Here is a 144,179-nt window from a genome sequence, read left to right as displayed (position 1 = left end):
TTCTCCACACTGAACGCTCTGATTAACGTGTCGTCCAGTGAGGCATACCAATCCACAATTCCTAACGATGCCTTCATCACTTCTTCTAACATGTAGGGTGGATCCTGTTCTAATATCAACCTATACACTGGGGTGACATGATGGTCGAACAGCCGTATGATCACTCCTCTGAAGCTGCACTTGGACAATAACTTGAAATATGTGCTCACAATAGTCTCTGCCGGTGACCACGCCCATTCTAAGCCCGTGAACTTATGTTGGGCACAGACTACATCTAGAATGTAGGCGGACATGTAAATATATGCATGCATGCCTTCGGGTGACTGTCAAGCCTTCGTGACTTGCTCCTTCAGCTGATGAGATAGTATGCCAGACCAGTTGCATGGTCTTCCTTCTCTAGCCAACTGGTCCATCGCGACCACCCAACTCTGAGGGAGGGTCTCAGCGCTAGCTTGGCCACTCATTCAACATGTGAATATGACCAAGTATTGGTATGCCTTCCTCAATATCTTCATCTTATAGATCTGATTAGGGGTCATCCTAAAATGAGCTGGCTCCTTTACCCAATCCTTCAGAATGTCTTTGGAGTGGCCTCTGCTATTGGGCAAGATGAATGGGGAAGTCATGACAGTCATGTGCTCAGTCATCTGATACATCTCATCGTAATCTCGTGCCCAAAAGGTTGCAAGCTTTGTCCCACTAACACTACTCAAGGTCATCTTCTCGAGGTCAGTGTGAGAGACGATCCAGTGAATCATGTCCGCGCATGGGAATGCGGGGTATCTGCATGCAATCCGGTACAAGCCGGACTTATGAATGTTCATGTACACCTGACAGTCTTCAAGGTCTTACCCAAAAGTACCTACGAATGTTTCATTCACCTATTTCCACTTCAGTTTGATGTCCTTGTCTAGATACAGCTTCGTATCTTCATAGATCGGCAGACCATAGGACACTTGCTCAGCTGCTGCTTCAGCTACCATACCATCAGTGTCTTGAGGTCCTGTTCTCTTGGAAGCCATTGAGACAAATGAACTCCTAAAATATTTGGAAACAAGCAGCATGCATGGCAACAAATATGTTAGTGCAAACAAAGAAAATCTGGGGAAGGACACAGCTCATACCTGGGAAACTGATGAGCAAGATTGCGTAAATTTCACTAGGAGGCTGAGTGACTGGCTACGAGAACTGCTCAAAAGGAAGTTTGGATTGACTTGGAGGCTTAAATGGCTTCTGGACCTGTGAAATTCACAATCCAGTTGGGCAATTGGCTGCTGGGATTGTGCAATACGCAATCCTAGCTGGGAAGGATTGTTGGCCCAAGGACAAATTTGCGCAAATTCTTGGGTCAAACAGCCACTTCCCTCCAGGAATGTGCAAATTAGTCCAAGAGGCTAGTGTTGGGCTAGAATGCACAAATCTAGAGAGGAAGGTGAACCTTCCTTCTCTACATTGTGCAATGCAGCCTTGGTGAAGGCAGAGACAGGGCCAAGGTTGGTCTGACTCGTCGACGAGCAACTGAAAGCAAGTAAGTCGATGAAATGCATAGTGACACTAAGTGATAGTAGAAGTGATAAACATTGCATGCAAAACATGAATGGAATATTCAGCAAATAGATCAACATGCATATGGGTGAGGTCGTTCACCGGTTGGGCGAACGTACATGAAAAACAGTTTCATGCATGCGACAACATTGAGATGGCAACAAAAATTCAAACAGAGCTAGGACAAGCTAGAATATATGTAAACGACAACAGGCATTCAAAGAAATCAAGAAAACAACACTCACACAAGTGAATACACAAAAAGCAACAGAAATGTTGAAAAAGACAAGTTGAGGCCACTTACCCATGGATAGCTGAGCCAGATGTGTCGAAGAGTCCTGGATGTGTCGTGAGATGTTAGAGCTCCAAGATTGATGTGAATGAATGAGCTTTGATGCGTCGAATAAATAATTTTGGTCTCATGATGCACATGCCACAAATCTAGGAAAAAATGACACTTGGAGGGAAACTTTTAAAACAACTTTGCATGTAACCCCCAACCGCTAAAAATAGCTCCTTGAATCATAGGATGCCTTTTGCATGTTGCCTCTTTCTATTTTGGGAAGATCAATTCATGCATGCATGAAAGTCAAGTTTCCTCGGTCCCGGGTAGAACTAGTCGACCGGACTGTCCATGCATGCCAGTGCTCAATTGCTTGGGAAAAATGTGCATTCATGGTTGTAAGCTGGGCTAACTGCCTAAGGGGATTGTGCAATTTCTGGGCAGAGCAGTTGACTGTTGCCCAGATTTGCACAAATCCTGGGCTGAACAGCCTGCTACTAGGAAAATTTACGCAAATCCTATTGGGAGGGTTGGCTGGCAGGATTACGCAATCCTGGAGCTCAGTAGGTTGTCAGAGAGGATTGCGAAATTCCTAGAGGGAAGTTTGGTTTCCCTCCAGGAATGCGCAATTTTCAAGGGGAAGTTGCTCATCCTACAACTGGACCAAGTCCGAGTGAGCAGCCTATGAGGGGAATGGATCGACTATGATCGACGGGATGCCTTTGTGCGAGGAAAACATTGAAGCTTGAGTACTTGATGAAGAAAGACAAAGTTCTGTGTACGGTTGGTAGGGGAGGCTCCAAAACAGGCTAAGGAAAAATTTTGGAGGGTGGTTGTAGCCGCTACAACATGTACTCTCTACCGAAAATTTGATGACAATCTAATAAGAAGAATAATTTGAAAGGGTTTCCCTCCTTGTGGGGTTTTTCCCTAGTCTTTGACCAAATTGGTGTAGACTCTTGGTGATGCTCTTAATTATCTCCTATTGCCATTACATTTATTGTTCTATCTTCAATACCTGTTTATGCTTGGAAGAATTAATTGTTACTAAAAATATTTCTTATTGAAGAATTTATTTGGGCTAAAGTCATTGACATAGCATAGAACAGTCGAAAATTAGCATGGTATCATAGCTAAAGTGAAGGACAAGCCCAAAGGATACAAGAGCTAGAAGCAATCATCTTTGGAAAAGTTGAAGGAATCTATTTGAATAGGTCAAGATGACTACCTCATACTTCAAGGAAGTTAAGAAGATGGGAGACTCATCAAATTGTGTTGCTTGGAAGATAAGATTGGAAATCATATCAGATGACAATGATGTCTTGGAGTACATATAAGGAAAATTTTCTGAGCCCCCAGAAAATGCTCTTGGTGCTTCCAATAACAAGTAAAAGAAAGGTGAGTTAAAAGCAAAGAAAACGATTGTTGATGGTTTTCAAGATCATTTACTTGTCTATGTTGGAAATTTTAAGAAATCTAAGGATATGTATGATAATCTAGTAGGCATGTATGAAGTCAACAATTTGAACAAAATCATCTCCTTGAAAGATCGACTCAAAGATATGAAAATGAATAAAGGAGATTTAGTGAAATCCTATATCATGAGGATATCTCATATTAGATATCAATTGCAGAGAGTTGGGGAAGTGTTACTTGACATGGAATTGGTGTTGGTAACCCTTAGAGGTCTCCCTCATATATGATAAACCTTCATTACCACCATAACAAATAACAATAATTTCCTGTCATTTGATGAACTTGTTGGAAAATGCACTCAAGAAGAATACAAGATGATCTCAAGAGGTAGGATTCAAAAGCAAGAAGAAGGAGAGCCATCAGCATTTGTCACTCAAGGAAAGAAAAGGAAGGAAAGAGGAGGTCCATCTAATTCAATAAATTTTGCTCTATCTCATCGGGACTCCAATAGAAGGAAATAAAAAAGAAACAAGAACATGTCAAAGGTTGAGTGTTATAATTGTCACAAGTTTGGCCACTATGCTCAATATTTTCGAGCAAGGAAGGATGCTCCAAGTTCAAGGAATAACAACAATCATGGCTTCAACAATAACATGTTTAATAAAATAGTATATGACCGAAGAGGAAGAGATGATAGAAGAAGGAGAGATTCTCCAGATGTAGTCAATCTGAATATATTCTCATTTCTTCCCTCTCTAGTTCTTCTCCTTCAAATTCATATGATAGTTGGCTAGTATATAGTGGGGCCTCTCGACACTTCTCCAAATACAAGGAGGTCCTCTCAATTATATTTGAGAGGGAGACAAGTTTGAAGATTATTGTATTAAATCTCTAAAGGGATTTGGATCTGTTAAATTTGCTTTGAACTTTGTGGAATCCATTATTCTTCATGAGTTGATGTATGTTATGGAACCAAACAATAACTTGGTATCTATTTATGCCTTGGAAGACAAAGGAATGAGAGTAGCCTTTATCAAAGGAAAATTTCTCACCCAGTCGAAGGAATCCCAAATGAAATATGCCTTTACATTGGGATCTAGAGTAGAAGGACTCTATAAAGTCATTGGAAACCCATTCTATCAATTTTCCAGGACACTAATCATCAAAGCAAGATATGGAATTGAATATTGGCGCATCTACATTATGAAGTTCTTCCAAAATTGAAAAAGTTTGTCTATGGGATCCCTGATGTTCAAGCTCAACATGAGGGAGTATGTCCAGGATGTGTTAGTGGAAAGAATAATAACATTCCCCTATAGAAAGAATAACACTAATGACATCCTCCAACTCATTCATTCTGACATATGTGGACTGATTCCCATGCATTCTCTTGGTGGCCATCTCTACTACATATGAGCAAGAAATAAAAATTGATAGCTTTAAGCATGACTAGTCAAAATACATTGTTGCTAGAATGGCTAGTTGTGAGGCAGTTTGGTTGAGAAATATATTTGGAGAGTTATTGGAGTAGGTCCTGGATACTAGTGCGATATATTGTGATAACATAAGTGGGATCTGATTAGCAGAGAATCGTGTATTTCATGACAAGTCTAAGCACATTGAGATCAGATACTACTACATTCAAGACATGGTACAGAGAGGAGACATGAGACTCCATCACATATCGATAGATGAGAAGAAAGCAGATATTCTCACCAAGGATTTACTGAAAGGGGAGTTCTTGTTATTTAGAGAGCATCTTGGAATAATGGATGTGATCCTCCCGGGTAAGGGTCCTAGTTGATAATAACACTAAGCATAGATCTTCCCCCTTGTTTAAGATCCCAAGGAGACAATTCAACATTGAGGGCTCTTAGGGTTGAGGTATCTTTGGGCAATAGGATTGTTGTGATCCTTACCCTCTGTGGTAAGAGGATCTCGCCTATTGTCACCATAGGTGTGTGTGATCCTTGTCATTCATGACAATTTGTGTATCTCTGTTGGAGAGGTAAATCCCCCCTGCGGACAGAGGTGATCCCACTAGCCCAAAATGGGTCTAGCAACAATCAATTAACGTTGCCATGCAAGTTCCTAGTTGCAAACTAGAAGTGGATTATGAACGCTAGTGTCGTAGAAGAGTTGATACTTCCATTCCCTTTACTCCGGAAGGTCACGATCTCCGCGAATGGATACCTGCACATGCAAAGAACGAAGCGAATACAAGCATATAATCCACTAAATACAACTACATATCAGTCAGAAAGGATGTAGATCAAACATTATCATAGCGAACAATAAGATCGGAACCATAATGATAGTCGTTCATTAATGAATAATCAACAGAGAAAGATACAACCAAAGTTCTGACGTTGAATCTCTCATCTGGCTGGGCGAGCAGCTATATATGTCTTGCAATAGACCTTTCTCTCTCAGACTTCCGGCAGCATAACCTCCCTATGCTCCAAGACTCTTACTATCACTCAGGACAAGCGTTATCACTACTCAAAAACCAGCTTGTCAAATGCATGAGTACAGACTTTTATAGATGGAGAAGGGGAGGAAGATACAATGCATCAAGACACCCATTATGGATTGGCATTATCTCCAAAAATCCATTGTGGATAGATGTAAGGGATAGATGATGAATCTCGACATCCAAGAGATCAGCTTTATCCTCAAAAACTTCATGATTTGAAGGGAAAAAACATCCGGGTGCGCATTTGTTAAAAATCTTTTCCAAACTCGGTTGGTGCGGGTGTTACTCTAAGACAGAGCGCCAATGGGCACGCCTTCTTTTGAGGATCTCCCTCATTGGCGCGGGTAGTACACTGTGGACCCGCACTAATGGAAAAAGGGCACTTTTCAGGGATATTTTGCAGGAGGTGTCTTCAGGGCACATGAAGTCCATACTTAGGGGAACATAATGCAAGTGTTTTTAAGTTATGTCACTGCTCACAGGTCCCGGAATGAGTCCTCCAAAGTACGGGAAAAGGGTAACAGGGACGGTGACCAATGGTGACAAGTTACTGTGTAACAGATGCCCCCTAAAGCATGAGGCCCGAGAGAGAGAGGGGTGAAATGCTTTACAAGAACACATGTAGCTGCCGCCGAGAATCTGCATCGAGAGATACAACTGATAGCTCAAGTACATGATATATGTGGTATGGTCGCAGCCATCCATAAGAGAGTACATAATAATCTAGATCCATAGTATGGGCGCAGCCATCTGGTTAGGATCAATGAATAGACTCAGGTATGATCGCAGCCATCCAGTGAATGAGTCATGTAACAAGAATCACGCTTGGATTACAACAAACAAAATCCGGGGTCTTGCGCTCCATCTCGACCCGAAAAAAAGTACAAGTTCAAGCATGCGAATATATGAGTTGAAGTCGAACATGCATGAACATCGTCTGATTACCAGTCAATAATGAAAACTGTTAACAGACGCGAGAGGTACCACCAATAATGACAATGGCCCTCAAGGTACTATAGGTACAATCTACGGCGTGCAAATTAGTGATCTGGCGTCGAACACCCGTAGAATCATTCGATCGGAGGCCAATGATGAAAACCTCACGTCGAACACGAAGAACCTGCCATTGAGGCATGCAGGCTCCAAGGCACCGGAAGGGAGTCTCTAGATCAGCTTCATGGATAATGAGCTGAAGTCGATAGGAAGTGACCTTGATCGAAGGTGGGCCATGATGTTTCCCACATCATCGACACGAGACAGAGAGATAATGTTGTGAATCAGGATTATGTGAGCTATCAGAGGGAGGTTGTTTTTCTGCAGAGGTCAACTTCTCTTGAACATATCGGCGGCACGATAGTGGAATTGGCAGTATTTGACATCAATGGATCAGAGGTCATGGTGACGAGGCAATGAGCAGATGAGAGGTCAAACAAGATTATCCAAATCCACGGAGGCAAGTGAAAAATGAGATGAGATATCCCCACCCAGACACGAAAGCAGACAAGTGCCATGTTCAAGAGCGACATACTGCCGACACGACAATAATTATGGTTCCATTTTCCCCCGCCATTTCTGGCGAGTACCCCAATTATTTTTAACAAGCTTGATGGGGATAGCACATGCTTATGGTGCATCATTTCGACAGAATCTGATGTCATCAGGTTTTAATGAGTCTGACAAAGGAAGAACTCGGCGTCTTTTCATGTTTAGGAGTTTGAAAAGACAGCAAAAAAGGAAACTCCAAGGGTGTCCTTTTTCATAAATTTGTGTCTCTCGAGCCCGAAAAAGTATAAAACAATGCTCGAAAGAACCGCCCGACCATTACGATCGAGGAGTACTTTTCATAAATAGTGATTTCGACCTGAAAAAGTAAAAAAGCAATCAAAACCACGTCGTTTTGTATCCATTAACGAGTCTGAAACAACAAAAACCCGGTAATCTTTTTATGTTTTAACGGTCAAAAAAAAGAACTTAAAACGACCGCCTCTTATTAACGTTTAACGAGTCAAGAGGAGTAACTCGGCAATCTTTTCGTCTTTAAACGGTCAGAAAAGAGCTGAAAGCGGACCTCCATTTTTATTTTCTTTAACGAGTCGAAAAAGGGAAAAATACTCGGAAATCTTTTCATATTTTACGAGTCATAAAAGAGCTTAAAAGGAGACTCGTCCTAGAGGAACGAGTGGTATAAAGGGTAGCAACTGGTTCCGATAATGGTGGAACTGCTCAAAACATGTAATGGTCAAGAGGCTGGCTAATAAAACCACTCATCGTTGCGGTTCCTCAGGAAAAGATAAACAACCAAGTGAAAGCATATGATCAGCCAAAGAGATGGTAGCAATGGAATGAAACAACCAAGGCTCATCTAACAGAATTTAGGGGATAGGCGGCAATCACAAGATGTGAATCGGGTATGGGTTCATTTTTACACAAGCTTGAACCATGGAGAACTCTGCTTGGATTCGGTTTCATGTTTACACAAGCTTAAAACGAAAAACTATGCTTGTTATAAGTTCGCATGCCCCCAGCATGATAACGCAAATCGAGGTACATGCCCACCAAGCTTCATTGCATTCAACAAAGTGGATGGAATGAAGGTTCACTTTCGAGATCTAGGAAAGACTCGACTTGTATTTTACGAGATCTTAATCAAAGACTCGATTTGGAAAGGAGGAAATGTTTCATTTTTTAATGAGGTTGACCTAGAAAAAGAACTATCCTCATAACCCTTATTTCATTTTTTAATGAGCTTGACACAAGATAAGGAACTATGCTCGGACACCTAGTTTCATTTTTTAAGGAGCTTGACACAAGAAAATGAACTATGCTCCGACTAGTACCAGTTTCATTTTTTTAAGGAGCTTGACACAGGAAAGGAACTATGCTCCGACCCAGACGCAGTTTCATTTTTTAAGGAGCTTGACACTGGAAAGGAACTATGCTCCAACATCTTGTTTCGTTTTTTAACGAGGTCGCCACAAGATTGAAACTATCCTCGGGACAAGCGTTATCACTACTCAAAAACCAGCTTGTCAAATGCATGAGTACAGACTTTTATAGATGGAGAAGGGGAGGAAGATACAATGCATCAAGACACCCATTATGGATTGGCATTATCTCCAAAAAGCCGTTGTGGATAGATGTAAGGGATAGATGATGAATCTCGACATCCAAGAGATCAGCTTTATCCTCAAAAACTTCATGATTTGAAGGGAAAAAACATCCGGGCGTGCGTTTGTTAAAAATCTTTTCCAAACTCGGTTGGCGTGGGTGTTACTCTAAGACAGAGCGCCAATGGGCGCGCCTTCTTTTGAGGATCTCCCTCATTGGCGTGGGTAGTACACTGTGGACCCGCGCTAATGGAAAAAGGGCACTTTTCAGGGATATTTTGCAAGAGGTGTCTTCAGGGCACATGAAGTCCATACTTAGGGCAGCATAATGCAAGTGTTTTTAAGTTATTTCACTGCTCACAGGTCCCGGAATGAGTCCTCCAAAGTACGGGAAAGGGGTAACAGGGACGGTGACCAATGGTGACAAATTACTGTGTAACAATCTCCCCCTATCATGATTGATAGAATATACCCCAATGTGCATCTTACCCACAAGCAGGGCTTGTTGGGATTACCTCCCCTTTCGGCCAATGGATTGAGAAGACTTGAGTAGGTGTGATCCTTACATAGCAAGTGGATCTCCCTCAAGAAGTGTTACACATCATTTTGTCACCATTAGGAAAATCACCTTCATTCTGGATCTCTCGTTGTCCAATGAAGTTTTCCAAAGCATTCCCCTACCATGTTGGAAGCAAAACAATCCCAAAGAAAACAATAATCATGGATTACATTGCTTAAAAGCATGTTTCTAAGCACTTGCGTACTTTTCCTAGTGACTAATTGTGAAAACGTAGTTATGATCATTATGTCCTACGCAATCCTATGCTCTGTTCCCCATTGAAAAGTGTGAAATATTCTTAACGTAGTTAAAAATAAAAAGAAATTTCTAGAAGCTTTGTTGGGGGAATATTTCTCAACTAAAAGGCCTCAAGCCCCTACCTACTTGGGCCTCATCCCTTTGTTAATGGATCAAACTCCCTCTCTTTTTGGAACCCTAATCTCTCTCTTTATGGATATCATCCCTTGAGAAGAGGATCTCAAACCTCCTCCTCTTGGTCTATAAATTTAACATAGACCAGAGGGTAAACGAGGACTTTGGAATGTAAACTTATGTTGTCAAATTAAGGTTGGAAGCTTGTCACTTAAGGGAGGATTGGAGACTATTGGAAGGAGGTTTGCAACATCAAGGCTAAGGTTGGATCTCTCCTTTTTATTCAAGATTAATACAAGCAGTTGTTTCTTTCCTATTTTCACTTGTTATGATACTAATTGAAAAACTCCTTGATCTTTTGCATAGTTTGTAATTAAGTATTGGGTTCATGTTATGATATATGCTATGTTGCAATTTCTATACATATTGTGTTTCAATATTTATCTATGTTATGCTTTTATTCCTTGTTTGGTTTTGTCTATGCAGATCTTCTCTTGAAGCATCAAGGAAGGACTTTTGAAAGCATTGAGGGACAACTCAAGGGACATCTACAAGAATTTCGTAATGTTGGTAAATTTGTCATTAATTTCAATATGGTGAAACCCTAATTCAAGAAAACCCTTACCCCAACTTCATCTCTAGGATCCTAAGTAAAAACCCTAGCATGGTCTAGGCATATGATGATAAACCCTAACAATTCTTATTGAACCCTATAAATGGAAAACCCTAGAATGGTTAGTATATTATGCCCTAACATTTTTGAAGCCTTAATACACGTTTTCCCTAGATGAGATCCTAAATGCAAACCCTAGGAAGGAAACCATTAAGGCTTATCCTTGTAGGAGCATACCCTAGCCTATACATAAAAGATATCGTAAGTGTATGTTGTGTTAAAACAAGACCTAAGGTATTAATCAATAGCTAGATAAAATTTGTGCATGACTTAATGTCAAACAATGTGGATGCATTGTTCATCATAATCAAAGAGTTAACCCAGTTGATTTTATCGCATATTTTTTTCGCACTGTGAATATATTCATTACCACGTATTCATTGCCAAAGAAAGACATCCAATAAGAAAGAAAGATATAAAGTTAAAATGGCATTCCAATATTCATGATTTCACAACACCTTTAATATCATTTTGGTCATCCGACTTGGGAGAAATGAGTTGGTCCAATACTTAACGATATAGCTACGATCGTCTGCCAAAATCATATTAAAAAATAAAATTTGAAAATTATGTTCAGGTTCGTTGATAACTATAGGTCGGCAGTTTTTTTCGGTCAAGAAATCTCGGGAAAAGAAAACCAAACAAAAAACTTGGATGTGAATTAAAGGACTAATTTTGGAGCAGACCCTTTTGTGGTGGAATTTTGGAATTCATTGAAGAACAAATCTGAATTTGACCCTATAATAGGGCACAAAATTTGACCCTTCCCTTATGTAGAATTTTGGCCTAATTCAAAAACCTGTGACCTTCGGACTTGAAGCATACCCTTGCAATCAGCCATAAATACCCCTGCAACACGACCCTTCTTCAGACTCAGATTCTGAGAAGATTCAAACCTGCATATTCGTTGATCAAACCATGTCGCAGCTCAGACCCCTCTGTAAAATTTGTCCTATATCCCAGATCATTGTTTAAACTTGTTTTGGAACTATAACACAAATTGCAAAAAGAAAAATGGGGTTTGATCTGAGTGCAGGAGGAGGCAATCCAAGTACAATTAGAGAAAATTTGGGTTGTTGTGTGAGGTCTTGAGAGTGGTTTTCTCTCTGTTTTGCAGGCCACACTTTCTGTAGAAGTTGTAGTAGGACTGAGTTTCTGTTATGGGCCCTAATTACCATAGCACATCAGAGCTACATGCAGTAACTAAAGGCAGCTAAACAGGTTGGGTCCTATAGGTGGTCGTTTGGAGGTTGAAAAGGCCAACAGTGGGTTGTTAGAAGGGGTTGTAGGTGGAACTTTTCAATCAAGAATTTTTGGAACATATTTGGAGCAATGCTTGAGCATACTTTAAGACTATTCTTGGTGGAAGATTTGAAGACCTTGTAGCAAACCTAAATACACTTTGTGCAGACCTATTGAAGACCACTTCTTAAACCAGCCACCTTTTTTCCATGAAACAGAATTGAAGACAGAGTTGAAAGAGAGTTTGGAGGACAGAATTTGAAGGAACAGTATCTTGACCAATCCTTTAAGGGTGAAAACAATTTTGTAGTATTGGACTCTATCCTTTGAAGGACTCTTGAAGATACCTTGAATACTGATTGAAGAAAGACTTGGTTGGCATTTTTTAGAGCAGGGTTTTGGGCAATGTTTGGAGGAACCAAGTGACAGTCTTAACTACATTCTTAGAGTATATTTTGAAGAGAATTTTGAGGATTATTTTAGAAGACAAAACTTGACGAAACCTATTAAAAAATTCATCATTGAAATCCTAATGAAGTAACCTAGAGGAAGTTGGTTTGTGTATCATGAAGAGTTGTGGAGATACCTTTTGTGGATTAAAGTTGTCATTGATTAACTTATAGATTGTTGAAGACTTGTAGTGGATACCTTGAATCAGAAACTATCAAGGCCTATTGCAGATGTGTTTGGGAAGCCTTGAATAACTACTTGTACTCATTACTAAAGAATTGAAGTAGTGGGTTGGAGCCCTAGAGGTTGGAGCCTCTTAAAGACTAGGTTGGAGCCTAGACCAATGGATAGGGTTGGAGCCCTAGAGGTTGGTGCCTCATTGAAATCTAAGTTGGAGCTCGGAATGGTGCAGGTTGAAGCCTGGTTTATTTGGGATTGGTTTCCATAGGGTTACAACCCTATAACAAATTGTTGTACAAGTTGGAGCTTTTGATTTATTATAAAAAGGATTGGAGTCCTCGCCAATTTCTTGTTAATAAAATTATTTATTCTATATTGTTCATTTTGTGTTTTAACTAAGTGACCTTAACTAGTAAAGTAACAATTGTAAAAGAAATATTGATTGACCCCCCCTCTCAGTATTTCCAACAAAGGTCAAAGGTTCTTGTGCATTTTATATATCATTTTTATGTTATAAACTAAGGAAAGTTTACAGTTACTTGTTCGTTTGTTTCTAGATTTTTCTTTGAATCTAGGGAGATTGTTGTTGTCTGCAAGAATTATTTTTCTGCCATAATAGGTAGGCTTGAGTAGGTGTGATCCTTGCATAGAAAGTGGATCTCCCTCAAGTATAGAGAATGAAGGTGTTCTACCACTTGAATCTTCAGGTTCAACTTGGGAAGATCAGTGGACAATGGGATTGGTGTAATCTCTACCCTCGTCGATATATGGATCATGCCCAATTGTCATTGGATGATAGGATTGGTGTGATCTCTACCCTTGTTGGTACATGGATCTCACCTATTTTCATTTGATAGATGGTTGTAGCTTGAGCTCCCCTATGATGTAAAATTATTGTTTTTTGTATTCGAGAGTGTTCAACAAATGAAGTAGAAATAAGCAGAGATGACATTTGATTTGATGATGACGAGACATTTGTGATGGGATATTCTTTGCAGTTGGAAATTTCTCCCCAGCTAAGATGGAGTGTTAATTTGGTAGCTCAAGGACAAATTCCCTCCATTGGACTATATTCCTCTTTCTAAGAGAACCAAAATTGACCTTTGAAACACTAAATTTGGATAAGGAAAAGTGTACTTTTGAAGTCATGCCCACAGGTACACAAATCGTCAAGGTCGGCTTAAGAGGCTAATTAGCCCCCCTCCAATGCCTATAAATACATGTCACATCAACGTCATTTGGAACACATTCATCATCACACATTTCTCTTCTCTTCTTGGGTTCGATACATCTGAAAATTGCAAGAGTTTATTCACATGTGCGAGGAAGGAAGACAAAATTGTAGTTGGTCGAAAATATGATCTGTCTATCACTTTGACTAGTGTTGACCTTGAATTTTTTAGCAGACTTTGACTTCGATCTTTTGGGCATATCTATGTTTGGTGAGGCCGCATTTTTGAGCACAAAAATCGAGGTGATTTGGGTTGTTTCACTGACATTGAACGCAGACCTTGAGTGCAAATTTTCTCTTTTGACAAAGTCTGACTGGGATTTCCTAAATTGTTTTTGGTTGACGTTGACCGACACTTGAGGATGAATTAATGGACTGTTGACTGAGCTCTTGGAAGGTTAATTTGACCGTTTACTTTGATTGGTTAGGGCACACCTTTAGTGTTGTTGACTTGGACATAAATTGCAGACTTTAACAGTTGACCAAGTTTGACTTTAGAGGCTCATCATTGGTTGGTTTTGGTTTGTCTATATTGGATAGTCAAAGGTTTGCATTGACTCATTGTTGAATTTGGATTATTGTACTCTCTGTTGAACATTTTATGACAATCTAATAAGAAGAAGAATTTGAAAGGGTTTTCCCCCTTGTGGGGTTTTTCCCTGGTCTTTGACGAAATTGGTGTCTCTTGTTGATGTTCTTGATTGTCTCCTATTGTCATTGCATTTATTGTTCTATCTTCAATTATTGTTGATGCTTGGAATAATTAATTGTTACTAAAATGATTGCTTATTGAATAAATTATTTGATCTAAAGTAATTGGCATAGCATAGAACAATGGAAAATTAACAAAACCCATAGTATTAGAGTTGCATAAAAAAAGTCAAAGGTTTCACATTGTTTCTTTCTATGATATAGGTTGGATTACTTAGTTCACTACGTGGAAGTCTACCCTAACCAAGGGATATACCAAAATATGTGTATTCAACAAGTTATAGAAGCCTAACAAGATCAATATGAATAGATGATCACAGGAATGATATTGCATAGCCTATTCACTTGTAAAACTTGACAAAACCAACAATCATAGGGCCAAAAATGTTAATGTATGGTTTCAGGATTTTCCCTAATACACAGGATGAATCTTCAGTAAGCCACTTCCATACTTCAAGAATATGTTGTACTGGAGTATGTTGCTCAACAAGACCCAACCAACGAGTATTTGACAAGGGAAAAATGCCAAAATGCTTTAGATACAAGACCTTCCAAGGAGAATAACCAATACCGCGGAGAATTAGACAACAAGGTCACACTATTATGAACTTTGGATCGAGGATTATCATTGTATTGCACTACAATTTTCACCCTAGTCTAAATATTGGTAATGTTGAAAAGTGTAACTAGGTTGGTCTTCATAATGACATGTGTAATTATGATTTTATGTAATTGATGTAAAAAAGAAAATAAAATTATTTTTGTAATGCTTGAGTCATGGATATCATTATCAAGGAATTGTATTTTTAGTTTAAGGCTCCCATTTTGATCCTTTAGGATGGGTCATCATGTCATAAAAGACTATTGAGTCAATTTCATATATAGAAGACCCTTATTGGGCATATTACATATATATATCAGTCATTAAAAGATCGTCCAAGAACAAGCTCAAGCATCTCCCTCAAGTCGACCTAAAGATATCTATAGAAAGGCATGCCGGCCTTGTCGCTAGCAGAAGTCGACTTAGTTGATGGACAAATCACTATAAATAAGGCATCTCGACCTTCATTTGGAGACAAGAATTTCAGTCACGCAAAAGAAAAAAAAAAGAAGTGCGAGAATCACTATAAGAAGAGATCATCATCAAGCGAAGAAAGGAGGAACTGAATCTGAAGTTGTTTGGCACTATTTTGGGCTAGTCTCTTCGTACAGGTGGTAGAAACTAGGATTTACGCAGTAGGGTTTCATCATCCCTAGTAAAATTCAAGAAAAGGTTTTACACACCATCATTATTGCTAGCCGAAGTAACAAGGAATAGCCCTCAAGATAAGCGAAGGAGAAGCACACCAAGAAAGTCCATAATTCATCTCACATGTGTCTCCTTGCAGATATTTCAAGGAACTGAAATTACAGATCTGTGGAGGAAGACCGAAACTTTAGAGTAGCCTATATTAGCATTGCATGAAGGCAGTTTGACTTGTGTTGACTTGGGCAAGAGGAAGAAGCAGCAAAGGAGGATCTTGTGACTTGGTCTTGGAGAGGTTGATGTGTCAAGGGTCTTGGTATTCGTCAATTGAAGTCTCTATAAGAAGAAGAATATGTTTGGGTTTTCCTCTCAATTTGGAGAGGTTTTGGCCTTGGATGATCGCCTACATTTTGTTTCTCTTGTCTCTTTATTGTTTATGAATTGGTAGTTGTTTGATGAAGAAGAACACAATAGCAATTTAAGCAAAGAGAAGATCCTAATCTAAAGAAGTAAAAATCATTCACAAGCAGTTATCATTAAAAGAGAAATCTCCTAATTGTTATGCCCTAGATTTCTCAACATGGTATCAGAGGTAAGGTGACACATCAAGGAAAGGGAATCTCATCAAGGGACAGAAGCAGTCAAGGATCAAATCTCGAAGGATATCAATGTGAAGTCATGATCTACAAAGAAGTATGAAAACCCTAGATCGAAGAAGAAATCTACACCAGAAGAAGTCTTGGGATCCTCAAAAGACCACAAAGGTCCTACTCAAGTTGAAGGACCTTCAAATCAAAACATCTTGAAGGTTATTCATCAAAGAGAAGTAAGATCAAGGACGTTGTCATCATCTTCAAAAAGGTTCTAAGGTAATTTCCCTCTCGTTGAAGCAATGTCCTTACCAATGAAGAAGATCATCCAAGAAGCGTCAAAACATCATCAAGAAGTTATCATTTATCATCATCAACAAGGACATCACCATAAAAGGATATAAAGTGATCTCCCTCTTTGTGGGGTCAAGGATCATTGCCGAAGAAAACTATCTTCATTAAGGAGAAGTTTTCTATTAACTATATCATGATCAAAATTCAAGGAGGAAACAAGTCGAAGAAGCATCTTCACAAGTAGGTATATTTATGTCTACATTTGAATCTTTCAAAAAGTCTTTTTGCAAGGAAAGCAAAAAATATGTTGGGGCTTCAAACTATCTTGCATGGAAGAAGAGGACAGATCTGAATCTCATTGAAAATGAGGTCATGGAACATGTCAAAGGCTCAATAACCAAACCATCGAAAGAAGATGATCAAGCACTTGCAAAGTTTATAAAAGGGGAAGTGAGGTCTCAAAGGTTCTCATAGAATCCATCAAGGATCCCCTCATTCCATATGTATCTAAACTCGACACCTCAAAAGAAATATATGACAACTTGGTAGAGTTGTATTTTGTAAGCACTATAGGAGAAGTTATCTCTCTAAGGCAATAACTTTACAAGCTAAGGATACCAAAAGAAGAAGGAATAGCCTCATACTTTATGAGGATATCTGAAATAAGGGATGAACTTCAAGATCTAGGTGAAATAATGTCTGACAAGGAGATGACCATTGTAGTATTAAATGAACTACAAGAGGAGTGGGGCAACTTTACTTCAAGTATTTATGGGAAGAAATAAGCTACTCCATTCCGGAATCTATGGTCTCTATGAAAAATTGAAGAAACCAAACTAAAGTCAAATATTGATGTGGGATCAAGTGAGCAAAATCAAGCATATGCTACTATGGCAAAGAGGAGGAAATTCTGGGAAATTTGGTCCTCAGAAAAAGAAGAAGAACATGGCTAAAATTCAATGCTATGGATGTCACAAAAATGGGCATTGCAAAAGACATTGTCCTAAGATCAAGAAGGACAATAACAAAAGAGGTAGAGAAGAAGCCCATATTACCGAAGAAGTGGAGGAAGTTGAAAAGAAGAAGTCCAAGAAAGAGGAAGTAAAATATCTCTACTATGATTGAGAAAGTCTTCCTCACCTAGTTCTTTTCAAGTTCATGTTTTCTAAGTTCTTCTATTGTAAGATATGGAAATCATAAGTCACTAAGGAGCATGATAGGATGCATCATGGCGTCATACAAGCATTGAAAGAAAGATCTTGTGAATTCATCGTAGAGAAGCATGAAAGATAAAAGTTTGTGGCAATCACCTATGGAACGATATAGCTCTTTGTAACCTCATTAGAAGCATAAAGGGTATTTATGAGAAAAGGGAAAAGTCATCTAGTACAAAACTCATCATACATCAGTCAAAAGGAAGCATTTGTTGGATGAGGATAATTAAGATTATCTATTGGAATCTTGTTGGAAGGTTCACCAATTAAAAGGAAGCAAGTGTTTCATCAAGAATTCCAACTTAGGGAATTCATGGGATGATGGTATGATGACAAAAAAGGTGAAGCAAATCATGGGATTGAATTTCTTTCAATCAAGAAAGTTATTTAAGGAAGTCTAGATGACCTAAAGGAAAATGAGGTATGTATGCTTGTATTCGATATTGTAGAGTCATGTCATATGGTTGCAGGTAACATGGATAAATGCTCTATATCGAAAAAAAGATCGAGAGAAAATAATATCTTCCATTGAAAAGATGTAGGAAGGCATGGGTCACATATTGACTAGATGAAATCAACATAATATGTCCTCATATAAAATATGAGGTGGTTGACAATAATTAGAGGAACTATAATCGGAAGTTCCTGGAAGGGAATGTGTGAAAGAAAGGAAGAGATCGTGAAATGTGCAACTATGGAGAAGGAAATCAACCTCTAAGGACTCAGAGATTTGGCTATGATATCTCCATGAAGGATATGAAGACCATGATGAAGTCTGAAAAAGAAGGAGACCCTTGACAATGTATATATTTTGAAGATATGTCAATACGTATTCAGGATTTTGATGCAAAGTAGAAGATGTCATTATGAATGCCATCACAAAGGTAATCTTGATTTAATGATTCGTTTCTTATTTTGAATAATATATGGATGGGCCTATGCAGGGTTTCTAAGGGAAGAGTTGTGGGTGTCTTCCAACATTGATGACCATGTAGCAGGATAAAAGATCCTTCAGGAAACATCGCATGAAGAAGGCAGCATGGCACGAAGGAAGGCCAAATATGGACTAATGAATCACTTTCTGATGGAAGGAATGATGACATGACTCATGGATGAAAGTGATGGATGGCTTGATCCCTACGAAGAAGTCTTGTAAAATGTAGACTCCTTGACAAAGAAGAAAAAATCATGACATCAAAGGAAGGAGTTCTATAAGCAGTTGGTTGTCCCATGATCTCCACCTAGAGAGTTATTGGGAGCAAGTCCCTGGTCAAGGAGGAGCTTGGGCACATTCCTTCAGTGGAATGAGTATTTCATCCCTAGATTGAGAGGGAGAGATAGACACATCATTATTGTCTTCACTTGGGAAAACAGAATGGAGGATTGGGTAAACATTTGCCATCTGATACTCTTTGAGGATGAGTTAGGGAATCTAAGATAAGAGTAGTCGTAGAGGATTGATATTCTCTGAGGACTGGGAATCCAATATACGAATAGTCTTGGTGGAACATACTCTGAGAGAACCCGGGTGGGGTATGTTCCAAGAGAGACAATGATGAGGGTGTCTTTACATCATTGGTCTCACTAGCATTGTGCTCTGATCTTATGGAGAGATAGAGATATTAGTCAAGTCCTTGATATGCGACAATGTTGGTTGACATGATGCTATATCTATGGGTTACCAATCTGACTCTTCTTATGAGACAACTTCAAATTGAGAATGTCCAAGTACCTGGTATGGATTATGAATACCTCCCTAGTTAAGAGGGAGTGTTGAAAAGTGTAATTAGGTTCGGTCTTCATAATGACATGTGTAATTATGATTTTATGTAATTGATGTAAAAACGAAAATAAAATTATTTTTGCAATGCTCGAATCATGGGTTTCATGATCAAGGAATTGTATTTTTAGTTAAGGCTCCCATTGTGAGCCTTTAGGATGAGTCATCATGTCATAAAAGTCTATTGAGTCAATGTCAAGTATAGAAGACCCTTATTGGGCATGTTAAAAATGTATATGAGTCATTAAAATACCCTCCAATACCAAGCTCAAGCATCTCTCTAGATGTTGAGAATGCAACAAGATGATGGAGCTTAGTGGAATGGAGTCGCCTTCACTAAGTGGGCCCGCAGACTATTTTTGGCGCAAAGTCTATTTTTAAACTATGTCTATTTTTAGACATATGGATCATGGTCTATGAGTTGCAGGATGCTATTTGTGGATGATTGGTCATGTTGGTAAAAATATATGGACTTCTATTTTTAGACATATGGGCGGTTTCTATTTTTAGACTGCCAGGCTAAAAATAGAACAGTCGAATATTATTAGCTCATAATAATATTTGGACTATAAACATTATCTTATCCTCTTGGAGCACTTCAGTTTGAGTTACAGATGTGGCACATGCAACTGTCAAAAGGAAATACGCTTTTCTTATGAGTCAGTTGAGCTATTGCATGGTGGACTTCAGTTAGAACTCATGTGGTTGAGTTTGGTGGAGTTAACTGAGGAGTTGATGGAGTTGTGTTCAGTTTGACTTGGTTGAACTAGTTGTATTTTAGTCTAACTAAAGAATACACTAGTGATGAGTTGTGTGAATTAATTATTAATTAATTCACTAATTATTAACTCATAAAGCAACTAAAGAATACATCAGTTAACTCAGTGCATGGACAGTTCAGTGGAGACGGGCGTTAGAGGTTGAGATTGCTATCAGTTGTGACTATAGTTGTGCATGAAATTTGCACATGCATGGATTGAGTATTTCCAATGAAGCTTGTGTATTATAACCAAGGGAATTCGAATTCACATAGTGATTGATTCTCATGCAGGATTGCGCAGTCGAGGCAGGCAAACAGTGGGGGAGATTTGAGGCATCAGATCTGAGCTAGTTTGTGTGTAACAGGTGGAGATAGTACTGAGTACTTGTGAGGAGTATTGTACTATGTATTGTTACATGTTCTCAATCATTATAATATACAGATAGTGTGGGGTTTTCAGCTGTATTCTTTCCCCAGGTTACATATTGTGTTAATGTGTGCATGCGATTGATGTTTCATTGTTTTTAATACTGCAAAATTGATGATCAACGTAGAGGAGGTTATGTATTATGCATGTATTCCGCAATAGTGTATAATCGGGATAATCTCTGTGAATAAGTGTAATATTATTCAAAATTTCTACATGGTATCGGAGCTATGGATCATCAGACCTATTATTTAGAAAGTGTTTACATTTTATTTCTTCAGGCAGAGTCTGTAATCGGGCGAGGTAGCCTCTGGATTCATCCTTCCTTTGGAAGGTGAGATATCTGGTAAAATCCCATACAGTCAATCTCTGTATGAGAAATACTTTGTTCTCACGAATTTTAGATCAGAAGCGGTTGAGTTTTGAGCTGGTGGAATTCGAATTTGCAGCAGTGTTTTCTTGGTGTCAACGTTGCAATGTCTTTCAACGGATTGCGATTGGAGTATGCTCTTGAGGGAAGCTCAAACTATATTGCATGGAAGGACAGGATGGAGGCGGTGTTAGATGATAATGGGCTGAAGGAGTTCATAGAGGCTGAGGTCCCAAAGCCTACTGATACTGCTCAAGTTGATGCTTGGCAAAAGAAGACAGCAAAGTGTCGAAGGATTTTGTTGGAGGGCGTGAAGGATCACATTGTGTCGAGCCTGCATGGAAAGGCTTCTCCATACTTGATGTGGAAAGCGTAGACAGATCTATTCCAAAGCAAGAGCGATCAGAGGAAGCCGGCGCTCAAGGATAAACTCAAAAACATTAAGCGTGAGAAGGGAGACAGTATGCCCAAGTATCTCACGAATTTCACTCAGTGCAGGGATGAGCTGGGAAGTGTGGGGGTGACTGTTGATGATGAGGACTTGGTGAGCTTGGCTCTCCTTGGTCTTCCGAAGAGTTGGCATTCATATCAGGACTCAGTCAATGGTCGGGAGAAATTGCCAGGATGGGAGAGACTTTGGTCAGATATTGTGCAAGAGGAGATCAGGCGAAATACCAGGGACGGATCTTCATCAAAGGCAACTAATGAAGAAAATTGCACTTTGGCTACCAAAGCAAATAAGGGGAAGAACAAGAAAGCTTCTCATTCCGGTGCGAAAGGCAAGAAGCAGGACATGTCCAAGGTGAAGTGCTTTCACTGTCACCAGCACGGACACTATGCCACAAATTGTCCGCAGAAGAAGAAAAATAAGCAAGCTACTGAATCTGCAGCGGTGGAGGCGTTAGCCTCGCAGTTTGAGCTTGATTTTTCATTGATCTCATGCTTGGTATCAAGTGTGATGGGATCAGTATGGTTCTTGGACAGTGGTGCATCTTTTCACATGACAGGGGATCGAGATTTGTTTTCTGATCTGGAGGAGAAAGATCTTGGAGTGCACATCGAGATGGGTGATGACGGTAGATACAGTGCGACCGTATTGGTACCATTTCCTTTGAGAGGGAGTTTGGTAAACCCTTCATATTGAAGGAAGTGATGCATGTTCCAGGATTGAAGAAGAACTTTATCTCTGTGGCGATGTTAGAAGACAAGGGATATGATGTTGTGTTCAGCGAGGGAAAGGCTTTCCTGCGCAGTAAGACAACTAGAGAAACCCGGAAGATAGGGGTTCGCATGAGGAACCTTTATCAGTTGCATGTAGATGGTTGCGTAGCAATGGCATGCAAGGCAGAAGGATTGGTGAGCCGGGATGATGGCACGTTGTGGCATAGGGGATTGGGCCACCTTCACCATGGAGCCTTCAAGATACTGCAGCAAATTACTACTGGGCTTCCTAAAGGCACTCTTGCACAGTCAGATCAGTGCAAGGGGTGTACTTTGGGAAAATTTGTGAAAGCCACCTTTCACGAGAAGGATAGTCGCGCCACGACGATCCTTGATAGAATTCACACAGACGTGTGTGGACCTTTCTCAGTAGCTTCGACAGCAAAACATAGGGATTATGTGATCTTTGTTGATGATTTCTCTCGAAAGTGTTGGATCTTCATGCAGAAGAAGAGCAAGACATACTCAAAGTTCTGTGAGTTCAAAGCACTGGTTGAGAAGGAGTCGGGGAAGAAGGTGAAGGCTCTTAGGAGCGACAATGATGGTGAATACATCTCTGGCGAGTTCAAGGATTTCTGCAGCGCAGAAGGGATTCGAAGAGAGCTCATAGCTCCCCATAACCCACAGCAGGACGGGGTTGCTGAGCGGAAGAATAGAACGATCGTGGGTGCTGCACAGGCGATGTTGCATGATTAGGGCCTACCCCTTCACTTGTGGGCGGAAGCATGCAATACTGTAGTATATGTGCAGAACCGTTGTCCTCACAGGATACTTGGCATGAGTACACCTGAGGAGGCTTATTCTGGTAAGAGGCCTGATATTTCTCATTTGAGGATTTTTGGTTCTAACGTTTACATGCATGTGACGAAGGATGCCAGGAAGAAGCTGGAGCCGACCGCAGAGGTTGGGATATTTGTGGGGTACACTAATACGCCCCACAACTATCGTGTGTATTTGCCAGACAGTTGCAAGACTGTTGTGCGACGGGATATAAAATTTCAGGAGGAGAAAGCCATGAAGTGTTCACTTGAGAGGGAGCCACACTTGCATGCAGATGAGGAGCTATTAGTTCCTAAGGATGAGCTTCAAGACGTGGATCAGCCACAGGACAAAGTTCATGGAGTGGAAAAGACCACTCATGCAGTGCCAACCATAAGAGGGCGAAAGCGCTTGACAGAAGCTGAGCGACTAGCTCAAGATGCAGAGAAGGTTGTAGGACCACCTACAGCTCTACGCAAGGCAGAGACAGTCACCTGATCGGTACACTGGATACATGGCTCTTGTGAGCAAATGTGTTGTGACTGAGCGATCCTCTTTCGAGGAAGTTGTGGAGGATCCCGCATGGGTAGATGCCATGGTGGAAGAGTATGATTCGATTGTTAGAAACAGTGCATGGGAGATTGTCCCAAGACCGAAAGGGAAATCAGTGGTGGGTTCGAGATGGATCTACAAAATGAAGCGGGCAGCGAACGGGAGTGTGGAAAAGTACAAGGCAAGATTTTTTGCCCGAGGCTTTTCACAGATAGAGGGGATCGATTATGAGGAGACCTTTGCACCTATCACGAGGTATTATTCCATACAGAGGATTCTTTCTCTCTCAGCGCAGATGGGGTGGCACATTCATCAGATGGATGTGAAGACTGCGTTCCTCAACGGAGTCATTAAGGAGGAGGTGTACATAGAGCAGCCCGAAGGTTTCGAGATCTTCAGCAGCGAGTCGCATGTGTGCAGGCTCAAGAGAGCGTTGTATGGGTTGAAACAAGCACCACGTGCTTGGTACACACAGATAGACAGTTATTTCACTGGAATTGGATTCTCCAAGAGTGAGGCGGATCCTAACCTATACCAGATTGTGGTGGAGGGTAAGTTGCTTATCATTGTACTTTATGTAGATGATTTGATTCTAACAGGTGATGAGTTGTTGATACTTTCATGCAAGGATGATCTTGCTAAGGAGTTTGGGATGAAGGACTTGGGCCTCCTTCATTATTTCCTGGGATTGGAAATTTGGCAGCGCAGTGATGGACTATTTTTTCTCAGGGTAAGTATGCTCGGGAGATACTGGAGAAGTTCAACATGCATGGCTGCAAGCCTGTTGATACTCCTCTTCCTGGAGGTTGGAGGAAGGAGGATGCTACTTTAGCAAAAGTAGTGGATGCCACTGTTTATCGACAGTTGGTGGGGTCGCTTATGTATCTGGTCAATACATGACCCGATATATGCTATGTTGTTAACCAGCTTTCACAAGCTATTGTTAAGCCAACCAAGCTCTTCTGGAAGGCAGGCAAGCATGTATTGCATTATCTCAAAGGCACATCGGGATATGGATTGTGGTACAGACAGGAGGATGAGGTGAAGCTATGTGGCTTCACGGATGCAGATTGGTCAGGGAGCCCAACAGACAGAAAGAGCACATCTGGAGGGATTTTCAGTATCGGGTCGACAGTAGTTTCTTAGTACAGTAGGAAGCAGAGATCTATGGCACTCAGTTCAGCAGAGGCCGAGTATATGGCAGCAACTTTGGCTGCATGCAAGGCTATATGGATGAGGAAGATTCTGGTCGGGTTGTTCGGTTCTCACTAGGAGCCTACAGTGATTTATTGTGATAACCAGCGTTGCATCAAACTCTCGGCTAATCCAGTATTTCATGATAGATCTAAGCACATTGACATCAGGTACCATCATATTAGAGATTGTGTGCAGCGGAGAGTCATGTTACTTTCATACATTCCAACGGAGGATCAGGATGCTGATATCTTAACGAAGGCGCTCACCAGGAGAAAATTCGAATACCACCGAGGCAGGATAGGGGTTGCTGATAATCCATATCTTGTTGAGAGAGAGTGTTGAGAATGCAACAAGATGATGGAGCTTAGTGGAAAGGAGTCGCCTTCACTAAGTGGGCCCGCAGGCTATTTTTAACGCAAAGTCTATTTTTAGACTATATCTATTTTTAGACATATGGATCATGGTCTATGAGTTGCAGGATGCTACTTGTGGATGATTGGTTATGTTGGTAAAAATAGATGGACTTCTATCTTTAGACATATGGGCGGTTTCTATTTTTAGACTGCCAGGCTAAAAATAGAACAGTTGAATATTATTAGCTCATAATAATATTTGGCCTATAAACATTATCTTATCCTCTTGGAGCACTTCAGTTTGAGCTACAGATGTGGCACATGCAGCTGTCAGAAGGAAATACACTTTTCTTATGAGTCAGTTGAGCTATTGCATGGTGGACTTCAGTTAGAACTCATGTGGTTGAGTTTGGTGGAGTTGATTGAAGAGTTGATGGAGTTGTGTTCAGTTTTACTTGGTTGAACTAGTTGTATTTTAGTCTAACTAAAGAATACACTAGTGATGAGTTGTGTGAATTAATTATTAACTCATAAAGCAACTAAATAATACATCAGTTAACTCAGTGCATGGACATTTCAGTGGAGACAGGTGTTAGAGGTTGAGATTGCTATCAGTTGTGACTATAGTTGTGCATGAGATTTGCACATGCATGGATTGAGTATTGCCAATGAGGCTTGTGTAGTATAACCAAGGGAATTCGAATTCACATAGTGATTGATTCTCATGCAGGATTGCGTAGTGGAAGCAAGCAAACAATGGAGGACATTTGAGGCATCAGACCTGAGCTAGTTTGTGTGTAACAGGTGGAGATAGTACTGAGTACTTGTGAGGAGTATTGTACTATGTATTGTTACATGTTCTCAATCATTATAATATAAAAATAGTGTGGGGTTTTCAGCTGTATGCTTTTCCCGGGTTACATATTGTGTTAATGTGTGCATGCGATTGATGTTTCATTGTTTTTAATATTGAAAAATTGATGAGCAACGTAGAGGAGGTTATGTATTATGCATGTATTCCGCAATAGTGTATAATCGGGATAATCTCTGTGAATAAGTGTCATATTATTCAAAATTTCTACACTAGAAAGGCATGTCGGCCTTGTCACTAAGAGAAGTCAGCCTATTTAATGGACAGATCACTATAAATAAGGCAGCCCAGCCTTCATTTGGAGACAAGAATTTTGGTCAAGCAGAAGAGCAGAAAAGAAGTGTGAGAATCACTAGAGGAAAAGCATCATCAAGCGAAGAAAGGAGGAACTGAATCTGAAGTTCTTTGGCATTGTTTTGGGCTAGTCTCTTCGCACGTGGTAGAACTAGGGTTTCTGCAGTAGGGTTTCATCATCCCTAGTAAAATTCAAGCAAAGGGTCTACAAACCATCATTATTGCTAGCCGAAGTAACAAGGAATAGCCCTCAAGATAAGTGAAAGAGAAGCACACCAAGAAAGTCCATAATTCAGCTCACACGTGTGTCCTTGTAGAGATTTCAGGCAGCCGAAATTGCAGATCTGTGGAGGAAGGCCAAAACTTCAAAGTAGTCGAGATTAGCAGTGCATGAAGGCAGTTTGACTTGTGTTGACTTGGGCAAGAGGAAGAAGCGGTAAAGGAGGATCTTGTGACTTTTTCTTGGAGAGGTGGGATATCAAGGGTCTTGGTCATGGTCTCGGTATTTGTCAATTGAAGTCTCTATAAGAAGAAGAATTCATTTGGGGTTTCCTCTCAAGTTGGAGAGGTTTTGCCCCTAGCTGATTGCCTACATTTTATGTCTCTTGTCTCTTTATTGTTTATGCATTGGTAGTTGTTTGATGAAGAAGAACACAATAATAATCTAAGTAAAGAGAAGATCATAATCTAAAGAAGTAAAAATCATTCACAAGCAATTATCATTAGAAGAGAAATCTCCTAATTGCTATGCCATTGATTTTTCAACAAGTAATACCCATCCGAAGTATAGTGCAAATGTGATAAGCCCTAGTCGCAAAGCACACAAGAAAATGAGGGCCACCTACAGAGATTTGACACACCAAACGAAACCCTTAAACCTAGAAATGAGCCATAACCCACTCACAAACCTCAAAATAAGCTTCGACTATCTTTTGGTCACAGGGGGTTTCAAAGTATTGGATCAACATTAGACACAGTGAAATCCTCAACTAAAACGATTTCAAGAACTCAGAAACTTCAACCTTTACAAGATGTTCAACGCAGATAATTTCAGAGAAAATTTACTCTTTTGCATTATCTATTGGAGAGAAGAAGCATCATCTTTATATAGATGTGGAGGTCGTTTATGTAAGAAGGATCAACTTAAACTTTGGAGGGAAAATTCAATTTTCAAAATTCAAATTCTTTAGAGCCAAAAATCCCTTGAAACCTTTGGACCGACCTTAATATTGATTTAATTCAAACTTGATGCCCTCAAAAATATTTAATTTAATTGTTAATAAGTTCATTTTAACATCATGATTATGCCAGCTAATAACAAGTTGCCACATCAACCATTTTTGGGGCTTTGTACCACAAGGTGGGGCTTCATATCTTTCGATGGGCATATCTCTCAAACCGAGAGGAATCTCATGGCGTACCATATATTGTTGGAATCAACATGACAAGGAGAATATAATGGTGAGGGTTCCCAAGGCAAATTCAATGTTATGCACCATCAAAGTCCTCAACAAGTGTGGGGCTTCAACCTTGTAGTATGGGGCACTGATCTTCATCTAGGCATATCCCCTAATCCAGGAGGACCTACAAGATATTCCACATACCACTGAAAATGGAATGACGAACTCCATCAATATGGAATGGTCTCATGTTGAGAATCATGATGAACACGATCAACAAGTGCGGGGAATGATGGGGATCTAAACCCTAGAGCTTGGGGCTCATTAATGCAACATCTCATTCACGCATACCATCATACAGAGGGCATCAATGACGATGTCATGCACTTGCTTTGACATCAATGACAACATACTCAAAAATCTCCCCCTTTGTCATTTTGTCAACACACTTAGCATTAACAACGTGTGTTGCACAAGCTCCCCTTAACTTCATGCTTCTTTTCTACGTTTCTTTCCAAGACCCTCTCCCCCTTAGACATCAATGGAAAAGGGTGATTGATGCATACTTTTTTATTGATGATATATTTATTTGACAAGGCTCCCCTTGACAACATGCTTTCTTGCTTCATCATCTCTTCAAGCTCCCCTTGAAAATATGCTCTCCTGCTGCATTATGTCTCCAATTATGCAAGAGTTCATAATGTCTAGCTATTCTTGTCTTCTTTCCTAGTGAATTTCTTTCCTTCTTGGTTCAATAAGGCCCACTTCAAGCTACTTCTACAATCTCGTGCAAAATGGAAAAAGTTATGACATAGGTATCACTCAATGTTAATTTAGGTATGTTTAATGCTCAGAGAAATATATTTTCAATTTTCACATTTAGCTCCATATCTTTTCTAGATTAGCAATCACATCAGCATTAAAGTAAACTGCAGATAGAACATAAACATAAATCGCAGAAGACAAGCCAAGACAAGAGGACACAAGATGTGGCGCTAGCCAGGGACAAACCCGAATGTGGGGAAACCCTTGATCAATTCTTCTTATATGTTCTTCAATAGTTCAGTAGAGAGAGAGAGATCGTACGTTTACAACATAAGTCAACACTTTGACTTATCTATATAAGAGCATAGATCATCTCTAAGAAGATGATACATGAGATCAGTAGAAGGCATGCTGCTTCAGCTAATTCTCCAAGGTGACTCCTTCACCTATCATTGTGCCGCATTTCGTCATCATGTTGCACCTCAGCACGCCGCACCATGCTGCACCCATCATCACTATGTTGCATCTCATCACGCTTCATTAATCATGACTATACCCATCATTGTACTGCATTATGTGCCATTGTTGCACCATGTTGTCGTACTGACCTATGTGTTGGTTGCACCTTGCTTGCCTGTTGTCCCTTGCTTTGTCGTTGTCCCTAGCATGCTTGTTGTCCTTAGAATGCTTGTTGTTGCATGCTAGTTGTCCCTTGCAATCTAGTTGTAACATTGCATGCTTGGTGTATTTGCTGCTAAGTACCATACAATTGTCCCAATGTTAGTTAGCTATCCCTTGCATGTTGCTCTCCTTCGGATACAGATGCTCCAACTGTTTCGGCAGTTCCCAACAGTTCTGGCAATGTCGGCTGTTCCAGACAATTCCGGTTGTTCCCAGCAGTTCCAGCAGTCTCAGCAATTCCAGATTTTCCGGCAATTCCGGAATTTCCGGATTTTTCGGCTTTTCCGACAGTTCCAGATTTTTTGGCTTTTCCGTATTTTTCAGCAGTTCCGACTTTTCCGGCAATTCTGTCTTTTCCGGCTTTTTCGGCATTTCCGGCTTTTCCAACAGTTCCGGCTTTTACGATAGTTCCAGCTTTTCCGGCTTTTCTGGCAGTGCCGACAGTTCCAACTTTTCCGACAATTCCGGCTTTTCCGGCCTTTTTGGTAATTCCGGCTTTTCCCGCAGTTCCGGTTGTTCCGACAATTCCGGATTTTCCCGCAGTTCGGACTTTCTGCCCTCTAGATCAGAGCAACATTATTCCTTAGGAGCTCTCCTCCTACTAAAACCCAAAGACAAGTAGAGAGAGGAAGAGATCCCAAGTGTGTTGAAATGACTTGAAGGCCACCTCTATTTATACTAAAACGTTGAGCACATGTGGGGTTTATTTGGTTGTTGGCCGACCTTGACGAATTGTCCTATGACGCAAATAAATTCATAACTCCATGAATACTTATCGGAATCGAATGATCTTTAGATCAATCCTACACCTCTTGATGAGAGGTGTTGGTAAGGTAAATCCCCTCTGCGGACAGAGGCGATCCCACTAGCCTATCACAGAACTAGCCACAAACAAACCATGCTGCTACGCAAGTTCCTAGTTATGCATCAAAGGTGAATCAAGAATACTAACCTGGAGTCCAACGCTATGATTGAAGCAGAGTTGATATCCTCTCTCCCTTGCTCCAACAGATCATAAATGAACACCTGCACATGCAAAGGAAGAGACAAATACCAACATAGAAACTACCAAGGCACAACTATATTTCAGTTAGAAAGGAAATAAATCAACATATCACCATGATAGATAATGAGATTGGAACTATAACAGCAGTCGCTCATCAATTAATAAACAGGAAAAGTTACAACCATTGTTCTGACGTCGACCCTTCTCCTGGCTGGGTGAGTAACTATATGTGTCTTGACATGCATCTCCTCTCCGGCAGCATAACCTCTCTAGCACTCATTAGCATTCTCTCCATGACCAATAATCATCACTACTATAACTCAATTACCAAATCACTAGCATAACACTACCACCAACACTCTCGCACTAGCTTGTCCAATGCATAATGACAAGCTTATATAGATGGAGAAGGGAGGAGGATGCGATGAATCGGGACACCTTTCGCGGATTTAGCAAAAGCCATAAAGATGGATAAATCTCGACAAAAGACTGATTTTCTATCCTCAGAAAAGCTCCATGTAATGAAGGAAACAACAGTCGGACGTGCATTAAGGCAAAAAGCATGACTAAATTTGGTTGGCGCGACCGTTACTCTGAGACAGGGCGCCAATGGTCGCGCCCCCTTTTGAGGATCTCCATCATTGGCGCGGGTAAGATATTGTGGACTTGCGCCAATGGAAAAAGAGCACTTTTTAGGGATGATCTGCAGAAGGTATCTTCAGAGAACATGGAGTACATACCCAGGGGGACATAATGCAAGTGTTTTTAGACTTTGTCACTTCTTATAACTCCCGGGATGGGTCCTCCAAGGTACGACAAGAGGAGTAACAGGGATGGTGACAAATTACTATGTAACAGATGCCCCCTAAAGCATGAAGTCCGAGAGGTGGAGAGGGGTGAAATGCTTTACAAGAACACACACATAAGAGCACACAAGAGCACATATAGTTACTGCCGCCGAGGAGCTGTATTAAGAGACATGACTGATAGTTCAATTACAAGATGTACGTGGTATGGTCACAGCCATCCATAAGAGAGTACATAAATAATCTAGATCCATAGTATGGACGCAGCCATCTGGTTAGGATCAATGATTTGACTCAGGTATGGTCGCAGCCATCCAGTGAATGAGTCAAGTATCAAGAATCACGCCTGGATTACAACAGACACAATCGAGGGTCTTGCGCTCCATCTCGACCCGAACAAGAGTACAAGTCCAAGCATGTGAATATATGAGCTGAAGTCGAACATGCATGAACATCGCCTGATTACCAGTCAATAATGGAAACTGTTAACAGATGCGAGAGGTACCACCAATAATGACAATGGCCCTCAAGGTACTATAGGTACAATCTACGGCGTGTGAATCAATGAGCTGAAGTCGAACACCCGTAGAATCATTCGATCGGAGACCAATGATGAAAACATCACGTCGAACACGAAGAACCTGCCATTGAGGCATGCAGGCTCCAAGGCACCGGAAGGGAGTCTCTAGGTCAACTTCCTGGATAATGAGCTGAAGTCGACAAGGAGTGACCTTGATCGAAGGTGGGCCATAATGTTTCCCACATCATCGACACGAGACAGAGAGATAATGTCGTGAATCAAGATTGTGCGAACTATCAGAGGGAGGTTGTTTATTTGCAGAGGTCAACTTCTCTTGAACATATCGGCAGCACATTAACGGAATTGGCAGTATTTGACATCAATGTATCAAAGGTCATTATGACGAGGCAATGAGTGAATGAGAGGTCAAATAGGGTACCCAAATCCATGGAAGCGAGTGAAAGATATGAGATGAAATACCCCCACCCTGGACACGAAAGAAAAAAGTGCCATGTTCAAGAGCGACATACTACCATTACGGTAATAATTATGGTTCAAAAAAAATTATTTTCCCCCACCATTTCTGGCGAGTACCCCAGTTATTTTTAACAAGCTTGATGGGGATAGCATATGCTTGTGTTGTGACAGAATCCGATCTCATTAAGTTTTAACGAGTCTGACAAAGGGAGAACTCGGCGTCTTTTCTTGTTTAGAGAGTTTGAAAAGACAACAGAAAAGGAAACTCCAAGGATGTCCTTTTTCGTAAAGTTGTGTCTCTCGAGCCCGAAAAAGTATAAAATAATACCCGAAAGAACCGCCCGATCATTACGATCGAGGAGTAATTTTCATGATCAGTGACTTCGACCTGAAAAAGTAAAAAAGCGGTCAAAACCACGTCGTTTCGTAACCACTAACGAGTTTGAAACGATAAAAACCCGGTAATCTTTTTATGTTTTAACGGTCGACAAAAAGAACTTAAAAAGACCGCCCCTTATCACCATTTAACGAGTCAAGAGGAGCGACTCGGCAATCTTTTCCTCTTTAAATGGTCAGAAAAGAGCTGAAAGCGGACCTTGAAGTAACCTTTTCTCGTGTTTTACCGAGCTCAAAACCCGAAAAAAAAGTTCATTATGTTGCTCGAGTGGCACTAATCCCTGTCAACACACAAAAACAGCGTAAAATCCTACTTTGACCTAAAAATATTCACAAAAATATGATTTTAATGTGTTTTTTAAGCCAAAAGAAGTTATAAATAGTGAAATAGTAAAAAATAAAATTACTTTTCACTTTTTACCTTGTGAGTTTACCGTTAGAGGGTTTTGGGTGCAAATTTCAACTGTTGATTGCGACCAATCCAGGAGACCATTCGAGCTGCCGTTTGAAACAGGTAAGAGGCCTCATCCTTATCTTCATTTTTATTCCATTCTTTAAGTTTTCTATCCACAAAATTATCCTCTGTAAGGGGTATTGCAAAAAATAGGGTTGCGCCCATTGGCGCGAGTTTCCCACGCGGGCTCGCGCCAATGGGCTGTTTTTCTAAAAGGGGTCGCGCCATTTACAAACAGTCGCGCCAATTGCGCGAACCAATTTACACATAATTTTGACCGTTGAAAATGAAATTTTCTTTGATTTTTGGTTCCACCATTGATCTTATGATGACATTTTGGTGTTTTGGTTGCAGGAATTGGTCAAAATGGCTATAGAAAGGAGAGAAAGGGAACATGAGGCCATAGATGCTTTGGCATTGGAAGATGACGCATGCATGGATGATTTGCGAGATTGTGGTTTGAAAAAATTCTTCCTTACCTCATATCTTCGTGCACAGCCCGAGTTACTAAGATTTATTGTGGATGCCTGGGATATTGAGGATCAGGTATTTCGCCTGAAAGACCAGACATTGGAGTTGGATGTCTCTGATGTTTATTTTATTACTGGACTATCTCGGCGGGGCGCACGGCCCATCTTGACCGGTAGTAGACCTTCTGGGGAGAAGATGGGGGAGGTAATGGCCAGAGTTTGTCCTGGGGCCCATTTTGCATCCAATAGTGCCAAAGTGGACATTGTCACCATCCCAGATTTGGTGCTACGAGTGATACTATTCACTATCACTTGGACGGCTGGGGTACAGGCACCCCACGAGGCCAGCAAGAATCATTTTCTGCTGGCAACTGAGTGCCTACACCCTACATTATTTGATTGGGCCACAGCAGTAACCACAAATATAAAGAGGCAGCTTACCAAATGTAAGCGTGATGGCAATAAACAATTCGGATATGGATCCATCGTAGTATCATTTTTTCTGGAGCGGCTACTGATATTCCGGATCCCAGGAGGTATAGTGGCAGATCCAGTGCCACGGGAGCCGAGATTGGCTCGATGGGCACCACTTATGCCCAGAGGAGGTGGGGGCCAGTAGATGTCCTGGAGGCCCGAGTTCTTCATTTGGCTCCAACACCAGTTGATCATCGTGGAGGACTGGCCCTATGCGGGCACTGATTTTACTGGAGATCCAGATCTCCCGTTGCCTGAGGGAGAGGACTGGGACGAGGAGCTAGGTAAGGACCTTTTATGTTTTCAATACTTTAGCATATTCGAGTTTTTATAATTTATGACTGTTTCTTACAACATCTATATATGTATGCAGACGTTGGTGCAGAACGACCAGCCGACTTGCCTCACAACGTACGGAGAGTACAACCTGCAGCGGACCCTCAGGCAGAGGGTGACAATGATGACCTAGTACAGAACCTCGAGGCACTTACTCGAGGGATCCCAGATTATGGCAGACTGGCGGACGTGCCTAGAGTGTACCAGAGGCATACGGTGGGAGTTTCTACTCGCGTCCATCGTCTGTTGAGACGTGTGGTGCGGGCGGTGACATGCTATCATGAGCATCACCGCGATTAGACGCCTAGGTTTCATTTTTTGCATGTTTTTGAGAGACATGTTGTCGACGGCTGTATAAGTTTTGGACATGTATTACTTTTTGGATTATGTAATGCGCGGGGCGCAAACATTTTGACACTCACGTATATATATATACATATGTTCATGGTTCATTATTATGTTTTTATGTGCTTGCTTACATAATGTTTAATTACAAATTATGCAGATGTCTATCTAATACATGATTGGCCAATGCATCAGATAATGTGTTTAATTGTCTCAGAACACGTTGATATGTAATAAAATCAAAATGTCTTTCCAACAACCTTACACGTAAATACAACCTTAGTATATGATGGTTTCTGACGGAATATTGCATGTTGAGCTGGTGGACAACAAGTTGAGAGTCCGGGTTTACTATCAATGTGTGAATACCGAAATTAATTGCTCTAGCAAGTAACTCGACTACAGCACAGTATTCGGCAACATTATTAGTGGTATGGCCTAAACACACACCCTGGCAATCTATTAGCTCGTTATGAGGATCGTAGATTACCCATGCCGCAGAAGACAAATTGTGGGTACTGCGGTAGGCACCATCAGCGAAACCAACATAAGGTGCATCCGGCATCTGCACAAGAAGCGAAAAACACAATAAGTGGCAGCTATGTCTCGAAAACCGACACACAACACACCAAAGTATAATAAAATGTACCAGCATCACGCATAGTACTTTTTCAAGTAAAGCCCATTTCGGGGCTTCCCAAGAGGGTTTCCTTCATAATCAATCAGCTCGTAGGCCCCTTTCTGCAGGACTCTCTTGACAATATAAGGGCCTAGCCACATAGACTCGAGTTTTCCTGCGCCTAGCTTATCTTTCGCTTGATCATAGAGTAGGACCAAGTCTCCCTCAACAAAAGAACGCGGATGGACAGTCTCATCGAAGTGAGTCTTGACTCGCTTCTTTTGTGTTTCGATGGCCAAAGAGGCCAGGCGACGAGTCTCATCTAACCGTTCTAGGTAAAGAAGGCGTTCTTCTAACGGGGTAGTGTTGGGAAGCAGTTCGATGGCTAATTTCAATGAAGGGATTTCACATTGAATTGGAAGGGTAGCCTCTAGTCCATAAACTAGTTGAAATGGAGTGAAACCAGTGGCATCCTTCACGGCAGTTCGGTAAGCCCATAAGGCAGGGAATAACATCAAATGCCAGTTAGATTTATGCACACCAACGATACGTTGAAGCATTGTGACCAAGATTTTATTGACAGCTTCAACTTGACCATTGGACTGAGGGTAGTATGGAGTTGAACTATCGTGTTGCAAGCCTAGCTGGGTTGTTAACTCCGACATCATATGATTACGGAAATGCTTTCCATGATCAGTTACAATGGCTTGAGGGACACCGAATCGTGAAATAACATGATTGAATAAAAATTGCGCCGCAGTGTGAACGTCTTCAGTTAATGTAGGCATCGCCTCGACCCATTTAGTAAAGTAATCGACGCCAACGATGATAAACCCATGCCCCCCGGCCGAGCGAGGGTTACAGGTCATATAATCAATTCCCCATTTTGCAAAAGGGCCGACGGAAACCACAGGGTGCAACGGAGCGGAAGGCGCTCGCATTTTCCGCTGGTATATCTGGCACTCATGACAAGACCGGATGGCAAGAATGCAATCCTTGAAAATAGAGGGCCAAAAATAGCCAGCACGAAGGATTTTTTGGGCTGTAGCATATCCAGACATATGTCCGCCACAAGCGCCAGCGTGGCAGTCATTGAGAACCCGTTCAGCTTCCTCTAGAGTAAGACAACGGCGAAGAACGGAGTCTGCACCAAGACGATATAATGTATCTCCGATGATACGGTAGGGTTGAGATTGATGACGAATCCGCCGCCGAGCGTCTTTAGACATACCCGGACGGAAGGAGGACGTTTGCAGATATGTGATTATATCTCCGTACCATGGATCGAGGGTGCTAATTAGGAACAGGGTTTCATCTGGTATTTGGTCTTCTGCTGGTGAGGTCGAGGAAGACGATGGCAAAGAACAAATTAACTCAGCGAACACAAGAGATTTCTTAGACTTGGCAGTGGTAAATTCCAAGTCAAACTCTTGGAGGATAACAATCCATTTTGAGTATTTGCCCCCTAGTAACTGGCGTGACAATATATACGTCATGGGGTTGCAATCAGAAATCACAGTAGTAGTACGCAGAAGAATATAATGACGGAAGCGTTGTACAGCACAAACTGCGGCTAGTGCCAACTTTTCGATATAAGCATATCGAGTTTCCGTGTCTAACAGGTTGCGACTGAGATAGTAAATAACATGTCCAGTGTTATCATCATCGGTTTGGACAAGAACCATGCCGATAGTGGTATCGGCGGCAGCCAAATACAAGGTGTAGTCGCGATAATAATTCGGAGGATGAAGCAATGGAGCAGAAACAAGTAAACTCTTGAGACGTTCAAAAGATTCTTGAGCTGTGGTATCCCAATGGAAAGGGATATCACGCTTCAGTAATCGCGTAAAACCTTTAGCTACTTCGGCATAGTTGGGAACAAAACGGCATAAAAAATTGGCTTTCCCCTGCAAACTTTGTAACTGATGCAAAGAATTTGGGGGAGGGATATTGACGATAGCTTCGACTTTAAGAGGATCCAAACAGATGCCTTCTTTAGAAACGATAAAACCGAGAAGTCTGCCAGATTCAACGCAGAAGACACATTTGTGAGGATTTAGCCGGATTCGGTAGTACCGACAGCGAAGAAAGATTTCGCGAAGGTGTTTAGGGTGGTCCTTACGTTTAGCTGAATGAGCAGGAAGATCATCCAGATAAGGTTGCACAATATGTCGAATGTCATGAAATGCATACGACATTGCCCGCTGGAAGGTAGCACCGGCATTTTTAAGACCGAAAGGGAGCTTTTTATAGGCAAAACTCCCCCATGGGCAAATAAAGGCCGTTTTGTGTTGATCAACATGAGCAATATTGATCTGGTTATAACCGGAGAAACCATCCATAAAAGAATACATTTCACTGCCGGCACACTCGTCAATGATCTGATCAATGAATGGTGTGGGAAAATTATCTTTAGGACAGGCTTTGTTTATATCACGGTAATCGACACAAACCCGGATTGTACCTTGTTTTTTAGTTACAGGGACAATGTTTGATACCCAATCCGTAAGAGGAATAGGGTAAATAAAACCGGCGTTAAGAAGCTTTTCAACTTCGGCCTTAATCGCCGCAGCCTTCCTAGGATGTACAGGGCGTAGACGTTGACGAACAGGCTTAGCATCTGGGTACGTGATTATTTCATGCAGCACTATACTAGAATCAATGCCAGGCATTTCTTCATAGGACCAAGCGAAAACATCACGAAATTCGCGAAAAAAGTTCAGAATAAAGTTGAATCTCCTCTGGAGTACAAGTGACTCCGATATCAAGATGCTCGACTATCCCGGGTTTAACAGAGATGTCGAGGGGTTGGGTTCGTGTAATGTTTGCCATATTTCCTTCAGAAAAAACCTGATCAATTCGAATAGGCGTTTGAAGGATTTGTGATGGGAGACAAGGAGCGAACCGCTCGAGGCATATCAGGAAATGCTGCGAGGCAGGGAGAAATGAGGAACGATGGTGAGAACTGTACCAGGGAGGTTCCTCTGGAGACATGGTCTCAATAATAGCTTCGTCGGAGAGGAATATTTCTCCTAGAGAATCCGAAGAAGCCTCATCTAGAAGTCCTGAGGATGGAGTAAGCGCAGAAGAGGGAGCCGAGGCAGCAATGATTTCAACATAATTAAACTCGGCAGGACTCAACGGCATCTGGTCGCCCCAGGAATCTACTTGGTCTGTAGGGGGTACGAGCCACGGATCAGAGCCAGTAACGATCATATTGACAGAGGCGACATTTATAGGAGGGAGTGGAAAAACACCCATAAGATCAGGATCTTTGAAAAGTCCAGCTCCCAAAGTCTTAGGTAATTTGGAAGTATGGTCCACGAACGGGATGGTGCCTTCGGAAGAAGAAGCAAAAAAGGATAGCTGGTCAACGGTAACGATCTTCCCTTGATGAGGAAAACGAATAATTCGGAAGAAAGATGAAGCAACAGCTTGCATTGCGTATATCCAGCTACGTCCGAGAAGGAGGTTGTAGGTTAGAGTAGCATCAACAACTTCAACTTCCACTTCGACCGTCTTCCCTTCCAAAGAGATTGGTAAACATTGGAGTATACCGTAGGGACGGGACGCTCTTCCATCAAAAGCCTCCAAGGTGGTGGGAGATTGGCTCAACGTCGGAGATCCAATCGCTTTCCAACAGGCAACGGACATGATGCAAGTTGAGGCACCTTCATCAATAACTGTACGATGAATTGTCTTGGAATCAATAATTACCTGTATGAGGAAGGCGATTTGAGGAGGTAGTCTTAGAGTGTGGCGTTCTAAGTCAAAAGTTATTAAATCCGAATCGGCTGGATCTATGCCACCAATGGCAGATAGCATGGACTTCCTCTGAGAAGGGCAGCTCTGGAGAACCTCTAAAGCGGACATAGCCGACGGAGTCTGTGCTAAGTCCTCAACGATGTTGTAGTGTTGTGCAGCACGAGCATTCGGATTATGCGAGAATTTACGGAGTACTCCTTTTGGAGGGGGTCGAAGAGGCGTTTCGGTGGTAGGTCTCTCAATGTGGAGTGGACCGGAACTGAACGGGGGAGCACTTGGGGGAACCTCAGGCTCTTTCCCAGCAGATGACGAATAATCCTTCGTTCGAGTACTGATATTAATGGGTATTGTACCAGCCATAAACACTTGAGAACCAAAGGAAGAGGGAGGCTGAGTAGGGTCAGCCACCATTTGAGTTTTTTGAGTGTGTTGGGTGGGAAAGGGCTCCTTGAGCACCGCAGGAGTCCCAGAGGTGCCTTTTAATAAACGGCTAACTTCGGACCGCTTCGGGCAATCCTTGGTAAAGTGATTTTCATCGCAAATAAGACAAGGATATCTGGGTTTGCGTTTAGTGTCGTCCTCAGGTTGAGGTTTTGGGGTTTCCTGCTTAGGTTGCTCCGTCTTATTTTTTGCTTTCCCTCTTTTCTTCTCTTTTGAAGCCTTGCTTGCCGTATTAGATTGGACGGCATTAACCTCAGAAGTAACATTCGAACCAGACGATGCCTGGGAAGGTTGTCCATTCGAAGCAGATGTTTTTTGCTTTGCAGGGTTCGTATTTTTCTTAGAGGGTGAATTAACCGAACCGATGATACCGTCAACAGTGGGTGTTGGCGGGGCTTTAGATGTTCCTTGTCTTGGGACATCAGGCAGATAATCATATAACATACCTGACTGAGAATAAACCAAGTCAAGGTACTGAGCTCGAGCAATAGCTTGCTCTTCAGTGACACACGCCCCCATGGCGATATCCCGAGCTATTGGAGGTACGAACAAAGTTGTAAACCAATTGGTAAGAAGCTGATCAGGAATCCAAAATTTGATCATACGTCTACGCCGTCTCCATTCATGAATATGATCAGAGATATGCGTAGCTGTCGTTTGTCTTAAGGAAGTGAGGAGGTGCGTACCTGTTTCGTATCGAATGGGTAACTGAAAGTGAGTGAGAAACGCCATAGCCAAGGAATTGAAATCTTGAAAGGACCCGCGATGAAGTTCGATATACCACTTAGCGGCAGAGCCAGTGAGAGTCCTTTGAAAAAGGTGAAGCCGAATTGAATCGTCAAGCCATGAATTAGACGAACACCACAAATGATAGGTCATAATATGGGCTTGTGGATCTTCATTGGCTTTACCATCGAATTTTGGACAGTCACCAGGTATTTTAGTTGGAACTGGAGGCCAATAAGGATTATGAAGGATAGGATCATTGGTTAATTTGGATACATCTGGTAATTCTAAAGTCGCTAAGAATGGTAATTGAGGATTGAAAGGCATCTGGGGCTGTTGGTAGGGTGGAGCACCAGGGTTCCACCCAGGTGGTGGTTGCCCCCATAGAGTTTGTCCGGAAGGATTTGGCCCCATAGTGGATTGGCCGTAAGGATTTGTATAGTGCCCCCCAGCATAAGGATTACCAAATGATGCTGCAGGCGTGCCGTATTGCTGTTGGTAAGTTTGTGAGGGATTTGCTTGCGGTTGTTGGTAATTCTGGTACGGGGCAAACGGAAATTGCCCTTGAGGTTGTTGGTAGCCATACAGTGGTGGGGCTCCGAATTGAGTTGAAGGACCAAGCTGGGTTGGATGAAAAGTTTGTGATTGAGACCCAGCCTGCATTTGAAGGCCAGATGGGTGTTGGGGTCCCATTTGGGGCCATGGACCAGACTGAGCAGTACCAATGAACTGTCCTATAGGTTGGGCTATCTGGCCAGAAGGAAAACTTTGTTGATGATGAGGTGTGCCGATCTGTCCAGAAGGTTGGACCTGCTGATACTGAGGTTGGCCTACCTGCTGGAACGGTTGTTGCGCAGTTGAAGGTTGTCCTAGCAGACTAGATGGTTGAGGAGATTGGGCAGTTGATTGGCCCAACTGTGTTTGGGGCTGACCAATCTGCCCAGAGGGTTGTGAATACTGGACAGTAGGTTGACCGAGTGGTTGAGTACCTTGTCCAGACATTGGACTATACTGGACATTGGATTGGTTCGGGTTAACAGTTTGTTGACCACTTTGTCCAGCGGGATAGCCTTGCTGGATACCAGGTTGGACTTGTTGAAAAGACGACTGACCTGAGTTACCAGAAGGTTGCAAAGAGGAAAAAGGAGCAGCAGTAACGAAAGGGTTTCCATAAATGGATTGCCCTAGTTGGTCTTGAGGGGGTTGTATTGGAGATTGCGCAGATAAAACTTGACCACCATGGAAAGAGGTGGAGGTCCAATCAATTGACAATGGGACCGATACCTCAACAACCGGTTGAGATGACAAATATGGATCATATGGCTCCTGCATTGAGACATTTGTCATGGGGTCAAAGACTCCAAACAAAGAAGCTGAGGGACGACTATAAATAGAAGTCAAGGGGGCTGCACATACCGTTGGAGCGGTTGTGACGGAGGTAACAGATAGACCGCGACTTTGTGGAGTAAAAGGATTCGTAACAGGAAAAGTGTGTGATGACCACATGGGACCTGTGAACGGAGTTCCAGAAGGCGTAGCATCTCTCAAAGCTTTATAACCCAGTGGTAAATTTGTAGTAGTAGGCGTACTACTAACATGTATAGGGTCCATTGAGGTGGGAATTTCACTGCTCGTCGCAACGGACTCATCGGTTGTAGTAGGGGATAGTTCATCCATGTCGGATGAAACTTGTGGGACTGACCCACAAGGGGAAGGATGGTCCCAAAAAGGGATATCGTCCTCAAAAGGTTCCCACGTAGGGTTCCAATGATACTGGTAAGTCTCGTCACCCGGGGCACGAGAACTAAGTGGTTGTATTCCTAAAACCACAGGAAGACTCACCACCGGTGTTTCGGTAGAAGACGAAACTAGTAATTCTGCCAGGATGAAACTTGAGAAGTTTATCGAGATAACTCCTACTTCGGACTGATACAAACGAAAGCTAATTGGGTAGATGTTATCGTGGCCAATAAATTTTAAGACACTGAACTTAACCTTTTCATTTTTTAAGAGTCGAGAAAAGGGTAAAAGATGACTCTAGTCTCCTTCGAATATTTAATGAGCACGAAGTGACAAGATGCTCATAGGCACCTTTTCGTTTAGGGAGTCCGAAAAGGATCAAAAGTGACTGCTCTGGAATTCTAGGTAGAGGGTGTGCCAAACTTTTCGCAAAACCACAGAATACTTTTTAGGGTATGGGTGGTCGATCTTCGTGAATGCTGTGTTCACTGCATTGCGAATCGTAGGGCGGCTGACACGGCTTCCTATGGATAAAGGCTTTATTCCTATAGGGGTCTCCCAATATATACTCGACGGTACGTGGGAGCACAGTCCGTATTGGCAACTACCGTTTCACCGTGGAGGAATCACCCAACCACTCGACGATAAACTACCAGGTTTAACGACGCTGGAACACGTCTCTAACCTAGACCTCTAGAGTGTTTGTGTTATGTTCCAATGCGTTGTTATGTTCATTGAGTTCATTTTAAAGTTTATCTTTGATTATGTTTCAGTTTTTTGGTCCTACCGTATGTGATATCTCGAAAACTTCTTACATGCAAACTATATGCTGAAATTAAATCATTTGATTCGATGAATTATATCTACAGGAGGGTTGAGATCTTTTTCACAAACGAAATGATCACTTCAACAAAGAACAAAGATCCTAATGCAGCTAATAACAAGAAACGAAATTGTCTTTTTCTTTTTAATAGCAACAAATAACAATAAATGCTAACTACTATAATGCAAGAGATTTTTTGCTTTTCTTTCCTTTAAGATGGCATGATGCATGTAAACAAATTCTAAGAGATATGCACAATCCAAGTTCAGTCAATGAAATAGAACCAATTCTAAAACACAAAATGAACCATGCAAGCAAGGAAAAACACAAAAACTAGTGAACGTCAAAGAGGCTAGAAGTGAAGCATTCAGAGTATAGAAGATCAAGCTTTAACAAAGCACTGGATAGGTGTAGAACAATCAACAAGCTGACTGGATGATCAAGAGACCGAAACTTCCCACAGAAGGCTAGACATGCAAAGTCACTGGAAATAAGCAAACAGCTGAGGGATACAGGCTAAGACCAGTCAAAAAGAGGTTCAACACAGTTCCAGAGGCTGAAAGAGATATATAAAGAGACTGAATGAGCTTTCCACCCACACACAGGCAAAATTTACAGAGCTGGCGCGACTGTCAGCCTGCAACTTGCGCTACCACAGAATTGGCGCGCGCTGCTTTTGAGCAACGTGCGCCAACTGGCGCGACTGTCAGAGAAATAACCGCGCCAATTAAGCTTGCCAACTAAAAAGATAAAAGATACGACCTCAGGTTGGGTTGACAGTGCTCAGATGGGTCAAACAGTAAAGAATCAACTCAAAACTGACTCAGGAAGCTCATGCACTCAAGCAAGCAGAAGAAAATTAACATGCAAGACAGAAATCAAAGAGTTACTCCCCAGCGGAGTCGCCAATTTGTTGGTAAGGTAAATCCCCTCTGCGGACAGAGGCGATCCCACTAGCCTATCACAGAACTAGCCACAAACAAACCACGCTGCTACGCAAGTTCCTAGTTATGCATCAAAGGTGAATCAAGAAGACTAACCTGGAGTCCAACGCTATGATTGAAGCAGAGTTGATATCCTCGCTCCCTTGCTCCAACAGATCATAAACGAACACCTGCACATGCAAAGGAAGAGACAAATACCAACATAGAAACTACCAAGGCACAACTATATTTCAGTCAGAAAGGAAATAAATCAACATATCACCATGATAGATAATGAGATTGGAACTATAACAGCAGTCGCTCATCAATTAATAAACAGGAAAAGTTACAACCATTGTTCTGACGTCGACCCTTCTCCTGGCTGGGTGAGTAACTATATGTGTCTTGACATGCATCTCCTCTCCGGCAGCATAACCTCTCTAGCACTCATTAGCATTCTCTCCATGACCAATAATCATCACTACTATAACTCAATTACCAAATCACTAGCATAACACTACCACCAACACTCTCGCACTAGCTTGTCCAATGCATAATGACAAGCTTATATAGATGGAGAAGGGAGGAGGATGCGATGAACCAGGACACCTTTCGCAGATTTAGCAAAAGCCATAAAGATGGATAAAGCTCGACAAAAGACTGATTTTCTATCCTCAGAAAAGCTCCATGTAATGAAGGAAACAACAGTTGGACGTGCATTAAGGCAAAAAGCATGACTAAATTTGGTTGGCGTGACCGTTACTCTAAGACAGGGCGCCAATGGTCGCGCCCCCTTTTGAGGATCTCCATCATTGGCGCGGGTAAGATATTGTGGACTTGCGCCAATGGAAAAAGAGCACTTTTTAGGGATGATCTGCAGAAGGTTTCTTCAGGGAACATGGAGTACATACCCAGGGGGACATAATGCAAGTGTTTTTAGACTTTGTCACTTCTTATAACTCCCGGGATGGGTCCTCCAAGGTACGACAAGAGGAGTAACAGGGATGGTGACAATTACTATGTAACAAGAGGGATCCAAGAAAAATATCAGCTGCCATAAATAAGATGGCCCACATGGGGTTTTTCCCTAGTTGCCCATTTTAACACTCCCTCTCAACTAGGGAGAACTCCATCCATTGATCCATATGTCCGACTGTACTATCTCTGCCATCAGTGACCTGCACCGCTCTGCTCTACTCTGATCTGCTGAGCTCTGCTCTGCTTTGATCTGCTGAGCTCTGCTGAGCTCTACTCTGTTGAACCATGAAGAAGAAGAATTGATCGAGAATGTCTCATACCATTCTCTACCGACCCGAAGTCAGTGTCATCTGAAGAGAGTGTGTCACATCACTCTTACTGACCCAAAGTTAGTTTTATTGATCCCAGATCAATATCACAAGAGTGTCTCAAACCACTCATATTGATCCCAGATCAATGTCACAAGAGAGTGTCTCAAACCACTCATACTGATCCCAGAACAATGGAGGTCATCCTAGCATAGGGAGTATGATAGATACAATGATGCGTCCATCGATAGTACTACTATGGTCCCTATCCTCATTTCCCTGCTCATTGATCAGATGAGAGGTACTTCCCATGAGTCCCAGACTGCATGGGTAGGATGCCTCGATAGGAGAACTAATCATCCTGTCCATAAGAGAACGAATCATCTTGTCAGTGGATGCCACGGAGAACTAATCATCCTGGCCCACAGGGGAACTAATCATCATGTTCCACATTCACCACGGAGAACAAATCATCCTGGCCCACAAGAGAACAAATCATCCTGTTCCATAGTCGCCACGAAGAACAAATCATCCTGGCCCACATGAGAACTAATCATCCTGTTCCACAATTGCCACGGGAGAACTAATCATCCCGGCCCACAGGAGAACTAATCATCATGTTCCACAGTTGCCATGGGAGAACTAATCATCCCAGCCTATAGAAGAACTAATCATCATGTTCCACAGTTTCCACGGGAGAATTAATCTTGCCGGCCCACAGAAGAACTAATCATCCTGTTCATAGCGCACCACAAGGGGAGAGTGAGTCGCCTTGTGGTCATGTGTTGCTCCAGTAAGTACCCCAAGCCCCCCAAAGCTCCCAGAGCTCAATGCATTCAACATGCAGGACCCTTATAAGAAGGTCTCTCAACGACTCCAAGTCGTTCGGGAAAGTCGCAGATTTGACCTTTCCCTGGGGCTTTGACAAAATTTCTACGACCTGTAAATCAGTGTCAATGCGATGGAGCCTCCTCGCTCATCGACTTACCATATCGCAGATAAGGCAGTATCTGATGTCTCTCTACTGGAGCAATCATCGAATACGGGATTCCTCAATAATCGAATCCCCCCTCTGGTTGTCACAGAGAATCACAGTGGTATTCATCATGTGTACAAACAGCTCACTTAAGAGCTTTTGCAACCACGCAGCTTCACACGAGATCATACTTGTAGCTATGTATTCGGTCTCGGCGATGCTTATAGCAACTGACTTCTGCTTCCTGCTCATCCATGATATCGAAGCAGAATCCAAGGAGAACCAGCAGTGAGAAGTGCTCTAGTGATCCTCCACATTGCCTGCCCAGTTAGCATTCGAATAATCATGTAGCTTCATATTTCCGGCAGTGTATCTCAATCCATGAGAGATTGCGCCCCGAAGATATCTCAGAAGATTCTTGGCACCAATCCAGTGAGGCTCAACCAAATATGAGCTCACCATGCTAACTACAAAACATATGTCCAGATGGAAGTTCAGCAGGAACATCAACGCGAATGAGTTTATGAACTCAGAGGCATTTCCCAAATCTAGTCCGACATCACTACCATATAACTTCTAAAAGTTAAGATCCTCGAGGTAGTCACAGGCTTGCAGTTTATCATTCCACATCCGGAATCCAACTCCCTCTTACTTCTGCAAATGAGAGGTTCTGCACCTGTCAGAAATAGGTCTTCCACATAAGGTGTCGGTATGAGAGGTCTATCATCCACAACCTTCGGGTAATGGTTTGGATCAATTTCACTCCTAGTGAATCTCAGCTTCATCAGACAGCTATTAATCCTCTCATACTACGCCCAGGGTGTTTTGCTTCAAGCCATAGAGGGCTTTCTTCCACCTGTATACATGAGATTCTCGATCATGAATCTCAAACTCCTCGACTTGTTCCAAACCTGTGGACCTATTGCATGAGGGGAATGGTCCCCTTATACGATTTTCCTTCGGTACATCTCAGACATGTACCTTCATGCTCTACTTGAATTCAGACATCCCTATCACCATTTGACTCACATCAGGTAGGGCCCCATAGGTAGACCTCCGGTGTTATAGATGCGATATGTCAATTGACATGATCCCCAATGGACCATCCTGCAACTTGATACAAATTTCCAACCCTGAACCCATGAGAAAAAGCATCTTTAAAAATTATATTTTTTAACACGTACCTTTCCATCGATGAATGCCACCCCGAAACCTTTGACTTCCATTTCCGATATGCACACCAAGTTCTTTTTGCGATCAGGTACATAAAAGAGATTTTGTAAATGAATCGAGTTACCCTTATTCAATTGAGAGCAACATTCCCTACACCCTTTCCGAGATAGGTGGCATCGGCTCCAAGTATAATCCCACGATTGTTTCCATCTCTACCAAATTAGAGAGTGCACCCATCTATCTGATGAAGTGCCTTGAAGCACTACAATCTATAAGCTAGATTCCCAAAGAATCTGAAGGAGAGGGCCAATACAAGATAACGCTTCTTTATCTTATCAGAAACAACATTTGATTCTTCATACCTGGGGTTCCTTGCTTTCTATGAAGAGTCGGCCATTTCCTTGATGACCTGCATTACCTGTCATTCCTTTGATCATTGAAGATGTCCCTGGAATGATTGTTATCATCATCAAGTGATGTGTCCCTGCCATTCGAACACTCATTCGCATAATGGCCGAACTATTTATCTACTTTTCCTTCCACCCTGAGATCCGGTCTTCCAATGAAGTGATCTTTAGGTAGGCCATATTCCGTTGCGCCATTCTGATAATATTCTCTGCTTCAACTTCACCATTGGTGAATTTTAAGAAAGATGATGAATCCATTGATCCTTTTGTCCTTTCCCAAATGTCTTCGATGATTGCTCTTTCACTCTTGCTTGGGGATTGTCTTCACCTAACTCTAATACCATGTTAATTTTACATATGTTCTATGCTTAGAGCAATTTATTTCAATTTTCACATTTAGCTCCATATCTTTTCCAGATTAGCAATCACATCAGCGTTAAATTAAATTGCAGATAGAACATAAACATAAATCGCAGAAGACAAGCCAAGACAAGAGGACACAAGATGTGGCGCTAGCCAGGGACAAACCCCAACGTGGGGAAACCCTTGATCAATTCTTATATGTTCTTCAATAGTTCGGCAGAGAGAGAGAGAGATAGTAGTTTACAACAGAAGCCAACACTTTGACTTATCTAGATAAGAGCATAGATCATCTCTAAGAAGATGATACATGAGATCAGTGGAAGACATGTTGCTTCAGCTAATTCTCCAAGGTGACTCCTTCACCTATCGTTGTGTTGCATTTCGTCATCATGTTGCACCTCACCGCAATGCACCATGTCGCACCCATCATCACTATGTTGCATCTCATCGCGCTTCATTAATCATGACTGTACCCATCATTGTACTGCATTATGTGCCGTTGCTGCACCATGTTGCCATCCTGACTTATGCGTTGGTTGCACCTTGCTTGCTTCTTGTCCCTAGCATGCTTGTTGTCCTTAGCATGCTTCTTGTTGCATGCTAGTTGTAACATTGCATGCTTGGTGTATTTGCTACTAAGTACCATACAATTGTCCCAATGTTAGTTAGTTGTCCCTTGCATGCTGCTCTCCTTCGGAGACAGATGCTCCGGTTGTTTCGGCAATTCTGACAGTTCTGGTTGTTCCAGCAATTCTGGTTGTTCCCAGCAGTTCTGGCAGTTCCGACTGTTCCAGTAGTTCTGGTTGTTCCCGACAGTTCCGATTGTTCCCGGCAATCTCGGCAGTGCCCACTTTTCCTGCTTTTCTGGCAGTTCCAGCTTTTCCGGCATTTCCAGATTTTCCGGCAGTTCCTTCTTTTCCGGCAACTCCGGCTTTTCCGGCGGTTCCAACTTTTCTAGCTTTTTCGGCAGTTCCGGCGTTTTCGTCCGGCTTTTCGGGCTTTTCTAGCAGTTTTGACATTTCCGGGTTTTCTGGCAACTCCGGCTTTTCCGGCAGTTCCAGCTTTTCCAGATTTTCTAGTAGTTCCGACTTTTCCAGCAGTTCCAGCTTTCTGCGCTCTAGATCAAGGCAACGTTATTCCTTAAGATCTCTCCTCCTACTAAAACCCAAAAACAAGTAGAGAGAGGAAGAGATCCCAAGTGTGTTAAAATGACTTGAAGGCCACCTCTATTTATACTAAAACGTTGAGCACGTGTGGGATTTATTTGGTTGCTAGCCGACCTTGACGAATTGTCTTATAACGCAAATAAATTCATAACTCCATGAATACTTATCGGAATCAGATGATCTTTAGATCAATCCTACACCTCTCGATGAGAGGGATCCAAGAAAAATATTAACTACCATAACTAAGATGACACACATGGAGTTTGGCCCTAGTTTCTAATTTTAACACTCAACTTCTGGTCTAAACAACAGAGCAAAGGTGTTGTAACTTCTGTTGTCATAGGCATATGGGACTCTGTCTTGTCTTCCAATAAATCTACCTCTAGGGTTTTGATAAAACCCTCTATCATTACTCATGTTATATTTCCTACAATCTCCAGCTTTATGTCCATAGTTAGAACATGCATAGCAATAACCATAAAATGTGTCTGCATACCTGGGTGTATAGGGTGATGATCTCCTAAAGGTGTCTCGCCCTTGAGAATATCCAAGGCTTTGTTGCTCTCCACTTTTAAATGCTCTTCTATGATTTGGTGTCTTGAATGCATCAACTTGATTCCTTGAGGCATTGATCTTCTAACTTCTGGTGTTGGTTGACTTGTGCAAAACTTTGACTTTGGGATTCTCTTCATCTTTGTCATGAGGCTTCTTTTCTTCTATGACATGTGGCTTCTCTTCATCTTTTGAGTGCGACTTCTTTTCTTCTTTGACATGTGGCTTCTCTTCATCTTTGAATTTTTCATCCTTGCAGCGTGTAGACTCACCAACATATCCAAGACCTGTCTTGATAAGTGATGATCTTTGACAATTGAGAATGTCATCCAAGACCTGCGAGCTCATCACTCTTTGATTTGGCTTGTCCACTTCTGTTCTTTTAGGTGACGATTTCATATTCATGTTTCATGTAATCCTCTTCCTTCTTCTTTATTTAACTTATTAAGACTTCATCAATCTTTTTTGCTTGCTTCTTCAAGTTTCAATGAGGTGATTTGTTTACCAAGTTCTTTATCCTGCTTGTTCCATTTATTTGGCATTTCTTTGAGTTGGCTTGTCAATGTACTTTCTCTATTGTTTGCCTTATTTGGCATTTCTTTGAGTTGGCTTGTCAATGTACTTTCTCTATTGTTTGCCTCGTGTAGCATGCTTTTGAAATGGTCCACTTCCTTCTTTGTTTCATCAAGTTCACGATCAATTTGATTTTGAGAAAAGTTAGCTTTAATCATGACAACTCAGTTCATCTTGTGTCTTGAATTAAGTTAGCTTTAATCATGACTACTTCGTCTTATGTCTTGCATTAAACATAATTATTTTATGTTTTACAAAGTAAATCTAGTTTTGAGAGTTTATATCAAGGTTTATATTAACAAAAGGTTTTAAGAAATACTACTAAACTCTATAACTATTATTACTCTAACCGATATGAATACAACACTTTTGAATACAAAATAAATCAAATTGTGTTATAACTTGTAAAATAATAATGAGTTTATTCTTAAATTAAATGAAAATGATATCGTTTCTTTTATTTTAATTATTAACTATATATCTCTTAATTATTAAGATATACTTTATCCGGAATTATGACAACCACTCATAATAATATATAATGTCATTACAGGTATAACAATATATTATATCGTGACAAGGTAGTGTATAGTAAATAATATAATATATAAGTTATATATTATATCATGACAAGGTAGTGTATAGTAAATAATATAATATATAAGGTTATATATTGTATGCATTGTTAAGGTGTTAAACATCGTTTAATGACAAAGTGAAAAAATCACCAAATACAAGTCCTAAATTCAAATCCTTAACAATATATTATATCGTGACAAGGTAGTGTATAGTAAACAATATAATATATAAGTTATATATTATATCATGACAAGGTAGTGTATAGTAAATAATATAATATATAAGGTTATATATTGTATGCATTGTTAAGGTGTTAAACATCGTTTAATGACAAAGTGAAAAAATCACCAAATACAAGTCCTAAATTCAAATCCTTAATAAGGATGAACACAATTTTGCAACACTGAAGTTTCAAATTGAAATCATTAATAGCAATGACCACATCGTAATGAACTAACTCAATAGTGAAGTCTCAGATTAAAATCATTATTAATAATAATGATCACATAGTCATGAATCATCATTTGGACCTCATGTTTCAAGGCCAGAATGCTAGAAACAATAGTAAAGAAATGATCATTTCAACACAATTTTATTGTAAATATATTGTCAATAGTATTTGTTTTTATGTAACTAATATCACATCAAAGAGTTCAGTGATTTTGAAGAACGTAAAAACCCATTGTCGCTGTATAAGGAGTGATAATGTGTTATAGTAAAATAATATAAGGTTATACATTGTATGCATTGTTAAGATGTTAAACATGGTTTAATGACAACGTGAAAAAATCACCAGATACAAGTCCCAAATTCAAATCCTTGTGTAAGGATGAACACAGTCATAATGTGTTATAGTAAAATAATATAAGGTTATATATTGTATGCATTGTTAAGATGTTAAACATGGTTTAATGACAAAGTGAAAAAATCACCAGATACAATTCCCAAATTCAAATCCTGTATAAGGATGAACACAATCTTGCAATACTGAAGTTTCAAAATGAAATCATTAATAACAATGACCACATAGTCATGAACCAACTCAATAGCGAAGTCTCAAACTGAAATCATTATTAATAATAATAATCATGAATCGTTATTTGGACCTCATGTTTCATTGCCAGAATGCTACAAACAATCCGAAAGAAATGATCATTTCAACACAATTTTATTGTAAATATAATTGTAAATGGTCTTTTTTTATGTACCTAATATCACATGAAAGATTTCAGTAATTTTGAAGAACGTAGAAACCCATTGGCTCTGGATAAGGAGTGATAATGTGTTTAAAAAAAAATGTGAAACTCATGCATGGCACATTGACATGCATAAAAAATAATTAATTGCACATTATAATATTTACAAGAATATAACAGCGTAGTCGTACTCTTCTAAGTTCCATAAAATATCTGAAATCATTTTAAAAGCATACAACAGCGTACATAAATTGCAAACTTCTAATATAATGTCAAACTAGTGGATCAGTTAACTGGTTGTCAAATGGAATAACTGAAACTTCCAAAAGCATGTCACGTGGACGAAAGAGATTCAATGAAGACTAAATAAAGCATGCATGCAATGTAATGGATGCCAAAGGTTATTCTACAAACAAAAGTCAAATATATTACCAAGTTTTTAAAAAACTACATATATTTCTGTATTTTGTTTTCGAATATTGACAATATTTTCGAAAAGAGCTACATACTTTTCAGATTTTGGGAATATTACCAACCTTTCGAAAAACTGCACGTAAATACAATAAATGCACCGTTTTAGTAAGCCAGTCAAGGCACTGGCTGCGAGGATGGAAGTTATAACATATTTTCGCAAAATTCCAAGGCCTACGCATCAACCTTCCCCTCACCTGTTGATTTTTTAACTCATCACCCAAGTATTTTGGATCGACTATTTTTACTGTTGATACCATTGTTCTTGCCGAATTTTATAACTAGAGATTATGTTTCCATACACTGGGATGAACCTACTACTCTGTTTCCCATACTTTCTGAGCATGTTCTGAACCAAGAATTGCAAGACAACTGGAGCAGAATCCTCGGACTGTGGATACAGTATCTAAAATTTAATTGTCACCACCTGAGGTGGCTGAGTCGTCATCACTACCTTCACGACTGCCATCGCTGTCGCTACTGCTACTTGCACTCCCACTGCCACTGCTTCCACTGACACTGGACCCACTGGAAGTGGAGCTTTGCGGCTTTTCATTCTGTTCAGCATCAACCTGTGCCCTTAATGCTTCTGCTGCATTGGGTCCTCTATCAGCCTCATCATCAGTGAGATCTACATCAGCCAGCTCATCATCACTATCATGCTCATTTGTCACATCTTCATCAATATTTACATTGATATCTTGGCCATCATTCAACCTCTCAGGTTTTGCTTGTGTGGCATCTTCCTCATCATCCACATCCACATGTTCATCATCATTACTCTTTTGATCAGGAGATGTAAAAAGTGGTGATAATGTATTCATTTCATCTGAACTTCTTTTGCCATTTTTCTTTCCAGCTGTAGTTACAAATTCACTATTAGAATGTTTTCAGTGGAGTACAAAAGTTTAACATGCTAACTTAAATTGATTGGTATAATGAACATAGCTCCATTAGAAGGAAAGGAAAAACCAATGTTCCACTAAGTTTCTTTAACACAGGCACAAAGGAGAAGAAATATTCACATGAAAAACATTTAGAGACACCCCATATGAAACATTCATTGATAAAAATGATACATGTAATGGCTAATCTCACTTCATCAATTAAAATTCAACAATCAGCATTGCATTTGATATTTCTCATTGAATCAATGATATGTGCACATCGAAATTTCAAATTAGTTATAATGAAATACATAGACTCAAAGTTTAAATGAAATACATTGACTTAGATTTTATAGTAATAAGTAAATGGTAAACACTGAAATAGTAATGAATCAAAGACTATGGCATTGGTATCTAGAGTCAAAAACTGAACATCAACAATAAGGAGTGAAAAGTAGCTGAAAGAAATCAGTGTCAAATGAACATCAAGAAGTCGATTCCATCAATTGGTCCTCTGTATTCATTTGTTGTCACTTTCTGAATTAGTTACTCCCATTAGTAATTGATGGCACACCAACCAGACCATGTTGTATCTCATCCAATCCATTGTGTCACTCAGGTTGCAATTCATGGAGAAGTAGAGTACCATGCATTGCAACTAGCTTCTCCACTCTCCTTGAGGTAAGTCTATTCCTCTTGATAGAGTGAACAGATCTATATATAAACCAATTCCCCTCTATTGCTAATGAACTGGTATTGAGACAAGAAGATGTTGGATCTCTAAAGCATTATCCCATGCATCAACTGGGTCATTCTAACCAAAGTCTCTATGATCTTCCTTCAAATTAGGCTTGTGAGACCTACAAACTTAATCCACCATCTTCAAAGTGCTCTCCCCTCATCTACATTATAAATCTTTGTAGTCACTATCCCTTCTTAGTCTCATGATCATCAATGTGAGTAACTGTACCAGGCCTTTCCATATACCACTTTGGGTTAAGCGCACATGTTTCCATGTGTAAAGTGTCTTCATTCAATCTCACCTAACATTGAATAGTGGGTCAAAGCTGATTCATAAAGGACTCTAATGAGGGCTCTCTCTAACAAATCACTACCTTAGCTTGACCCAACATGCTATCAAAAGTCTCGTAGATTTCTCTAACACTAGAAACCTCTGCAAATGACCACCGCTATAGGGCCTAAAAATGACACCAAATAACTACAATATGCACATTGTGTTGATTTTCAGGATCTTCAAGTCTGATAATCACTTTCCATTATTTCTTAACTAATCCATCTTGTGTCACATTCATCATTACACAATTATACATAGAAAATCTTCAACAGTAAAATAATAATGACAGTATGATCGTGAAGAGACAGCCAAACACAAGAGACACAAAATTTTACCCTAGCAAAGCCCTAACTGGGGAAAAATCCAGCAGCCTTTTCTTAGAGAAATTATCCAATTCAAGAAAATGCACAATCTGAGATTTACAGAACCACCTGGAAATTCCTAGGGTTTAACCAACCTTCTTTCATGAACAGCAGATTCTCGAGGTTATAAATCTCCTTCTAAGGCTTCGAACCTTCCACAGAAACAGAGTATTTTCTCTTCAAATTCTGTCACAGAAGAGTCATAAATTTGTCCTTCATTCTGCCTCTGATAGTCCTCTTTCCCACATCTGAACAGAAACTGTAGAAGATGAAGATGACCCGAAAAATGTGTTGAAATATGTAACTAGGTTTGGTCTTCATAATGACGTGTGTAATTATGATTTTATGTATTCGATGTAATAAGAAAAATAAATTTATTATTATTGATCTTGAGGCATGGGTTTCATGCTCAAGGAAAAAATATTTTTAGGTCAAGCTCCCATTGTGAGCTCTTAGGGTTGGTCATTGAGTCATCAAGTCATTAAAAGTCATTGTCATGTATGAAAGACCCTTGTGGGCATGTTACACATTGTAAGAAAAATTATTTAAGTCAAAGAATGAGTCAAACAAACCCTCCAAGACCTTGTCAATGTGCTACATACAAGTCGGCCTATCATAAGGACATGTCGGCCTAAAGATGATGTCAAGTCGGCCTTAATGCATGAAAGAGAAGCCTATATAAAGGACTCAGCCTCACTCTAGGTCATCATTCATTCAAGCAAGCAAAGAAGGAAAAGAAGTGCGAGTTAGAAGCCTCTTGGATAAGCAAAGAAGTGAAGCAAGAAGACCGAGATATTTGGATCTGTTTTGGGCTAAACATCTCACACGTGTGAGAAGGATTAGGGCTCTCTCTACTGCAGGAAGACCGAATATTACAGTCACCATAATAGTCCAATCTTGGGTGGAAAAGGCCAAGTTGTTTAAAAGGAATTCTCTCACCAAGCGAAGAAGAAAGGAGGATGATTTCTCCATGATCTTGGTCACACGTACAATCTAGGGTTTCTGCAGTTAGGTCAAATTACAGTCAAGAAGTTGCAGGTCCGAAAAGGAGGGCGAAAGAGAAGCTGCTGCTACTAGAAGGCTAGTTTGACTGAGGTTGACTTTGTGGAAGAAAGGCACATCAAGGAAAGGCATTGACTTGGTCTTGGAGGGGTGTTTTGGTCCAGGGTCTTGGTCTTGGAATTTGTCGATTGAAGATTCTATAAGAAGACGAATTTGGTGGGTCTTCCTCTCAATTTTTGGAGAGGTTTTCGCCCTGGCTGATAGCCTAGATCTTGTGTCCTTTGTCTCACTGTTTATTATGTTTTTGGTAGTTGTTCGATGAAGAGAACACACTAATAATCAAGCTAAAAAACAATATAATCAAGAAAAGTAAAAAGTCTTAACAAGCAGTTATCATAAGCTAGAGAAATCACCTTTGCTGCTGCCACTAGATTTCTCAACAAAATGGTCACAAGAGAGGAGGTTGAGTGCTCCTTATATAGTGATCTAAGGTGCTCCAAGGGGCACGTCTCAAGTGCTGGGCCAACTTAAGCAAATCTGAGCCGACCTGTACTTTGGAGGCAAAGTAATTTTAATTTCAAATTTCAAATTCTTCCTTTTCGATTTTTCCTTTTTTTACAGTTGACTTGTATACCGACCGAAGCTACAATAAAATCAACACTCCCTCTTAGCTAGGTAGGTATTCAGTTTGACTTCTTCGGATGTACACTTTGTTGAAACAATTTCTCTATCCCAAAAAAAGGTTAAATGAGTTCTCAATGTTGACGTACCCATCCACTTCATGTTCTATACCTAAACCACATGGAAAGCATCCCCATTAGTCTCATGCAAAGGAATCTAGTCACCCACTAGATATATCCCCTTGCAAATGGATCCAGTAACCCACAAGCCAATTACCCATTGGCTGGTCAAGCACCCCCTAACATAAGACTAGTCCTTGTTTCACCAATCCACCAAGTCGTCACTTGGAAACAGGCACACCCCCTGACACAGGGTGAAACCCTGGGCTCATTTGTCATTCCCACATGTCGTCACACACTATTGAATGGAAAATCACTTGCCCAATGCTATAGGCACTCACTCAACCCACTAGCCAAATAACCATTGGCAATATGGTCAAGTAACCCATGACCGGTGAAGCACTCCGAGCCTGATGCTTTTGGGGCCAATCTCCCTAGCCACATTACATGGCCCCGGTCAATACCCATGACCTATCAATATCATGGCCTAGAGAAAATCTCCACCCCTTGATGCTACAACATCAACACTTTAACCAAGGGAAGTATTCTTAACCACTCCAAGCTTGTCCCTAAAGTAAACAAACTTCATCCCAGAACAGAGGCTTTGTGAGAATATTAGCAACCTGCTCGTTTGAAGAAATGTATTGTTGCCTCACTGCTCCCTTTCATACCATGTCCCAGATGGGGTGTTATCATGATCTCGATGTGCTTTGACCCGTCATCACGATCGTCTCCTGCACCTAATCAAACAATCCTGCAAAGTAGCTTCTGAAGCCACATTGCTTCACGACTCACCAAACTAGTTGCAATATACTCAACCTTTGCAGTCCTAAGTGCGACAAATGTCTGATTCCTAGAATCCAAACTAAATCATCATCCTGATGTACTCTTCCCATCTCCAGCACTCTTTACCCAATTTGAATTTGTATATCCCTGCAGCAATACTTTATCATTTGAGACATATCGCAATCTAAATCCAATTGTACCATGTCGGTACCTCAACACATGTTGTGCCACATCTGCTTTCTGGTCACCCTAAATGGGTGCTCACTCTTGACATTGAACCAGATCCTATTGTCGCAATCCAAGTTGCTCCCTTTGCCACTCAACTTCTTTAGATTGGTAACCATGGGAGTGGCCATGGACTAGTTGTCCATCATCCCAAATCTCTGAAGGATAATATGCTTCCTTTGACCAAGGAAAGATTTCACCTACCTTTTGCCACACTTCTAGTCCCAAGAAATAATGTATCCAACAAAGATCCTTCATTGCAAACTCAAAGGTCAACTCCCTTTGAAATTGAAGCAGGGCTTGACTGCTCCCTCTATCACGAAAGCCAATCCTCTTGCCATTGTTGCTCCCTTCGGTATGTGAGTCCTTTTGCTCCCATCAAAAACAAGTCATATAATAACAATATCAACCAAAACTCTTCAAATATCCATCCATCTGACAATACCATGCCCGAGGTCTGTATAAAGCCTTCATAATTATGTAAACATGAGATTTCCTCTCATGTGCCTCAAAGACCTGAGGTAGCTCTATGTACACTTCTTCCCCCGTTGTCTCCACATCCACCTAATGTAATTTTCAACCCAATTTACAGGGAAAGTAATCAACTTTCTGATCTACTATCCAAGGTGGCATCGCACCAGCCACATGGTCACTGGATGATTCAAGAGCAGAACGGACATGAATTCTACCAGTACTTCCACAGGCCTTATGATGATCAGCGCTGTCAAGGGGCAATACTGTCATGTTTTTGGCGATGATTCATTTTTGACTGATATATCTTGCTACACATCAAAATTGTATATTTTTTTATTATCTCTTGTATATTTATCGTGGGATATCAAGTTACAGACATGTAACAAGCTCTTTTCTATGTATGTGGCTTGCCACCAAATTTTGATATATGCTTCTTGTGAAGCATCTACAACATGTAATTTTCAAATATATAATTAAAGTTATGCGTATATTTCTAACAGAAGTATACTTGACAACTGGAGCAAATGTCTCCACATAGTCCTCTCCCTCTTTCTTGGAGAATTCTAACAAATCTTGCTTTGTACTTCTCTAGGTTGCCATATACCGCATACTTAATGTTGCAGATCCACTTGGAAGTCACCACTGACTTCTCTTCAACACAATTTCATCCATCATGGCATCCTTCAAATTTGTTGAGTTGCTTGCTCCCTCTGAACAAAGAGCTCTTTCGGTCATCAAGCATGGTTCTAAATGTCACTACATTTCTCCCTCTTGAGCACAAATCATTGATCCTGGGAGAATCCTCTTGCCACAAACTTTGCATTGTTCTTCAAATGCTTCCATTTGCTGCCAGAGCCTTGGCAACCTTCGCAATGTAACTACAACCCTTACTAGGAGGTCATGGAAGAAATGATTATAACCCAGCAAAAGATACAAAGACAAGAGGCTAACCAAAAGTAAAGCAATGAACAAGGAAGAAAGACATAAAGTACTTATCTTTTGATCTAAGGATTATTGGGAGTTATCAACTCCCTCTCGATCCTTGCCTTCTTGCAGAGACCATTGAAATTCATTTGCAAACTCATCATCCTCATTCTCATCATCAACTACTAATGCACCTTGCCTTTCCTTCCTTGCATGAGCTAGGGTTTCTTCATTTAGTGGAATCACTGATCTAGGTCTAGCTCTAGGGTTTTATCCACAAACCCTAAGAGTTCCAAATTTTATTGACACCCTTGCAAATCCAACAAACTTTGTCATGTGCAAATTATCTTGTTGTAGTCAATATAGGTGGGACAATTTATCAACTCCACATCCAAATGTTAAAAAAAAGTGTAAGTGGAAAAGAATGTGCCATAGAGTCCACATGCCTCTGCATGTGATAACAGTCAATCAGGGATGTTCCAATTTGATCTAACTACCAATATCATCCCAAGCAAATGTATCATGATCATTGATCCCATATGGTCATTATAAGTCTTGTATTTTGCCCTTTCATTGATTAGCATTATAAAGAAACAACACACTCCAACTATCATCATCAAGGATAAAATATTTGCATGTTGAGCCATAGTTACAAATCTCCAGGAATACTTTATGGAAGTAAGGTGTCTTCAAAGACTATGGCATTCCAATGTGCTCTATAGCATCTTCCAAGGGAACTCGTTCCATCAACAATCTTCAAGTGGGACGAATATGGTCCAGACTTCTTTTACAAAGTAGTCATCTGCAAATTTTGTCCACATGTTTGTTGACATAGAGGTTTTGACAAAAAGTAAAATATTTAGCAGATTTTAGATGATTGCTCTCAGCCCTTCAAGTAGCTTGGCCTCTTCAAAATTATTATAGCAACAATTTGTCCTTTAGTTCTGAAGATGGCTCTGCCTTTGTAAGAGGATTTTGATTTCCAAATTGATGAGGATCTTGGCCTCTTCTTTACTATTCAATCCTCCAAGATTTATGTCAATCTGAGAATTAGGAACTAAAGATTAGCTTCCTCTGATGCTGGAGCAACTTCCTCAACAATTTCAAATCTTTTGACCATTGATCATATGAATACATTGTGGTCATACAAATTGTTCTTCTTTACAGGAACTTCATCTTTTGATCAACATCAATTAACAGATTGTTGGTTTTCCTTGGTGCTGATACAATACTTTTGGCCCAACTTCACAAATCTTCCACATCTAAGTAATAAACCCTTTTCTAGAACAAGAGACTTCAAGGTTCCTTAACCAACTTGAGGAGCTCAAATGTCAAAGACTTCAAAAACACTAAAGTCTATAGCTAATACTCAAGCTTCTGCTTCTTCAAACAATGGTAAGAGTAGTTGAATAAAACAAATATATCATTTGCAACTTACGTCCATTACTTTTTAGGCATCTTCATCTTGAATTGTCAAGGGTTTGAGGCTTCTTGGTCTGCAGCCTAGTTTTCCCAACTCATGAGGCCTTTCGGCCTTTCGGAGGTTACTCCTAAGGCCTTTCGGCCTTTTGCAATCAGCATTGAGGCCTTTCGTCCCCCTGCCATAGGTTTGAGGCTCTCGGCCTCCTCCTAAGGTTCTTTGGCCTCCTTCCTAAGGTTTTGTGGCCTCTTTCCTAACAACTTCGGGCCACTTGTCTAATTGTGGCCTAATCCAGTTAACTTTGACCTTCCTTCTAGTAATCTCGGTGATGTCTCTAATTCCAGTACAACCTTGGATCAAACATTTTCTTGGTTGCACTCCAAACTAGGGCTTAGATTTTCTAAAGAGAAACTTGGTCTAGTCACTAGAAAAGAAATCTTTCCAACACAAATCGGACCTTTCTCTTGGACCTCATCTAGTTGTAGCCCTTGCTTATCTCTTTTCATAAGGTTGTTCTTTAACAACCTCTACTCTGATACCATGTTGATTTTTATGACCTTCTAGTCTGATAATTACTTTCCATGATTTCTTAACTAATTCATCTTGTGTCACATTCATCATTAAGCCATTATACATAGAAAATCTTCAATAGTAAAATAATAATGACAGTAGGATCATGAAGAGATGGCCAAGCACAAGAGACAAAATTTTACCCTGGGAAAACCCTAACTAGGGAAAAACCCAGCAACCTTTTCTTAGAGAAATTATCCAATTCAACAAAATGTACAATCTAAGATCTATAGAACCTGGAAATTCCTAGGGTTTAACCAACCCTTCTTCCATAAACAACAGATTCTCGAGGTTATAAATTTTCCTTCTAAGGCTTCGACCCTTCCAGAAAAACAGAGTATTTCTTTCTTCAAATTCTGTCACAGAATAGTGATAAATGCGTCCTCTATCCTGCCTCAAAAATAAACTTCGTCCTTCATTTTGCCTCAGATATAAAATCATCCTTCATTTTGCCTCAAATAGTCCTCTTTCCCACATGTGAACAGAAACTATAGATGGTGAAGATAATCCTAAAAATGGTCACAAGAGAGGAGGTCAAGTACTCCTTATATAGTGATCTAAGGTGCTCCAAGGGGCACATCTCAATTGTTGGGCCAACTTAAGCAAATATGAGCCAACCTGTAATTTGGAGGCAAAATAATTCAAATTTTAAATTTCAACTTTTTCCTTTTTTATTTTTCATTTCTTTAGGGCTGACTTGTATACCAACAAAAGCTACAATAAAATCAACACATTGATCATTATCCAATACTCAAAACTTAGCCTTCTTCCTCTCATATGCGTTGGATTATATAGACTTCTTCCAATCCAAAGTCACAACCATGGCCTACAATTGTGATTGCACCTCCAACATCCTCTCCAGTAAGAGAGAATACTTTGGCATATCTAGTATATGTGGGTTTGAGGAATTCTTTGTTTGGGTAAGCCTTGTACATGCCCAAGGACGAAAGGTGGCCACAAATAAACATCTACACATCTCTTGTAGCTATCACCAGATGGTTACCCATTAAATTTTTCTAATATTTTTCAATGCATTATTGAGTGCATACACACAACAAGAGGTCCAAAAAAGTCCATGTATCTACTCTAAACTAGTAACCGAGCTTATCTACACATCGTTGTTGCATTTATCACAACTTGGATTTACACATTTTTATGTTTCACTTTCGGGTTACTCTAAATATGTTTACATCATGTTAGGTTGGTGATGGATTTACACATTGGAGATAACTTACTCAGTGTTTGCTTGACCTTAATTGAGTGTTTGCATGGCATTCTTCCCTAGGGCATCTGAGTTCAATTGACAACTTGGGTGTTGTCCTTCATGATGGCGACATGGAGATGTTTGCTTCCTTAGAGAACACACTTCTTACGAGAAGGAAACATCGTGCGTCTTGTAAGGGGGGATAGGTTGTGGTTGCATCAAACCATAGACTGTTGAAAATGTGGCTATGGTCGGTCTTCATGAAATTATTTTCATTGTAACTTGAAAAATGAATTATTATTTTCTTCTAGCATGTTCTTCATGGTCAAAATAAATTTTGTAAGCCATATTTTACATGGCATTGAAAGAAGGAAAATTATATTTTAAAGAAGGAAAATTATATTGTAATTTATGAAGGCTCCACAAATGCAAGTCGGCCCTTCTAGACAGTCAAGTCGACTTACTCTCATTGGCACCCATTTGGATCACCTTGATGACTATATAAAGAGGCTACTCGCTCTCCTTGCCATGCATTCACCTCTCAAGCATATCTATTTGTCCTACTCAAGCGAAGGTGTTTTAACGAATAAAATATATAAATAATATAAATATAATGTAAAAGATAATAATCATAAATAATAGTTAGTTAAGCTAGTAATTAGGTTGAAAAGGCATGTCTAATAGGACATGACTCTTCATGAAGAGAGGCTTGCTTATATACCAAGCAAGTGTCTCTTCATGAAGAGTCATGTCCTATTAGACATGCCTCTTCAACCTAATTACTAGCTTAACTAACTATTATTTATGATTATTATCTTTTACATTATATTTATATTATTTATATATTTTATTCGTTACATTGCCTCCTTCCTCAAAAAGCTTTGTCCTCAAAGCTTGTCGATGAAAAAAAGCTTGATCTCTTTTTCGGCTTTGAAAGTCTTTCTCTCTTGGAACAGTCATCTTCGTCGATACAAGCTGATATGATCTTCTTAGTGACAAACAAAATTGTCGCATTGAGAAGGGATCAAACCATCCTAGATTAATCTTCTGTATCGCATTCTGATCACTGGAATTTTGTAACGACTTGTTAGCATAAGACTGGACTGATTTTATGTCATTATTCTCTGAAACATCAATTTGTTGTTTCTGGTCTGGATGGTACCGATACGTAGCATGGTTGATTGGTCTACTCTCGTGATTCGGATGTCGATATGGAGTTTTTAGATTTTCTTCTGGCGAAGATGTTGTTGAATTGGTTATGGAACATTCACCTGGGATGTCCATTCTCTGAACTGCAACATCTACGTGTGTCGTTTCTTCAACTAGCTTGTCTTCTTGAGTTGTCATATTCACTGGATCGGTATTCGTTCCCTTACTTTCAACTTGGACTACTACGACCGGAGATTCCGATGCTTCTTCTTGAGTGAATTGTTCCAACTTATCTTTTAATGCTTTCTTATCATCCTTAAGCTTCTTAATTTGAGTGAGTAGACTTTGATTATGGTTTTTCAGTCGTAAAAGTTCTTTGATTTCTGATTTATCAACCTTATTTTCAGTGTTTTGAATTTTAAAATTTTCATCTTTTAGATCTTTGATTTGTTCTAATAAATTTTTACTAAGGTTCTTTAAACGCAAAGTTTCCTCTTCTTGTTCTGATAAGTGCTTCTTGAGTTCCTTCTTTGAGACTTTAGTCTTCTTGACTTGTTCGAGTAGCTTTTCCTGGTGACCTCTTAGGCTCGAAATTTCTGTGTCTCTGCTGCAGATGACTTCTTCAAGCTCTTTTTGCTTCTTTGATATAGTTTTTTCGTTATCTTGAAACATCAAATCTGAGATATCCTTAAGGTCTTCTAATGAAGATTTTATTGATTTTGATTTACTTGTTATGTCTCGAAACATGACCATCTTCCCTTTATAAGGAAACGTCAAAACTTGTTTCTTTATGTTTAACATGAATGTACCCAGATCCTTAAACCAGGGTTGACCGAGTATGATGTCAGTGTTTATATCTGACCTTACAACATGAAATTGAGATATGTAGTCATAATGGCCTATTGTCACTTGTAGATCACTAATTTTATACTTGTTTTGGTCAAAAATATTTTTCTTTACACTAATGCTTAGCTCTGGAATTAATAGTTGATTTGCCAAGTTGATGTTGATATAATTTTTATCATTGCTTGGGTTGATGGCGACATTAACTTCTCTTCCTTGGATATTTCCTTTTAGTGTAATTACTCTATGATCTGTAATTGAAAGACCATTATAGGAAAACCTTTCTTCCTTCATCATTTTAACTTTGTATGGAAATATTTTTTATTTTATTTTTTTTATTTTTTATTTTTATTTTTTATTTTTTAAACTTATTTTATCTCCCTTTATATATATATATATATATATATATATATATATATATATATATATATTTCCAATATTCTCTTCTTCTTCTTCTTCTTTTGTTCACTCTTTTAATAATAATTTTATATAATAATAATTTTTTTCAATATATATAATTATAAATTATATATATTATGTACTTTTAATTTATATATATTATAAAATTATAATTATATAAAATTTATATATACTTTTTTGAGACCCACTTTTCCTTTTATATGTAACTATATAAGGCTTATATAGTATTTTTTTTAATTATAATAATATTTTTTTTTCGAAAATTTGGATGAGTCGTGACTAATTTGGATGAGACGTGACTCTTAGTACGATCACAATCTTTAGATTTGAACGATTAAAATTATTTATGTCACACCTTTTTTCTCCAATGCTTATCAAAATATCTTTCACTTTTAAAATACCATGGGCAATTACCATGGGTTGTTTCTAAAACCTCGGTTAATGTTCTCCACGTAAAATGTAAAATGTAAAACTTACTACTGGTTTCTAAAACCACGGGCAATTACCATTGGTTTCTAAAATACCATGGGCAATTGTTTCTAAAACCTCGGTTAATGTTCTCCACGTAAAATGTAAAACTTACCACTGGTTTCTAAAACCACAGGCAATTACCATTGGTTTCTAAAACCACGGGCTTCTCCACGTAAATTTTTTTAAATATACTTGAAAAGATTCCCGCGTATCTTTATTATGCACTTTTATCAATAATGTAAAACCCTTTATATATATATATATATATATATATATATATATATATTTTTCAATTTTTTTGTTTGTTTGTTCAGAATATATTATTTCCTTTCCTCTTTTCTTTTTATATACCCTTCTTATTTATTCTTTATTATTTTTTTTTAAATAATGGCCAAAGACCAAAAAAATGGAGAATCTCCCAATATGTAGCGAAACGCTTCAATTATGACAGCAACGAAGTTGATGATAGGTTGATAGCCAAAGGCCTGGTGATCAGCCAACGTGGCTCCGATACCACATGAAGCGATCTTAAGATTAATTAATCCAAAAGACTTGGAATATCAAATTATCCATTAAGGATATAAATATTATATTAAATATGTGAATAAGAGTAAGAATGATGATTTACAAATGAGAACGAGAGGCTTGCTTATATACCAAGCAAGTGTCTCTTCATGAAGAGTCATGTCCTATTAGACATGCCTCTTCAACCTAATTACTAGCTTAACTAACTATTATTTATGATTATTATCTTTTACATTATATTTATATTATTTATATATTTTATTCGTTACAGAAGCAATCTAGAGTCTACTCAAGCAAGAAACTCTCTCTCTCTCTCTCTCTCTCTCTCGCTAAGGTCTAATTCATTGTGTGACACCTGTAGCAGTGATCCAAGAGCTTGATCTGAAACTCTGTGGCATAGATATGACTTCTGGTGGCTTGATCTAAAAGTTTGTGGCATAAATCTGACTTCCAGTGGCCCAATCTAAAAGTCTATGGCATAGATATGAATTCTGTTGGCAGATCTAAACTCTGTTGTGTCAGATCCGAGCTTTGTGGTGGCAGATCCAAACACTGTGACATACATCTGACCTTTGTGGTGGCAAATCCAAGCTTTGTGAGACATATCCGAGCTCTATGACATAGATCCAAGCTCTGTGGTGGCAAATTCGAACTCTGTGGTGGCAGATCTGAGCTTTGTGACAAAGATTTGAGTTCTGTAGTGGCAAATCCGAGCTCTGTGGTCGCAGCTCCGAATTGTCTCTCTATTCAGTCAGATCTATCATTGGTAGAAGTTTGAGCTCAAGGAAGGTTACATTCCAGTCTTGTCAGAAGATTAACCTCTCCTTTGTAATCTTTGTTGGACATTCAGTTGTGGAAACCTTGCACTTGTGGTAGTCTTCTTGGGTCAGTATAGTCCTTGTCTTGATATATTTTGAAGGATCTCCCTAAGAAGGATTTGGTTGGGTTTTCCCCTTGTGGGGTTTTGCCCTGGTCTTGGACCTAATTTCTGGTGTCTTTTATTGAGCATTGTGATCTCTGCTTTCTCCTTACTACTGTTGATTAATTTCTGAAGTATAATTATTTGTTGATAGAAGAATAAATTTAAAAATACACACTGCTAACCTCATAAATACTTATCTAAGTTCAGAAAATATTGCTTGTGCTGCACTATACTTGGATTTCTAACATAGACAAACATGGGGTACCCCTAGGTTGTGGCAATGTTCATGCAGGGGAGGACCTAGTGGAGTGCATGACTTAGGAGGAGCAATAGAGTTCAAGTGGGCTTGCGATGGAGTTGTGCGGACACATCTTGTCCAACTACATCATCTTGGAGCCCTTACTATGTATCACATCACCCTGGTGCTTGACATGTGTACCCTTGAAGTGGAGCCCTTATTGTATATGACACCCTACATAAGCTAGGTGTCAAGCATGCAAAAGATGTTAGATTGCCTCTTTAGATTCTTGCTCATGAGTAAGTGATTTTTATGATCTCTTCCTTAAATTTAACTTAGGAAAAATACATTAATTAACGTTGACAATTGAGATATGTTTCTAATAATAAAATAATTTAATTATTTAAGTGATCTAATCTAATCTCTGTTGAAGAAAGTGTAACTAGGTTCGGTCTTCATGACATTGTAATTATGATTTTTGTAAACTGAATTTATTATTCCTTGCTGCATGGGTTTCATGAGCAAGAGGTTTATTTTATGGATGGCTCCCATTGAGAGCCTTAGGAGTCAATGTCATATATGTAATGAATATAAGTCTACCTAGTAACTTGATTAGCCCTCCAAGAAAAGCACAGTCCTTTTGAATAGAGCAGCAAACAAAACAATGTCAAATGCAGTCAAGTCGGCCAGCAAAACGACAGGACAGACCACTATATATACCCAATAGGGTCTGCGCAAAAGTGAGAGAAGCGAACTCAGATTTTTGTGTGATTCTTCATGGGTACAGTTACAGGATCTTGGACTATTCAATGATAATTACAGTGAGTAAGACCTCGCAATCTCAAGAAGGTATCAGTTCTTCGGATAGATAACATAAAGAGGATCTCAACTCAGTCTTGGTATAATTGTGAAGCATATATCTCACAGTCACACATTCTGACATGGCATACAACCTCGGCATTCTTTCTGAGTAAATGCACAATCACTGTCTCAATATACTCTGTCTCGGCATAAGTAATGTCTCGGCAAAAGAAGGATCACGATGTCTCAGCGTATGTGTTATGATGAAGTTACTCAACCGTAATACTCTGTCTCGGCATACTAAACAGTCCCAGCATACGTATGATAATAAAGATCTCATTACATGAAGAAAAACACAGTCATAGACCTGGCATACATATAATGAAGTTGTTCAACAGTGACACTCTATATCAGCAAGCGTTCTGGATGATGGTGATCATGATCTCAGTTATGATCCTCAAGATCATAATCTTAATAAAGATCTCGACAGTGAAGTAGTACTGGCCTTGATGTTGCAGCAGTAATGATGATCTCAACGATGCAGTAAAGATGACTTCAGTGTTGCAGCAGTAATGACGATCTCAACAGTAAGAAGAGGATTGGTGTCTTGTTCTTGGAGTGGTCTAGAAAGTCAAGGGTCATGGTCTTGGTATTCGTCAATTGGAATCTCTATAAGAATTTTTATGTGGGTTTTCCTCTCCAAGAGGGAGAGGTTTTGGCCCTGGCAGAATGCCAACTTCTTGTGTTCCTGTCTCTTTGTTTTGGTAGCTATTTGATGAACTAAAGAAGACACACTCTAATAATAATAAGTGAAGATTGGAATAAGAAGAAAATTGAAAAACACCTCACAAATAGTTATCATGCTAAGAAGAATCACATTAACTACATTTGCCCTAGATTCTTCAACATGGTATTGGAGCTAAGGTGCTGAAGTCAAAGGAAGGGCAGCAAAAGAGACATACAAGGATCAGTCTTCAAGAAGGGCATTAAAACAAGTTTAAGGGTTTTGTCAAGATTAAAGGATCAAGTCTACAGCAGCAATCTACAATAGCAAAGGATTTTTGTCTATGCAATCTAGAAGACAGTCTACATCAGCAAGAGATTTTATGCTCACAAATCATCATCAAAAGGCCACCAAGACCCTCATAAAAGTTGTCTACGAAGCAAGACCTCATCTTGAAACAAGTTGACACCATACAAGCAACCCTGATCTACACTACAAAAGAAGGCATATTGAAAGCAAGAAGGCACTGTCATCTCCAAGGTTATGAAATCAAGCAAGAATCATCTCCTTGCCCTAGAAGAAGACCATCCGAGGAAGCAGTAAATCATCCTCATCAAAAGGGAGCAACCTTTTCTAAAGGCATTCTCACTTGAAAGAAGCTCATCCAAGAAGAAAACCCTCATACATCTTCTTCAACCATCATCAACATAATCAAGGATTTCATCTTCACATGACAAGTATCTTTTCAATTTATAAATTTGGTTAAATGTCTTCATGAATTGCAAGGACATCTATAAGTTAATGGGTCATCAAGATTCCTTGCATGAAGAAGGAGGATAGTCATGGTCCTCTAAGAAGTTGAAGTCATTAAACATATCAATAGGTCTCCTCTAAATTTATGGAAAGGGATGCTTATGAAAGATCCCCTCACATTGCAATATTGGCGACATCAAAGTGATGTAGATGATAAACTCATTCTCTAAAGATGCAATGAAGAAGGTCACATGAAATCTGATCTACATAAAGGGTATCAAAGGATGTAGGATATCTTCCATCTACAAGACCTAGAAAGGAAGATAACCATAATGCACTAACAAATAATCAAGGTAACAAATATCCATAAGATAAGAAGGTTACCTCATTCGACAACTTATGGTCTCTATGTTAAATAGAGAAAGACAAGTTGATGGCAAAAGTATTGAAGGGTAAAGGACTAAATCATGTGCAGAAAGGAAAGGGAAGTTTGGTCCTCAAACAAGGCAAAATAGGTATAGCTAAAATTATGGAAGCTCATATCACCAAATAGATGGAGCAAACTGAAGAAAAAGGCCAAGAAAAGGAGGGAGTAACAAATCTTTCCTATGAGTAAGATGGTATCCCTCACAAAAGGGTCCTATCATAAGCTTCTATTATAAGATACGATAATGATGATAAGATGCATCGTGGCATTATGGAAGCATTACAAACAAGAGCTCGTGACATCACCATGGGAATCATGAAGGACAAAATTCATGACAGAAAAAACCTCAGTGGACATTGAAGGAAAGGAAGAAGTCATCTAGGACAAGGCTCATCATACATCAAGTCAAAAAGGAAACCTCTGCCAATTGGGGATATACCAGATCCTCAAAATCCCCTAATGGAATCCCCATCGTAGGATTCACTAATCTAGAAAGGAAGCAAGTGTTTCAACAAGAACTCCAACTTATGGAATCCATGAGACGCTAACGCGATGACATGAAGCAAATCAAGGGATTGAAGATCTCTTCAATCAAGGAAACTGCTGGAAGAAGCCTCGATGACCTAAAGGTAAAAATAAGGTATGTACGCTTGTGTTTAATATTATAATGACATGTCATATTGTTGCAGTTAACATAGATCATTGCTTCTATCTTGAGAAGCATGATCAAGAGAAAACGGATCTCCTCCTCTGAAATGACGCAAGAAGACATAAAACACACTAGATGAAATAAACATAAAATGTCCTCATAAGAAATATGAGGTGGTTGATCACAACTAAGAAACACTGATTAAAAGCACATGGGAATGGAATGTGTAAGGAAGTAAGAGATCGTGAGATATGAAACCTTGATGAAGGCGATCAACATCCAAAAGAACAAGAAGACTTGACTACAAAATCTCCCGGAAAGATATGAAGACTCTGATGGAAAAGATGAAGACCCTTGACAATGGATATCTTTCGAAGATGTGTCAACATGAATGCAGAATGTTGATACCTACAAAAAGATGTCATGATGAAGAGCCACCTAGTAAGGTACGATTTGTTTTAATGATATATTTTGATTTCTTGAATAATATTTGGATAAGTTCATGCAGGGCTACTTACAAGTACAACTAGCATTCATGTGATGAATGGAAGAAGCATGATGAGAAAGTAGTCATGTGACAAAGGTTCCAAATATGAAGGCCAATTTCCATGAAGAAAAGAATAACATGACAAACTAAGGAGGAGAGTGATCGATGGTTGTTGCCCTACAAGGAAGCAGCTCAACTAATTTTCATGACATCAAGGAGCGTAGTTGATCAAGCAGCTGAAGGACCCACGAAGAAGAAGTTGCTAATGTATAGAAGAGTCCCTAGCTAAGAGGGAGCTCTGACAGGTCCCTGATCAAGAGGAAGCTTGGATTAGATCACCCTTGATTAAAAAGGAATGACAGTTGTGTTTTTCTATTTCAATTGTCATGCACTAGACCAAGACTAATAGCCGTAAGTTTAGGTGAAGGCCATGAAGAGAAATGTAAACACATGATATCCTCCCTAGTTCAGAGGGAGAGATAGACACAACATTCTTGTCTTCACTTTGGAAGAAAGAATGGAGGATTGGGTAATCATCTGGCATCTGATGCTCTTTGAAGATGTGTAGGGCATCCAAGATAAGAGTAGGCAAGAGGACCAATATTCTTTGAGGGCTAGGAACCCATGATACGAATAGTCCTAGAAGATCATACTCAGTGAACACCCGGGTGGGTATGTACCTTGAGAGACAATGATAAAGGTGTCTATAATCCTAAGTTGCAGGAAACGTTGGAGAAGGGTCCATTTCCGGCCGGAAACGAAACAGAAACAAGGAAACTCGTACCATGCCCGTTTCTCGAGGAGGAAACATGGCCAGTACGGCCGGAAACGCATTTCCAGGCCGTATGGTGGAGTTTCCTCTTCTAACTTGACTTTTTCTTGTATTTTTTTTATATTTTTTCATTTCTAATTTTTTATTGGACAACTAAAATATCTTTTGGATGCTTCTAGATGCCTCTAAAGTTATAAAAAAGAGGATTTTTTTAGTGGGGCAGCCTGATGTTCAAACCTATGGCCCTAGTGTTTATATGCAGTTCATGGTAATGTTAAATTCTTAAAGTAAAAGTGACTTAAATTTTTAACATTACCATGAAATGACTCAGGATGTTTGAGAGTGGTTTCACCCTCATTGGATTTCATATGAAGAAAGTAGAATTTTAGATCTCACTCAAAATCTAGCAGACTTATCTGTTTTTCAGGATTTCAATATTGGGGGGATTGCAATGTTTTCATTGGATTTTGTCATGTACTAGGGTATGGAACTTGTATTTAATCAAGAGAACCAAGCCCTCTATGCAGGGGAGACTCCCAATAATCAAGAGCACGTAGGGTACTAGGGTATGGAAATTGTATTTAATCAAGAGCACTAAGGTTGTTCAACTATGTAAGAGGAGACTCCCAATCAAGCAAGAGACAAGAAATTAGAAATTTCTCGTGGCTGATTTTGGATATTGCTATTTTCATTATGTGATCATTCGTGAGTAGATGTGATGTAAATTTAGAGACTTATGGTTTATGCATTGACAATTGACAATTTAATCATAATGTAATAAATTAGAATGTATCATATATGCTTTATGATTGCACATATTTCTTAAATGTCCTAATATATATATAAGATATATATTGTGTTTCCCCGTTTCCAAAATTTGGGGGGGGGGGGGGGGGGGGGGGGGTCACGTTTCGTACCCGTGCCTGTTTCGGAAACTGGTAGCCGTTTCCCCATTTCGTGCAACTTAGCTATAATCATTGGTCTCGCCAACATTGTGCCCTGATCTAATGAGAGATAGAGCTGTCAATCAAGGCCTTGCTGTGGAAACAATGTTGGTCACTATGATGCTATACAGATGAGTTACTAATCCGAATCTTCTTATGAGAAATTCTTCATATTGAGAATGACCAAGTACCATCATGAATACCTCCCTAGTTAAGAGGGAGTGTTGAAGAAAGTGTAACTAGGTTCGGTCTTCATGACATTGTAATTATGATTTTTGTAAACTGAATTTATTATTCCTTGTTGCATGGGTTTCATGAGCAAGAGGTTTATTTTATAGATGGCTCCCATTGAGAGCCTTAGGAGTCAATGTCATATATGTAATGAATATAAGTCTACCTAGTAACTAGATTAGCCCTCCAAGGGCAAGCACAGTCCTCTTGAAAAGAGCAGCAAACAAAACAATGTCAAACGCAGTCAAGTCAGCCAGCAAGATGATATGAAAGAACAGTCATGTCGGCTCAATTAAGGTGGCATATCTATCCATGAATACAAGTTGGCTTACATACAGGACAGACCACTATATATACCCAAAAGGGTCTGCGCAAAACTCAGATTTTCTCTGTGATTCTTCGTGGGTACAGTTACAGGATCTCGGACTATTCAACGATAATTACAGTGAGTAAGACCTCGCAATCTCAAGATGGTATCAGTTCTTCGGATAGATAACATAAAGAGGATCTCAACCCAGTCTCGGTATAATTGTGAAGCATATATCTCACAGTCACACGTTCTGACACGGCATACAACCTCGGCATTCTTTCTGAGTAAACGCACAATCACTGTCTCGGCATAATTAGAGTCTCGGCAAAGAAGGATCATGATGTCTCAGCGTATGTGTTATGATGAAGCTAATCAACCATAATGCTCTGTCTCGGCATACTAAACAGTCCCAGCATACGTATGATAATGAAGATCTCATTGCATGAAGAAAAACACAGTCATAGACCTGGCATACATATAATGAAGTTGTTCAACAGTGACACTCTATATCAGCAAGTGTTCTGGATGATGGGGATCATGATCTCAGTTATGATACTCAAGATCATAATCTTAATAAATATCTCGACAGTAAAGTAGTGCTGGCCTTGATGTTACAGCAGTAATGATGATCTCAGTGATGCAGTAAAGATGACTTCAGTGTTGCAGTAGTAATGACGATCTCAACAGTAAGAAGAGGATTGTTGTCTTGTTCTTGGAGTGGTCTAGAAAGTCAAAGGGTTTTCCTCTCCAAGAGGGAGAGGTTTTGGCCCTGCCAAAATGCCAACTTCTTCTGTTCCTGTCTCTTTGTTTTGGTAGCTATTTGATGAACTGAAGAAGACACTCTAATAATAATAGTGAAGATTTGAATAAGAAGAAAATTGAAAAACACCTCCCAAAGAGTTATCGTGCTAAGAAGAATCACATTAACTAAATTTGCCCGAGAATCTTCAACATTCTCGACCATTGATCTCAAGTGAGCTTAGGATCTAATAGAAGATCTAGGATTTGAGATTTAGCTCAATGATAAAGTATAAAAGAAGCCTATGGGAGAGGTGAAGACACATTATTCTTGCGAAAGTGATTTTCTCAAGCGAGAAGGGCTAGGAGGCACCTAGGCCAAGATGACTTGAGTAGACTCTAAGAAACGCTCTGGAGTATGTGGAGGTATAGGACTTTCATCAAGAGTAGACCACAGCAGAAATTTTCTAGCCGCGTGGCACTTATGAGTAACATTAGTGATTATGAGCCTTCTAGCTTTGAGGAGGCAAAAAACCGGCAAGTTTGGAAGGATGCCATGATGGAAGAGTGCTCTTCCATTATGAAGAATGATGTATGTGATATTGTGCCTAGGTCAGAGGGGAAGTCAGTGGTCAATTCAATATGGAATTTCAAGATCAAACAAGATGCAAATGGCAGCATTGAGAAGTACAAGGCTAGGTTCGTGGCATGACGGAAATCCCAAAAGAAAGGAGTGGAATAAGAGGAGACATTCGCTCAGTGGCCAGATACATTTCTATTAGGGTTGTTATATATATTGCTTCATAGATGGGGTGGAGGATACATCAAATGGATGTGAAGACAGCCATACGCAATGGTGTGATCAAGGAAGAGGTGTATATCAAGCAACCACGTGGCTTTGGGGTGCATGGCAAGGATTTTCATGTATGCAGGTTGAAGAAGGCGCTATATGGTCAAACATGCACCATGAGCATGGTACTTAAGGATTGATGGGTATCTACTAGGCATGGGCTTCACCAAGTGTGAGGCAGATCCTAATCTTTACTACATACCAATTGGTGACAATTCACTCATTATGGTACTAAATGTGGATGGCCTCTTTCTCACAGGGTCAAAGAAGCTCATAGAGATGTGCAAGAGATACTTGGCTAAAGAGTTTGAGATGAAGAACATCAGTATGATGCACTACATTGTGGCAGCAAACAATTGAGATCTTCCTTAGACAGGGGAAGTATGCAATTGAAATCCTAAAGAGATTCAAATGGTGGATTGTAAGCCTATGTCGACACCCATGAATACCAACTTGAGAAACTTGAATTCTTATGAGTCTGAGTTGGTGGAACCCACATTGCACAAATAGTTAATAGGTTCTTTGATGTATCTAGTAAACACTAGGGTAGATATATGCTTTGTTGTTAACACACTAAGCCAATTTTATGGTGGAGCCAAAGAGGGTTCATGGGGTGGCAGCCAAGCATGTGCTTAGGTAACTACGAGGTACAATGGAGTACATGCTTAGATATGTCAAGAGTGGTGAAGTGCAGTTAGTGGGCTATATAGACTCAAATTGAGCTGGGAGTGTAGTGGACAGGGAGAGCACCTCTAGGTTTTATTTCAACAATGATCTCATGGTTTAGCAAGAAGCAATCATCCATGGCACTTAGTTCAGCGAAGTCTGAGTATGTGGTAGTTAGCTTACCGAGTTGTGAGGCCATCTATCTTCACCCCTGACGATGATTCATTGTGACAACCAGAGTGTAATATACTACTAAAAAAATTTCCCTAGATGTCTCCAAGGGTTTCACTAAATTTTCTTGCATTGTGTATAATCAAAATGTTTGCAACTTTAACTAATAATATTGTAATAATACCAATAATGCAATTCAACAATCTATACCAAATACTCCAATTTTACTCTACAATATTTAATCAACTTTCAAAGTGCTTCATAAAGATTTAAACAATTCGCCAATTCAACATAACAAAAAACAATACCAATTCAACGTTCCATAGGAAATAATTCTACATCTAAATGCATCAAATGGCCGAGACCTAGATAGATACTCGAAAATCAACCTAGCCCTGGAGATGTCCCAGACTCATGCTTCTTCAAAGTCTTTTGTATGTCTAATTTAACCACGCGGCATTCCATTAAAAACCTTTTGTGCTCAACTTGTACTCACTACCTGTCACGGATCCAACAATTAAAATTGCTACAATCTTCAAGAGAGTGTAATTTCGTCTTTAAGAAAACTAATGGATTGTCCTCAGTGGAACTGAGCTACCCTTTACATCTAACCTACGCAATTGGAGTTAAAACCCACTTCAAGAAAAATAGGCCCGAACTCTGTTGATGCTCAAACCCTCGAACTATTTTAGAGTGAACTCTGCTTCTTCAAGAATGATTCAAAAATATTAAATAGTAGCGCTCCAAAAAACCATTGCTTCATTTTCAGTTTGGGAAGAAGATTGACAGTGTTGCTCAATTAGAGAATCTCGTTGCCCTTGATGTTTTTTGTGCTTAGGCGTAAAGAACTCGCTACCTTTGTCGCTTTTGTGCCCAGACCCATGAACCAGCCTAGACCAAACCCTCATTACCTAACAGAAACACAAACCTGTGTCAAACAAGGGCCACAAATAATTCGTTGTCTCCCAAATCGCTTCCCTATGCCCAGAACAGAATAAGATAAATAAAAATTATGTCAACTAGAGTGGAATATTCCACCATCAAAATTGACAAGAAGAAAGGGGTCTTAAAATCCTTAGAGCTAATGCTCAAAAACATATGAAATGATCCACAATTCATGCCCCAAAATGAATTCAAGCCTCCTCTATTTATAGATTTTCTAAGGGGTTTCATCTTTTTTAATTGATCGAGTGAACCTTACTCAAAACCCCAGTTTTGGGTTTTTTTGCCTAGCTGACCCAAAATTTGCCCAACAATGGGTATTTTGGGTTTTTATCCCCATTATGGAGGATTATAGCCTAGGGGGGTGGATAGGCTAATAAGTCTTTTTGTCCTCAATTCGTTGAGGACATTATAGCCCCTTTGCCCAAGATTGTTTGTCCTCAAGCAACTGTAGGTTGTTGTTAATCGCGATGACCACTAAGAATCCAAATGCTTTAAAAAGATGGAAGCCTTGGAAGCAGCAATGAAGAAGCATAACATCCATTTGGAGCACTCTTCAACTTCAACATCATCTTCTTCTTCTAAATGTGGCTCATTGATTCTGGAGCTTCTTATCACATGGCCAAAAACAAAGCCATGTTTTCTTCTTTAAATGATTGTAACACCAAAAATATATATGTTGGTGATGATAGATATCTTAGTGTTGTAGGGACTGGAACTATTCATCTAGACAATGATCAATTTAATGATGTATTATGTGTTCCTACCTTATCCTGCAACCTTCTATCTGTATATCAAATAACTCATTCAAGTGAAGGTAAAACCAATGAATTTTCACCTCATGATGTTGTAATTAAGGACCTAAGAGATCCCAGACAGATTTTAGCTACTAGCATTGCTGATGATTCTACAAGGTTGTATAAGTTTAACAACTTTGGGTCATCAACTCTTCCCTCAGTATTTGTTGCTCATAATGATGAAGTGAGCAAACTTTGGCATGAACGATATGGTCACTTAAACTATCGCTCCCTTCAAAATCTATGTAAGGAAAATATGGTGACAGGTCTTCCTATGGTATCTTGCAGAGATGGTGTTTGTTCCGAATGTGTACTCGAAAAACATCATCGCGATAGTTTTGAAAAACGTGCCTCTTGGCACGCCTCAACGCCTTCACAGCTTGTGCACAGTGATTTATGTGGTCCACTTCCATTTGTTTCATTCTCTGGCTACAAGTATTTCTTGACTTTCATTGATGATTTCTCCAGACGCACTTGGGTATACTTCTTAAAACTCAAGAGTGAAGTCCTTAACATGTTCTTGGCCTTTAAGGCCTATGTTGAAAAACAATCTAGACATCAAATTCTTAAGCTAAGATCTGATAATGGCGGAGAATATGTTAACAACAAATTTATCAACTTTTGCACTGAGCATGGAATTCAAATGCAACATACTGTTCCATATACTCCACAACAAAATGGTGTAGTTGAAATGAAGAATCGCACCTTAAAGGAAATGGCTAATTGTATGCTTCAATCTAAGGGGCTTAGTCCTAATTTTTGAATTACATAGTAAATCACACTCCTACTAAGGTTTTAAAGAATATCACTCCAAAAAAGGCATGGAGCTCAATTAAACCAGATGTAAGTCACTTTCATGTTTTTGGAAGTGAAGCATGGGCCCATATTCTCGATGATAAACATAAAGCCTTAGAACCTAAGAGTGAAAAATGTATTTTTGTTGGATATTATGAAGATGTCAAAGGATATAGACTTCTTCCACCTAAATCCAAAAATGTTATCATTAGAAGAGATTAAAGTTTGCTGAAAATATATCAGACTACGAGCCTAGTTCAGCGAATGTGCCACCTCTCTCTATCCCTTCTACTTCTGAAAATATTTCTTCTTAAGATGATGACAGCGAGGATGACAATCCTCCCCCACCTTCTCGGGATCCTCCTTCAGCTCTTCAGCTTCCAAAATGGGTTTGTGCTACTCGAGATGCAGTAGGTGCTCTTACAGGTGATCCTACAGATCAATGACATACACGTTCTCAGTTCGATAGAGCCTCCTCTTTACTGGCTCAAGCTTCAGCGAATTATGATACTGACACCTTTGCAAAAGCTTCAGGCCATCCAGATTGGGACGCAACTATGAATGAAGAATATCATTCATTATTGGCAAATGATACATGGGATCTTGTTCCTCTTCCAATGGGACAAAAACTTGTTAGATGCAAATGGGTTTACAGAGCCAAGTTTGGACCAGATGGAAAAGTTTATAAACATAAAGATCATCTTGTTGCTAAGGGTTTTTCACAAGTCGAAGGTATTGACTATACTGAAACCTTCTCCCATGTTGCCGAAATGAACTCTATCTGCCTTGTTCTTTCCCTTGCTACCTCTTTCAAATGGGAAGTCCATCAGATGGATGTTAAATCTGCCTTCTTGCATGGGGACTTGCATGAAGAAATCTATATGGAACAACCTCCTAGTTTTATACAAACAAACTCCAGCTTTGTATGTCGGCTTAAGAAATCCCTTTATAGTCTCAAGCAAGCCCCTCGGGCTTGGTTTGCCAAAATGGATAGCTTTCTTTTAGATATTGGCTTTTCTAGGAGTCATTATAGCAATACTGTCTGCACCAAGAAAGTGGGTAAGTCTCTTATCATTCGTGTTCTTTATGTTGACAATCTTATCCATACTAGTAGTGATCCCAACCTTATAAACCATGTGAAGTCCAGCCTTAAAAAGCAGTGTGAAATGACAGACTTAGGACACTTGCATTATTTTCTTGGTCTTCAAGTCTTGCAATCCAAGGAAGGTATTTCCCTTTCCCAATCCAAGTATGCATGTGATCTTCTACGCCACTTTCACATGGAAGATTGTAAGCCAACCCCTTCTCCCTTCATTCTAGAGCCAAACTTTCAGTCACTTGTACTTCCCCTGAAGTTGATGCTACCTTATACTGCCAGCTTGTAGGAAAACTTTTGTATCTGACCCATACCCATCCTGACCTTTCCTTTGTTGTTGGCCTTATTGCTCAGTTTATGCAAAACACACATGAAAGTCATTGGAAAGCAACTAAAAGAATACTTCGTTATGTTCGAGGTACAGTTCAATTTGGGATTCATTACAGTGCAGAAGCATCTCCTCTATTGGTTGGTTTCACTGAATCTGATTGGCCTGGTGACCCTGATGATCGGAAGTCTACTGCAGGGTATATCTTCACTCTTGGTCCTGGACCTATTACATGGGCTTGCAAGAAACAAAGTGCCATTTCTCTTTCTTCAGCAGAAGTAGAGTATCGTGGCGTCGTAGAAGCTAGTAAGGAAGCCCTGTGGCTTCGTCAGATCCTGTTAGAGTTTGGCTTTCAGCAACAGCATCCGACTACACTTTGGTGTGATAATCAAAGTGCCATTCAACTATGCAAAGAACCAGTCCAACATCAGTGTAGCAAACACATTAAAGTACACATGCACTTCATCAGAAAGCTCATTCATGACCATGTTCTTGAAGTGCAATATTGTTCAACCGATGATCAAGTTGCAAACATCTTTACAAAGGCTCTCAGAGAGGCAAAGTTTACTAAACTTCGATTTATGGTTGGAGTTCAAGAAGTTGTCACTAAGGGGGGATAGGCTCTAATGCCTCCTTCCTTCTCCTATTGTGTCATATTTGTACATCCTTCAATCCTATCCCAAGTTGTTCTTAAGGGAGGGTGTTAGGATATTCCACAACATAGGAAATAGTTAAGCATAACTTGGTCTAGTGTATAGTTAGGTAAAGTGTGTTTCTTTAATATGTACTTTTTGTAACTTACAATCCGATGCTCACGATATGTTCTAGACATGAAGTGATCTGACAATTCATTCTCTCCTCAGTATTACCGACATTGGATCCATGACTTAACACCCAATTGGTCCATGATCTCTATTTAAAGAGCATGGAGGGTCATTTGTAAGGTGACCGTTCATGAGAGAAGCTTATGTAAATTTTATTTCTTTTACATTAATAAATTGCCTGAAGTGCCCGTGTTGGCTCAGGTCGTGGACTGTTTCCCTCTTTAAGGGTTTTAATCACGTCAAGAATATTGGTGTACTGATCTGTGATCTGTTTGTGAGCGGTGTCCTTTAGTGTTCTATCTGAGGAACTTACCTTATAAATTCCTAATCCTAGCTAGCCATTGTCGAACACCCTATCAGAGTCCTTTCTCCACCTGAATGATCATTTTCTGGTTAAGTTCGTCAGAGGTGCACTTAACGGGAGAACCCTTTAACGAACTATCAGTAGTAGCTACACATCCCAAGGAACCCTCATAATTCTGTTAGGGTTTTTGGTGTAGGCCAATCCACTATTGCATGGATCTTCTCTTGATGGACTTGTACCCCCTTTGTGCTAATCATATGTCCCAAATGAAGGATTTCTGTCAATCTGAACTCGCATTTTGACGCCTTGGCATAAAGGGATTGTTTTGCATGATGCTCAAGATTTGATCCAAATGCCCCAAGTGATCATCCCATGTATTGTTGTAGATGAGAAGATCGTCAAAGAATACCAACAAAAACTTCCTTAGTTGCTTGTTGAAAATATTGTTCATGCATGATTGGAAAGTGGTGGGGGCGTTGGTTAGACCAAACGGCATGACCAAAAATTCAAAGTGTTTGTAGTGATATTTGAACATTGTCTTTGGCATGTATTCCTGTCGAAAACCTATTTGATGATACCCAGATCGTAAATCAATCTTCGAAAAATACACTACCCCATGGAGTTCATCCAACAATTCATTGATACTAGGAATAGAATACCTATTTTTTATGGTTTTCTTGTTGAGAGCTCAGTAATCAATACACATTCTCCACATTCCATCCTTCCTCACCAAAACTACAGAGGATGCAAACGGGCTTCAGTTGAGTTTGATATGGTCCATGGCTAACAATTCTTGAATGGTTTTTTCTATCTCGTTGTTGAACTTCTTCAAATGTCGATATAGTGTGGTGATCACAAGCTTAGCTCCTTATTCCAATTCAATAGTATGCTCAAATCCTCTTTTAGGAGGCAATCCTAGAGGAATGTCACCAAACACTAGAGCGTGCTTGTTCAACACTTGTTGAATATCTACCCTATATTGTGGTTTGTCATTGTTGGGAATCCTTTGGTTCATAACCTTACATTCTGTTGTGTATGCTATATCCCCATGTCTGAATAGGGCTTCCATCCTCCTCGCTGAAGCGACCTACAGCCCGCCATTTGACATGCCTCTTAATACGACCTTACTGCCATTAGGTGCTCTAAATTCCATTTCCAAGGCTTGGTAGTCCATCATGTGTTTGCCCAATGAATACAGCCATTGAACCCCCAATACCATGTTGAGGTCTGCAAGATCTATTACATAGAAATCGCTAATAAAAGTATAGTTACCTAGAGTTACACTTAAATCTAGGATCATTCGTGTGCAATCCAAGTTGTACCCATCTGCAACTATCACATCCAAGCACTTGACTCTTTGGTGGAAGCCCCCTTTTAACCACTAGTGTTGCATCAATGAAGTTGTGTGTGGCTCCTCCAACAATTAGGGTCGTGATGTGTTGTCGCTTGATGACTCCCCTAACCCTGAAGGTGTAAAACTTGGGCATCCCTGAAAGGGTTGCAATCTTAACCTGTGGTCGTGTCTTCTTTTCTCCATTGGGCCTTTCCTCTTGTGGCGGTTCTTCGTTGGGACTGTTAGGCTTTTCTTCTTCCTTTGCTTCCTCTTGTGGTGCCCCCTCATCGGTATTTGGAGTGACCTCTTCTTCTTCATCATCATTTTTTTACACATGGTGAATCGGTAACTGCCAGTCCTAATCTATGGGAGACCCAAGATCAATCCTCGTAGCTGCCTCTATAACACCAAGAGTACATCCAACTACCTGCAAGTCGGATATACTAAGATCCTATGGTTTTAGCAAAGCAAGACTCTCGTACCGCCAAGGCGGGGGTGGGGAATCTGCTTCTCTAGCATCCACCACAGCAGGCCAGTGTACTCAATGAGATTTGAACTTCGGTCTCCTAGGTTTCGCCCAAGTAGACTTACCGTCAAACCACACATCACTGTACTTCTTCTTCATCATCATTAGAGAGTACTTCGATGTAGTGAATCTTCCCCTTCCCTAAACAACAATGTCCCGATTCCCACGGTCCCGTGCAAGTAAAACATAGTTTTTTCCTCCTCAGTTCGCTTCGAGTTTCCTCATCTAGTTTGTCCCTTTTGGGCCCATCACGTTGGAAAGACGACTCTCCTTATCTTTTGGAGGAATGAAAGGCTTGGATGGAGCCTTAGCTTTAGCAGTTGCATTTCCCATGTCTCGAGTCTTCTTAATGGCTTCTTGAAGAGTGGCAGGATTGAATGCTTTGACCCATCCTTGTAAGGGCTCAACTAATGCTTCAGTAAAAAATGTAACTAATCGCTCTTCAGAAATATCTATTACCATAACCACGGTGCATTCAAATTCTGCAATAAACTCTTCATGTGACCCTGTTTACTTAAGTAGTGCCAGTTCTCTGAAGTGGATGTTTGGGTTCTTACAATTGAATATTTCTATAAGCCTTTGTGTAAAATCTTTATAAGAAGTGATGTTGACATGTCCCAGAGTGATGTTGACATGTCCCCTTCTAAATTAAAGTGGCAAATTAGATTGTGTTTGCTTTAGCCATAGGATTGACCCTGAAGTAGGTGTCCTATTTTTGCACCCAAGCCCTTTGTTGAAGAAAGTGTAACTAGGTTCGGTATTTACAAATGTAATTTTGATCTTTGTACTTGTCAAGAAAAAGAAATATTATTTTTGTAAATTATAAGAATGAGTTTCTTGCTCATTCCATAGGTCTAGGAAAGTCAAAGAGTCAATGACATGTGTAAAGAGCTCTTCTTGAGCATATATGAAATGTATACAAGTCTAGAACAACCCTCTAAGACAAGCACAATCCTCCAAGACAAGCACGAAGAAGTCTGCCTGCAAAACGATGAAGAAAACAGTTTAGTCGGCCTCAAAATGAATATTAATGACAAGTCGGCTCAGAAATAGGGACACATCGGTTCACCCTAACATGTCGACTTATTTACAGAGACCTAACTACTATAAATAGGCGTGTCGGGTCACCATAGAAAGGCAGATTTTCAGATCTCTCTGAAGCTTTGGATGATGACAGAGGCACAAAACTTTGGATAGGTATAGAAGTGCAGGAATCTCGGTCAAGTCACTTCAGACAAGCTTAATGGTTCAGGTCTCAAATGAGTAATAGTCTTTGTGCTTTTGAATGGGTACTGCAGAGATAATGTCTCGGTCTCTTCACTCACTGTCTCGGCATACAACTCAGTCATAGTCTCAAGCATACATATGATAAGAATGATCTCGGCAAACACTCATTGTCTCGGCATATAACTACAGTCACAAACTATCTCAACATACTAAACGTGGTTACAGCCTTGATATATTGGTGATGAAAAGGATCTTTGTGATCACACTATGATACACTATCTCGGCTTACTTCCTAGATACAGTCATGATCCCAGCATATATGCAATTGTGGTCTTGATGGTGTCTCAATAAAGATATCAGTAGTGTAGTAATGATCTCAATGCAGCAGTGATGATGATCTCAGTAAGAGTGCACTAATGATCTACGTGAAGATGGAGATATGATACAGTCGTCATCTCAGTGAATGTGCAAGAATAATGATCAAGGTAAAGCAGTAGTGTTGATGATGATCTCAGCAGTAAGAAGAGGATTGGTGTCTTGGTCTTGGAGTGGCCTAGTAGGTCAAGGGTCACGGTCTTGGTATTCGTCAATTGGAATCTCTATAAGAAGAATTTAGTGTGGGTTTTCCTCTCCAAGAGGGAGAGGTTTTGGCCCTGGCAGAATGCCAACATCTTGTGGTCTTGTCTCTTTGTTTTGGTAGTTATTTGATGAACTAACAAAGATACACTCTAATAATAATAAGTGAAGATTGGAATAAGAAAATTGAAAAACACTTCACAAATAGTTATCATGCCTAAAAGAATCTCATTATCTATAATTGCCCTAGATTCTTCAACACCCTTTTTGTACATTTAGATGCTCCATCAAATGAGGGTAAAGGAAGTTTACTCACCTTGTGTGCCAGTTCTCCATTAGGTTGCCCCCGAGGTCTATTCTGGTATCGGAAGTTGTACTCGTTGAAGGTCATGGTCGCTCAAGTATTTTCCTCCAATCTTACATAATCTCAAACATACTCATTAAGAAGTTGATTTGGCTCAACTGCTTCTTGGGTTGTTGGTACTTGATTATTTGTGAATTGTGGGAGTAACAATCGACTTCTTCTTCCACTATTCGTTTGGGTATTGGGCGGTCCAAGACTATGGTTCCCACTTCCTTCAGTTGTGGTTCAGTTGTTGGCAGCAACATTTTGTTGCCCTATAAGGTGAATCATTAGTTGAGCAAGTTGTTGTTGTCCTTGAGCCAATACTTGGGCTATCTCTCGTTGACCCTGAAGCATCTGTTGCCTTTGTTGATGCAACTGTTTAATAAATTTGTTGTTGACCCTGGATTAATTCATGTAGCAGGATGCTAAGGTCATCTTGCCCTATCCTTTCCTCCATGGTGGAACAATGGGTGTTCTTTCTACGTGTTACTGTGATGTCGCTTGTATCCATGGGAAGCATACAAGGCTCATATACTCACATCTAGCATGATGCTTTGGGCTCTGATGCCATTGCAATATACTAGTGAAATTTTTGCCCTAGATGTCTCCTAGGGTTTCATTGAATTTTCTTGTATTGTGTATAATCGAAATCTTTGCAGCTTTAACTAATAATATTGTAATAATACCAATAATGCAATTTAACCATCTATATCAAATACTCCAATTTGACTCCACAATATTCAGTCAACTTCCAAAGTCTTCACAAACATTTGGACAGTTCACCAAATCAACATAACAAAAAAACAATACCAATTCAACATAATAAAAAAACAATACCAATTCAACGTTCCACAAGAAATAATTCTACATCTAGATGTATCAACTGGTCGGGACCTATATAGAGACTCAAAAATCGACCTAGCCATAGAGATGTCCCGGACTCATGCTTCTTCAAAGTCTTTTGTCTGTCTATTTTAACCACACGGCATTCCCTTAAAAACCTTTTGTGCTCAAATTGTACTCACTACCTATCATGAATCCAACAATTAAAATTGTTCCAATCTTCAAGAGAGAGCTTGTAATTTCGTCTTTAAGAAAACTCCTGGATTGTCTTCACCGGAACTGAGCTACCCTTTACATCCGACCTGGGCAATTGGAGTTATAACCCGCTTCAAGAAAACTAAGCCCCGACTCTGGTGATCCTCAGACCCTCAAACTACTTCATAGTGAGCTTCGCTTCTTCAAGAGCAATCCACAAACATCAAATAATTCATTTTCTCCCAAATCATTTCCCTGTGCCTATAACAGAATAGGAGAAATAAAAACTGTGTCAACTAGGGTGGAATATTTCACCACTGAAATTGACAAGAAGAAAGGGGTCTTAAAACGCTTAGAGCTAATGCTCAAAAACATATGAAATGATCCACACTTGATGCCCCGAAAGGAATTCAAGCCTCCTCTATTTATAGATTTTCTAAGGGGTTTCATCTTTTTTAATTGATTTAGTGAACCTTACTCAAAACCCCAGTTTCGGATTTTTCGCCCAACTAACCCAAAATTTGCCCAACAATGGGTATTTTGGGGTTTTGTCCCCTTTATGGAAAACTATAGCCTACAGGGATGGATAGGCTAATAAGTCCTATTCGTCCTCAATTCATAGAGGACATTACACAAAGTAGCATCAAGTGTTATAAGAATCTAGAGTTTCATGACAAGTTCAAGTACATAGAGATCATATACCACTTCATTGGAGATAGGGTCCAAAGGGGATTTGTGAAGCTACAGTACATATCCACAAATGAGCAGATTACGAATATTCTCACCAAGTCCCTGGTGAAGGGGAAGTTTGTCTTCTACAAATATAAGTTGGAGGTGGTTTAGAATACCTTCCTCGCTAGGAGGGAGTGTTGATGTTAATAGCTCAAACAAATGCTTCTACATAAGCTAGGTGTCAAGCATGAAAAAGACGTTGGATTACTTATTGTCATGACGAGTAAGTGATTGTTATAAACACTTTCTTAAGTTTAACTTAGGAAAAGTACATTTTGGACTTCACTATGGGAGAATTTAAATAGCAAAGAGAAGAGATCTCTAACCTTCCATCACTATACGAATGGGAAAATAGAGGTAAACAAGAGTATGGTTCAATTTTTGAGAGGCTACAATAAAAAACATCCTTTGACCTCGAATGAGAATCTTTTTTATATCCAACATATGTAATAGGGTTGTCCACATTTCCACTAGTAAACCCCCTTTTGAATTCTATTTTGAACATTTGCCAATGCCACCATTGGATATTGTTTATGGATGGCATAAGGAAGGGACGCAATAGCCTCCAATGATGCACAAAGAAAGAAAAGTTGAATGATGGGATCAAGCAAATATAATAGCAAGTTCAAGAGTAAAGAAATCTAAAGAGAAACATGATCACCATAGGGTCAAAAAGACTTCCAAAGTATGAGACCAAGTTTAGTTGCACTTGAATAATGAAGGTTTTCATGATCAAGGGGAGAAAATCCAAGACCCTGAGAAATCATTCTTGGCAACAATGTTGAAAAACTCAATAGAACTCCTATGCAACCTATAACTCTACAATCTCTCCTTACTTGATGATGAAAAAGGTCCAATACTTATCTTTCATAGAATATTTGGCACCAAATGCACAAGAAGAATTACCAGAGGATATGATTGTATAGTAGAAGATCAAAATGCCTAGGTGTCAAGAACTTTGGCATGTGGGAATGGAAGGAAATTAATAACCAAAGGACAAGCGGTACTCCAAAGGAAATATTTTTTTCTTATTTATTCATAGCTACAACATTTAGAAAAAGTCTCCCAAAAAGGGAATGTGTGATCCAAAATGGATCCTTATAGTCGTTGTATCGTTTTTTTAACGCTCTAAAATAAGAAAAGCAAAAATATGGATCAAATTCTAAAAACTACACTAATGAACTAAAATTGAAATTCCTATGTTTTAGGGCCTTAAAAGGAATTTTTGGAGATCAAGATGTGGTAATAACAGCATCATGGTTTTGATCCTTTGAAAGTAAAATGACCAATCCAAACGGAATTTATATGCAAAAGTTATGCCCTTGACAAGGTAGCCTTCAATTGCTTCTTATAGGTACATTTGGAAGCCATAAATCCCCATAATTCAAATCAATGTGGATGTATTAATGCATAGAATCACCAAACTTCTAGAAGAATCTAGAGATTTCAACAGCCTAACCCTAATGACTAAGGAATAGTTCTAAAACCCTAGCAAAAAGGGAGTAAAGGGTTCAATTCTTATTGTGGTGATTTGATGTTCCACAACAAAAGGCAATGACTGAGAGGAGTGGATATATCACAAAAAAGAGGAGAAACAGAGATCTATAGGGCACTATGGCAAAACTATAGTGCCTCATAGGTCCAAAATAGGCTTGCCAATCACTATATTATGCATTATACTCTCTATTATTAAGAAGAAAGGTATAATTCCTTAATTTTGTTGGACCTTTTAGCCACATTAGGAGTCTCCAAGGTAAATATTGTGTTTATGGTATTTCATTATGTATTTCCTACTGTAGTTTTGTTCTCATATGTCAGTAGTTTATCTCATTTATTTGGTGTGTTTACCTTTCTATTAAATCACCATATATACAAAAATATAGTCACTTAATTGAGCATAGGCCAATTGTAATAGCAGTAAGTTTAACACTTATTCCATGGTCTATACACCAAAAAGTGATAGATGAGCTTCCCCTATGTCACCTATGAAAAAGACTATGGTAAATACCAACTTAGATCCATCTTAAACCTGTAACTATCAAGCACCCAGAGGGATCAAATTTCTTAATTTATAATTTTTTAATCATATAATTCCATGTCATGTATTAATTTATTTTAAGCGATTAAAAAAATTACACATTAAGAAATGTAATCCCTCTTGGTTCTTGATAAATTTAGGTTTAAGATGGGTCTAGGAAAGTTTATGCACATATGTAGTTATTTATTTTTTATTTAATTTATTTTTATTTTATTAAATTGTTAATTTTCTCTTGAAACTTTGCAACTACTTATATGAACTACTAAAAACAAGGCAACTAAAAACTGAAACCAAAATTACTTTCACCAAGATACAAAGTTTCTTAAAAATTTATAAGCAACGGAAAATAATGGAGAGATAAAAACACATGCACACAAATTGACACGCTTGTTAACCCAAGAAACCCAAAAGTGAAAACTTGCTTTCTTTGTTGTGGTCCTCTATTGATTGTTCTTGAGCAATTAGATCTATTGCAAGGCAATTTGTCTCTGAGAACACAATTGTTCTCCTGTAGAATAGCCTTGACTTACCCTAAGAATCCCTTATCCTTGCTCCTATTTCCTTGTGCATTGGAGCCCCTATTTCGTTGCGCACTTTCTCCTGAATTGGAGCCCCTATTTCGTTGTGCACTTTCTCCTATTTCCTACCACACAAGACTCCTATTTGTTAGCGCACAAGAGGGCCTATTTCCTAGCGCAAATCTCCTCCTAAATTTGTGCGCACTTGACTCCTCAAGAATATGCACTCCACACACAAACAATGATTGATCTTGCGCCTTCATCCTCCTCTTTATAGATAAAATTCGAGCATGCAAAGAGGCCTAGCTCAATTTAGAATTGCGAGTTGTGATTGCAAGTTAACTAAGAGTTCTACTCGTTCTCTCTCCAATCAACACTGGAGTCTTACCACGTTCTCTCTCCAATCAACACAGAAGACTCAACTCATTCTATTTGAACTTGTAACTACCACCTCGTCTTGTAGTCAAATTGCAAAAGAGTCCACGTAACTGAAGCTCCAACACTATGCTTCAAATTGCAAAAGAGTCCACGTAACTAAAGCTCCAAATTGCATAAGTCCCAGTAGCAACTTCCTCATCCAGATAGCTTCACACGCTGCCAAATTGGCAAACCATGTACTCAACCTCTGCTAAACTGAGTGCAACAGATCTTTACTTCTTGTTGAAGCAGGAAACAGTTGTTGACCCAATGTTGAAGATGCAACCTGAAGTACTCTTCCAATTTGTCGAGCTCCTTGCCCAATCTGCATTTGTGAATCCCTCAAGCCTCACTCCATCAACCTATATGTACCATAATCCATAATTTGTCGTATCTCTGAGATACCTCAAAACATGCTTCGCAACAACCCAGTGAACTCTGGTAGGATCTATCATAAATTGGTTCACTGCAAAACAAATATCAGGTCGTGTGTTGACTAGGTACATCAATGAACCAATGAGCTGCCTCTATTCGCTCTGCTCTGCTAACGTCCACCTTCCTCCGATTTGTGACTAAAGGCGTGGTCATGGGCCTGCAATCCTACATATGAAACCCCCTGAGGATCTTTGTAGTACTTCCCTTGCCCCAAGAAGATTTCCCCATCACCTTGTCATACCCCCAACCCGAGGAAATAGTGCATAAGCCCTATATCTTTCATCTCAGACTTTCTTGGACGATCTGCCCTGCAATCCTAGATCAAGTTGTCTGCTCCAGCCAATATAATTGAATAACAAAAACATGCACTATAAAAATGACTAGGAAATTCAACTCATACACGGGAAATCAAAACACAAGAGGAAATGCACCAAAACTCTAGGCCATTTTATTTATTTTGAGCAAAATGGAGTACAATGAGTATGGAAATAGGAACCTGGGCTTGATACAGCAAGCTAGGCAAAACCCAAGTTGGAATTGTGATACCCAAGTACTGAATGACTGCACCAAAAACCTTTTTGCTGACCCAGTGATTCACTACCACTACTGTTGTAGGTGAACTGAGATTTTGGCCCTCAAATCTACTCCAAAAATTCTGCAAAATTAAATGTAGGCTATCTAATTCAGACACTTAGTGGCATAGTGCATGAACTAGTGGCAATGGAAGCATTTGATCTTATTTAGATATTTATTCTTCATGCCTTTCTGACTGGCCTCGGCTTTTCTTTAGCTTTTCTTGCACTTGGACTTGTTGCCTTTGCTTGTCAGAGCAAAGTTCTCCTTATCCTCTGTCTCCATGGATCTTCTATCTCTCATCCTTTTTTGAATTTCTTCTTGGACACAGTCACTCCATAGCCTTTCCCAGCTGGGAGTATTCTCTCTACCACTAACTGCATCTTGGAAATTCTCCCAAGACTTATGAAGTCCCAGTAGCGCAAGACTCACAAGGTCATTGTCTGCTACAGTCTCATCCACTCCAACTAGCTCATTTCAAACCTGGGTGAACTTGGAAAGATACGTAATGATGGGCTCTCCTTTGCTCATGTGGATATTTCTTAGTGTGTCCTTCAAAGCAAGCTTCCTAGCATCACTGGAACGTTGATACAAACCTAAGATGGCTTTCCACATCTCATATGTTGTCATCTTCCCATCAAAATGAGAGATAATATGGTATTTGACCCCCTCAAGAATGATCCTCCTTGCCTTGGTGTCATTCTTGTTATGCTAGATCAACTGGTGGGCATCTTGAGGTCAGATTATTTGATTCTTCACAAATACTAGAACCCCATTATCTTCCAGCACCACTGAGATCTGCTCCCTCCATGAGCAGAAAGTTAGAGACTCCCTCTAAACAGTGATCTTCCCTTAGTCCATGGAACGACATCTTGCTCTTCAAAACTCTAACACAAGCCTCCTGCTTGAACTGCGCTCTTCACTGATTGATCAATTTGGTGTTGGTCTTTATGCTAAATTGATACCATGTTAATTTCTTGCTCTTATACCATGTTAATTTTCTCTTGAAACTCTGCAACTACTTATAGATGAATTACTGAAAACAAGGCAACTGAAAACTGAAACCAAATTCACTTTCACCAAGATACAAAGTTTCTTAACAATTTACAAGCACCAAAAAATAATCAAGAAATAGAAACACAAGCACACAAATTGACATGCTTGTTTACCCAAGAAACCCAAAAGGGAAAACTCGCTTTCTTTGTTATATTTTATTGATTGTTCTATACTTCAAATTTTTAGCAATTTTGAATTCTTAATAGAGATCAACCATATGTATGACTTGTAGGGTGATATGATCTCAAAATCTCATATATGTGGTTGATGAAGGTTTGATTTCATGTAACAATACAAATAATTCAGACTCTCACTCCTTGTAATGAACTTTTGATCTTCAAAAGATCTTGATGGTAGACTTCCTCTTCTTCAAGGTCACGGCTTGCAACTTAACTTATTTTGACTCCAAATTTTGGCTCTAGAGCTTGATGGTAATTCGATGCTATTTCTGTGGTGGATGCTCTACGCCCAGAAAATAGGTCCCGATCTCTTCGGTCTCTCTTTTCCTTAAGATAATGATGGAGCAAGGTTACCATGAATGTTTCAAATGAAGAGACCTTCTTTGGAAGATCTAAGGTTTTGATACTTCCTTCAAGATGATGATGTAATCTTTGTCCTCGAAATGTCTTGGATAAAGGGAGGATCTTCTTGATGCTCATTTCCTTGGTGCTTTATTTGCCTATTGTCACCACCCACATTGCTTTCCTCTAATTTGTTCAGTTATCATACAACCAAACCAAGGTTCAATGAGTTATCATCATCTATAATTTACATTATAAACTATCAAGTATTAGGAGATAATTTATAAATAAAAAGAGTGGAAGAAATTCATGGAGGATTTTGTTTATGGAAGCACTCAATATGTTGGAAATACTGAGAAGGGAAGGTGAATTCAGTATTTCTTTCAATTGTTATTAATGCCAGTTAAGATTTTATCACAAATTGAACCAAAAATAAAATAATTTGTATTGACAGGTGTTGACGACACCAATCCTCCTTTACAACAGTTACAAGCTCCAACTTGTATAAAGAAAAATTGTTTCAAGGCTCCAAACTTGAGGACACCAATCCTAAGACCAAAAGATCAAGCTCCAACTTGTGTACAAAATATTTCAAGGCTCCAACCTTGAGCAAATTCTCCAAGACTCCAATCTTGGTGAGGTCACCAATCCTTCAAGAACAATTGAGCTTCAAAAAACTTTTTCAATATTGCTTTCACTATAGATTCAAAAAACTCTTCACATATCCAAACCAAGTCTTAAAAACTTCTTCAGTCTGGCCAAACAATATTTACCTCAGGTCTAGTTACCAAATTACATTTTTTGCATTTAATAGTCCTCAAGAAGTGACACAGAGATGATGTAAAGATACCAATAAAATAGCTCCTCATAGGTTTGCGTAGACTTCACCACAAGTCCGTATACAGGCCCGAATAGACTTCACCATAGGTCTGAATAGACTTCACCATAGGTCCAAAAAGACTTCACCACACATCCGCATATAGGCCCAAATAGACTTCACCATAGGTCTGAATAGACTTCATCATAGGTCTAAATAGACTTGACCACAGGTTCGCATATAGTTCAAATAGACTTCACCTCAGGTCCGCGTACAAGTTTGAACTTTGAATAGACTTCACCGCAAGTCTGCATAGACTTCGAGTCTGCAATATGAATTCTCCACAGGTCCACAAAATACCTCAAGACTACAACATGAATTTTCCACAAGTCTGCAAAAGGAAAGAGTTTGCAATGGATAAGTGTGTGATGAGTCTACAACGAATACCAACCAACCAATCTGTAATATGTCTACAATGAGCAACCTCCCTCAGGTCTGCAAGAAAAAGTCACCTACTAGTTCGCAAAAAAATCTCAAATATATTCCTTTTTCTTTTGTTTAGTTCACGAGATGTAAATTTGTCCTCCTTTCTACCGAACTTTGTATTGATTTATCATATGATGCGTTTTGAGAGTTCTTTATTGTCAATATATAGTGTATATCTTGGTTTAATAAGTCGACTTTTGAAAGAGCTAAAGCTGACTTGTAGATAGGACTATATATTTTTTAATTTTATCATTTTTTTGGCCATTGAATAGGAGAATAGGAAGCGGATTTTTGTATAGGATATAGAGAGATAGAAATAAGAATAAATAGGAATAGGAAATTAGGTCTCTTTCTTTTTATTATTATTATTATTGTGTCAAGTAAATAGAGATAATGAAATTTAGGAATTAGGGTCAACTAAATAGGGATTATTTGTAGGGAATGAGGACTAGGGTTAGGATTTAGGATTAAGGGTAAGGGTTAGGGTTTCTAGGCATATTGACATCAAAGGAAACTCTTTATCCAACAACCTCCCCCTTTGTCATTGATGGCAATACTCTTCCTCTTTCGATGTCTTCCCCCCCTTTTACATCAATGGCAAATCCTTCATATTATGCTCCCCTTGTCATGGTGTTGCTCCCCCTATCAATGTGTTGTTTTTAATGGGATGCAAGAGAGATGACCCCCATCTTTTGGCAAAGATATTCAAATGCTTCTCGTGGTAGGGGCTTTGTGAAAATATCTGCAATTTGTTCCTTTGTATTGACATATTCCAATCTAACATTTGTTCTGCAACTTGTTCTCGGAGGAAATGATATTTGATTGGGATATGTTTTGTCTTTGAATGCATCACTGGATTTTTTGAAAGACTGATGGCGCTAGTGTTGTCACAATAGATAGTGATTGGTTGATTAGTTTCTATGTTGACATCTTTCAGGGCTTCCTTCATCCATAATATTTGTGTACAATAATCTGTAGTAGCTATGTATTCGACTTCAGTTGTAGAAAGAGATATAGATGGTTTATTTTTGCTAAGCCAAGATACAAAACAATTTCCCATAAAGAATGCATTTCCGCTAGTACTTTTTCGATCATCCACGCTTCCTGCCCAATCTGCATTAGTGTATGCTGTCAAGATAAGTGTTGTACTCTTAGGATACCATAAGCCAAAATCGTGAGTACCCTTCAGATATATAAGGATTCTTTTTACTACCATCAAATGGGATTCTTTGGGAGTTGATTAGAATCTTTCCACCATTCTTAATGCCTGCATAATATCTAGTCGTGAAGCTGTCAAATATAGGAGGGCTCCAATCATTGATCTGTAAAGAGTTGCATCTACCGAAGGGGATTCATCATCTTTATTTAGTTTGCAATTTGTAGTCATAGGTGTGCTCACAATAGCACATTCTTCCATCCCAAATCGCTTGAGCATATCTCTAAGATATTTTGCTTGTGATATGAATATGCCTGCTTTAGTTTGAGTTACTTAAAGTCCAAGTAGGATAGCTCACCAATCATCGACATCTCAAATTCTTTTGACATATTTTTGGAAAATTCATGACTCATCTCATCATTGTTACTAGCAAAAATTAGGTCATCAACATACAAAAGTGTGATTAGCAAACTGTCTTTATCTATCTTCATGTAAAGATTGCTTCTAGCTACTCCTTTTTTGCAACCTTGTTGTTGTAGATAATGATCTAATCTTGCATACCATGCTCTAGGAGCTTGTTTTAATCCATATAAGGCTTTCTTCAATTTACAAACAAAATATTTTCCTTCTGCTAGATCAAACCCTTCCGGTTGTTCCATGTAAACTTCTTCTTTTAGGTCACCATTTAGAAATGTCGATTTTACGTCCATTTGATAAAATTTGAAACCTTTTGAACAAGCAAATGCCAAGAACATTCTTAGAGCTTCCAATCAAGGTACAGGATCTTCAAATTCAATTCCTTCAACTTGTGAGTATCCTTTGCATACCAACCTTGTTTTATTTCTGATGATCTGCCCATCTTCATTTATTTTGTTTTTGAACACCCACTTGGTTCCAATAATATTTGTATCCTTTGGATGAGGCACTAGCTCCCATGTTTCATTTTTTTCGATTTGATACATTTCTTCTTCCATAGCTTTTATCCAATGCGGATCCTTACTAGCGTGGGCAAAATTCTCCGGTTCTATCATTTATAGTACGGCAGCATCATTCTTTTTTGGTGTATTTGTCATCCTTTTTCGGGTTTGTATTCCATCATCTACATCACCAATAAGTTGTTCTTTTGTATGATGTGTTTCAACGAATTTTACTCTTGACGGAGTTTGAGATGGTTCTTTTTGACTTTCCTAATCTTTTCCTTCCTTTGTAGTCATCTTCAGATTCTCCAAGAATAGGATCTTCTTAAAGGATTTCAACTTCTTTCTCTGAAAGCGCCTCGTCAATCTTTACACCAATACTTTCAACTACCTTCCGCAGCCAATTATTGTAGCATTTGTACGCTTTGCTTCTTGTAGAATATCCAAGAAATATTCCTTCATCAACTCAAGAATCGAACTTACCTGGTGAATTATCATTGATCTTCATAAAGCATTTACTTCCAAAAATTTTGAAATATTTCACTGAAGCAGACCTTTCTTTCCATAATTCATATGGAGTCTTGCCACTATTTGTTCGAAGTTGAGCTCTATTCAAGGTATACATTGTTGTCCCAACTGCTTCTTTCCAAAATTTGGCCTACAAATCAGCTGCAAGCAACATTGTTCTTGTCATTTCTTGTACAATTTTGTTCCTTCTTTCAACCACTCCATTTTGTTGAGGAGTTCTAGCAATAAAAAGTTCTCTTTTGATTCCATGTGTTTCACAAAATTCATTGAATTCTTTTGAAGTAAACTCTCCAACTCAATTTATTCTAAGACACTTGATTTTTTATTCTTTTTCATTTTCCACAAGAGCTTTGAAATTTTTAAAACATTCAAGTCCCTCTTATTTAAATCTTATAAAAAATACCCACATCATTCTAGTATAATCATCTATAAATAGAGCAAAATACCTTTCACCTTGTAAAGCTGGAATTCTGGTTGGTCCACATAAATCTGCATGTATGATTTCCAAAGGCTTTGATGTTGATTATTCCTTGATCTTCAAGTTGATCCTTGTTTGCTTGCCATGTTGACATGGTCCACAAATAACCTTTTCAAGTTTAGAAATTTTGGGTAAGTCTCTTACATCATGTGTTTTGCTGATTTTAGCCAAATTGTCAAAATTTAGATGTCCCGATCGCTTGTGCCATAACCAGCTTTCATCTGTTTGACTCATGTAGCATTTTTTTCCTGAATCTTACTCAAAATATATACGTTATCTAGTGTTCTTACCCCTTTTCCTACAAGTTTTCCTGAAGAAGATTTTCTTATCTCACAATCCTTTGCATTAAAAATAACATCATGTCCTTGGTCACAAATTTGGCTAACACTTAGAAGATTGTGCTTGAGCCCTTCAACGAGTAGTGCATTTTGTGCTTTGCCTTTGCCATTAACGAGAGTCATTGTCCCTTTACCAGCAATCTTAGCATATCCACTTCCAAAAGACACATTTACATCCTTTTTATTTAGCGAGATAAACTTCTTTTGGTCACTTATCATGTGTCTCGAACATCCGCAATCTACAAACCATTGATTTTCATTACTTTGTGCACATACATCTAGACCACATTTATCTGTAGTAGATTCCTTTCTTCTCTAAACTTTCTCTTTTGACATAAGTGGACAATTTTGCGCATCATTACCTAAATTATTGCATTTGGAGCATTCTAGACTATATTTAGACAAAAGATCAAAAGGATTATAGGTCTTGATCTGACCTTGTTCTCTTGAACCAATCAACTTAGTTTGATAACTGGTCTTATATCTTCTTGAACTATTATCCTTATAAGCCTTGCAATGCTTAGCGTGATGACAAAAAAAATTACTGTAAAAACAATGACCAAGAAAGATAGTTTGATACTTGTTTGGGTAGCTTTTTCATGTAGCAACTCTTTCTAGAGATGGCTTCTTGTCATTCCTTGGATTGCTGTAAGTGGATCTTTGTCTTGGATTAAGCAGCTTCTCTTCTTTTGGATAATTGCAAAGAACATCAACATAGCCTTTTTGAATTCTTTCATTAGTATTCTCCTTTGAATTTGATGATTCACTTTTGAAACCATGCCCTGTTTTATCATAATGAGGTCTTTGAATATTAAGGATGAAATCAAGTGTTTGAGAGCTTTGCAAACTCTTATTAGTCTGATTCAATTCCTTCTTTAGAGAGACAATTTTGGCTTCTAGTTTCTCACATGTCTTCTTTTTCTTTTAGTTTGTTGTTCCAAATTTCTTCTCTCTGTTTTGCTTCTTCTTTTTCAGCTTTGAGAGAAATGACCTCCTTTTTTAGTTTTTCATTTTCTTCAAAAGCTCTAATCAGTAATTCATCCACATTTCCTTCTTCTTCTCCTTCAGATTCATCATCATTTGTGAATGCCATGAATAATACTTCACTACTTCCAGCATAGTCATCTTCTTCATCAGAGTCATCACTATCCTTTTTGAGAAGGAAGGTCTTTTTAGTTGAACTTTTCTTTATCATCTTGAATTCATCTTCATCGAAATCATCTTGTTTGGAGAAGAAATTCTTTTTATTTGGTCCTTTCTTCTTGAATATTTTCCTTTTGTGTTCATCTTCATCATCACTGTCATTCTTAAAAGGACACTTTGCAGCATAATGTCCTATTCTACCACACTTAAAACAAATGAGAGGATACTTACCTTTGAGTTTGGATCCTTTCCTTAGTTTCTTCACAAATTGTGCTAGTTTTGTTTCAGCATCGGAATCATCACTGCTACAATTACAACTTTTCCTTTTTCTTGATGCTTTTGAGGCCTTGAACGCGGCTTCTTTAGGATTTGAGATTCCTTTTCTCATTTCATATGCAATGAGAATTCCATGAAGTTCATCCATTGATAGGGTATCCAAGTCCTTTATTTCTTCTATGGCACTGACTTTGGAATCAAACCGTTTTGGAAGTGATCTTAAAACCTTTTGGACAATTATTTTTTCTTCAACATTTTCACCAAGACCTTTGAGTGAATTGACAACTTCATCTACTCGGAGAAAATAAGTTGCAATGTCTTCTTCATCATTCATTTTTAGGCTTTCAAATTGTCTTCTAAAAGTTTGGAGTTTTGCCTTCTTGACTTTGGTGTCTCCATCATAAAAGGCAACAAGCTTGTCCCACATTTCCTTAGCAAACTCACAGTTCATAACCTTTGTAAATTCTGAATCAAAAATTCCACTTGTTATAGAATTTAGGGCTTCGGCATTTGCTATATAAACCTTTCTTCCATTCTGATTTGTTGGTGGGGAAGGTGGAACTTTATAACTGTCAAGAATTGATTGCCATACTTCTAGTCCAAGAGACATCAAATATAACTTCATCCTAACTTTCCAAAAAGCAAAATTTGTTCCATCGAATTAAGGCACCTTTCCTGCATCCTTACTGGCCATTGTGATTTAAAATCCTTCTTCCAGTTGTTAGGCTGATTATGAAGAAGTTGGCTTTGAAACAAATTGTTGGAAATACTGAGAGGGGGGATGAATCAGTATTTCTTTCAACTGTTATTAATGCCAATTAAGATTTTATCACAATTTGAACCAGATATAAAATATATTTTATAAACAAGTGTTGAGGTCACCAATCCTCCATTACAACAATTACAAGCTCCAACTTGTACAAAGAAAAATTGTTTCAAGGCTCCAACCTTTAGAACACCAATCCTAAGACCAAAAAATCAAGCTCCAACTTGTGTACAAAATATTTCAAGGCTCCAACCTTGAGCAAATTCTCCAAGACTCCAAACCAAGTCTTAAAAAATTCTTCATAGTCTGGCCAAACAATATTTACCTTAGGTCTGGTTACCAGATTATAATTTTTGCATTTACAGGTCCTCAAGAAGTGACACAGAGATGACTTAAAAGATGCCAAAAGAATAGGTCCTCACAGGTCTGCGTAGACTCCGCCACAGGTTTGTATACAAGCCCGAATAGACTTCACCATAGGTCCTGCATACAAGTTTGAATAGACTTCACCACAGGGCTGCATAGACTTCAAGTCTGCAATATGAATTCTCCACAGGTCTGCAAAATACCTCAAGACTGCAACATGAATTTTCCAAAGGTCCGCAAAATACCTCGAGACTGCAACATGAATTTTCCACAGGTCCGCAAAATACCTCAAGACTACAACATGAATTTTCCACAGGTCCGCAAAAGGAAAGAGTTTGCAATGGATAAGTGTGTGATGAGTCTACAACGAATACCAACCAACCAATCTGTAATACGTCTGCAATGAGTAGCCACCCTCAGGTCCGCAAGAAAAAGTCACCTATTGGTCCGCCAAAAAATCTAAAAGATATATTCCTTTTTCTTTTGTTTAGTTCACGAGATGTGACCTTGTCCTCCTCTTTACCAAACTCTGTATTGATTGATCAGATGATGCATTTTGAGAGTTCTTTACCGTCAAAATATAGTGTAAATTTTGGTTTAATAAGCCAACTTTTGAAAGAGCTAAAGCTGACTTGTAGATAGGAGTATATATTTTTTAATTTTATCATGTTTTTTTCTTGCCATCAAATAGGAGAATAAGAAGAGGATTTTTGTATCCCCGATCAGGGTGTAGCAACGTAGAGGAGGTGGGCCAGCAGAGATGGGACCGGGAAATGGTAGGCACCATCCACACGAGTGCAAGGACAAGAATAAATTTGGGAAGTGGAGGGATAGGATAGTGGGAAGGCGAGTGGACAAACAAGGCAGGGAAGGAGCAAGCCCCAAGAGATGGTCGGTTTAGCCGGGAAAGGAAGACAGCTAGGATGGCAGGGGGGCCAACGGGAGAGAGGGCAGAATGATGCTAGCAAGTGGCAAGGCAATGAAGGAGTACGCGTGGCAAGAGCAGTCGGAAGCAAGAGGGAGTTAATGAGAGGTAGAGCGAGAAGGGACGGAGGATCTTCATCACTAGGTGATGGCTTAGGGAAAAGAGCGGCGAGTAAATGTGAAAGACATGTGGTAGATACATGGAAGGACAGAATGGGAAGGGGGATAAAACATGCAAAAGGCGAGAACGAGAGCAGAAGCGGAGAAAGGTGGTAGAGGAACGACGACGCAGCCTGGGGATTGCAGCGGCGCCATCTCTGATAGTCGGTATGTTTTTCTACTGCCCCTAAACCTCAAAAGAATAGGGATGCCAAACTATATAGGACTAGGGAAGGTGCCCAGGTTAGGTAGGGACTCTGTAAGAGCCGATTCCAAGAACTCCTGGAACCCTGGCTGGGTGAAGAGTATAGATATCTTAAGGAGTGAAGAAAGAATTAAAACCCTAGCGCCGAAGAAGGCGCACAGAGAGAAAGGAGCAAGCCGAGGAAAGAAGAGCGAACCTGGTAAGGATGCTGGTCTGAGGAATCTCGCTCCGGCCAGGTGGCGCCTAAGGCTCGGAGGAGATGTTGCAAGCATCTGGAGTAGAGAGGAATCCACCATGGAGACCTCAAGAGATGAAACACGAGATATCGCAATCCTTGCAAATCCTACTAGGAATTCCTCGGGTAAAACTGAGAGGAAAAACAAAGAGTCAATTAGAACAAAGAATATAGAGAAAAGTGAGAAAGGAAGGAAATTACCTGGTGTAGCACAGAACAGGGCCATGGTCCTGTTGTCTAGCCCCCTGGATAGGCTCTCTATGGTCAAGCTTCCCCACGAGGTCCAGAACAGCAATACAAACTACCCTAGTGGCAGTCCCGTGAGGATGTCTCTGTTGAACTATCTAGGCAACGGACGACAGAGCGAGACTAACCCAAGGAAAAAAGAAGAGAGGGTCAGCAAAAAGCAAAACCATGAGACGGCAGGGGGAAAGCTGAAAGGAACCTCAAGAAATCTCAGGTCGTCTGGTCTTGAGCGGGATACCAAACATGGCTCAGTTAATTGGAAAACTGATTGGGTGTTAAACCAACAGAATACTGATACTTTTTATGGTTATGTGATAGGTTTCACCATAAACTGCATCCAGTACAGAGTGGAGGACGAAAACAACATGGGAAGAGATGGAAAAGAAGCGACCAAGAAGGGCAAGAGAGATGCAGGCAAAAAGAAAGGAAAGAGGATGAGAAGCTCCAACAGAGAGCAAAGTAAGAGAGGGAGAAAGACAGGATGTGAGCACATGAAGACCCTCATTGATGCATACATGGTAGGGAACCCACCTGAGGTCAGAGCCCAAATAGATGGTTGGAAGAGAGAATTAAATGACAACTTAAAAAACCAGGACATTCCCATGGAAGAATGGGAGTACATGGTTCATGACCCAAGCAACTCCCGCGAACTGCACACACTCTTCAGACAAACAATCCAGCAATATTGGGTCATGAAGAATGTGGTCACCCGGGCCATGACTCTCAATAAAGAACAGGCAGCAAACAAAGGCTCGGAGGCACAAGAGGACACCAAGGAGAAAGATCCCATCAGAGCAGAGCTACTCAGGGAGATAGCGGCAGTCCAGATCCAAACTTATCGAAATAACTTAGCATTGGGGAGAATTGAACAAACTCTGCAGGATATGAAGAGGAGCGAGATGTTGGGTTCCAGTGCCAAAGCCCCAACCCCCGTGATATCCTCGAATGAGGAGTAAAATAGTGATCCAGATACATTTTGTTTATTTTCCATGACGAATAGCTTTTACTTTTTAAATTTGAATTGCAGTATAGATAGTATAGATAATGTTGTTAGGCTGATAAGAAAGACTTATACAAATTTTGGACAGCTTTTAATGCTAACAGGTGGCCCACCTGGTTTCCTTCGGGCAAGTTGAGGCCACCCAAAACAAATGAAAAACTTGATTTTGGCCAATTAATATAAATAGCAAAAGTACTACCAAGCTTACAAAAAAAAAAGGATTTTTGTATAGGATGTAGAGAGATAGGAATAAGAATAAATAGGAATAGGAAATTAGTTCTCCTTTTTATTATTATTATTATTGTGTCAAGTAAATAGGGATTATGAAATTTAGGAATTATGGTAAAGTAAATAGGGATTATTTGTAGGGAATGAGGACTAGGGTTAGGATTTAGGATTAAGGGTAAGGGTTAGGGTTTCTCGGTATATTGACATTTAATGACAACTCTTTATCCAACACAATCCTCTTGATAAATTCCCCAGGTATGCAATATTGAAGCTATTAAATTGTTTGCAAGCCTCAACAAGAGCGGTTAATTGTAGGCATGAGTGAAAGGCAAAGATGGCTTATCAGAGTAACTGTTAAAGTAGAATGATACAATAAAACTTAGCAACATCAAGTTGTTGCATGTCATTTTGGTTTGCGGTGTGGTGGTGAGTGCACTTAAAGGCTTTACCATAAAGTGCAATTAGCGGTGTGTCTTTTGTCTCAATGAACAAATGCTAAAATTTGCAAACTTTTGCACCTATTGATTTGGTGGTGCATTGTAAGAGGACACCAGAAATCTCTCAAATTGTACAAACTCAAATTAGAACAAGCTTAGAAGGACCTAGAATGCAATAAACTATTATCATATGAACTCCTAAAATTGTAAGGAAATAATGGTGCAATTTATTAAAATTATCACATCCCAGTAAAACCTCATTATAAATATTTTTCCATAACAAAATTTAAAATATACAATGTTAGCCAACTTCGTACTATTACAACTTCACAAGCTTTTTCAGCGTTTAACATATTCACAAGCCTTTTCAAACATCAAAGACGGCCAGAATAAACATTCCTTGTGTTGACATTGTTATGAACATGTTTTTAAATTTTGAAGTCAACTAGGTTTTTCTCAGGTGGTTGGGATGAACGATTGTTATCCTCCGCACCCAATTTCAAGTCCTACAAATGACATGTTGAGCTCATATGGAGCATAAGTTAATGGTTTTGAGCCTTGTTATTGTACGTCCTTGAGCCCTAGGGAATATCTTGCCCTTGCAACGTTATCAGAGTCGATTTGATCGACCCCAAAGCCAAGAACCAAGTCAAATAAAATGAAAAAAAAAAAATCAACCAAAAACTACATAAACATACAAATTTTTAATATATATATGCTATTTTGGTTATATGCACCCTTGTTATATATATGAGAAACTTTGCATATTTGTGTATTATTATTATTTGAATAGGAAGAGGATTTTTGTATAGGATATAGAGAGATAGGAATAAGAATAAATAGGAATAGGAAATTAAGTCTCCTTTTTATTATTATTATTATTATTATTATTATTATTTTTGTGTCAAGTAAATAGGGATTATGAAACTTAGGAATTAGGGTCAAGTAAATAAGGATTATTTGTAGGTAATGAGGACTAGGGTTAGGATTTAGGATTAAGGGTAAGGGTTAAGATTTAGGATTCAGTGTAAGGGTTATGGTTTCTAGGTATATTGACATCAATGACAACACTTTATCCAAGACAATCCTCTTCATAAAGTCCCCAGGTATGCAATATTGAAGCTATTAAATTGTTTGTAAGCCTCAACAAGAGGGGTCAATTGTAGGCATGAGTGAAAGGCAAAGATGGCTTATCAGATTAATTGTTAAAGTAAAATGATACAATAAACCTCAGCAACATCAAGTTGTTGCATGTCATTTTGGTTTGCAGCATGGTGGTGAGTGCACTATAGAAGGCTTTGCCAAAAAGTGCAATTAACGGTGTGTCTTTTTGTCTCACTAAACAAATGCTAAAATTTGAATAATTTTGTACCTATTGATTTGGTGGTGTATTGTAAGAAGGACACCATATTTGTGTATAATGGTTTGGATTCATATGGATTCAATTTGGTGGTGTATTGTAAGAAGGACACCATATTTGTGTATAATGGTTTGGATTCATATGGATTCAATTTGGTGGTGTATTGTGTGTGCGCGTGTGAATCCAAACCATTATACACAAATATGTGAAGTTTCTCATATATATAGCAAGGGTGCATATAACCAAAACAACATCAAGTGCAATCCATCTATGAACTAAAAATACATCAACAAAAAGGCTCTAGATGGCCTCTAGAGTCCAACAAAATCATGCTACAACAAATACCTACATATCATCAAAAGCATTGCCTATATTAGGATCCTCATCATCAATATCACCCTCTAAGCATTAAAATAAGAAAAATCTTAACATGTCAAATTGAGGTTTTGTTCAAGTGAAGGGTACATTTTAATTAAGGTCATGATAGAGGCGTTCAACAATCAATGCCACCAACATCGAGGTACATAGAGTGCCTGGTGGTCTTGATTAAATGCTTAATTCCAAACCCTCATACATGACAAAATCCAAAGGAAACATTGCAACCCCCCACTCCATATGAAATCCAATGATGTTGGAACCAGTCTCAAATATCTTGAAACAATTAATAGTAATGCTAAAAATTCAAGTAAAGGGATGAAAATGAAACATTATCTTTTATATTTCATTTTCATCCTTTTACTTTAAGAAATTAACATTATCATTAATTACATAGCATTATTAGGGTCCTAGGGTTTCAATATTAGGCTGCAACACTCATAATTTATTTTTTCTAAATTTGGATTATGAGGGTCCTTATCAGTGTAGCACGACTTTTATAAGACCCACAAGCACCCGCAGGTCTTGACAAGTTTTATAGTGAGACAGATCACATGCATAGAACCCGCGGTTTCTACCCGTACTCGCCAAAACCTGCTTAAAACCCTGCTACCTGCATTGAACCCGTGAAGAACCGCATATGACCTGCATACGAGTAAGAGTTGTGCAACATTGGTCCTTATTCACATTGTACGAAATCAGCTAACTCTATATTGAACCCAGTTGGTTTCGCGAAAAGAGACTGGTTTGGTATCAAACTGACCTTTTATGGTTCTGCGCTGTTGGTGGCACTGGTTTGGGCCTGAAAACGAACAGACCAGCTTGTTCAACCAGTTCTGATCCAATTTTGATAGCACTACTTTGCCTACAGGCTGGAGCATGGGGTGCTTTGTTACATGAAAGAGAAAAAAAAATGTTTTACATTTTGAACATAATGATGTGTTTTTTAATATATTTTTAGCCATGTTGGCATGCTATTTTCATTTTTATCATGCATTTAATGAGCATATTGTATTTTATTACATTTATTTTTTAATTTTCAAATTTTGTAGTATGTGTAGTATGTTGAATTTAATGTCAAATTTTACTAAACTCTCATTTTTTCTCAATCTTCAAAGTTGCTGAACTCAAATTCAAACTCAAACCAGGTGACTCCGCTTACATGATCAAACATGGGGAAATGACCTGACAAGTTGTAAATCATTTCAATATACATGGGGCCACTTCAACATTTGGACAAACAAGAGTGCAGCATGCCTCAAACATTTGACAACAAAATGTGCACCAGTTTAATTCTTTGGACATTAAGATTTACAAAATGCCACGAGATTCCACCGAATAGCAAACATACCCTAGGAACGTAATGTAGTATAGTATAGAAGGTTCTGCTTCCACTACTAAATCAGTTGTATGGAGGTGAGATTACACACTAAAAACCACAGTAGTCCATCAAATATGTACAGTAAGATGATAGATCTAATAAGAAAGGAGACATTTGTTTGCATAGCACTGCTCTCATAAGTTATGCAACATACATTACTCATAAACAGTAAACAATGGGAGTTTTTTGCTCAGGAGATACAAATATTGGCAATCATAATTTCAATGATATGAAGAAGGGAAACATGCAAAAAAAGTCAAAAAAAAAATGTATAGATGTTACTCTCCTTTTGAAATGGCTTTTTCTACTTAAAAACAGTTACAGACTATTCTAGTGAAAGGTAAAGAGACAGACCTGGACTTGAACTGTCCCGCTCACCAATGTCAATCCGCTCAACGGAAACCTGTAAAGACAATGAGAATTATAATAGCAGCAACATTGTGACCAACACTAAAAGGTACGCTAGTAGTTGAAATTTGTATTAGCAAAAGAAGATGGGATGCATCATCCATTTCCTTCGAAGTTTGACATGAGGGTTTTGCCGTTTTAAATTAAAGTGTCATTCAAGAAATAGAACAAGCCATGTTAACCATACAATTCTAAAACAAAAGTTCCAATCAGTAAGCTATTTCAATGTTGCGGCCCACAATCACTGAGTGCAAAAGATTTCAATTACATCATGGTCTCCTTCATAAAACATCATTTATGTCCCAAATTGATTTTGATAAGGTCAATATGATAATCAACTTCTAGAGGATGGGCATTTTAATTTTCTAATTTTTCTTTTTTCCGAAATGGAAAATTTTGTATGAAACTTGAAAAGTGGGGAAAAGGGAGTAAAGCCCAATGCATAAATATATTAGGATATGAATGTAAATAATACAATGGGAATGGGGAATATCTATATAATTATCATACTGCTTGAACAAATAGTAGCAAATCTTCATTCATCACTAATCCATTTCTCTCTTATCATTCTACGTGTACACTTGATCAGGACTCATATGTCCTCCCCTCTTGAAATGCTTTGGCCCAATGCATTCCTCTTGTCAGTTCAGTCTCATATTATTTATCTTGCTTAAGTTGTCACCATCTGGATATTCCTTATAACATGCATGGATTGAAGCATATCTAGAAAATTCAATTCTTGTGTGCCAACAAGAAACTGCAAGTACAGGGAGTCACCCCGGATCTGCCCCCGTTTGTGCTCTTTTAGCCCTAAAGTTGTTTCAGCTGATCAGGCAGTATTTTCCCTGGTGGGAAACACCTCCACCTAGAGGGTTTACTCCCCCAAAATAGAAGAAGAACAGAAAGCAAACAAAAAAAATAGAGTTACAGGGCATCCACAAGGTCTCATTACATCCAATTGCAGAAGGTGGGTCCCCCCTTTTTTTATTTTTTGTCCTCAGTGAAAGCAAAAAGGAAAAAACAAGGCTGTTGGGAGCAGGAAAGAAGTGTGGAGTGGGCACATGAAATGCCAATCTCTGAACAACCCCAAGAGCAAAGTGTGCCAGGAGCTTTTTTTATATAATACATATGTTAATATATTTTGATGCATATATATTCAAAAAAGCATGCAAAACATTAAATTAGTCTCAGAAAATATGTAAACCAGATTTTTGTGCTGCTTATAGACAGCAGTGCAATTTTTGGAAGTTATAAATGTATAAATAGTAGATCAATGATAATAATTATAGCATCAAGAATTTAGTGTAAAAATAACATCAACCATCTTCCAGTTACACCATTATCATCAAATGATCAACCATGACATCAACCTTTCAGATTTCAAGTTTAAATAAATAATATTTTTTCAGTATCGTGACCAAAGAGCTGTGATATGTGCAGTCAACTGTCATATAATGTTCACAAAATAGACAAAAAAAGAAAACTCTAAAATCCAAATTGAAAATGAGAAATAAATCTACTAAGCTTTCCTTTTACTACAAGCAACTTCTAATTTCTTTCCCAGCGGTCTAGCAACAGCAGTAGTAGAAAATGATTTAACATGGGAAAAAATCGATGAGAAAACGATGAGAGCCGAGCGACGCAGCTAGGGTTCCTGCGTAACCTTGCTGTCCTTCTCCACGGTGCTCACTGCTACCCTGACTCTGTGTCTCTGCTGACACCGACTCCATGAATCCGCCCTCCGGAGGGGCGGGTATGACCCCCTCTCCCCCCACCGGTCCCTCTTCTGACAAATCGGTAGGAGCAGGAACTCAGGCCAGTCCCGGTTCAACCCCGCTGGCCGCGCATGACATCGATCCTGCCATCAACAGCGATGGTGACTTTGCTGCTGGTCCAGCGACCGCCAAAGACAAAGGCACTGACTAGAATGCCTCGACGTCAAGGCCCAAAGCATCCTCTGCAACATGCATCCCCAGGTCTACAGAAAGAATCAAAATAGATCTCCCCAGTCACCGTATCAATAGCCAAATCCAATATATGAGGGATCATGCACTCATAGGCAAGTTTCTTGGATTCTGGCCAACTGAAAAGGCCTTGCAAGGATGGATTGCCTCCAAGTGGAAGCCTAAAGGACAAGTTACCCTGCAGCTCGGTCCTAAAGGCTTCTTCACCGCTACTTTCAATTGTCTGGAGGACAAAACTCGTATCTTTGAGGGTGGCCCGTACTTCTTCAACTCTGCAGGCCTGTACCTTCGTGATTGGATTGAGAGGTTCAATCCAGATAAAGAAGACTTCAACTGGGCTCCAGTATGGATCCGGATGTACTCTCTTCCCCTGGAATACTGGAACGAGGAAACCTTAAAGGACATAGGTAATAGCCTGGGGGTTTTTATCAAGGTCGCTGAGGAAACAAAATTCTGAAGATATACCTCATATGCCAGGATCTGTGTACACATGCATCTAGCCAAAGCTCTCACGGACTCGGTAAGTTTATTTCATGACGATTTTGAATGGGTCCAAACAATAGACTATGAGCATGTTCCCTTTCGTTGCAGGAAATGCCATGAACATGGCCATCTTTTCAGGGATTGCCCACTGAATCTGCAGTCTAAAACCCCTGTCACTGAGACAAGCAAAGATGCTGAGGGTTTTACAAAAGTTTCAAGTAGAAGAAAGCATGCCAAGAAAGCTCCAGTCGACCCTGATAATCTCAAGAAACCCGAAACTCGGAATAGTTTTGAAATCCTGACTTCTCAAAATAACATGGAGGATAACCTTTCAATCCCCCCCTCAGATCCATCTCCTTCCTCTCCCCCTCCTCCAAAATCTTCAGATCCGCCCCCGGCCTCCGATCCCATCAACATCCCCGTCTCCACCTCCTCTGAAAAAAAGATAAAGATACAGCCCTACAATCTTCCAATATGGAGATAGATGCAGCTCTAGCTCTCAGTATTCAACAACAGTTAAATGAGGAAGAATAGAATACACCGATACACATGGAGGAGGAACCAGAAAGTGTAGATCTGGAAGGTCTGGACATTCTCAAGCTGGAAGCAGCGTGTAGACAGAAAGAATTCAGCGCTATACCCCCTCGGGAAATCGAAAGACTTGAAGTAGTTTTAGCCAGAGCACAGCACAACAAATGTCTTGGTATTCAGGCAGGCAGTCCTTGGGATGGGAAAAAAATACTGAAAGATACGAAGAAACGCGGACGCAAAACGGATCTGCAGAGGACCATTATTATTGGAGAAATGCTGGTGGAGTCTGGAAGATTTCCCAAGCTGACCAAGTTTTACAAAACTCTTCCCCACTGTTCCTCATGAAGCTAATCTCATGGAACGTGAGAGGGCTTAACAGCCCTGCAAAACACAGAATGTTAAAAAATATGATCCAGCAAGATAAGCCTTCATTAATTTACCTACAAGAAACAAAATGCAATAGTATTGTTCTGGAAAAAATACTAAATAAAGCCTGGTCGGGATGCCGCTCAGTCTCGGTGGATGCTTCTGGGGCTTCCGGAGGGCTCGCAATCATATGGAACCCTCAAGTGCTCTCCCTTCATGATTTCCATGCCTCACACTTCTTCATTCAGACAACTTTCCACCTAATCGGGACCAATATCCACGGACATCTTTCTAATGTGTATTTCCCACAAGAATTACAAAAAAAGTTGGATCTGCTTGATACTCTTTCAGCGCTCAACTCTGACAGGAGCTTTCCCCTTTGGATTTGTGGTGGTGACTTCAACATCATCACTGCTTTGGAGGAAAAGTTTGGTGGACGTTCGAGGTTGGATGGAGATAGTATCGGCTTCAAAGACTTCATCCACAGAAATCAGTTAATGGACCTACAGACTTCCAATGGTACATATACATGGACCAATAAAAGAAGGGGATCACAGCAGATAGCCTCTAGGCTGGATCGATTCCTTATGTCGGATAATGCCATTCATCTGGGGGGGGACTTTCATGCCTCCATCATGCCTCAAGTGGGCTCTGATCACTGGCCCATAATGTTACAATGGTCGCGTCCGGGTGCTAGGTGCAATAGGCCCTTTCGCTTCGAATCTTTTTGGTTTTCACATCCTAACTTCAAAGATGTTGTTATCGATGCATGGAAATCTTTCAGTCCCCCAGAAGGAGCCAAGATGTTCCAGTTTCAACAAAAGTTAAAACATCTCAAACAAGCTCTCAAATCTTGGAACCGCTCTCAGTTTGGAAATATTTTTGACCATCAGAAAGAGCTGGAGAAGCAAATGAACACATTGCAACAACGCATTATCACTGAGGGAAGAACTGAAGATTATGCGCAACAGGAGAAGACCCTCCTAACCAAGATCGAAGCACGACGGCAACAAGAAGAGACACTGTGGCGTCAAAAATCCAGGGTCAGATGGCTCAAGGATGGGGAGAAAAATACCAAATTCTTTCACAGGTCCACTATTCAAAGGAGAATGCACAATTACATTGCCTTCATCAATAATAGGCAAGGAGAGCGTCTGGAGGTGCATGAAGAAATGGAACAAGAATTCAAAGAGTACTTTTAGGACATTCTTCGAGAGCCTCCAGGTTGCAGAACTCAGGCAATACGTTCTATCACACAGCATATACCAAAGATCATCACGGAGGACCATAACAATATGTTACTCCAGCCAATCTCTATGCAGGAAGTGGAGGACGCGTTGGCCCAACTTAAGGATGGCAAAGCGCCTGGACCTGATGGCTTCACAGCCAATTTTTTCCACGCTTTCTGGGAGCACATCAAAACAGAGGTTTGGGAACTCGTGGAAGAAGCGAGATCGATGCACTGGATCCTCCCCTCCCTCAATACGACCTTCATAGTGTTGGTACCTAAGGTGGAAGAATCCAGCACTCCGGACAAATACAGGCCCATCGCTCTCTGTAACGTAATCTACAAACTCATCTAAAGTCTTGGCAAACAGGCTCAAACCTCTTCTCCCTCTCCTTATCTCTCCTGAGCAGACAGGCTATGTAGAAGGGCGCCAGATTCTAGATGGTATCATTCTTTCACATGAAGTGATCCATTCTCTCAAGGTTCTTAAAAAGCCAGGTATGATTCTCAAGTTAGATCTTTCTAAAGCTTTCGATAAACTTAGCTGGACCTATATCAATCAAATGCTATTAGCTTTTGGCTTCAGTGCTACTTGGACACGATGGCTCATGAATCTTATTACCTCCCCTTGTTTCTCCATCCTTCTGAATGGTTCTCCTTCCTCACCTTTTCGACCTTCCCGGGGCATTCGTCAAGGTGACCCTCTCTCTCCGTTCCTTTTTGTTCTCATGGCCGAAGGTCTCAGTCGCCTTCTTCATTCTGCCATCTCTTCTCACTCATTAAAGGGCATTTCTCTTCATGGTCAACCTCCCATCTCTCACCAACAATTTGTTGATGACAATATGCTTTTTGGCCACCCTTCAGTTCAAGAGGCCTCTGCCTTCCTATCCCTGCTCAATCTCTTCTCAGAAGCTTCGGGCACCACCATCAATGCCTCTAAATCCCAGCTCTTCTTCTTCCACACCCCCATCCTCACTCAGAGAAATATAGCCAGGATCTTGGGCTTCCCGATAGCTGTGCTTCCTTCGAAATATCTTGGAGCTCCCCTGGTAGACTCAGTCATCAAACATGCCTCCTGGAGAACCCTCCTTGACAATTTAGAAACCAGGCTCTCTTCCTGGACCTACCGCTCGCTCAACATCGCTAGCAGGCTCATCCTAATCAAATCCGTTCTCCAAGCCATGCCTCTGTATTTATTCTCCATATTGGCAGCTCCCAAATGGGTTCTTAAAAAAATTCGCAATCTTCAAAGAAATTTCCTATGGGGTTCTTCGGGCCTCAACAGAAAATGGGCACTTGTCAAATGGACTGAAGTCTGTCTTCCGAAGTCAGCTGGTGGGCTTGGTCTAAGGGATCCCCTCCACAGCAATAACACCATGGGCGCCCGTATCTGGTGGAATTGGGTCTCCAAACCGCATTCTCCTTGGGCTCGTCTCTGGCAAGCCAAATATGCTCCAGGAAGTCCCCTGGAGGAGCTCATCCGTATAAGTACTACCACCCCTGGCTCGTTAATTTGGAATGCAGCCAGGTAGCACAGTGCCTTTATACAAGCGCACAGTTTTTGGGAAATTCATTCGGGCACCACAGCAAGATTTTGGGAAGACTCCTGGCAGCAGCTTCCCAAACTCGCTGCTCTCTTCCACAAACCCAAATGGCAGGCTACTATGCAGCACAATGATCAAATCCATGTTCATCAATTTTGGCAGCAACAATCCCCTCAAGGCTTTCAACTATGGAGATCAGCCGATACCTGGCAGGCCAACTGGCAGGAGGAAACTTATGAAGAGATCGATCAAGAGCTCAAACTAAGGAAAATTAAGTTCTCTGATCAGAGGGACAAAGTTCGATGGGGATACACTCCCAAAGGGATATTCACTACCAAGGAAGCATACCAACTTCTCTATCATCCAGCGCAGATAATTAAGGATCAGCTATGGGATAAGGTTTGGCAACCAAGCATCTGGCCTAAAGTCTCTACTTTCCTTTGGCTTTTAAGCAAACAGCGGATCCTCACTTGGGACAATCTTCAAAAGCGAGGATTTATTGGGCCTTCCAGATGTCCCAATTGCAACCTCCACACAAAGACCATCTTGCATCTTTTGGATACCTGTCCATTAGCAGCAGAACTCTGGGAGAGAATAGCACAGTGCAACAGAAGAACAGGCAGACGTGTGGGAGACATTATAAACACCATCAGGAACTGGCCTCGGCATCCTTTCCAAAGTCTTGTTCTCAATTCCCTCTGGAACCTTTTACCGGGCTTCGTTTATTGAATCATTTGGAAGGAGAGAAATAACAAGATCTTTAAAAATCTCCATTCGCCCCTGGACTCCCTTTGGCTTCTTCTCAAACAGAACCTTCAAGAAACTCTAGCCCTAAAACAATGGCAAAACTCGGACTCGCCTGCCTCTCCCCAAGAACACCTCATTCTGGAAAATTGGAATCTGAACCTCACTTTCTCAGCTCACGTCAAGCACAGTGCATCCATTCTGAGTCCCCCCAATTCTGGTCTCCTCCTGCCTCTCAGTCTTTTAAGCTGAACTTCGACGGTGCTGCCAAGGGCAATCCGGGGCCGGCTGGTTATGGTGGTATTTTCAGAAATGTTGAAGGCTTGGCTCTGCATATATATCATGGTTCGCTTGGAAGAGACACCAACAATGCTACCGAACTTGAAGGCTTATGGAAGGGCATCTGCATAGCAGAAACTGAAAATATTTTCCCTCTAGTGGTAGAAGGGGACTCACAAATCTTAATAGAGGCAGCTATTCGGATCCAATCAGGTACCTCAGCAGGAAAGATCGCTTCGAGCTGGCGGCTTCTAAGTAGACTGGAGCAAATTGAAGAATGGCTCAAGGCTCCCCGCAGCATTACCTTCCAGCACATTCGGCGATCAGCCAACAAGGTAGCGGATAGATTGGCAAATCAAGGATCTGATCAGCAATTCCCTTTCTTCTCTGGTCCACCGAGCAGTTCTAATGATGAGCAACTTAAACAAGACTGCACTCTTCTGGTGCAACAAGATCTATCCCTCCCGGATGCGGGTGTGTAGTACAGATCATGGTACGAAGACGGCTGGATGGGCTGGCGCGTGGTTCACTCCCAACGCCATCTGGCCTCACATGCTGCCAGCCTTCATTCTCTCTGAAAGCTCCTTCAATGCTGCGTTAATGCAGCTCGACATCCCATACCGGCATTCTGGCTCTTATGTTATGGCGCTCCTCCAGTTCTTCACTGTTCCTCCCCCGCGAATGTTTTGCTTCCTCGTTGCCGCAGCGCTCTGCTCTCGGGTCAGTCCAGGAATTCGCTGCGCTCAGGAATGCGGTGTTGATTCTCAGCTGGGACTTCTGGCTTTCCAAAGTCCTTCCTGCAACTTTAAGTGTTGCTTGTCCTCCGTCATTCTCAGCGCTCCTTCGCGCGAGGTTGCTCTCCCCCTTTCAATCTCTCCCAGCCTGCAAAGGTTTGCTGCTTGTTCTGCTCCTTCTGCTCTGTTCAACATGCCTAAACTGCGCCAAAGAATGGGCTGCAGAAGGGGAAGCTCCCGTGGGCGACCCATCCGCCAGCCCTCCTCCTCAACCACGGACTCCTCTTCTTGCTCCTCAGGCTTCGGCTCTGATCGCCATCCAGCTACTAGGAGAGGTCGTGGATGAGGTCGGGGGCAGCATGTTTTACCGTCGAGCTCTCACAATACTCACGCTCATACGACCCGTTTTCAAATCCCCTGCACTCTCAGTAATCACTCTTTCATTGCTTCTGTTACTATTGAGTTGCACGAGGGTACGGTTGGTTTGGTGGCTGCCACTCCAGGAGCGACTACGGAGACGAGGGCGGAAGAGTCGCCTGGCTCTTCTCAGTTTCACAGCCAGCAGAATAAGGCTCCAGGTGGTACTGCCTCCCAGGATATGCAAACTCAGGCGAGTCCGAGTGTTCCAATTGAAGGCGGTTCCTCAAGCAAAGAGGGCCATCCCTCCGATGATGATGATCCCTTCAGTTTTGGATGTCGAATCGTGGAAGAAGCGCCTTCCACCGCTCATGATGCATAACCAGGTCTTCGTTCTTTGGTTGTAGTTTCCCTGTTTGTTCAAAGTTAAGGGTATAGTTGCTTTACGACTTAGATTACAGCTTTGACCTGGGCAGCGCTCCCCTGTTCATATGTATAAGCTCAGTCAAGTCGTTTTGGTCCTCTGGTCAGTCTACAGTTTTGACAATGTTGTATTCTGTCTCTATGCACTAGTCATGGTCCTGGTTCTAGTCAGTCATTAGCTAGTCTTTTTGGGTCAATTTTCAGCTATGTAATGTGAGTACGCCGCCTCTCTGGGCTAGACTTCTTGAGGCCACTGCCTCTATGTAAAAATATTTTGTATCAATATCGAAGTAGACTAATTCAGAAGAATAAATTAAGAAAAAAGAAACGGCAGTAGTAGAAAGTGGTCATGGAGCACTAGGATGAGCATGACCACAAGCTACAGAGCGCTGTTGCAAACCGCACAGTAAAATTGCAGAAATATCATCATATGACGATTTTTTCAAGCTGATGATATTATCAGCCAAAAAAACCATGATAACATTGTAAATATCACAATTTTATCGCAACATGACCAAAAAAATCGCCATGCCATGTCCAAGACAAGATTTAGTGAAATTTGTTTTTTATCGGGTCATTTTGCAAACGGAGAGCACACCTTGGAGAGCAAAGAAGGAAGAGAATAGGTTTCGCTGGGCAAAGGAGGAGAACACCGTTTCTTTTGGCCAATCCTGTGAGTTTTTGCAGTGGGGAGCGGTTGCACTTGCAGAGGAAATCACTAGTTAGTAGTTTATGTATCTAATTTCATTCTAGGTGACTCATAATGATGAGAAACATTTACTATATTTTTTATTGATATTTTGAGCCTGAGTCAAGATTCAGGACATGTTTCACTGCTGGTGTGTGATGTAGCACTAGACATCTTATATATTAGTTTTCTTTTCATATTTATGTGGCAATGAATTTATGTGATGTTGTGGATGCTTTAGATGATAAAATAATTGGAAAAAAAAGAATATTATTTTTTGTCAATATTTGCCTCTTGGAAAGGTACCAATGAGATGTTTCCTAGTGCTTTTTGCCTAAGCCTAGGAAAACAAGTGAACCCATCTTTTTAGTGTGATTTTACGTAATTATTAAATCATGTGACCCTTTAGTCACTTTATAAGGTCTAAAAGTACATTGTACTTTATAATATTAAAGTGACTTTATGTTTTTAATGTGACTCAATGAGGCAAAAAGGAATATGGTACAACAAGTTTTTAAAGTGACTAGACGGGGGGTCATTAATAAAGGGGGAGACATGAGAAAGGGTCAATGTGAGATTAGATTTTGTTAAAATTGGCAACTAGGGCCAAACTCCATGTGGGTCACCTCATTTATGGCAACTGATATTTTTCCTAGATTCTTCTTGTTGAGAAGTGTAGGATTGATCTAAAGATCATCCGATTCCGACAAGTATTTATGGAGATATGAATTTATTTGCATTTACTTGACAAATTGTCAAGGTCGGCCAGCAATTAAATGTGTGGCACACATACCACGTGAATCATATAAATACAAGAGAGGTTGATTCATTTTCTCATCATCTCATCTCACTCATTTTTCTCTCTCTCTCCTTAGCTTTGGGTTCAACAGCTCACACGTGGGAAGAAAAAGGACACATTAGGGCAAGGAGGACGCTGAAGCTGTTGAAGGTCTTTTTGACCTGCGTTGACTCATCAAGGGTGCGGTTTTGGTGTGGCTGCCTCTCCTAGGCAGTCTGGCATGCTGCATATTTTGGCACAAAAATCGAGGCAATCTGTCCACAGATTTGACCAGCGTTGACTGCCCTAGTTTTGGGTAGCAGGTTGACTTCAGTCAACCGTAGGTCGACTTCAGTCAACAGCAGTTTGACTATGTTTTTTGGGCTGTTCAAGGGCTGTTTCTTCAGGCTGTTCGAGGGCTAGTTGACCGGAAATTGACCAAGCATATTGGAGGTCAATTTCAAATCGTTTGACCAAGTTTGACTTCGCTGATCTAGGGTTTGCTGCTGCTGATATAAAATTACAGAATTCTGATTTTGTACTATTTCTCTCTGCTGAACTATTGAAGATAAAATAAGATTTGATCAAAGGGTTTCCCCGCATTGGGGTTTGTCCCTGGCTAGCCACCACATCTTGTGTCTCTTGTCTTGGCTTGTTTTCTATTGATCGTTTAATGTTCTATCTGCACTTTACATAATGTATATGTGATTGCTAATCTGTGGCTAATAAGAAGAAAAGAAATAAACTGCTCCAAGCATAGAACATACCATAATTTAACAGATTTCCACCCTTGATCAAGAGAAGCTAAGATATAATCTCAGTCCTTGACCTTAGGGATAGGTCTTCTCATCATTAGAGAGACTAAAAAGGAGGAACAAGGCAAGAGGGGGCTCACCTTCAAGTGGAGTTTTGGAGAAGAGAAGCTAAAAGAAGAGGCTGATATAGCTATTTACAGGAGAGACTAATTTGCAGCAAGGAGAAGACCAAAAAGTGGCTCAAATCACAAGGCTGGACAGTGGCACACATACCCAGAAAGTGCAGGCAGCTTCAGCACAGATTTCAAGGCACTTTCAGTGCATTTATTGCAGGCAACTACAGGCCCAAAAAATCAAGGAGGAAATGTCAATCTGACAGCAGGCATCCAGTCATTTATTGCACATCAGCAAGCATGAAATTCCAAGGCAGATAAGTACCCGTTTTGTGTAATTAATGCCGTGAAATTTCTCTGAAATAAAAGCAAATAAAATCCTCTTCCAAATAAATTCCTCTTCCCGTTGCGGTTTTGAATGCTATGGGTAGGAGTTGAAAATTTACACTGCAGCCATGAAGGTGAATAGTCCAAAGGTTTCAATGCAAGTTTATAGGACTTCTAGAAAAAAGTTAAGTTGCTTTAAGTTCAGTTCCTAGAGAAATGATATTAAAAAAAAGTTACACATTCTCATTTCCATAGTAGCATCAGGTGGTTTCAGTAAAAACTCTTTGTAATCTTTACATATTTGTTCATTCATATTATAGATGGCGTACTCTTGTTTTTGTTGTATTTGTATTATGAACTAGGCTATGTTTAACAGATATTGAAAGCAATAATATCCCAGTACCATCTATACCTGGTCTCCGTCATTGTAAATTTAAATCACCTAAGAATTTAACTTCCAAACACTGCAAATTTAAAGTTAAACTTGAAAAGAAGGACCTTAATGGCAAGACTTTATGGTTGCTATATTTTTTTGCCAAGTGACTTTTAAAGACTGTTGCCTCCTTGTAGGCCTAAGTGAGAATTTTGATACAGCCTATGCTCTGGGGCAGTTTCGATAGGTTATATGGCTTTCTAGCCAAACATCGTTAGCTTGTGGAAGCTGCACAATATATTGATAACTGATCTTTTAGCAAAATGCCCAATATATTGATAACTGATTTTTTAGCAAAATGCCCAATATATTGATAACTGGTTTTAAACTTAAACTTAAAAGGGAAGACTTCCAGTCGGAAGTGGTATATTGAATTATGCAACAAACAAAACCCGGCAAACAGATCCCAAATAAAATAAATAAATAAAACTTACCGGCGGAGCATTAAGCGAAGTCTTAATTGTAGCAGTCTTGGCCAATCTGCCAAGCCCGGATCCTGGAGGCGATCCGCCCTCTGCAGCAGTCGCCGGTGCAGGTGCTGACGTGGACACCGACTCACCCGGCAATCTGATATGCCTCAAGCGTTTAACAGCCTTGTGCAAACGCTCTAGGCGAAAGGTTTGGCCATCAAAGAAGAGAACAGCATCAACGTCCTTGTAATCCTCGCTGCTGCCCTCGAACGAAACCCTGGGCTTACCGGGCTGATTGTTATTGAACTCCACGGTGACCTTGTTTTCTTTGCTTTTATGAAGGGACCCTGGCCGGCTTGTGTCAATAGACGCCGGCTTGAATTCATCTGGAATGTCGATTAAATTGAAAGAGTGCATTAAAATCGTGATGAAATGTAAATGTTGTCAAAATCAAGTAAATTCAATGGAGATTAAGGAATGAATTTACTCACATCTGAGAGAGCAGAATTTGGTGGAAGATTGGTCGCCAAGAGTAGAGCCGAGGGTGAACGGGTACCACCTGTCTGATTCGGGCCCTGTTGTTGGCTCCTTGTGGTTTGACATCATTTTTATTATATTGTAAGTATCGCTCTCCACGGAATTGCAATCTGACGGTCGATCCTCACGCCGTGCTGAATTTAGCGAGTGTTTCGGGTTTTAAACACTGCGATCATTCCGTGAAGATCTACAGAAGAATAAACAAAAATAGATAAATTAACATTTAGCGAGGGTTTCGGTTTTTAAACGCTGCGATCATTCTGTCAGCGTCTACACTGAAACAACAAATAAAGAGATAAAAGATAAATTACCATTCAGGAATCGGGAAGCCAGGGAAGTGTGAGAGAAGCAATTTCGTCCTTTTCTTAAAAAAATTAATCTAATTATTAGTAAATTGTATTCTTGATGAAATGGTCCCTAGGTCGTAAATGTGCGTGGTGTGGCCTACCTTTACTAGCATGAAGTATGTGATGTAAATGGCATCGTTTCATGTAGAGTTGTATTCTTGATTTTCCTTATATTTGGTTTGCCGTGGAGGGAGAGGGAGTATGTAACTTAACTATGTGTAATGTAACTGTACATAGTGGGGGATTTTTCTTCTTTTTTCAAAGCCGAGAAAGGGGATATTGTTGTGTTTATTAATCACGATTTTGGGGTGTAGAAGTGAATATTTTATTTTTTATTGTCGTGTCAAATTTAGCGGTTCGTCAAGGGTTTACTGACATTGTAGTTCTTTGTTTTTATGTTTTGGTTTCGGAGATGTTTGTCAGGCTGGTCTTCGAGTTGTCAATAAACTTGTAGACTCAAGCTCCACAACGATTGTTCGAGCTAGTGCTTTGGATGGTTAGCGGAATCATTTTGGGTGTAACTTGGACTTAACAGAGCTGAATCGCTTTATCATGGTGTGTATTCGCAGATTCCAATGGATAATTTTTCTTATCCTACCAAGTATTACAATTTTCATTGCGCTTGTTTTTCTCTGGTATGATGTAGCCTTCTCATAAGGGTCTATATGGTGGTCTGTTGTTATTTTGTTTTGCCTATGTTGAGAGGTTATGTTGTCTAGGGAGAGGGATTGTATCTCTAGCTTTTCTACTCCTTTATAGAGGGGACTGTGGAATTTTCCTCCTAGTGAATGGTTTGGAAGGTGGGGTTGGTCTAGAGTTTATAAATATTTTCTATTTTACAGTCAGTCTAAGTGTGCCTGTAGCAAGTTAGAACATTCTTGGTTGGTTTTTGTAGTGAAGGGGGGTATTTTTTCTTGAGCATTTGATTTCCGTTTTCGACCCTAAGGGGTTGTTGACAAAGTGGGAATTTTGGGACTGTGGGTTTATTTTTGTCACAGTGTTGGGATTTTAACTGTGGTGATCATTATGCCTCGCCATAATGTGTGTGGACGTCATGGGGCTAGAGGACATGGGCAGCCTAATTAATCATGTGCCCAGTCACAAGCACAAGAGGCAGTGGCTACTTCTCGTTCTACGACTTTGTAATAGTCCTAGGTTAAAAGTTCATGTAATAAAGTTGATAAAGGCAAAATAACACCAAGGTCATGGGACATGTATTCCAAATTGAATGTTGGGCAAAACATCCTAGTGGGTCTTCATTTTGGTTTATTATGGCTAAAGAAATTGGCAAAGGCTTTGGAAAGGCAAAGTGGCAATTATTGGTATTTATTTATGAAAATAATTGAAATTAGGAGAAAAGGGAGATGAAAGGTCACAGGTTTGCATGAGGAGGAAATTGAAGGAAAATATAGGGAAAATGAATAAATTAGAGGCCTCAATAATAAGAAGGCTTTTGAGGATCAATTCACAGCTTTTTGTTAATTTGGTTTTGGAATTAGCTTCAAATAGAGGAACACCAAGAGGAGAAAACATGTAAGCAAGTAAAGGAAGACAAAGGAAGGACAAGCAAGCAAATGTTGGATCATGCAACTTTAGCAGGAATCCTTGTACGTAACAGGTTGCATGTGTGATTTCCTAACTGGTTTTTGCATGCATGGTATAGGCATGTGTGTATTTGGTTCTTTTGTTGTCATTAGCATGGGTTTTACCTGGTTCAACAATGGTTTCAATCTTGCCTTGCCAATTCCTAGATAGTCATGGTGTGATGGGATTCATTACTGGTTGACATTTGGATTGTTGGAAGGTTTTGGATCTAGGTGAGGAGGTCCGAGGAAAATCCCAGGGGTTGGGGGTGGAGATGATTTTCTTGAAAAGCCATCAACAGGTGGGTGGAGATAAGAAAATTCCTCAAGGGACGGTGAAGGAATTCTGAGGCATCCAAGCTTAGTTTGGTTTTGTGATTTTGGGACAGGTTTAGGTGAGATCACAGTAGTGTGAGGGTGAAGATGGTTTAACCTTTGGATTCCCTTAGTTGTTTATGCATTGGTTTATCCCATGAGATCCCACATTCATACTTGGAACATGGCATGGGGGTGATTGGCTGAAAGAAAGATTTGGTTCAACCCAATCTATGGTCGGGTGCTATGTGGAAGTCCCTGACTTAGTTGGATTTTGCATATGGTAATAAGAGTCATTTTCCTCTTGTATTTTATGAGTAAATGTACTTGTTATGATGTGGCTTTGGTGATTGTTCTATTATTGTTATTATTATGGTTATATATTCGTTATAAGCATGGATTTATGACATATTCCATTATGACTCATATCATGTTTTAATTAGTAAATGAATGGTTATCGAATGCATAACCTAATAGATGTTATTATAGCTATTGTGAGAGGGCATTAGACCTTCTTGATGATTCTTAGATAAGTATCAGACCCCCATGTTCAAATGTGCATTCATGACTTGTAGATTACATGTTTCTCATATGTTTAACGAAATGACTGTCATAGTTAGGCATGGTTAGATCAATTCTTGATCAAGTTTTGTGTTGGAGGCTTTTCCCTTGTGTCCATTTTTGTTCTGGAAAGTATCATCAAGTTCTGGGCAATGATCTGGAGACTAGCCCTGAAAAGGTGGCACAAATTTTGCGATTGCAAGCTTAGAACTGGGAAATTGGGACTGCAGTCGCTACCTTGCAACCTTATGCATGTGATTAGAGGCCTACAGTTGCATGAATGTGGGCTTATGCATGCAATTAGGAGTCCATGTCACTCAAAAAGCAAGTTAGCTCAATGTTTGGGCACCTGGAGTGGTTGGTTAGCTCATGTGAGTCTTGTAGCTCCTGAGGAAGGCCAGTAAAGTTTTCATTTGTCGACTCCACTTCCTTAACTGTACTTAAGAGGTTGATTCATGTCATAGTAGCCCTCGGCTCATGTTTACCCAGCAGGCTAGTGAAAATGGGTAAATGTGGGAGGGGTGTTCATAGATTGGTATCAGAGCATGGTTCAATACTTGGACTAGATGGGCATATTGTGATTGTTATACACGCATGTTGGTCGTGTGCATGCATGATAGTGGTTATGGTTGTCATGTATATACCCAATGTCATAGTTTATGTTATCATATATGATGTTGATGTGTTGGTTGAGATAGAGCAGGAAATGCAGATCGTCGGAGTGAGGTTGCAACACTAGACCTCGGGGTAAGAGCAGATCATCATATAGGTTTGTATGTTGGGAATGCAGGTATGTTGGTTAATGGTTGTTATATGCATTATGGTTATGTACATGTCTATCATTCTATTGTTGTTGTGGTTACATGCATGATAGATGCTAGTTGATCAATGTGGTCATATACGTGTGTGTCAGATAGTCATATGTGATAGTAACTTGTTATTATATGCATTGTGGTCATATGGATGATGATTATGGTCATTGCATTTAATATATTATTGTTATACATATCGTGCTAATCTAGATTGACTTGTGCAGATGGTTATGGTTATGATATTCAGGTATGAGTTGATATATTTGTGATATTGTGTCGTACTAATCTGAACTGAACTGTGCAAATGTGATAGCCTCCCCAAAGATACATTGAGGTGTGAGTTTTATTATGTCATATATTTATTTTGTTTGATTGTTTGACTAAGTGCATGATATGAGCATGTGTCTATAAGATTGCATGCAGTAATGATTTTGTTTTAAGACGGTTATACTAACATGATATGTTATGAGACAATTGATATGTACTTGAGTTGAAGTGGGTGCTAGTTTAGTATCATGATTATGATTGTGAGTGTAGGAATTTACAGGGTAAGTTCCTTAGATAGAACACCAAAGGACACTGCTCACAAACAGATCACAGATCAATACACCAATATTCTTGACGTGGTTAAAACTCTCAGAGAGGGAAACAGTGCACGTCCTGAGCCAACATGGCCACTTCAGACAACTTATTAATAAAAGAAATAAAATTTACATAAGCTTCTCTCATGAATGGTTACGCTACAAATGACCCTCCATGCTCTTTAAATAGAGATCATGGACCAATCGGGGGTTAAGCCACGAATCAAGTGTCGATAATATCAAAGAGAGAATGAATCGTCGGATCACTTCATGTCTAGAACATATCGTGACCATCATATTGTAAGTTACAAAAGTACATAGTAAAGAAACACACTTTACCTAACTCTACATTAGACCAAGTTATACTTAACTATTTCCTATGTGTCAAAATATCCTAACACCCCCCATAAAGAACAACTTGAGATAGGATTGAAGGATGTACAAATATGAAACAATAGGAGAAGGAAGGAGGCATTGGAGCTTATCCCCCCTTAGTGACAACTTCTTGAATTCCAACCATAAATCGAAATTAAGTAAACTTCGCTTCTGTGAGAGCCTTTGTAAGATGTCTACAACTTGATCATCTGTTGAACAATATTGCACTTCAAAAACATGGTCATGAATGATCTTTCTGATGAAGTGCATGTGCAGTTCAATGTGTTTGATGCGCTAATGTTGGACTGGATCTTTGCATTGTTGAATGGCACTTTGATTATCACACCATAGTGTAGTCGGATGTTGCTGCTGAGAGCCAAACTCTGACAGGATCTAGCTAAGCCACAGGGCTTCGTTACTAGCTTCTATGGCACCACGATACTTCGCTTCTATTGAAGAAAGAGAAATGGCACTTAGTTTCATACAAGCCCATGTAATAAGTCCTGACCCAAGAGTGAACACATAACCTGCAGTAGACTTTCGATCATCAGGGTCACCAGCCCAATCAGAATCAGTGAAACCAACCAATAGAGGAGATGCTTATGCACTGTAATGAATCCAAAACTGAATTGTACCTTGAGCATAATGAAGTATTCTTTTAGCTGCTTTCCAGTGGCTTTCATGTGGGTTTTGCATAAACCGAGCAATAAGGCCAACAACAAAGGAAAGGTCAGGACGAGTATGGGTCAAATACAAAAGTTTTCCTACAAGATGATGGTATAAGGTAGCATCAACTTCAAGGGAAGTACAAGTGATTGAAAGTTTGGCTCCAGACTGAAAGGGAGAAGGGGTTGGCTTACAGTCTTCCATGTGAAAGTGGCGTAGAAGATCACATGCATACTTGGACTGGGAAAGGGAAATACCTTCCTTGGTTTGCAAGACTTGAAGACTAAGAAAATAATGCAAGTGTCATAAGTTTGTCATTTCAAACTTTTTTTTAAGGTTGGACTTCACATGGTTTATAAGGTTGGGATCACTACCAGTAAGGATAAGATCATCAACATAAAGAAGAAGAATGATAAGAGACTTTCCCACTTTCTTGGTGAAGACAATATTGTCAGAATGACACCTAGAAAAGCCAGTTTCTAAAAGAAAGCTATCCATTTTGGCATACCAAGCCCTGGGGGCTTGCTTGAGACCATAAAGGGATTTCTTAAGCCGACATACAAGGCTGGAGTCTGGTTGTATAAAGCCAGTAGGTTGTTCCATATAGATTTCTTCATGCAAGTCCCCGTGCAAGAAGGCGAATTTAACATCCATCTGATGGACTTCCCATTTGAAAGAGGTAGCAAGGGAAAGAACAAAGCGGATAGAGTCCATTTTGGCAACAGGGGAGAAGGTTTCAGTATAGTCAATGCCTTCAACTTGTGAAAATCCTTTAGCAACAAGACGAGGTTTATGTTTATCAACTTTTCCTTCTGGTCCAAACTTGGTTCTGTAAACCCATTTACATCTAACAAGTTTTTTCCCTTCGGAATAGGAACAAAATCCCATGTATCATTTGCTAATAATGAATGATATTCTTCATTCATAGTTGCGTCCCAATCTGGATGACCTGAAGCTTTTGCAAAGGTGTCAGGATCATAATTTGTTGAAGCTTGAGCCAATAAATAAGAGGCTCTATCCAACTGAGAACATGTACGTCGTTGATCTGTAGGATCACCTGCAAGAGCACTTGTTGCATCCCGAGTAGCACGGACCCATTTTGGAAGCTGAGGAGATGAAGGAGGATCCTGAGAAGGTGAGGGAGGATTGTCATCCTCGCTGTCATCATCTGAAGAAGAAATATTTTCAGAAGTAGAAGGGACAGAGAGAGGTGGCACATTCGCCGAACTAGTCTCGTAGGCCGATATATTTTCAACAAAATTTACATCTCTTCTAATGATAACATTTTTGGACTTATGTGGAATAAGTCTATATCCTTTGACATCTTTAGAATATCCAATAAACTTACATTTTTCACTCTTAGGCTCTAGAGCTTTATGTTTCTCATCTGGAATATGGGCCCATGCTTCACTTCCGAAAATACGAAAGTGACGTACATCAGGTTTAAATTGAGCTCCATGCTTCTTCTCGAGTGATATTCTTTAAAACCTTAGTAAGAATGCGATTTATTATGTAATTTGCACAGTTAATTGCTTCTGCCCAAAAATTAAGACTAAGTCCTTTAGATTAAAGCATACGATTAGCCATTTTTTTTAAGGTGTGATTCTTCCTTTCAGCTACACCATTTTGTTGTGGAGTATGTGGAACAGTATGTTGCATTTGAATTCCATTAACAGTGCAAAAGTTGATGAATTTGTTGTTAGCATATTCTCCGCCATTATCAGATCTTAGCTTAAGAATTTGTTTTGCAACAATGGCCTTAAAGGCCAAGAACATGTTAAATACTTCACTCTTGAGATTTAAGAAGTATACCCAAGTGCGTCTGAAGAAATCATCAATGAAAGTTAAGAAGTACTTGTAGCCAGAGAATGAAACCATTGGAAGTGGACCACATAAATCACTATGCACAAGCTGTAAAGGGGCTGAGGCATGCCAAGAGACACGTTTTTCAAAACTATCCTGATGATGTTTTCCAAGTACACATCCGGAACAAAAACCATCTTTGCAAGATATTGTTGGAAGACTTGTCACCATATTTTCTTTACATAGATTTTGAAGGGAGTGATAGTTTAAGTGACCAAGTCGCTCATGCTAAAGTTTATTCACTTCATCGTTATGAGTAACAAATACTGAGGGAAGATTTGATGACCCAAAGTTGTTAAACTTATGCAACCTTATAGAATCATCATTAATGCCAGTAGCTAAAATCTGTCTAGGATCTCTTAGGTCCTTAATTACAACATCGTGAGGTGAAAATTCAACGATTTTACCTTCACCTGAATGAGTTATCTAATATACAGATAGAAGGTTGCAGGATAAGGTTGGAACACATAATACATCATTAAATCAACCATTGTCTAGATGAACAGTTCCAGTCCCTACAACACTAAGAGATCTATCATCACCAACATATATATTTTTGGTGTTACAATCATTTAAAGAAGAAAACATGGTTTTGTTTTTTGGCCATGTGATAAGAAGCTCCAGAATCAATGAGCCACTCATGAGGATGAGAAGAAGAAGATACATTTAGTGCATAACCAGATCGAGATGCTTGACAACCACATGTAGAAAGTGTTATTCTTGAAGATGGAGTTGAAGTTGAAGAGTGCTCCAAATGGATGTTATGCTTCTTCATTGTTGCTTCCAAGGCTTCCATCTTCTTAAAGCATTTGGATTCTAAGTGGCCATTTCGATTACAAAAGTGGCAATGTCTATCAGTCTTCTTCCCTTTGTTTTTATTTGCCTTATCATTTTTTTGAAATGATTTTTCATTTTGAGACTGAAATTGCTTAAGACCCTTGTTTGGTTTAGGACCATAATTTTTAGGATACTGCTTCTTAGGATTCTTTGAATTTGGTTACTGTTAGGCGGCTAAGACTTTCTTAGAAGAGTTTCCAAGATTAAGAAGACCAAGATATAAGAAATTTTCTTGTTCTCTTATTAAAGAATCACAAAAGGCATCAAAAGAGGGGGACTTGTAGTCTTTTCCTTGAGAAATAAAGGCTTCTCTAGTAGAATGGAAGGTGGAAACAAACACAGAGTAGGCTGGTGCCAACTTAGTAAGAATGGAATAGATAAGGCTACCATCTTATTTCTTAACCTTAACACCTTCAAAGAGAAGTCCAAGGGTCTTGAACTTGGATAAAAAATCTTCAATGGAAAAAAAAATTATCGGGGTCCAATGTAAGCAACTCATTTTCGAGTTGATGGGCTCTAATTTCATTTTTAATTCCAAAAACTTTAGTGCGTTGTTTCATTGCTTCATTAAGAGTATCAAGTTCCACGATATGGAATCTAAGGTCTGGAGAAATAGACATTTCTATCAACCCACGTGCTTGATCTTGCCTATTTTCTCATTTGGCTACCTTATCTTCATCCTGAGGTTTGGTTTCTTGGCCTGAGGCTATTCTGTAAAGACCTTTACTTCTAAGTAAATCCACAATGTAGGACCACCATTGGAAGTAGTTGGTGTTGTCAAGAATAAGTTGGCATGGACTTTCCATTTTAATAGAAACTGAAGCTATAGATGTTGAAACTAAGTGTTCCAATGGAAATATCTCGAAAAATTAGGCTGATTAAAAAAAAAACGCCTCTAAAAATGGCTTCCGGATGAACAAGTTATGGTTTTTTGAAGAAAATTTGTTGAAGATGTCGACGAAGTGCGTGAATGTGCGGAAATGAATGATAATATTATATTTAAAAAAAAATCTCCCCTTTTCCAAACTTAATCTAATTAGCTCACTTAAAAAAAAAAAAAAAAAAATAAATAAATAAATAAATAAAAATTATGTGACTCACTTTTATAAATAAGTGAAAAACATTTTTACAATGGTACTTTACGAGCTACCCACTAAATTGTAACTTAAATAAAAGATAAAGAGACTTTAGAATTATAAGTGACTCATTTTTTATAATGGGTGAGAACACTTTTACATAAAGTAACTTTAAAACATAAGTTACATGTGTTTTTTGAAAAAGTAACTCAACAAAAAGAGAGACTTGAACTCAAAACCTCTATTCTCATAAAGTAACTTTGGACCAAGTGAGCTAGTTTAAAAAGTTAGTAATTTTTGAAAAAGAGGAAGGGTTTTTTTTTTTTTTTTTTTTTTTTTTTTTTTTTTTTTTTTTTTTTTTTTTTTCAGTCATTGAAGCTTTGGGGTGCGTGCTTACTTGAAAAAGCTCTTTTTTGCTTATAAAACAAAAACCACAAAATACAACATAGACATACAAAAAAAAACAAACCTTACGGGTTGAAGTTAGCTTTAGGCAGAAACTAAATATTTTCCTAAATGTTTCTGATTTTCCGAGGTCACACTAAGGCGTGACGAAAAAGAGCATACACATGAAAAAAAAAAATTCCTTTTTGTTTCTTATGTGCCCAGATCGCACAAAGTCACGGGGCAAAGAGCATATGCAGAAATGAAATGTATAAATATGGTAATAAAAAATAGAGAGCTAAATAAACCGAAATAAACAAAGAGATGAATAGCTAGAACTACAAATAAAGACGGTATACCTCCATACCTTTAAAATGTCGTAGCTAGGGCTACCAGAAATCTTTTCGCGTGAAATGAAAGGGGTTTCTCACTGGAACAGATGCTCCTAACACAATAGAGCAGTCCTCTCGGCCCGAAAGCAATCGGAAACAATGGATCTAGGAAATGACAGTCAGATGCAGTTGTACGAGCTTTAGATTTGGATCACCAACGGATGCAACCCTCAAATAGCTTTGATACCATGTAGGAATTTACAGGGTAAGTTCCTCAAACAGAACACCAAAGGACACCGCTCACAAACAGAACACAGATCAATACACTAGTATTTTTGACGTGGTTAAATCCCTCAGAGAGGGAAACAGTCCACGTCCTGAGCCAACGCGGCCACTTCAAGCAATTTATTAATAAAAGAAAGAAACTTTACATAAGCTCCTCTCATGAAGGGTTACACTACAAATGACCCTCCATGCTCTTTAAATAGAGATCATAGACCAATTAGGTGTTAAGCCACGGATCAAGTGTCGGTAATACCGAGGAGATAATGAACCATCAGATCACTTCATGTCTAGAACATATTGTGACCGTCGGATTGTAAGTTACAAAAGTACATAGTAAAGAAACACACTTTACCTAACTCTACACTAGATTAAGCTATACTTAACTATTTCCTATGTGTCGGAATATCCTAACAGTGAGTTGATTCCATATTATGACATGGTTGTTAGTCTTGGTAAAGGTTGATTTCAAATTAATAGACATGATGTCTTGATCTTTGGAACATGTGACGGATATGTGTGAACAGTTGTAGCGAAACATGTTTGGTATTAGCATGAAAAGGTAACAAATAATTTGTTTATATAACTAACAGCTGAGTGATGTGATAGTACATAATAAGACTCGATTGCAGCAAGGGAAAAGATAAAATAAAGGAATTGGGTGAGAATTCCTTTGGTTATGTTTGGCAACTGCAATTCCAAATGAATGAGTGCTTTTCGTGAATACGTAAGGTCTTCTTAACCTTTATTATGTCTGACATTATGCAGATATGTATGATATTCATGAACATGTATCTGACAAGTATAATAGCTGTCTTCTAGTTATAGTTGGATTCGTTAAGGAATTGGAGTTCCTTGAGAGATGATATATGTATGTGTTCAATTACAAGGTAGCGTGCTTGGCATAATAAGGTAAGGTAATCGATATATTATTATGTTTATTTATACACTAACAATTATGTGTTTATGGCAATATGATGTAGGGGATTGCATGACAAACAGACTGCCATGGAATCTCGAAGAAGGTTCAGGTTGAATTATCCCTTGGAAGGATTAGGAACCAATGGGGTTGAGTCGTGATGTTTGTTGCTAGTTTTGTGCTTTCGGTGTTTTGCGATTTGTTTGTGCTTGATTTGCGGTTTTGTTTGTGTCTGGTGCATGGCCATGCCACTTTGTTTGTGGTGTCGTATTGCTATTGGTGTTTCATGGTTTTCTTCTTGTTTGCTTCTTGTTCTTGCCTTTTATGTTTTGAGGGTCTTGGGAATTGGTTGGGAAAGAGGAAAGTTAATGGAGCTTGGGGAGAGTTGAATGAAACCCAACATGTAATGTAAGACATGGATGAAGCTCGGTGCATGATTAAAGGGCAGTTGAAGGCAAGAATATAACAGTTAATTGGATTGGTTGGGTCCATTGGTGTAAATGGACGGTGGTAGGACAGTCATGAGAAAGGTAAAATTAAATGGATTTGAGGCATCAAATGCCTTGGCTAAGTTGGGAATTGTTGTTCTAAATGTTGTGCATGTTGTGCACGGATAAAGGGATCTCTCTTAACCTTGACCTTATGATATATAATAGTTATGTTGTGCTCATGATTATGCTGATGTCTATATATGTGTACGTGTATGTATGTATGTCGTTGCCTGACAGGGTCTTTAGGGATCATAGTTGTTTTATGTTGATGATTATATGTGTATATATGTATGTATGTTGTTGTCTGACAGGATCGCAACGGATCATTCTTGTGGATGAGTGATTGCTTATGCAGGTGAATGGCATGAAAAGGTTCCTGGTTCAAGAGGAATCAAGTGGGAAGTGTAACCTTGATAGATCTAAGAGGTTATTATCACGTGGATATGATTTGATATTATGTGTTTATGCCTATGTTTATGTTATAGCAAGTAATGTTGAGTGATATATCAACAAAATGAAAGCAGTGTGATCTACGACATGTTGGGACAAGCATGGATAGTGGAGAGACACTAGAAGCAAGGTTGTTTTATTAAATACAATGTGGTCTATGGATGTGCACTACTAGTGTTGTGTACATGTGGTGTTGTGTGCATGTGGTGTTATGTACACGTTGTGCAAGAGGTGTTGTGTACATGTGGTGCGGTGTCAACGTCATGCAGGTGGTGTTGTGTACATGTTGCGTAGGTGGTGCTATGTACATGAGGTTTTGTGTGCATGTTGTGCATGTAGTGTTGTGTACATGTGGTACTATGTTATATGTATTGTGTAGTCGTTGTATCGTGACATGTGTATTAATTATATCGTACAACATGTATGTATATATATTGTGTTGTACACCAGGTGTAGGTGTATGCATGGTGTTGTACACTATATGTGTTGTGTTGTACATTGTATGTGTTGTGTTGTATATTGTATATGTGTATGTGTTGCAAAGTGTGATGGGACAAGCAAGTATGAGGTTGTCTGGGCCCTTGTTGATATTGAGGGTTGAAGCGATTTAGTCTCTGGATGCCCTTGTTGTTGACATTAAGGGTTGAGGTGATTTAGTCTCGGCATACCCTTGTTGCTATTGAGGGTCGAGGCGGTTTAGTCTTGGGATACCCTTGTTGCTATTAAGGGTTGAGGCGATTTAGTCTACGGATGCCCTTGTTGTTGATATTGAGGGTTGAGGTGGTTTAGTCTCAAGATACCCTTGTTGCTATTGAGGGTTGAGGCAGTTTAGTCTCAGGATACCCTTGTTACTATTGAGGGTTGAGGCAGTTTAGTCTCTAAATGTCTTTGTTGTTGATATTGAGGGTTGAGGCAGTTTAGTCTTGTTGCTATTAAGGGTTGAGGAAATGTTGTCTCGAGATACTCTTGTTGCTAATATTGAGGGAGGAGACATTTTAGTCTACAGATTCCCTTGTTTCTTAAAGAGAAGGCTTTGGGTGCTTGTCGGGTTTGGCAAACCAAACCAGTGTGTATACGTGGTCAAAGAGAAGAGAAGGCACTGGATGCTTCTCGAGTTTGGCAATGGATTCAATGTGTGTACGGAAAGGATAAAGAACAAAAGCATACATAAAGAACCGTTTCAAAAATAAGTATATTGTTGAAAAATGCAGCAAGAAAGTCTCAATTTGATTTTGCCTTAATTAAATTAAAAAAAAAATTGAAATTCCACATCAGGAGACAACTTGGAGGACTTAACTGAGGTGACATGGCTCCTATCACTCAGTGAAGAACACTCAATTCCAGATAATGAGTTGAAGTTTAGTTTTCATGTGTTGATTCCTATTTTATAGGAGTTTAGCTTAGTTAAATTGAGTTAAGGGCATGGAGTTCAGTTGTATGTAATGTTTCCTAAATTTTAGGAGCCTAGGTTGAGTTAATTTAAGCTCTAATCAGTTAAACTAGTTCTAATTGTTAATAGAACTAGTTGGTGGTCAGTTAAGTAGTGGGAAATCAGTCTAACTTAGAGATCATCTAGTTAACTAATCAATCAGCTAATAATTAGCTCATGCATGCAAAGAATATGAGTTGTCTAATTGTGGTGGAGTTTCCAAGGTAGTGCACAATTAATTATATACTAGATTGAATGTATAGCTATTGTATTGGTCAGATGATCAACCCTGAGGAATTGCACAAGCATTTTGGAGGGAATTCCTAAATAATAGAGACCTATTTCCTAAAAAATTACGCAAACAAATAAGGGCTCAAGCATAGGCAAAAATTGAGTAAGTTTGGGTTAGAGCTTCTCAGTGAGCAGAGAGATAGGTTATTCACTTGCAAGTTGTGCTCAGTTGAGCAAAGCAATTGTAATACATCTCTATTCATCATATTAATGCAAGTAGACATTAGGATTTTTAGCAATTTGATTTCTCTCGTAAAAACACTATTTTCATTTGTGTGATTTCTTATTGCGTGTCTTAGATTTTTGTTCTAAATTGTGAATTAACTTCCACAGAGTAGTAGAATAGGTTTGTGTCTTGTGATTTCGATTAAAACTTCATGAGCAGTTGCAAATATACACCATCATTTCTACATGGTATCAGAGCAGGATTATTAAAATTGGCAACTAGGGCAAATTCCACTTTGGACTGCTCCTTTGGGAAAAATAATTGTGGCACTTAATTCTTCTTTTAGAGAGAACCAAAATCGACCCAAAGAACACCAAATTTGGATAAGGAAAATTACTTATTTATTTAAAATAAATTCCATAAGACATAACCTTATTAAGGTGGGAAAATTGAAAATTGAAATTTTGCCTCCAAGTGTTAAGGTCGGCTTCACCTCCATAAGGACAAATTGTTATATATATATAGGGATCCCTCATCCTCATTAGATATCATCAAAAAGGAGTTCGTTCATTTCTTGGGCAACCACATCTTAGAGAAGCAATAGGACATGTTGTTAGGTATGTTCTTTAGCACATTGGTCTCCCACAATCTGAATTAGAAGTAGATAGCTTGTCGAATGCTTGTAGAAAATTCTGGGTGATGTTTTTTGGGTTGGAATCTATCCAAGAGCAGGCCACATTCTCTGAAGAAAGCCACAGGTCAGAACGATGATTGAAAGGTGAGTTTTTGGGGTCTCATTGTGCATTTTTTGCATTCCGGCTTCAGTCGCAGGAAAGGCTACCTCTACAGCCAGTATGGAGACACATATGAAAGGGATGCATGACCTAATTTGAGCTCTTTACCTCAGTCGATATCAAGGAGAAAGGGTTGTTATATAAACAAAAAGTTTAACCTTAGATCTTGAGCAGATTCTTGTTGATGTGAGTATAAGACCATTGTGGGGAGCCTTGAAGAGGAACCACAATATTAGATCATTGTTGAATGTATTGGAAAGGACAACAAAGAATGCAACTCACTGGAATAAGGTTGCTCAATCACTGATAGGAACCCTAACTTTGCAATAGTCTTCATATCTGTTTTGTACAGTGAGTTAGCAAGTATATCTATCGTTGCATTCTCTCTCTATTGAACATTTGATATTGATAACAAGAAGAATTGATCAAGGGTTTTCCCCATCTTAGGGTTTTTCCCTAGCTTGTGCCATATCCTTGTGTTCTTGGCTTGTGTTCTGCTTTTAGCTTTAATGTTCTTTCATTAGTTACTGTCATATCTTAATGGTGAATATGATTTCTAATGGATTAATGAAGTTAATTGTGGGTTAATGAAGTAATTTTCTTAAGCAAAGGACATGTTAACTCAAATTAACATGGTATCAGAGCCAGGAAAAGACAAGCCCAAGAGTAAAGAGCAATCTCAAAAAATTTATTAACAGTTATTTGTGGCTACATTCCTGAGCTTAATTAGCTTTCTGACCGAGGCCAATGCAAATTTATTATGGTCATATCTCTGAGGGAATGATGCGAGTTTCAATGGAGAATTAAAGCAAGCTATGGCAGTGTGAGCTACCTCTATATGAGTCTCCCGTGATCTGTATTATTCTTCTATAGAGGTTTGGGTGGCTTATGTTTGGTTATGTTCTAAGATACTTCTTATGGTGACACTTTTGTTGACTGTGATGAGAAATACAATAAAAATCATGCAAGTTTCTTGGCTAAACAGTGGTGCGAGAAAACCTCTCTTATTTGGATTGTGATATGCCAAACAAAGATACAAAAGTTTGATGTGTAACACAAATTCTTATCTTTTGTCTCAGAACTAGTGAAAAGGCCTTCTATCTCTATCTAGGAATTCATATATGTTCTCTTCCTTCATAAGAACTACCTCTTGGAGCACTTTTATTGAGCATCATTGTAGTTGAAGGGCTATGCTCAGTAAAGATGCAGACTTCAATACTTTACCAGATAAAATTCGGGCTTTTGGTATGGTCTCGAAACTTCAATAATGAATGGTATGTCTTTCAATTCATGATTCGATTTTGTTGTATCTCTCGCTCTCTAGAAAGTTTCTCGCTCACTATACACGACTCAATCATAGTATTTGGAAGGCATAATCATATTATTGCTACAAGGATCTAAGTACTTCAACTATGCTCACTATATGATATCATATCTTAACTATGCTCTTTAGGCTATTTTGCAGTGCTTATGTCTAATGTCTGAGTAATGTGACAAACTATGTCTATTACTAATATTCATATCAGATCAAAGAAGTCATATTAGTAGGAATGGAGCATTGAGCGAAGTCTTAATTGCAACACTCTTGACCAATTTGCATGTATGTGATTTCTTATTGCATGTTTGAGATTTTTGTTCTAAATTGTGAATTGACTTCAACGGAGCAGTAGAGTAGGTTTGTGTTTTGTGATTTTGATTAAAACTCCATGAGCAATTGCAAATCTACACCATAATTTATACATTCTTATTTTAGTTTAATTATGCATGTGATCTATGATTTTGGTTTACGATGGTTACATGTGATCTATGATTTTGATTTATGACGGTTGCATTTTGAGCTAACTAGATGTGATATGTTTATACACGATGATTTGATCAAAGAGCTAGTTTGACTTGTTGTGATAGGAAGTAAACAAAATTGCAAGTGTACCTCATTAACAAGTCATCAATGAGGTATGATTTGAATTTATTTGAATTTATTTTGAATCTAATGGCAATTATGTGCTTGGCATAGGAAAACAAGAAAATGTCTAGTTTGGGGTGGTTGAAACTGACTGCAAGAATTAGCAACAACAATGAAAGGAATTGGAACAGGTAGTAGTATGTTGGTAAAGCACTCCAGGAAGGGGCCATTGGGACATTGATACCCAATAGTGCCCATTGATTTCCATGAGCATGTTATGGTTGGTATGATGGTTTTGAGGTAAGGATATGCCTTGGTTTTTGGACCTTTCGATGCGAGGAAACCTTGTGAAGGGTTGGATTGCCCGGGAAAAGGGATGTCGGGGAACTTGGAAGGTGAGTGACTGCACGAAAGGGGGTGACCAGATTTCTGTGGGACTGTTCCTGAGGGACTGTGTAGCAGAGAAGGGAAGGTTGAGGGATGGATTTTCTTAGTCATTGGCATTGCCAGATCGAATCAAATTCTCATTAGGAGTGTGTCGTGGGATAATGAGTCAGTAACTGTTCACTGAGGGAACAAGTAGCACAAGGATCGTAGTGTTGGACATTGGATGTCGGTTTGACTTTGGTAGTGGATTTTGAAATTTTTGGGAAGGAGGTGAATCCTAGTATTACTTTGAGGGTGGATATATGAGCCTTTGGATTCCCTTGTTGCAAATGCAGGCACCATATCCTTTTATTTGTTGGTTAGAGCAAATATGCAAATATGTATATGTGTATATTATTGTGAACAGTGTATAAAGTTGTGGTTATAAAGCTCCATGAAAAATATGTTTATTTGTTGGTTGAAGCAAATGTGCATAAGTATATGTGGTGGTTGTTGTAAATATCGTAATGAGTTGTGTTATAAAGCTCCAGTAAGCAGTATGTTTTTCATGATGGTCATGTTTTTCAGCATTGGTTATTATAAATACTACGTCGAGCTGAGTTATAATGCTCCTTGGGAAATATGTTTCGGTTTTAGTGGTTTTGATGGTTGTTAGTTTCATATAACACTGAGGACGGTATTCCCCTAAGGGGAAGGGGTTTGTAATAGCCCCAAGTTAAAAGTTCATGTAATAAAGTTAATAAAGGCAAAATAATACCAAGGTCATGGGACACATATTCCAAGTTGAATGTAAGGAAAAACATCATAGTGGGTGTTCATTTCGATTTATTATGGCTAAGGAAATTGGCAAAGGTTTTGGAAAGGCAAAGTGGAAATGATTGGCATTTATTTATGGAAATAGTGAAAATTAGGAGAAAAGGGAAATGAAAGGAACATGTTTGCATGAGGAGGAAATTGAAGGAAAATAGAGGAAAAATGAAGAAATTAGAAGCCTCAATAATAAAAATGCTTCTAAAGACCAGTTCACAACTTTTTGTCAATTTGGCTTTGGAATTAACTCTAGAGAGAGAAGAGCACCAAGAGCATAAAGCAAGCAAGCAAGTAAACGAAGGAAAAGGAATGATAAGGTAAGCAAAGGACAAGTAAGGAAAAGTTGGATCAAGTAGCTTCAACAGGAATCCTTGCAAGTAATAGGCTGCATGTGTGATTTCCTAGCTAGTTTGTGAGATTTCCACAACAAGGGCAAACTAGCGACTATGGAAATTTTCAGCTAGTTCTGAGCTAGCGACCCCGAATTCTATGCTACTTTTTCAGGCCCAGGACTCATGCCACTACCCAAAACTTCATGAAACTTCCAAAAATGATAAATGACATTAGAACAAAGGTACTAATGCAAATACTTGATCAGTGAATTGACTGGACCCCTACTAGCCATGACAATAATTTCGTCAAACATGTCATAAATATGTAATCTACAGGTCATAACATCATATGTGATCATAGGGGTCTCATACTTATCTGATATTTGTAAAGAAGCAATGTTGCCATATCATAGTAGTTGCATTATCATCTATTAGGTCATGTAGTCATTGTACTTTCAGTTACTAATCAAAACATGATGAGAGGCATACATCAAGTCTATCATAAAACATACCCATAACCAACATATAACCAACAGAAATAACAAGGATATAACAACCATAAAATCCACATATAAGCTAGTACATTTACACATGAAATACCAAGGAGAAGGAGCTCTTATTAATGAATGCAAAAGCCAACCAGGTATGGGACTTCCACGAACCACCCGACCATAGATTGGTTGAACCAAATATTTCTTTCAGCCAATCACCCCCGTGCCATATTCTAAGCATGAATGTGGGACACAAAACCAAACCAAACCAGGTTTCCTCAAGTGTCAGTGCAATCCCCACCGGATCAGTAGGTCCTAAACAAGCATGGATGCCACTGGATTTCTTCACCTACATCGTGAGGAATTTGCTTGTCTCCTAGTCTCTAGGCTTTACCGTATATCCTGCCATACAACGGTCAAGGATTCCTAGGCCTAATCAAGACTCCACCTTCCAGGCTTTACCGTATATCCTGCCATTCACCGATCAAGGATTCCTAGGACTAATTGAGGGCACACACCTCTAGGCTTTACCATATATCGCTCCATTCACTATTGAGGATTCCTAGGCCCACTGAGGCAAACAAAACCCATCTTTACCGCAATCCCAAGTCGATCTAGGGATTCCTAGGCCTTGTGTTCTTTCTTTCAAAGACCACCTCACTCAGTTTCGAAACCATCCACCAATCCATCTTAACCAAATAAAAAAAGAACCCATCACACCATGGCTATCTGGAAATGGCAAGGCAAGGCTAAAAAACATTGTCACACCTGGCAAAACCCATGCTAATGATAGCAAGAGAACCAAATACACACATGCATGTACCATGCATACCAAAGATAACAAGGAAATCACACATGCAAATCGCTACCTTTGAATAATCCCATTGTAGCTGCTAAATGTTGCTCTTCTTTGCTTGATCTTTGCTTTCCTTGATCTAATGCTAGAGTGCTCCAGGAATGCTCTAAGTGTCCAAGAGTGACAGAGACAGAATAGAGACAGCTCTAAAAACTGAACTGACAAAAAGGTACCAAATGATCCTCAACAGCCTTTTTATTAATGAAGCCTCTATTTTCTTCAATTCACCATTATTTTCCTTCATTTTCCTCCTCAGATGCAACATGTGACCTTTCACCTTCTTTTTCTCCTAATTTCCATTATTTTCATAAAGAAAATGGCAATTAATGTGTCACACCTTTCCAAAGCCTTTGTCATTACCTTTGCCAATTTCCCTAGCCATAAAATACCAAATGAACATCCACACTATGATGTTTTGCCCAAAACTCAGCTTGGAATACGTGTCCTATGACCTTGATTATTATTTTTCCTTTATTAACTCTGTTACATGGAATTTTGACTAGGTTTGTTGCATTCATATATTTATTCATGACCTATAGATTACATATTTTCCATACGTTTAATGAAATGATTGTCATAGTCAAGCCTGGTTAGGTCATTTCCTTGATCAAATTTTGTGTTAGAGGCTTTTTCCTTGTGTCATTCATTGTTCTGGAAAGTCTCATCAAGTTCTGGGCAGTGATTTGGAGACTAGCCTTGAAAAGGTGGCACAAATTTCGCGGTTGCAAGATCGAAACTAGGGAATTGGAACTGTAGTCGCTACCTTGCAGGATTATGCATGTGATTGGAGGCCTACAGTTGCATGGATGCAGGCTTGTGCATGTGACTGGGAGTCCATGCCATTAAAAAAGCAAGTTAGCTCAGGGTTTGGGCACCTAGAGTGGTTGGTTAGCTCTTGTGGGCCTTGTAGCTCCTGAGGAAGGTCAGTAAAGTTTTGGTTTATCAATTCCACTTCCTTAAATGTACTTAGGAGGTTGAGTCATGTCATAATAGCCCTCGGCTCATGTTTACCTCGACAGACCGGTGAAAGCGGGTAAATGTGGGATGGGTGGTTACAAACTTCTTATAATACTTGAGCAGGATTAAGCGACTTGAGACGCAAACTACACAACACCAACAAGCTTATTCAAACTTATAACTCTTAGATGAGGTGTCCCACTGGCTTCCTCACCCTGGTCATACCAAGGGAATAAGGAGTTAGTATATATATTTGGTTACTTTGCATTGGCAGTTAGACTCTACTTAACGAATCTTAAAGGAAAAGCATGAAAATAAGAATGACATTATCTCCTTTCTCAATGATATCCGACGCAATCAATGAAAACAACGAGATTGTCTAGATAGATTAGAATCTCACTTAACTCACAATGAGAATCACAGCCAATGCGACTTTAAGCCCTCAATGTCGCCTGGTTTGAGTGTCAAGAATCTTGCCCCATTGTCGTCATCGGACACTTGATTTGGCTATTATGTTTATGGTTATGTTCCTGCAAGCTTTTTTTATGTTATCTGGTCTTTTCTTTTGTAGTTGATCTTAGCTTTCTATGTAGACATTTTGTATGTTTAATACCAAGAAACAACTTTGGTTTCCTGTATGGCAGAGTGAGGTTGATAATTTTGAAGATTGACTCAACAATGAAGTACTTTTATATTTGGAGGCAATAAAATTTAATTTACAAAATAATAATAATAATAATAATGGATAGTAAAAATTAACCTCCACAAAATATCTTAGAATATTACTAACAATATTCACAAATTAAATTGAGATTTATCTTCAAAGTAGTTAAGTCCTTTTTGTCTTTTTAGTTAAATTGTTTAATTAAAAAAGATGTCATAAGAACAAGTGTCATATGAAATGAGTTCAGGTTTTTTCACATGTTGGCCTATGGTATTGTAACGAAGTATATTTAAAGATTAAGAATTTTCTTGCAAAGCGGGGATGAATCTCCATGGTTAACAATATTGTCACATATTTTTTTAAATGCATGAATGCTAACTTATAAATTAATTATTTTCATCGTTAATAATAATAAAGTTATAATTTAGTTAATTTTCATTATTTTTTTAATCTTAGGAATGTGAGATGTATCATTAAATAAGTGTTTTAAAGTTTATTATGAATTGATGTCTATCGACATTTATTAACCATTTAATTTATATGGCCACGCTAGTATATTTTACTAGTTGCGTTTATTTTAGGTAATTGGGAAGAATGAATATTATCCATCCCATCCATATTCAATCCTTCCAAGTGATATCACAAGTTCTTGTTGTAAAGACTTCGAAGCTTGTTATTGAGTTTAAGCATTAGGTAAATATATAAAATAAGTTTATTATGTAGTAAACTAATCCCTTTTTAATATAAATTTGATAAGAATTTAATAAAAAAGAATAGAGATGGGCAAAATTCCACCTTAATCATGGTGGAATAATGCACTTTCACTTTTGTTAAATTCTAAATTGGCTTAAGCCCTCAAAATTGTGTTCAAAGTAATATATTGATGGAAACACTAACTTTTTTGTATTGTGCATTCCAACAACTAAATGGGAGTTTATTATAAAAGTAGAAGACTTCGTGGATACTTTGCAGAAAGGGAGGATCTGAATAAAATGTCTTTGATTATGATCTAAATTTTCCTAGTACAAAAGCCAAATTTATAAGTAAAGATCCATTACAAACTGTAACGACTTCCATAAGTATCCTTATATTTGCATAGTACAAAATAATAGTGTTTTATGGACAATCTCACATGTATACCTAGATGCAAGTTTGTTAATATTGATTTTGAAAAAGCCTATGATAGATTTAAGTATCCATTCATTTTGGCCATGCTTAAGGCCTTATATTTTGGTCCCTATCTAATCAAAAGTGATGAAACCCTCTTTGCAAATGCTTCAACTTGTGTCTCTACCAATCATTGCAAGGTCAGTGAAATTACCCATTTTTTTGCTCCATTTTCAAAATTGTCAACTAGCTCCATCCCTTTATGTCATGGTAGTCAAATCTCTAGGCTATTTGCCTAACCTTGGTGTCGCTCTAGGGCACATTCCAAGTGTGTCCCTCGAACCTAATGTTGGTTATCTCATGAATAAAAATTTTGCAAATTACTTTTCTTTACTGTATTTAAGAACCAACAACCATGGCACCCGATTATGGATTTTTTGGACATTATTTTTTATGCTTTTGGGTATAATATCTAATTAACCAAGACTCTTTGCTACAAGTGGAGTTAGTAGTCAATCCCTTAATAGCTTAAAACCCTTAATTGGTCTTGAATTCAACAAGGACAAATTTCCAAATCCTAAACGTCCCTTTTGCCTTTTAGGCTCTCCTCGTGAGCTTTAGGAAATGGTAACTTTGAGGGTGTAAAAAAAATAATAAACGGGTTACCATACTACTAGAATTGGCCATTAAGTCTCAAATATATACCAAAGTGTTTGTAACCACCCATGTTTACTACTTTAAATGTAGGATATTATCCAAAGTAGCATGTGAGTAACTATAAAAATCCATCCTCAATTTCCTATGGACCAAACTGAATAAGTGGCCTAATTTCCATAAACCCAATCAGGCACTTTGTTTTGGGCAAAAGATTTTGGAGCTTAAGATTATTAAAACCAAAATATAGGTACTAACATTGTGCATCGAGTTGGTCGTTCAAATAGTGGAGAGTAAATAAGCATGCAATTCTTCCTTAAACACCATATTAAGAAAGGATGACATCTATGCAAAAAGGTTTGGCAAGGAATTTATTTTTCAAAATACCTTGATAACCCCCTTCAAAGGTAAATATTTCAAACACTTCCATTATAAGAGTATTTGGAAAGCCTAGGGTTCAAGCAAAATCTTCCTTACTTTAAATGAGTTGTCTCTTAGGACTATATTATCATTTAATGAACATTGCCTTTATTGGTTGTTAGTGATCCTTTTTTAAGGAAACCTTTGGCCAAATCTTCCTAGTTCTTAGCCTCAAAGCTCATCCATCTAGGAATTCAATATCTTGGTGACATATTTGACAACACTAATAGGGTTTGCCTTCTATGGCCTAACCTTAAGCAAAAGTGCACACTAGGTAATGTTGTCGGGCTAGTTGTGGGCCAAACCCATGGACTTAATCTAGACTGTCTACAATGTAAGATTACCCTATCCTCACCTTGCACTTAGTGGTGACATTGGCAATGGGGCAAGGCCACATTTTCAACTCATTAGAATTTAACCATTGACTACAAAACATTGTGTTCCAAACCCCACATAGAAGATAAACTTGATAAGATTTGAAATGTGCGATCAAACAAAAAATGGGTTATTTCACCTTGACAATATTTGGAAACCTATTTTTAAACCTAAAAAGGTTTTTTCTTACATGAAGCTTGATGGTAGTGAGCCTCCCTATTGATAAGTAGTTATCCTACTTGGGGTTCCATAAACCATGGTGTCCTCGCTATGGACAAGTTGAAACCTTGAAGCATGTCTTTTGGTTTTTCTTGTTTACTAGAATTGTTGAGAAATAGGTCAAGTCAACAACACACTAACTTTTACTTGCTTCCCTCTCCAAGTAGACTACCATATTAGGTGACCACTTCCACGCACCATATATTTTCATGCCAGTTGGATGCTTATCAAAGTTAAACTACTCTTTTTGATCTATAAAGAATGTAATAATGTTTCATTATGTTGACACCTAATCATTGGGATTGGGTGAATATATGTAAAATAGTGTAAATAGAAGATATGGAGAATAGGAATACGAAGAGACACTCAGAGATGAAGCCCAATAGTCTCTCCCTTCATGTATATATCTATGATTAGCCTTAATGAAAAATCATAATTAATTTGAGGAGTTACCTCCTGGCACTGACATGGTATTAGAGCTAAGGTCCCAACCACTTATTTTGGCTCCCTTCCTGCCCTTGTAACTCCCTTTTGCCCCTATCCTTTGACAGAAAATTTGTCTTACATTTCCTCATGCCCATTTAAAGTGTTTTCTCTGAGTGTCCAAGCGCTTTCCTCAGTTTTGAATAGTGTGTCAACTAGAGCAGTGTTTCAATTTTTTTGTGAAAAGAAGTGTTGAAGCCATAAGTTTTTTTGTGAAAAGAAGTGTTGAAGCCATAACAGTGTGTTCACGTTTTTTTTTTTTGGCGTAAGCCTTCAAACGCTCATTTGTATAATCTTTAAAATTTCAAGTCAGTTGTGAACTTTGATTTTTGTTTGGGTTCTGAATAATGACGAGGTGTGTCTCAGTCACACTTCGGTTTCTTATGCCATTGCTATATACCTCCCATCGCTTATCGCTCCTCCCATCATGACTTTCGAGGCCAATATCACCTGTATCCTCCCTCTGTGTGCTTGTGGCCTCGCGTATTGTCTGCAACATCAACTTGTTGGCATATCTCTCTGGTGTTACGACATCACGCCACCTACCCCCACTATACCAGCCTTAGCACCGCTTGGTCGTATTACCACCATACTGCCATCTTTGCATACCACGTCAACCCATCGGTCTTCCCCTCTCTCCTCTACAAGTTCAATGTAATATATCGAACCTCCCGTCTGGTTGTAATACGTAGACTCCTGCAGAGCGGTGTAACACTGCTCCAATGCCCGATCCATGCCTCATACTTCAACTTAACACTTGGTTAAAGCCTGACATACCGACTCCTCCCGCACACGAGTTATAATATATAATTGTTTGCTTTATTATATTACATTTTTCAATAATACCGCTGCTCTTAATATGTCTATCCCCCACCGTCGATCCTGAACCCATTACATGTATAACACCTCCCCTATGTTGGTTATTGCATTAACTCTGCCTCTCTCTCCATTACGTGTGTAACACCTCCCCATATACCTCCTCCCCCAAATAAACCCTCCTCCATATATTCCCTCCCCCATATACTCCCTCCCCCATATGCTCCCTCCCCCAAATATACCTCTACTATATATATTAGAATTGTAGTTTTTACCACTAGAAGTGAAAATTTTATTTATATATTGTAGCAGAGTACATTTTACATAATATACATTTTAAAATGCATTCATTGATATCTATTGTTGGAGTAGTTCTCTCGGGAAAAGAGAACTATCCTGAATGGTCAAGGAAGATAAAACAAACTCTCATTTTCAATGAGTTGTGGAAAGGAGTTTGTGTAGGAGAAGGAGATAATAAACCTGCAAAGCCCACCTCATATAAGGAGATTTCCATTTGGGAAAATAAGAACAACAAGGCCTATGCCTTGATTGCAGCATTTGTAAATGAAGAGGTGAGTCACCATATTTAACCATTTTCAAATGCTTTTGAAGCCTTACGGAAATTAAAAGAACTGTATGACTCACACTCTGAACTTGAAGTTGTCCAATTGATGATTAAACTATTTAGTCTTGAATTGAAAAATGATGACCCTCTTGCTTTAGCATCAGAAGTTAGATCCATTATGCATGATATAAAAACCACTGGCATTCAAATAGACATTCATCTCATATCTTATGTCAAGGCACTATATCCCACTTATTCAAATTATCTTGAGTCATTGCAAGCAAGTGGAAAACTCAAGGAGATTACCTTTGACTCCCTTGAGAAGAAGTTTGTTGAGAGAGAGAAGGATTTTGGGAAGAAGACAACTACTCAATCTTCTAAAGAAGATGCGTGTCTTGT

The 144,179-nt window shown here is 39.3% G+C and overlaps 1 protein-coding gene across 1 annotated transcript; it reads right to left on the bottom strand.

Annotated features, from left to right (window-relative positions):
• Positions 1-52,012: 52,012 nt before the first annotated feature.
• Positions 52,013-118,621, bottom strand: LOC149178574 (RNA polymerase II transcription elongation factor). Its single transcript, XM_089420386.1, has 5 exons — positions 118,499-118,621; positions 118,142-118,374; positions 117,675-118,036; positions 105,440-105,488; positions 52,013-52,941 (listed from the first exon to the last, which is right to left on the bottom strand). The coding sequence occupies exons 2-5, from the start codon at positions 118,254-118,256 to the stop codon at positions 52,496-52,498; spliced, it is 972 nt and encodes a 323-aa protein (XP_089276512.1). The 5' UTR covers positions 118,257-118,374; positions 118,499-118,621; the 3' UTR covers positions 52,013-52,495.
• Between the last annotated feature and the right edge of the window lie 25,558 nt (positions 118,622-144,179).

Source organism: Pinus tabuliformis, chromosome 4_1 (genome assembly GCF_031772625.1).
Source record: "Pinus tabuliformis cultivar Carrire ecotype Pingquan chromosome 4_1, CPIR1, whole genome shotgun sequence".
Taxonomy (NCBI): domain Eukaryota; kingdom Viridiplantae; phylum Streptophyta; class Pinopsida; order Pinales; family Pinaceae; genus Pinus; species Pinus tabuliformis.
The sequence above is the reverse complement of the archived record's forward strand: the minus strand, read 5'-3'. Positions and strand labels throughout refer to the sequence as shown.

Excerpts from the sequence above, each read along its gene's own strand:
- LOC149178574 (XM_089420386.1), bottom strand. The coding sequence starts at position 118,256 with ATGATGTCAAACCACAAGGAGCCAACAACAGGGCCCGAATCAGACAGG. Across the intron at positions 105,489-117,674 it reads CTTCGCTTAATGCTCCGCCG|GTTTCCGTTGAGCGGATTGA; the intron begins GTAAGTTTTATT and ends TTGTCTTTACAG. Across the intron at positions 52,942-105,439 it reads GCGGGACAGTTCAAGTCCAG|CTGGAAAGAAAAATGGCAAA; the intron begins GTCTGTCTCTTT and ends TTGTAACTACAG.